At 42.9% G+C, this 136,195-nt stretch overlaps 1 protein-coding gene across 3 annotated transcripts; it reads left to right on the plus strand.

The window, feature by feature from the left end:
- The first annotated feature begins 16,485 nt into the window (after positions 1-16,485).
- NCK2 (NCK adaptor protein 2) lies at positions 16,486-100,309 on the plus strand. Of its 3 annotated transcripts, none has more exons than XM_048493893.1 (5): positions 16,486-16,981; positions 46,589-46,659; positions 69,175-69,416; positions 88,349-89,070; positions 97,506-100,309. In XM_048493893.1, exons 3-5 carry the CDS (start codon positions 69,191-69,193, stop codon positions 97,698-97,700), a joined length of 1,143 nt encoding a protein of 380 aa, XP_048349850.1. In that variant the 5' UTR covers positions 16,486-16,981; positions 46,589-46,659; positions 69,175-69,190; the 3' UTR covers positions 97,701-100,309. The 3 variants fall into 3 exon arrangements, with proteins under 3 accessions (XP_048349850.1, XP_048349851.1, XP_048349852.1); XM_048493895.1 differs by lacking the exon at positions 16,486-16,981 and adding an exon at positions 24,674-24,695; XM_048493894.1 differs by lacking the exon at positions 46,589-46,659.
- The last annotated feature ends 35,886 nt before the right edge of the window (positions 100,310-136,195 follow it).

Genomic DNA, 136,195 nt, shown 5'->3' on the forward strand with positions numbered 1-136,195 from the left:
TGGTGTGCTGCTACATTTATGCCATTACCAGGTGCCCCTTTTTAAATTTGTTTGGCTGAGATCCAGTGTGGTGTAGTAGTTAAGTGTCAGACTAGGATCTTGGAAACGCAGGTTTGAGTCCCCACTCTGCCGTAAAAACTTGGTGGGTGATCTTAGGCCAGTTGCATTGATCCTGGTGAGTATTTGGATGGGAGACCTCTAAGGAATGCTGGGGACAGGCAACAGCAAAGCAGCTCTGAACGTCTCTTGCCGTGGAAAAAAATCAGGAAAAGTAAAAATCTAGTTAGAATTAATAATGAACAAATAAAGGCTTTACGAGTGAGAAACTCTAAAAATCAATTTCGTGGCCATAAAATGTATAACCTGGTTATTTAATTGAGTTTCCCCCCATGACTGCTCCATGTAAGGTAGAATTCACTTTCGAAATACATCAGATACATCAGTTGATACCTCAGATAATTAATAATAGTTGAAAATGTTTACCCCTTGAAACAATCTTAACTTTCCTTGATTTATGTTAATAAGCTCTGTAATAAAATATTTTCATAGTTTTAGATACTAGACATCTATCTTGCGCCTCATTTCCTAAACTACGCACTCAACTGCCTTTCTCAAAAACCTTTCTTTTTGACCCAATGTTTTCCAATAATTCTCTTGTTAGTATGATGTATTCATACCTTTTCATAGATTAGATTAGCCATTTAAATTGAAATCAATGGCATTAGGGGGCAATATCAATTTTAGCCCTACACTATCATTTCTTTTAGACTATGTTTTTCAGTTAATTCCACTGCTAATTAATTACAGCAGCCATTGATTGTACAGATGAGGTGCTCAATTACAGTCACATATGTGACCAAGGTTATTCACAAAGTGTGACAGTGCAGAAAAATAGCACAAGAGAATTTGCTTTTAATTTTGTAATGATGCCTTTACGAACAGCAGTGCTTTGTTTCTCATTTTTACTTGTCAGTTTTAAATGAACACTGTATATATTTTTGGTGTTACAGTAAACAGACCTGCTAAATATCAGAAATTGGCCAAGACTTCTTGATAGTCTCAGCTTTGTTTTCTACCGTGAAAGACAATTTGCCTAGGATCACTACAAGTGTGTGTACAGAAAATGGATATATAATGTTACAGTCTAGTTTTTGCTTCTTGACCAGCAGGTCTTCTGTTGTGCTATGGGCCATTAAATTGCTTCCGACTTATAGAGACCCATGAATTAATGATCTCTAAAAATCCTTTCATTAAAAGCTAAGGTCTTGTGAACTGAAAGCAATGGCTTCCTTTATTGAGGCAATCCATCTCATGTTGGGCCTTCGTCTTTTCCTGCAGCCTTCAAGTTTTCCTAGCGTTACTGTCTTTTCCAGTGAGTATCATCTTCTCATGAAGATAAGACTCCTAGTCTTTCCTAATTACAAAATGGTTGCACTTTCAGTTCAAATTCTAGTCCTCCTATCTACCATATTGTTAATATTTATTAAATGTTTTAATTACAATATTTTTATCCTGCCTTACCCTTCTGCCTCCAATAGTCTTTTCTAGAGGACAGGATAATATAAAAATATTGTGGATTTCACTATTTCTTGGTTTCCTGGAAACTACCTGGGATCTACTATGCATGTTAACCCTTTGTTCCCATTCGTGAATTGCTACGTTGCTTTTAGAGCCACTGGAGCTCTTGCTGGGGTTTAGTATTTATATCAGCGTGCCTTGGGCTGGGGAAATGCTTTCTTTCCCTTGCACACTGATTCACTCTGCAACTTCCTGTTTTAGAGCCTATCATCATAGCCATAGTGTAGTCAACCCCGCAGGGTCGTCGCTAAGGAATAGGCGAGACGCGGAGGAGGTTTCATCTGGCGGAGAGCGTCAGCAACAGGAAGCGCGGGATTTCGTGATCCTGACAACTCTGCCCTGTGCTGGTCTCTGGCACCTTTTATTAGGGTTTCATTGTGGGCGTGTAAAGGAGGTGGGTAGGGAGATGAGCGGGAGACCGGGAGACCTGGAGATCATCATGTGATGCATGATCTCACCTGGCTACGTGCGGAGAGGAGCGTAAGCGTCTGAGCCTAATCCTCACCTGTGGGCAAGACCATTGTCCCTGCGCCCGGTGACTGAGCCAGACAGTTCATGACCCGCGGACTCATAGGGCGAGGAGTGGGGTGCGGTGCCACCAGAAGGCCGTAGGTCCGCTGGCTGCCCAACGTTTCTACCACGGCTGCTGGGTCAGCAGTGCATTACTACATCTCTTTACATTTTTTAGAAGGGGACCAAATGCTAAGGGGTGATTTAAAGGGACGCTTGTCTCCTCCGCTGCCTGGTCAAGCTGACCGAGCTGCTTGTGTAACATTAGAACTTGGTTGCGGGTAAGGGAAATTCGAGGGGCTTCTTACACACGGCAATATTGGTTAGACACACACTGAACGAAGCAAGATCCGGATAACTATTAATTAAACCAATGCAGAGCTGTACAATAGCACTAAACCATCCTCCCGGCAGCCAGCTCCCGAGGGCTGACCACCAATGGGGCAAAACATCATTTCAGATTAGATACAACTTCTTGCAGCTCACGTACTTTCCTATCACTCAATTGCGAATTATCAGCAAGATTAACCAAACACATATTATGTACATTCTCACAACCTTGGTGATGCAATAACAACAAATAATCAATGGCTGCACGATTATCTAAAGTCGCTTTGATCGAAGTTCCTGCTGCTCGGAGGCCAGGGCATCCAGAGCAATGGAGGTGGAGTTGATGGACTCTCGCGAAGGGCACAGGCCAGCCGCCAATAGTCTTGGTAAGTTACAGGAAACAAGTCCGGGACTCCCACGCGGAAGTTGCGGTGGAAACACACCGCCTGGCTAGAGCCGCCACGCCCGCAGGTCGTCGAGGGGAAGGGCTGGAGCGGTGGCTGTGCTTGGGCTTCCGGGTGAAGCCTGAGGCAGAACGATGGTGAGGCGCAGAAGCAGAGAGTTCGGCAGACACAGGCGAAGCAGCAACAACAAATGACATAACTTCTAAAATTAAGGCAAGCAATAACTTCAGCAATAGTTGGTTCACAGTAAGCAATAAAACATGGCTAAACGATACATAGGCTGGATGATGTATCGAAGGAAGGCAACCCGTGGTTGCATAATTGTCCAATGCATGGCTCTTTAAGCTGTTTGACTACCAAAGCTACAGAGTGATGGCATAGAGTCCATGGATTTCTAAGATGAGGGGAGAGCTACTGATAGTCTTTACACGGTTCAGTGATTCTCACGGTTAGCGTTGTCAGAGAAGGCGTTCCAACAATATTCAAGCCGCTGAGAACAGCCGGAGTTCCAAGGGTTAATCTATCAGGAATGCTCCTGGCTGCAATTCCAAGTTTCAGCCAGGCGCAGAGAGGGAGAGAGAATACGCATTGTAGATGAGGAGCAGCAACACGCTTCATCAACCCTCTGAGCCACAGCTGGCCCAGGGCTGCCGCCTCCAGGGGTGACGCCAGCCGGGCTGTGATCCCGTGGAAGAATGGGTGTGTTGGCTCCAGAGAGATCCCTCCCATCCTCGCCCAGGCTGGGGCAATCGGCCCCCTCGACAGGGCGGGTTGATCCTTTCCAGGGAGGCCCCGGCCCATCTCGGGATGGGCTGGCCTGGCATGTAGCTGGACTCCTGTATGGAAGAGAAAAGACAAGCAACGCTTCCAGGGGTTTTGTATGCTGGCTGAGTTAGTCCTTATAGATGATGGAAGAAAGCCCGAGCCCTGGAGGCGGGCAATTTTGATAGATAGAGAATAGAGAAGAGAAATTTGGATATGGTCTGCTGGATGAGACCTTGATTGGGCCTAGGGGAACTACTCCCCTTCTTCGCTTGTTTTGGCCAAGTTGCTAGTTATAGTTATCTTATCTCGACAATCCATCACTTCGCGCAACATTCAAGGCGCTAAGAGATACAAGGCAGGAATTGCCCGGCGTCAGGAGAAGGGAGAGGTCATATCCAGGTCGGATGTTTGTTTGTAAACAATCCCAATCACCGTATCTAAGGTGTGGGGTTTTTTGCAAAGCAACTTGAACAATTCACAATTATAGTCATATCGTAATATAGCATTCATAGGAAAGATTTAGAGAAAGATGCAAAGAGAACAGTTCCTGGGCTTGAGGTTTGATCACACGAGCAATTTGAGAGGGGTTTGCAAGAAAACCTTTGTCAGATCCCAGATCTAGAGGTGTGGGTATGCCAGCCCATGAGAGAGAAGGAGGGTGTGCAGAAAAAGAAGGCGGGGAGGGTTTGGAAGTCAGCTCTACCTTCCCTCCTGTAAGGAGACTTGGCCGTTTGAGCTCGCTTCCTACCTTCACAGCGAGGCTGTGTAAGATAGGTGGAGTTGGGAGACCCCCCGCACCGCGACTAGCCAGGGCGCCAGCAGGAAATGTGGGAGCATGAAAATAATTCCTGGCTTCTACCAATGTGGCAGTGTAGGCTCAGATGGACGGCTGGTGCTGTCTCAAGGAGAGGTTTGGAAGAAGAGTTTTGAAGGTTTAAACTAAGATGGAGGCTGCTCTTGAAGCAGGTCCCATCGGTATCCTAGGGAGCACGCACGAAGCTGTGTCCCGCTTATGGCGCGGATGCTGTAATGGGCGCAGGCCTCTCAAGGCATTGGCACACATAATCAGAAGGAGAAAAACTTTAATTGAAGCACAAGAGCATAGCTTAGAAGCTAATGGAAAATCCCTCTTATGAGGGGAAAACTTTAGGGGTCTCTTGAAAGGGGCAAGACATACAGAACATACATAGGCATACAGAGCACATATAAAGTAACGAGGGAGGATTATGACTCTGATTTGAGATCTGCCTTCTGAGGTACTTGACGATTTTGCTGCCACTGGGAGCTTTGAGAGCTTAGGGCTTTGCACAGGCTCAGAGGCTACTTGTGATCTGGTTGGAACCTTACAGCTGGAGAGGGCCAAGGGGGCTTCTTCTTCACGAAGGACTTTTGGCTTAAGGCCATTGTGCGAAAGCATCTTCCCTTCCATGCCTCATTGTCCTGTAGATTGGCTATGGGGCATTCTGAGGAGGCCTCAAAAACGTAAGTCCTCTTCGGGTCAGCATTTCTTTCTGCTGCAATTCAGTGACTGTGGACTCTGCAGAGATTTTTGAAATGCGTACATTCTGGGGCACTGGTGGGAGGTGCATGGTGACCTTTGAAGTAGAAGGGGTTAGCAGAGCAGGAAGTATAGGACGTAGGGGGGGAGCAAGCTGGCAAGACCAGCCCAATGGTCTCCGTGGGGATGGGATCACTATACTGAGCTGGGGCAGCCACATCTCATGGGGAGTCTCCGGGGAAGGGTTGGAGGTGCGGATCTGGGTTCCGGCTGGGGAGATGCCCGGCATCGGTTCTCCCAGCGGCATCGGGAGCGCCCGTCTTAGACTTTCCTGGGGCTCTGGGAGAGACCCTCCCTCCGCCAGGGTTGGGCTAGCCCCCCGGGCAGCCTACAATTCCTCGAAATGTCCTGGCTTGCCGCAATTGAGACATTCGCCTCGGGCTGTCTCATGGCAGCGGAGAGGGCGGCGCTAGAAGGCTGGCTTGATGGGCTTAAAGATCCGATATCCTGGCAAGCTTTGAGCATGTCGGCCAGCTCGGGTTCCTTCCTAGGCCTGTGATCGCTGGCGCACTCAGCGGAGGCGCTTTGGCAAGGCGCTATGAGTTCGCCTGGCCTCGTTGTCAACCTGCCTCTTGAGGGCCTCCTGGAGCCTGGGTTCACAAACTCAGCATAGGGTCCTTGAGGCTTCTGCCGGTGCTAGAAAAACTTTGGGTTGGCTGTCCCGGTATTGGGGACTTTCAAAAACGCCTTGTAGGCGCATTCAGAGGCAACCGTAAGGGTGGCTACCGGCAGGGCGACTTTGTGCATTGGGCTTAAAAGCTTCGTTTAAAGTTGCGCTGGTAGTGGTATGCCGCCAGAGGCGGCTGCCCTGCTAAAGCATTGCTGGCTGAACTCGCCTCCCAGATCACAAATTGTGCAGGCTCAGGATACGCGGAAGGTGGTCTTCCAGTCAACCGAACCATTAAGTGATTCCTCGCGATACCTTCTAGCATGCCTCTCACGTAGGGGCTAGTGATTCCTTTACGCCTCGCGACGCTATGGAGCCTTTCAGTGAGGATGTTATAGCTTAAAGGGATGGCACTCAACAACTAATGACGCACCCTCCCCTGCATCTGTGAAATGGACGGGCACAATGCAAGAATATATCGGCATCGCCTCTCCGCCAGGGTTTTCTTCTTCTGCAGATCGCGGGTCAATGCTCTGCAAGAGTTTTGAAACCCCGCGAAATTTTACGCGGGCGCTTCGACGCGGAGGTGCAGTGGCTTCTCGAAATGAAGGCGGAGCAGAAGGGCTGAGCCGCTGAGAGTTTGAAATGCATGGAGGAGCAAGGGGCAGAAGGAGGACAGGCGCCCAATTTAGTGGATAGAGAAAATTCCGGGTTGAAATTGAAGGTGAAAGATCGAAAAGGAGGGCGCTCACGCAAGGGAGCCATAGGTCTGCAGGCTGATGGCTTACATAACATTGTCTCCATCGCCAGTAGCAGTGACATCGCTGAGGCTCTGCAGCGAAGAGCTCGATGTTTTCCTGTCCTTAAGATTCAATGTCCCCCTCTGGGTACCATACATGGACATTGAGCTTCAATCTCCTCAACCAATTTGCGCAGCTCCCTTCTTTACGCCGGGACCCTGTCACATTTCGCTAACGCTTAGTTCCGCTTTCAACGCAAGCTTGTCATAAGCTCCCTGCTTTTGCAAGCTCCCATACTTCACCGTGTTCCGGCCGGACGAGAGGTCCTAGGACGCTGCAGTCTCTGGATGCGCTCGATCCAGAGGACAGGCGATACCGAAACGGCTATCCCTGGATGCTCGATCCAGCCGGACTTCGTATCAGCGCCCTTCCCCAGGCCGCACGTGAGCAGGGTGGGAGGTCTTCAGGATTCCTCGGTTTCGCACCAGCTTGTAGTCAACCCCGCAGGGTCGTCACTAAGGAATAGGCGAGACGCTGGAGGAGGTTTCATCTGGCGGAGAGCGTCAGCAACAGGAAGCGCGGGATTTCGTGATCCTGACAACTCTGCCCTGTGCTGGTCTCTAGCACTTTTTATTAGGGTTTCATTGTGGGCGTGTAAAGGAGGTGGGTAGGGAGATGAGCGGGAGACCGGGAGACCTGGAGATCATCATGTGATGCATGATCTCACCTGGCTACGTGCGGAGAGGAGCGTAAGCGTCTGAGCCTAATCCTCACCTGGGGGCAAGACCATTGTCCCTGCGCCCGGTGACTGAGCCAGACAGTTCATGACCCGTGACTCATAGGGGGATGAGGAGTGGGGGTGCGGTGCGACCAGAAGGCCGTAGGTCCGTTGGCGTCCCAACGTTCTACCACGGCGCTGCTGGGTCAGCAGTGCATTACTACACCATAGTTTCGACCTGCTATCCAGATCAGACACGAAACCACTGTCTATTCATGCTTTCCAAGGAAATCATTTGACAGTTCGGATGTCACAGCCAAACAGAGATTGCAGGAGAAAGGTATGGGACAAGGGTTTGGAAGCATGCAAACCCAAAGCAGCTCACATAAACAGTGCCACGCTTAGAAGTCTAGTAATTCAGAGAATACATTTAAATTTTTGCCATGATCATTTTACAGTGACATTCAGTGTGTATACAGCACTGAGTCAGAGCCATCATGGTTAAGAGTGATGGGCTCTGGAGAACTGGGTTTGACTTCCCACTTCTCTACCTGGAGCCTGCTGGGTGATCTTGGGGCTGTCACAGTTCACTCAGAACTCTCTCAGCCCATGTGGAGGCAGGCAATGGCAAAGCACCTCTCAATTTTTCTTGCCTTGAAAACCCTATAGGATTGCCATAAGTCAGCTGTGACTTGATGGCACACTGAACTATTAGCATTTATTTATTGAGATAGTTATAACTTCTTTACAAGGGAGACCCAACGCTGTCTACACCAACATTGTTTTTTTTCGTATTTATCATCACAGCAACAACTATGTTGGCTGAGACTGGATGACTGGCCCAAGGTCACATGGGGAGCTTCCATGGCACGCATGGGGGATTCAAACCTGGGTCTTCTAGACCCTAGCCCATCATGACAAACACAACAGCTATGAGGTTGAACTATATGCAACTACATGTGATTGTTGCAGCCCGGACACTCAAAAGAAGGGCAGTTATTATAAGTGGGATTTTTTAAATGACATTAACATTTCATTTCATTGTTTTTGGCCATCAAATGGTATGACTTTTGCTCTAGGCTTCTGCAGAGTTAACTGTTCAAAAATGTTGCTTTAGAAGATGCTTATTTAAATGAACATTGTAGGCTTTTGATGGCATATGGTAGCTAGGGGGAAACAAACTGGGAGTGACGATACATAAAGAAAACGAGAAGCTGACGAATTTGGCATCTGCTGTCAGGAAGCCTTGTAGAGGTCTACCAAGGGTCCTAATGCTGCTTCAGAACCCGCTGTCGGGCATTTGCTGCTCTCTCCATGCTCCTCTTACAGACATGCAGATAAACAGATGTTGCAAAAAGCACCATAAGGTTCCAGTGTTTCCTCCTCACAAAGACACTGAGCTTCAAAAGGCTGCCTTTGGAAGTTGCTGTTGCTTGAGAAAGCAGGGAGCCGCCAAACAGTATTCAAACTTGAAAACTTCTGCAGAAAAAGCACAGGCATCTTGAAAACCAGATTCTCTCTAATGAGTCCATAGCGGATTGTACATTGATGGTTTCTCTGTGGTACAGCACTGCCAGTTGACAGAAGGAGGGAAACCTGCCTCTCTTGACTCCACCTCTGATTTGGACTTTGATCACAGTGGCCTACTTTTGATTTTGTTTTTCTGTTCTGAAAAAAGCAAGTCAGTTTGGGCTGCTCCAACATGTGAAATTGCAGGTCCCAGGCAAATTGTAGAGAATAAGGGCCAGTCTACCTCCCCACTGTATCATGCAAGAAGTGAAGGAAATTTTTCCATGCTCCTTTCAGCTGTAGACAGGAATATGTAACATTTGTACGGAAATGTTCCCTGTAACAATAAATAGCTGTTTACCTTTGTGGTAAGGGAATTTAGAAAATCCCACACTGTGTATATTTCAAATGGTGTGTGTGTGTGAGAGAGGGGGGAAATGTGCCTGGTGGTCCTCCAGTTCAACTAAAGGGAATGTTAAAAGGTGCATAAAGGCAGTGGCGTAGCACCCACGGAGTAGGGGGGCGCGACACCCCGAGTGAAGCAGCAGTGGAGGTGTGGGCGGGCCATCAAGGGGGTGTGGTGGGGGCATTCTGGGGCAGGGACAGGTGATGCTGCGCCAGGTGATGCTGCGGCAGGCACAGTTTCCCTTCGCTCCACCTCTGCATAAAGGGATAATGTATTGGGCCTGTGTATTCGATGGCAAATACAGTTTAGATCAAAGAAAAGAAAAAAGGGAACAAACACAACCAAAATTCAACTGTAAAACTTACAAGCTTGAGACAAAGACAACAAAAATAGAAAGAGAATATTAATTCAATGGGCACTGATTAATGATGTTTTTAAAAGGCCTGAAAAATAGACTCCATTAAAATAACTGCAGATCTAAGTATTGTTGAGATAAAAAGTCATATCATACAAAGTTGATGAAACAGGAACTACACAATAAACCACAAAAGATCAGACAAGTTTTGGTTACTTGGACCTTTTTCAGTGGTCACCAGTTTACAAGCTTAAAACCCACATCCCAATCATATACATTATAAAATATTTTAAGAATCTTGACCAGGTGGTTGTTCCCGAAATCATAAATGGGAAATTATTATTGAAATGGGGAAAAAATCTTTGTATTAATGAAAACCACTATAAATTATATAAAAAAGAACAGAACTTAGATTTCTTATTGTGTGTGGTTTAATAGGGATTGTGCATTTTTTCATAAAAAGAAGACAGACAGTAAACTCCTGTATTTTGGAAGAGTGATAAAAATTGCTCTCAGCATCTGAAAGATAGATTAACTTTTAAGCGAGGCTGTGTTTCCATTATTTGTTTTTGCCTTTTGTAGCAGAGAAAGTCTATTTACATCAACTGCCATAGCCAGCTGAAAGAAAACATGCTTCAGAATTAGTCGGCAATTTTGACTGTATTTTGGATAGCTAATATTGTTGTTGCCTATGATTTGGAACGCAAGCTGTTGCTGCTTAATGCTGCGTGTTGCTCTGTGCCGTAACCAGGACCTGCCAATCTCAGTTCTTCAGTGCTTTTTAAAAATTATTCTTTCAACAGTACACAGGAAACAGTGTAAGCAACTACTTTGTGCAACTGCTCTATTGGTGGCTTGCCATGAAATTCTTATTCATTGTGGAAGAAGATTTCGCAAGGACCATATGGTCTAACAATGAACTCTACCCACGTGGATTTTTTTTAAAAAAACTTCTATATAAAAGAAGAAGCAATCTTTAACTACAGTCGCTTAGCAGATTGTTAGAGCTAACATACCAACATGATATCCTGCACTGTTATTTCAGTTATAACAACACTGTACATTTTGCATTATCTGTCTTCCAATCTGAGGACATTTAAATCCAGGGCAGATTCCGCATGGGCCAAAAACAGCAATGCGAAAATGGTGTAAAATGGTTTAAACCAGTGTAAAAGGATTTACTCCATTTTCACACCATTTTCACACCACTGTTTTTGACCCATGCGGAATCTGCCCAGAGACTGGGGCCATGAACAGACAAAACAGATCTTTCTACAAGCTGAGGAAGTACCTTTAAAACAAAGGCAAAGACGGTAGCTTTAAGAAATGGATGACAGTGTCTGTTGCTTAGCAACCATAATTGTATTGCCAAGCCTTGGTTTCTGATAATAAATGTCAGGGGGAGAGGTCAAGGCCTTTAGGGACTTTGAAGAAAAAGTTGGCCCAGCCAAGCCTGACAGCAACCACCAGGTAACTCTCTGCCTTATGGCTTCCATGACTCATCCTGGTTCAGATGCTTGCTTCTGTTCACCAGCAGCCACCCCATGAAAGTCAGTGTTGTGTAGCAGTTAGATATTCAGATGAGGATCTGAGAAATGCAGGTTCAAATCCCTCCAATTCTGTAGAAACTTACTTGGTGATTTTGGGCTAGTTGCACACTCTCAGGGCACTTTTGCACATGCAGAATAATGCAATTTCAATCCACTTTGCAGCAGGATTGTACTGTACAAAATAGCAAAATCTACTTGCAAACAATTGTTAAAGTGCATTGAAAGTGGCTTGAAATTGCATTATTCTGTATGTGAGAAAATGCCCTCTGTCTCCCCTACCTCACAGGGTTGTTGTAAGAAATAAAAAGGAAAGAGGAAAATGATCTAGGCTTCTCTGCCCACTGTGGGCAGAGATGGGCTATAAATGAAGTAAACAAATAAATAAAACATTCCCACAAAGATGTAGAGAAGGTTGGGATATTACGAACAAGCGAGAGTGCTTAGAACTACAGTCTTAGGCAGTCATGGTTAAGGTGCTTTAGTTATACAATTATATATAGAATTACTTCGTTCTATGCCCATTGATTTTAATCCACCCAGAATTACAGTGTTATATATCAATCATGTGGCAGCGGTCTCCATATAGTGAGACATTAACGTGCTCACCACATGAATTTGGCAATGTTCACCATACTAATGCAACCCCCCTTTCCCCCAGAGACACTTGATGGGGAAGGGAGAAAACTGTTTACCAACATAGAGAGCGATGACTTCCTGTAAAGAATAGTTGCCATGTCAAGCAAATGTATGTTGACCAGCTCTCAGTTGCACTCACATTTACTACTGTAGTTTCCCTGAGATAAAGACTGGATGTTATTTATAATTAAATAATCCATTGTAACAGCAATAAATAATAATTGTGTCTCTGCGGTTGAGCATTCAAAACTCCTTGTGATCACTGGCTGCATGGACAGCAAGAATGTGGAACTGTTTCCAGTTTGGAAACTTTTCCTCTCAGTGTGTTCTTAGTGAATTTCACTGACAATACACCAGTCTTGCAGTAAGTGAGAAAAGCGGCTATGTTACTGTCAGGCTGAATTAGAATCACAGAATGCTGAAGTCATTCAGCAGTAGCTAGCTGACCATTTTAGATATGTTCTACCCATTGCATTTTGTAAAGTACTTCATATTTAAACATGTGTCCAACAAATAGAATACTAAGAGCATGATCTGGGCTGTGTGGCCGTGGTCTGGTGGATCTTGTTCCTAATGTTTTGCCTGCATCTGTGGCAGGCATCTTCAGAGATGTATTACAGAAGGAAGTCTGTTACGCAGCCACAGATGCAGGCGAAATGTTAGGAACGAGATCCACCAGACCACGGCCACACAGCCCAGAAAACCCACCAGAACCAGTTGAATCCGGCCGTGAAAGCCTTCGACAATACAAAATTAAAATTGTTTTAAATCCCTGTGGATTTCAGTGGGAAGATTTACAGACCTATCCTGTGTAAAGCTAGGCATGCTTAAGCCACTAACAGCCCAATCCAGTGGGGCGGGGAGGGGAACTGTGCTGTGGAAGTGGTAGAGGTTACGCTAACGCACTTGCCTTTTTCGCTGGTGTAAGAGGCAGTCATGTTTGTGGAGTGTGCAAAACATTTGTATCCCACTGCCCTACATCTCCACAGCAGGCCACCATGGAAGTCCAGGCCACCATGGAGCTACACTGGCGTCCAAGTGATTGGGGGAGGGCATTCCCAGGGATGGAGCCAATGTTCGAGACTGGGAATGCCAGCCTCTGGCTTTGCAGATGTATGCTGTATGAAAGTATAACATAAGCCTGTTTGTCCTATGGGGTGATCCGTGCTGCCAGAGGGATTTAAATTTGCTCTCCTTTCTGCATCATCTGAAGCCCCCATGGAGTCAGCGTGGTGCTGCGTTCATGGCCCTCCCCCTGGCTGCCTCCATCCCCAACACCCACCCCTATTTCTGGATTGCAGTGTTATCTAAACCTCCTCACTGAAATTAGTGGAACTTAAAAGTTTTAATCTTTACTAGGTCAGATGCTACGCCTGCAGTCATAAGCACTCTTTGGGATGTCAACTACCCACTGTAGTAGCTAGGACAAGGACATCTTTGAGTCAACTTAAGTATGATTGGATTGCCAGTTTTGCAACAGACGTTTCTTATTTGTTTACTGAAACATTTATAATCTGCTTTTCATCATGGTTCAAGGCAGTTTACAATAACAGTTAAAACCATTCTCAGTTACACCCAACAATAAAATGGCAAACATCCAACCCCCCCCTCCCCCCGTTTTTAGAAACAGTAACAATGGTACTTTTTTGTAAATAGTATGCAGACTTTTAAATCCAGTTAATTTCAGGAGGACAGTGCATCACTCTGACTGAAACATGGTCTAAGATAGCGATTACTCTTAACATGGTACACAGGGACACCATGGCACCTGCTGATATGTGTTCTGGTGCTCCGCTTGCTCCTTCCCCAATAAACAGCGCATCCTGTCTTTCCTGTATCTCACTGGAGCTCTGACGTTGCTTTAGAAGAGGATTTGTGTCTACAGAGAGCACCCATTCAGAACCAGCTGCCTCAATTATAGAAAGATGCTCGGAGTGGAACATACTAACATTTTGTGGAACATCACAACACTCTGAGATTGAACACAGTCTCCACTGCAGCCATTTTGTGAATGGTCACACCTACCCTCTGACAGCCATTTTGTTTTATTGTCCACTGCTTACTCTCAACATTTCTAATGTGCCCATAGGTGCCACAAGGTTTTAAATGTAACATGGAAGGAAAGGTAAAAAACAGAAATATCTCACTGTTTCGCATGGAGCTTGTACTCAGATAACTGTTAGATGATATTGCCACTCCAAGTTGTAATCCTGGCATATTTACTTGAAAGTAAATTCCATTAAACTCAGGGAGATTTACTTCTAAAGAATGAATAATCGCAAGGAGGCAAGACTCTGTATTAATAAGTGGATGGGACAGTACTTCACACTACCACCTTATTACTCTGCCCCAGAAGCGGAGCTTCCACAGGGACATCTGGGGACAAATGCCCTGGGCAGCCACCATTCAGTCACATGGGGGGCAGAAAATCGCCCCCACCCCCTCCTTCCCCCCGGCAGCCTCACCTACTTCCCCCCAGCCACTTTCCACCCTCCCCCTCCCCAATCCTAATCTTTTCAACCTCCCCCACCCCTGGTCCCACCTTCCAATCCTCCCCACCCCAAACCTTACTTTCCAACACACATACCACACCACAAGCCTCACCTTACCAACCCTCCCACCCCCAGTCCTCATCTTGCCACTCTCCCCCACCCCAATTCTAACCTCCAACCCTCCAACCCAACATACTCACCTACCAACCCTCCCCTCCCCTAGCTACACTTTCCAACTCTCCCACCATCCAAAGCTTTACTTTTCAACCCTCCCACACCCTCACCTTGCCCCACCCCAACACTAACCTGCTAACCCTTCCCACCCTCATGCTCTCCTACAACCATCCTCCAACCCTAGCCACCCCTTCCACCTCAAGCCTTACCTTTCAACCCTTCCCCATGCTTGTCACCCTGCCCCACCAGAACCCTCACCTTTCTGACCTCCCCCACTTGAAGCCTCCCATTCCACCCTCTCCCCATCTGCCACCCCAAGCCTGCCCTTTCAACTCTCCAAGCCACTTTTCCATTGTCTTCCACTCCAGCCTTCCTTTTGCCACCCTCCCCGCACCCCACTCCTCTCCACCTTCCTTCCTACCTCAAGCCATACTCTTCAACCTGTCCCATCCCCGAGCCACAGATGCACAACCAGGTAAGTGTCACACTGTGAGGTGTGGGCTGCTACATTCCCACTAAAGCCCATTGCTGGGGAGATCCTTCCTTTTCTAGGGCCCATTGCATCTTCCCAGCAATGGGCTTTGGTGCTCGTAGATTGTTTGGTCGTGGTGGGGGAGGGGGTCGCCCATAAGTGGGCCCCCCAGAAAACTCAGATTTTGCCCTGGGCTCCATTTTTCCTAGCTACACCTCTGATCTGCCCTTCTTCCCTAGAATACAAGCAGAATGTTCTCTACTCCTCCTCAATATTATCACGACCTTGTGAGGTAGGTAAGGCTGAGAGAATAACTAGACCTAGATCACCCAGCTTCACAGCAGAATGGCAATTCAACCTGGGTCTCTCAGATACTAATTTGATATTCTAACAAGCCATGCCTGAAAGATATTCAATAATACATCATCATTATTTAAAAAGGTAAAGGTAATCACCAGGTCCTTATGGATTCATCACAGCACAACATTTACTAGGCAGACTTTATTTAGGGGATGGTTTGCATTGCCCACCCCAGACCTCTCCACTTTACTCCCAGCCAGCTGGGTAGGTTATGGTTTAAAGATGAATTGTCAGTTCAGAATTGAACTGAACTGACTACAAGTATGCAATATTTTAACTAAAGTGCCTATCACCTATCATTCATATGGAAACAGTCCTGTCCATATGGTAACAGTCCTTTCCTAGGGAACACTCTCAGGTAGGGAACCTTCCCTTCAACAGTGACCCCACTTTCCTGGCCAACCAACTCCTTCAGCAGCTGTGATGCTATTCCTGAAAGTTCCCTATCCATGGGTTGCACTTCTGGGAATGCGAACATGGACCGCCTCCTATTTTTAGCTGGCAAACCATGGAGGCTCACATAAAAACCTAAAAGCATCTCTTTCGCTTTTTTCCTAGACAGAAAGCACAATGATCCACGGATCCAACGAAACAGAATCTAAACACTTTCTCCTCTCTTTCTTTTCTAAATAAGTATCATGTGCTTTCAAGAGAATGAAAGGAGGGGGACTCATGCCGGAAACCCGGTATTGCCAGAGGCGCGGATCTGGATTTTTAAAAGGGTATTGTTTGTGTTGACTCCATTTTTATAGCTTCGGATGTGCTCAGTCGAAAAAGACGTGCCAGCCAGAGAAACGCTGAGGCTGAAACTGGAGCTGGCAAGGACAGCATAACCCAGATTTGCCAGCTCATTTGCAAAAACCACCCCAGGTAGTGCAGGCTTGTATTGCAGGCAGGGGAAGCACGAGCACGTGTGAACGGATACCGCGTTTAACAAAGGGGCAGAAGGGCACTCTCAACTCGACCCTGGACCAAGTTATTTCGACCAGTTCGGGCATAGCGCTTAATGCTTCCCTACATCAAGGTGATCCCAAGCGCCTGTGCCCACAGAAAAGCCCCGACCCCCGCGCCTTCTTTACTGGGAAGCAAGTTTGACGAAGTTGAGTGCGCCTTGGAGCGGCTGCAGCTTCCCGAGTCTGGAGGCGGAGAGGCGGCCTGCCAAAACTTTCCAAAAATAAAGGCGCGGTGGGAGCGTGAGAAGACCAGAATAGCGACCCGCCACAGTCGGCTGAGTCTCCCCCTCCCCATTGTTGTGCTTTCTTCCTTCCTCTCGCGGCCTTGCTTGGAGGGGGCGGCCCAGCAAGGCGGCTGCCTGCCGCAGAAGAGCCGGGGAAGGGAAGCGGGCGGAGGAAAGACTCGTCTCCCATCCCCGCCTCCCCCTTCTGCCATCCCGGCGGCAGGAAGGGAAGGGGCAGGCTGGGGAAGGAAGAGGAGGGAGGGAAGGAAGGAAGGCACGGCCTGCCTGGCTGTGTGCAGGAGGAGGGGCCCCGAGCTGCTGCTGCTGCCGCCGCCGCCGCCGGACGACTGGGGCTGTGGAGGCGCCGGGGCCTTGGGCACACCGAGCCGGGAGAGACGGACCCGCGGAGCAAACGGGGCGAGGCCGGCCCCCCCACCCCCTATTGCTGGGCGCAAAGCAGGCAGGCAGGGAAAGCCCCCAGCGGAGCAGGCGGGGAAAGGAACCGAGACAAAGAGCGCTGCCCGCCGGGAGGAGAGCGAGAGATCCCGCTTCTTTCTCTCCCTCCCTCCCGCTCCTTTCTTCTCTTCCTGCTGCCATTCTTGATCCGGGCCGGAGGATCCCCAACCGGAGCCCCCATCAGGTAGCAAAGGCGCCATAAACTTGTCGCGGGGGTCGGGCAAGGAGTTCGGAGGGGAGGCGGATTCTTGGGTTGAAGAAGGGGGGTTAATTATTGGCGGGTCCCCCGTCCCATCCCCGAGGCCGGGCCTAGGCGACGCGCCCGTGGGGAGACAAGGAGGGGAAGGGAGAGCCTGGAGGACCCTTTCCTCCCTCCGCCCTTTCTGCCCTCCGTCTTTTCTGTACGGGGGTTTTGCAACCGGGCAAACAGACAAGTGTGCAAAGAGGGGTGTGTGTGTGTGCATTTCTCCTTAATGAAGGGATCCGTCTTGTCATGGGTGGTGGGGGAGCCCTTGAAGGCTTCAATCCGAGAACACGGTCGCTTTCCCATTATTTAAAGGATATTGGGTTGTGGAGGCAGGGAAGCAAATCACGGTTTGCAAATGGAGAGCTGTGGGGAATATATTTGTCTCTTCCAAAAAGGGGCGAAGATTGAGGATCTCAGAGGAAGGGAGGTCTGGATTTGTTTTTCCGGGGCGGGGGCAGGGAAAGGAGAGAAGTGGGATGGCCCAGGCAGGGAAGGGGTGGTGGCGGGCGGGCTGTTGCAAAGCGCCCTGGGTGTTAAGAGGGAGTAGGTGGGAGATTACCTTCTTTCTGGCCCCCTCCCCCAGCTAGGAAGGTTTGTTCTCTGTGAGAAAAGAATGGCTATGGATGCTGCCTCCTTCCCTCTCTTGTGGAGTGGTGGGACTAAGAAAGGAGCAAAGGTTTTACAATAGATTGTAGGAAAGTGAGCAAGTGCAGACCAAGAAAGGGGTAAGCGGAGGTGAGAGCAGAATCCACTCCCCCATGATGCTTAATTTTAAGGGATGGGGCAGTTGTACAAATGGAGCAGCTCTGTTTCGTGCTCAGGTGTTACGTATTGTTTTTATTTTGTGATGCATGTATTGCCCTTTTGTACATTGATCTTGTATATATGTTTACTTGGGTCAAAGCTGTTTAGATCAAAGTATTGGGTGGTTTGAATGGACATTGGGTGGTTTAAATGGACATTTTTGGTGTAATGCTAACCATTCTTTCTTTGTGAAACCGTGCAAACCTTTTTAAGTGCTAAAGTCTGAATCCTTTCTTTTGCCTTTTTATAAAAGAGGGGTAGTTCTCGTATTATGCAAGAGTGAAGGCAGGTACACTCTACATTGTTTCTCTAAAAGTATGTTTGTTGTATCATGTGTCACGTATTTAGATGTATGTAAATGTCCCTCATCAGCAATCTGTCAAACATGAGAGTGGTTCAGGTAGCATTATTTAGAGCCTGGTAAGTAATGAGGGGAGGGGTGTCAAATGATGGGCACTTGACTGTGCATTCAAAGTCTAGCCTTCAGGAAGATGGTGATGTAGTTGTTGCCCACCATAAGCAAACTACTTTGCTTAAGTCCAAACACACCAAAAATGACATCAAACCCAGTCCTTAGAAAGGGTCAGCCTGGATTCCTCTTGCACATATGGTCATGTTCATGTCAACATACTTCAATTTAGGTCCATAGTGGTTTTAATACATTTGTTCCATTTTTACTGTGCAAATGACAGACAAGACTACTTTTTGACTGTTTGTTGATGGGAATTCTATCAGCATACGGATTCTTTACTGCTTTTCACCTTTCCTCTGTTCATAGAAAGATTGATTATTTCTTTTCTACAAAATGGGATAACAGGGGTATATCTTTACATTACTTCTTCCCGGAAGATGTGGAAATTAAATAGTACAGTATTAAAACAATCACAGCCCTTGATAGTCTTTATGTAAATACCTGACTGCTAATTCCATTCACATGACCACACGCTGTGACGTACTTTAGGAAACTAGAAAACAAAATGTGATAGCTGAGTGGCCCTTGATGGTTTTCGTTCCTGACTATAGAACCCCAATTTTGTAGCTTTTTCTCTTGTGTATCCACACCATGATGCTGTGCGTGTTTGTATGCGGGAGATATGCCAGCAAGAAAATCTATACTGGTAGCTGCTGATTCTTAATAAGGATCCAGAGAGAAACATGGCTCCCCACCTCACATCTGCATTGTCCAGAGTTGCTACCTGCAAGTTTCTTCAGAGTATTCTGTTTTAGAGGCAAACATTAGGACAGGGAAAAACTTTCCCTCCTTGTCCTTAACCATGAGAGGTCCAGTCACATCTGCTGGTCTTTGTTCTGGTGTAATGCTTTATCCATTATACCACCTGCCCACAAGTGAAGGTGTGAGGTGGTTTTAAATGCTGGTAGAGGGGGGAAAATGGTACTCTTCGCCTATCAAATTATAGAGTCGTTTAGCTGGTTATTTAATAGAGCTAATTATTTCTGTGAAGTGGCTTATTTGTGCTTCTTCTTTCTGGAGCTATAGTGACACTCAAGCTATATATTCAATTTGAAATTTTAAAATGTGTGCTCTGTATTGTGTTTCATCATGAATTTTTTTACATTTGGAGCAGTCATTTAGAATGGAGCATACTGATTGTATCAGCCATCCAACAGTTTATGAAGTGAATGCTGTAGGCTTATTATATCAATGTAAACACTTAGATCAAGTGGGAAGATCCTTCAGTTATGTGTTCTAGAATGACTGCATTGACTTCAGGGGCATTTGAGCTTGTTTACAGCTGTAAATAAACTAAAAATGTATCTGGAGCATACAGTGTTTTTAACACTTTGAGTTGTCTATGTGTGTGAGAATGTACAGGTTACTTAGCTGCTCAGAATCAGTTCTCTTTTCAAACATGATCCAGTTTGTTTGAATAGTTTGCAATAGTCAGCTGAAATGATACTGTTATATGTAGCCTTTAAAAAAAAAAGAACAGTTAATACACTGCAGCATTATGCAAAACAATGCTATCCTAGGCTCTTTCTCAGCATTTAGAGTAACAGTCTGGGTAAAGGTATTGTTGAAGGCTTTCACAGCCAGATTCAACTGGTTCTGGTGGGCTTTCCGGGCTGTGTGGCCGTGTCTGGTGGATTTTGTTCCTAACGTTTCGCCTGCATCTTTGGTTGGCATCTTCAGAGGTTTATCACAGAGGGAAGTCTGTTACACACTGTTACTCTAACAGACTTCTCTCTCCTTCAAGCCTCTGTGATACATCTCTGAAGATGCCTGCCACAGATGCAGGCAAAACGTCAGGAACAAGATCCACCAGACCATGGCCACACAGCCCGAAAACCCACCAGAACCAGCCTGGGTAAAGTGGAGCCATGTCTTAGGTTCTGAAGCAGAATTCCATCACTGCATTACAGTTGCAGTCTCAAGCACACCCACTAGGATGTAAATTTAATTGAAATCAATACGATTAGGGTGTCAACTGCTTTTTATAACATTGTAAATAGACTACAAGCCACTTGGGCAGTTACCGTTGGATTTCTTTATTCTGTGCGAAACTGAATGTGTTGCTGGTAACGAGTCAGTTATGTGCAGTATTTGTAATAGTGGGATTTGTGGTTTAATAGGTGTGGGACAGGAGACTGGAGGATACATTCAAGAACGGAAGATTTAAAATAGGTGTTTTTTAAAAAGTAAAAATTACTTGACCCTATCATAATATTGGCATGAAATCCAAGGGTGTAGAAAATGGTGGTATGAATATTAAAGAGTATTCAACACTTTCTGTGAATTGATAATTTCTTATGTATTAGCCTGGTAGGAAATGCAGCAGGAAATGCTTGGCCTAATGCTATTAAATTTATCTAGGACTGATTTTTTTAAATGAAGAGCTACTTCACACATGTAGTTGTCCTTACATGGATATAATCTCCGACTATAGGAAGACCATGTAAACCCTTCTGTTTTGCTGTATTTATATATTGAGAAGCTGATTCATGAATACTTACCTGGATCCACTGGAAAGTTTCTGCAGATTTTTCTGTCCTAGGAGCAGCTTTTTAGGGTTGTTATGGGATGCTAACCTGAGCACTTTCAGCAAAACCAGTGCAGTGGCTAGGCTAAACAAAAGTTTATTTTTGTGTAAGGAAAATTATGTGTGGACTATACTTATATGACTAAATCGCTGAAGGAACAGTCTGAAGGTTAGAAGCTCAAATTTCTCTGTGTGGTAAATCAACATAAACTTTAATAGATTGTTCTGGCTTAAGTAAAGCTGGAACCAATGACATTAAGTTGTGGTAAGTCATCTTGAGGTTTCTTTACGAGCTAACTTGCCAGATCTCGTTGTGACTAGTTTGCATTTTCTTTATTTTGTCCATAATACATACTTCATACTGATAAAAAAATGCTATGGCGGTACCATAATTTGTGATAAATACAGCTGGAAGGGAGGAGTTAGAAAAGAACTCTCTTCTAAACCCTTTGAGAGGACAGAAATAGCCTTTTTGACTTTTGTGAAAGTTCCTAAGTAACATGCAGCCTATTTTGGTACCACATGTAATCACATCTTAGATGCCAGCCCAAAACGCTGGGAAAAAAGTGTGCTTAGAATATTGCCTGTTTTCATTTATTGTGGAAATTAAATCTTCCCATGATTGTAATTCTGCTGTTTAACCAGGAAGTATTGAAAACTGGAATTGTTATGTTGATGGTTTCCTTTCAGCTGGAATTCCTGGTGCATTTTTTAAAAATTGGGATGATATTTTTCAAGTTTTGATTCACTGTAGTTTAAATAAAGCACTGTCATAGTATGTTGAATGCTTTTGGTCACGAGTTTTAAGTCAGTATAGCACTGTTAGAACCAGGGTTGTGTAGTGGTTAAGTTGTTGCAGAAGGACCTGGAAAACCTAAGTTCCAATCCCCACTTGCATCATGCAAGCTGGCTGGGTGACCTTGGTCCAGTCTCACTCTCTCAACTGTGACCCTGGCGAATATTTGGATAGGAGACCTCCAAGGAATATGAGGGTTGGGAGGTGGAGGCAGGCAGTGATGGCCCATTTCTACATATCTCTTGCTTTGAAAACCCTGTGTGGTTTCCATAAGTCAACTGTGACTTAATGGCAAAAAGTACTTTGTGAAGCTACATATAAAAGTAATTTATGCATTCTTGGAAACCAGGATAAGCGTGAGTAAGGTGTAAGTACTTCAGTTCTACTGCTTTTAGTGGCACGTTGCTCTGCTTTTCAGCATAGAATCTCTAGTGTAAAAAGAATACCATAAGGCTCCATAGGAGGAGGATTATCTGGATATGCTTTGTGTCATTGCATCATCTTGTGCACACCTAGCCAAAAAAAAAAGTTGGTACCTTCTAACAGAGACAAAAGTACTGCATGTTTCTATCAGATTTTCTTTTCTGCAAGTTTAGAAGTATCTCAATAGCACTTTTTGAATGTAAGTGATAATGGTGATCAAACTTTCTCTGTAAAATATAAATTAGCCTAGTGTATTTTTAAAAAAATTATTCTAATAGCATCTAAAGATAAAAATAATTGAGAATACTTTGAAATATAACAAGCATTATCACATGAGGTAGGATACATTTTGTTAGTGTCATTCTCCTTATTCAACCTTCTCTGATTTATTTAGCTTGTTACACTTAATCACCCTGTAATGCAGTGTTCTCCAGTTTTCTCTGGTATACTTACCAGAGTTTTCTTCTTCTGAAGTCTGTTAGTTATTTCGCTACTGTACGATAAATGATAAAAAATATTGATTTGTCAACTTTTCAAAAAATGCATAATTGAAGAAAATCCGTATTGTGAGTTGCCATGTGCCGAAGGAATCAGAAAGCCTGTTAAAATATATTTCCAGAACTGTAGCCCTCAAATCTGAAAACCATGCAGTGGTCTGAAATGATACAGTTTTGTTTCTTGCCAGAACGTGCAGTCTTTTCTTTATATTTCCCTGCAGAACTACCTTTCAATATACCTAATAAGAAAGGAGAATTATAAATATTTTAACAAATGATATTACTGAGAATCTTCTCTTAAATATAGTGGATGAAAATTTCTCACCTAGGCAGTTTTCAGACATTTGGGTCATTATATGCTTCAAATACAAGTTCAGTGAAGGAGCTTTTCTAAGTTATTTTTGTCCACTCTGTGTGAAATATGTGCTCTTGAATTAACGGGGTGGTTTTTTTTTAACTTGAAGGTGGTTCCCAGCCTATTGAAAGTACTGAGCCCACTGTATGTCTTGCGTCCCCTATCTCTTTGCACATCTGCTTTTGTGGCCTATGATGGGGAGAAGGATAGAGGAAGGTAATTGGTAGGAACATGGCAAAAGATTCTGTGGCTTAAGCATTATCCTTTTTGGTAACATCTCTAAAAGGGATGGAGAAACTGGTAGCTATTCATTTGGATATCAGCATTCAAATACAGCACTAAGCCAGCCTTTATTATCCGATGATACTCATATGATTTGGCCAAATACCATCAATCAAGATATTTGCATAACAAAGCAAAATAGTTATCGTGGATCAATATATATAATAGTCAACATTGCTACATATTTAAATCTGCAACCAGGACAGGAGAATATTTTAACAAACTTGGGGATCCCCTAGATTTGCAGAAAAATCTGAAACTTTTTTTTAATGGAGCATAAAACAAGCAGTCAACATAAACATACCGTGAGGGGGAAGAAGAGTCACTAGATCATCCATTACCTGCCTCTGTGGTCTCTTTGTGGGCAAGCAGGCCCGGCTGACACCACCATGGGTGAGGTGCTGCAGTCATGGGAGGAGGAGGAGGAACATGAACTGTTCCTGCCTCCCCCACCCTCAGCATTTTATACACATGTGTTCCACCTTCCTCCGAAAAGCTGAGGTGGGCCTGCAATCCCTGAACATTTCAAGTTAACTTTTGGTGGTGTTATACAGCAAGTTAACGTGAGGAATTTTCCTTTCTGGTGAGCACTGGAGAAAAGGGATTTTCTCCTTTCTGGTGAGCGCTTGAGAAAATGATCGAGAACGAGAAGCTGGAGCAGTTGGCGTTTTAGTGACAGCTGAGTGTGACAACACATTTTGTTCTCTGCCACCTACTCTCGCTACATTTGGAGAGTGGTTGAAATAAATATGTGATGCCTACTAACTAATGTTGTTCAAAATATCTGCTTCCTAAATTTACTAAGGGAATAGTTATCGCAAAATGAAAAGAGGATGGTTTTTCTTGGACTGTTAACGACAATATTAAAAAGATTGTGGGGAGAGAAGTGAATCCCACACCTGTGTCTCAATGGGTAAACTATGGTTAATGTGTCAGGAATGTTGCTTCTGCATCAGTCTCTTGTGTTGGCTTGTAAGAAGTGGGTAAATATAACTTTGAAAGGGCAATATAAGCAGTTGTTTTAGAGGAAAGAGGGATGTGGTATAGAACATTTTCCAATGCTGTATTTTTCTGCAGAAAAAATTTGTAAACAATCGTCTGTTCATAACATTAGCAGTAATGAGTGGATGCTCTTGCCAGTACAATATTAGGCAAGCTTGGCAGTTTCAGAGTTGCAATTAATGTTTTCCAGGAGATTTACCCAGGAATTGTGCAAAACACTATGTAGATGTTTTGTTTGGTAAGTAGGGGTGGAGGTGAAACTACAACTATTGATAAGATGAAGTGGATTAAAATCAAATATGGCTGGTCAGGAACAATAAAAACCAAATACAATTTTTTCTCTCCCCTGATAGGAGGTGTATTATAATCAGCAATCTGATATGGAATTTACAAGAAATGCAAAAGTCGTTACCGAAAGTTACAGTAAAACTGAGGTATTCCAGTAAGAATTACATTCTGTTGAAATAGATGAATGGTTAACTACATCCATGAGGTATTTATTGCTCAAAGTGCTTTGGGTGTGCTAAAATTAATGTATCGATAGTTTTCAGTGCCTGCAAAAACATTTTTGTTACATTTAAACAGTGTAAGGTTAGTGTATGCTATATTGTCTCTTTCTCCATCAAGGGAAGAGCTCCAATGGATCCAAGCCAGTGTTTTGTGTAGTTCAGCAAGCACAATGAATTTGTCATTTAGCAAATAAGGTAGATGCATTTTAAAAAAAATTACATCAGTTAATTTTTTCTTTTTCTACACACATGCCATCATATTTATGCTTGTACTGTTGACAAATGTATATAAGATCCATCAGTGAGGTGAGATCACAAGGGCATAAAACTGTTTCAGGAAGTACCCAAGTTTGAGGTAAATTGAAATTCTACTTTTCTGCTGCCAGAAGGTCCATGCACTCTCTTCTTTAAAGAAAGTCATTCTATTTTCAGAATGGTTTCTGTACTTTAAATAATACTTCAGTTGCATGGCAAGTCGGGTTAAAGGTGATTACTGTTGTTCAAGTTGATTTTATGATGCTTGGATACCAGTATAGATATTTCAAATATACGTTTAGTAATATCTGATATGCTCTAATTGTGTTGTGCTTTCCAATTGTGTGCTTTAGTTGTGTTGGTTTCTTTGACCACAGTCAAATTCTGAAGCTTTGTTTCAGAAATTAATTTTACAATTCAGCTGTTGACTGAGGTCCCTTTCATAAGGACACTTCAACTCACTTTCGTTTCTAAAGGGCAACAAAAAATTTTTATTGGACACTGTAGCTTAAGGATAAAATTCTGTTCTACAGTTAATGAAGCTATAATCTGGGTTTTCTGAAATCTGTTCTGATCAGGGTTTTTGTTTGTTTCTTTGCTTTGTCTTTTGGTCTTTATCCTCTAGGTGTATGAATGAAACCTTCAGTTCCCTTAAATGGTTCAGTTCCCTTAAAAAACCAAAGTGGATTAAAAGAGCCTGTATGGCAGCCGTGGCGAACCTATGGCACAGGTGCCAGAGGTGGCATTCAGAGCCCTTTCTGTGGGCACGCGTGCATAGAGTCCGTCATGTGGAGGGGCGGCAAATCAACCCCCACCCCACACACACACATATATCTAGGCTGGCCTGAGTGCGATCGTTTACCTGGGAGTAAGCTCGGTTTCTGGCAATGGGGCTTGCTTCTGAGTAAACCCTCCTAGGTTCGTAATTCACCCATTTGAAGTGTTGCATGGTTGCTTCACCAAGCTTACTCCTGAGTAACACTTTTCTAAACTGAAATCTTAGTATTCAGATTGTTGTGTTGGCACTTTGTGATAAATAAGTGGCTTTTGGGTTGCAATTTGGGCACTCGGTCTCGAAAAGGTTTGCCATCACTGCTGTATGGAAATCAAGTAGGATGGCACTACATTAAATTACAGTGCTATATTAATCATTTTCAGGTAGAAAAAATAATATACAAAATATTTAATACGTTTTTATTACACATTACTTTTATGTTTTGGTCTAAAGGGGAGGAATGCACTCACATACATTCCAAGCCTGATTATCAGGGTGGTTGCCAGCAGATATGTAGAGATAAGGCTCTAACATTAAAGCGTAGCATGCGTTTCAAGACATGAGATAGAGTATATTTATTCAGTCAGAGCTTGTGTACAAGTTTTTAGAATAGGTTGTTGTTGTTGTTGTTGTTGTTACTATTATTGTTTCAATTTATTTCCCACCCTTTACAATAATCTCAGTTAGTGATCCACTAGTTCATCTTCCTGTTAATGTAATGCCTGCTCTGTCTGCTCTCTGCCTTATGTTAAAAGATAATGACATCCTGGCAGTGTGCGTTGTGCACAGATGTTGATGTATAGGAACATCTTTCCATATTTTGCCATCTGTGGATTTTCATAAATACCTGTGTGGAAGACATTGAGATTTATGTAATAGTGCAATGGCACAACTGTATTGAACAGCTTGAAGGAAAATGAGTTGGACTCCTTGATTGGCTTATTGAGTAGCCAAGTCAGCTGTGGTTGTTAAAAACAGTAGCCGAATCGGAAATTGATTTCAGGCTATGGGTGTGCCAGGTTTTAAAGTACAACAAAATGCTTTTGTTATCACAGTCAGTAATTTGGATTTGAAAATATGAAAATAAAGTGGTGTGAAAGGCCATTTGTGGGACATAAGAATTAAGCTGGGAAGGCTGCTGATTGGTATTAATTCCAGTAAAGAAGGAAAGTACAAATTGTTTCAACGGGAAATTCAAGAATACAACGTGTTTTAAGTTGCAAAATTCACTCATCCTGCCCCTGAAAGATGCTGGGAGTCTTGATCTAGTCACCTTGGAGCAAGGCACAGTTGCGTAATCCCTGCAGTACCACAGGATGACCATCCTAAGCCTCAGGTGGCCATTCAAGGAACTTGAAGGCCATCCGAGAAGAAGCATGTGACTGGGGAAACCAGTCAGGAAAAAAATTGGAGTTCTCTACAGCCTTTCTTTGACTTAACTCCTCAATCTGAGAGCCAGCGTGGTGTAGTAGTTAAGAACAGGTAGACTATAATCTGGAGACCCGGGTTTGATTTACCCACTCTTCCACATAAGCAGCGGACTCTTATCTGGTGAACTGGATTTGTTTCCCTTCCCCACATGAAGCTTACTGGGTGACCTTGGGCTAGTCACAGATTGTTCAGAACTCTCTCGGCCCCACCTACCTCACAAGGTGTCTGTTGTGGAGAGAGGAAGAGAAAGGAGTTTCTAAGTCCCTTTGAGACTCCTTACAGGAGAGAAATGCACAATGTAAATCGAAACTCCCCTCCTCCTCCTAAAATTGATTATGAAAGGCTCTAGCTTGGCTCTGTCTGCTTTATAAATCTGCTGCATCAGACCTAGCTTGCCTGTGACTACCTTCTGCCTCTGCTCCTGTTGTATCTGATTCGACCTCATGCCTGTCTACAACTACCTTCCCCCCCCCACCCCCCTCGGCATCTCTCATATGCCATTACTGTATCATTTGGCTTCAACTAAGCTGCTCGCATCTGGTTTCATTTCGAACAAGTTAAGTTGGTGTATTTGGACTGTCTCCCAGCTGACCCTGACAAAACCACTGTTTGATTTCCCAAAGTGAACTTATTTTAGGAACTGCCTTTATTTTTATACAGGAGTGTCACCTGGACTTTCAGTTTGCAAACAAAAAAACTATTCCTGGATAAATAGATCCTCTAATACTGTGGGCAGCCTGTTTCTACCAGTGTGTTACTCTAAGGCTATCCTCTCAGGAGCAGGCTGTACAAGATCTGCAGAAAGGTTTTCTCCTGAATCTCACAGTCCTATGGTGGATGTATATTCATGCTTGGATCTAGAAGCTTTGGGCAAAAGTGGAGAAGCTTTGGGCAAAGGTGGCATATGATCCTGTCCTCTTTCGAACAGAACAAGGGAAGTGATATATAACTGCATAAAGTTGTAAAGCTCACTGGTCTTCTGTTGGGTATTTCCTTGGCTAATGGGGATTGAAGCAATAATGGCACGTGAAGTTTTTTTTAGGAGACTGAGGTATCAGATAGAAAAATGAGAAGATTGCTCGGTATGACAAAAAATTAAGAATCCCTTCATTGCTGCAGTTTGGCACCCAGTCAAGATGGAAGATGCTGATTGTGTAGGAAAGACACATATACCATCTTCTCCCAACTGGTGATATTTTTCACACACAGCCTACTCTGAAGAGGCCTAAGTCTGCATGTGAGCACATACCCTCAGATGAGCCCTAGTCCTACATCTACTTGTCATGGTGAGTCTGAATTGAGACCTCTTCCCAGTACTAGTAGGAGGTGGGTTGATAGTTCCATGGGAATGTCAACTCAATGCATGGCAGCTGTAAAAAAAGGCAAACTCTATGCTGGGGATCATTAGAAAAGGAATTGATAATAAAACTGCAAAAATTGTCATGCCCTTATATAAAGCAGTGGTGCGACCGCACTTGGAGTACTGTGTCCAGTTCTGGTCGCCGCATCTCAAAAAGGATATTGAGGAGATAGAAAAAGTGCAGAGAAGGGCAACAAGGATGATTGAGGGACTGGAGCACCTTCCCTATGAGGAGAGGCTGCAGCGTCTGGGACTCTTTAGTTTGGAGAGGAGGCGGCTGAGGGGGGATATGATTGAAGTCTACAAAATTATGCATGGGGTAGAAAATGTTGACAGAGAGAAATTTTTCTCTCTTTCTCACAATACTAGAACCAGGGGGCATCCATTGAAAATGCTAGGGGGAAGAATTAGAACTAATAAAAGGAAACACTTCTTCACGCAATGTGTGATTGGTGTTTGGAATATGCTGCCACTGGAGGTGGTGATGGCTACTAACCTGGATAGCTTTAAAAGGGGCTTGGACAGATTTATGGAGGAGAAGTCGATTTATGGCTACCAATCTTGATCCTCCTTGATCTGAGATTGCAAATGCCTTAACAGACCAGGTGATTGGGAGCAACAGCCGTAGAAGGCCATTGCGTTCACATCCTACATGTGAGCTCCCAAAGGCACCTGGTGGGCCACTGCGACTAGCAGAGAGCTGGACTAGATGGACTTTGGTCTGATCCAGCTGGCTTGTTCTTATGTTCTTATGGGTGCAGCAGCTGCAAAAATGGATGGAAAGAGGAAGCAGAAACAGGGCTCTTCCTCAGTGTCCATCTCACAAGGAAAACAGAGTTAGGCTGTAGTTCCGAACCTGGAATTATTAATGTTGACTGTGTTTCATGCCTGGCTGTGCTATGCTTTGGGGGCAGCTGCCTTCGAATGTCCGCATTATGTTAGATCAGTGTTTCCCAACCTTTTCGATGTCATGGTACCCTTGACCTCACTCTTCATATCTCACGGTACTCTTGCTTACCCCCTTCCCCTCCAGTTCCCCTGCTTGCCACCCCCACCCCACCTTCCCCTCCCAGGGTGAAGGGAAGCACGGGGCGTGGGGGTGGGTGGGAAGTGGCTGCTGACCTTGTGGCAGGCCCTGCCCCCTGGGCCAGCTCCATATCCTTGCTGGTGCCGGCAGGAGACACTGCAAAAGTGAGGGGGTGTAGCATTGCCACGGTACCCCTGGGACATGCTCACGGCACTCCAGGGTACCAAGGAACCCTGGTTGGGAATCGCTGTGTTAGATGCTATGGGGGCTTTTGTGTACTTCCTGCTTCCTGCACAGCTGTTTGCCATGCAGTGAGGTTTGCCCATAGTTATTTGTTTAAACAGGAATCATCCAGCTGCAAAGCATCCCCAAGTGAGCCCATCTTCCATTTTGTTCACTGCCACTTCCTTGGTCTTTTCATGCAACCTTCCTTTTGGGAACTTGGTTGTGGCCGGGGCGGCGGTGGGCATCTGTGGTCTAGTGTTACTTTGCTAGACTATACATTTCATGTTAATTTCAAGGGCCTATTTCTCAAGCAGTAGACCCAGGAACTGCTTTTGGATGGGTAGAGAAAGAGAGGGAGGAGTGAGAAAATTGAAACAAAGTGAAATGCATGCTGATTCCCTTTGCTTTCTCGGCAAAGTGGGAGGGGGAGGGGGAGGAGTTGCACTTTATCTGGTTTTGGAAACAGTGGAGATTCTCTATTTTGAGAACTCAGTGAGTTTTGGAAAGGGGAAAAGTGTGCATAACTGAGAATCCAATCCAAAGGGAATGTATGCTCAATGCATCCAAATGCATAAATAATCATTTTGCGGCCCAGACAAAAAGATTGTTGGTCCCTTTTGTACAAGTGGAAATTAAAAACGTGATAGATTATAAGACTGTCCCTCTTTAGTGCCATGAAATATGTATGTTTAGGTAACCAGGGCAGATCAGTCACTCTTTACATCAAGTAGTGTGGGTTTTTATGTCTTTGGTTCTCCTAGCAATCTTACTTGATCCCCAGCCATTTCATCAAGCGTCAGTAGTTGAATAAACGTGCTTATGAAAGAAGGACTTTAATATCCGTTGGTTTATCTCATTTTTATCATCCTGTTTAGACCTTCAGAACGTATTCAGTTGAGATTGATCATTGGTGTGTGAAATAACCAAATTACAACATGGCCTTTTGTGAATTAATGCATTTTCATGTGCCGCTAACAGAAATGAGCATAATGTACCAGCAGCCATATTTCTTTATGCTTCTGGTGTGGAAATGTAGTGATCTATCATTAGCTACAGTCCAAAACGCATTCAGCAGATGCCTCAGCGTAAACATCTAAAGAAAACAGCCGCCACCTTCCAGGATGATTATCATTACAGCGTACCTGGGCATTTGAATGTTTTTCTTTTGACTAAGTGGAGGATAAAACCTTACTTCCAAGAGTGTAATGGCATACCTGGGGGACTTGCAGACACACATAAGGGAAGGAAAATTCTGTCCCTCCTGTTGGCTCTCTTTCCTTTTTCTTCACTCCTGCTTTTGCTCTCATACCTAAACACCTGGTTTCCTCCACCTTCCCCAGTCTACCCATTGTTCTTTTTCTTCGGAACTGGTCCTGACCCTTTTTAATGCTTTTGTTGCTAGGCAACCCAAGGTGTTGACTGAGGGTGGGTTTGGGAGGAGATGGCATCAGCAGGATGTGTTCATGTTTGGCTGTTTTTAACCTTCAGTTTTTATTTAACTTTCAGTATTTTGTGCAAAGCTGTGGGTTGCCCCAGATTTGCTGGAAAAATATACCCTTGCTTTGGGATTGCCTCCCTCCTGTGAATCATTTGATTTGAGTGGGAGGGCTGCTCATTGCTGTTAGATATAATTGAAGAACGTTGGCTTGGATCACATGCAGCTGCAATGTGTGTACAGCAAATTTCTTACATCCTTACCTCTCAGCAGTCTTCTGTGGCCCCAGCATTGTGTCCCCGCAGGTCAGTGAACCCTCAGAAAGCATCATGGGTTCAAATTGAGGGGCTACAATAAGTGGAACTTGTAAAATCGCTTTCCTAAGAGAAAAGTGACAACCAGAAGCAGAAAACCATTATATGGTAGTATGTTGAACATTGCTTTAGAAAAGGTAAAATATATATGCTCCTTTTCTGACGTGTTCATACGTTAAAAACAACCACAGTAAAGGAACAGTGTTCACAGTCCTATGTTAGTCCTATGTGTGCACTAACTCTACTTACATTATCACAGGTAAATAGCTGTTAAGAACATCCAGTCATTCTGTAAATACAAGTAGCAAAGAGAGAATGTGTGTATTTGTAATTGTTCTTTGGTAGCAGAAGAATCAACAAAATAATATTCTTTGCCTGTAGTGGTACTCAAAGAACTAAACTTTGTTCCTTCTATCTCACTGTACTGTGCCTAATAACCCGTATCAACAACTAGATGGGAAATGTGACCTTTCTAGTCATGCTGAATTTCTTGGCCTTCTGTACTATTGGCCATAATATCCTCCTGAGCTCCCGCAGTACTGATACCAAGGGGAACCAGGTTGTGATGTCTGGGATAGCGACTTGGGACCATCTATCAGGACCATGTGACCTCAATACTATAGCAATTACACTAACTTCTTATCTACTCTTGAGCTCAAACGTGTTCGTCCTGTAAAGCCCAGTGTGGCTTGTGACCAGTATATGTGATTGACCCACGTTTTCCCATGTGTTCCTGCCCAGGAATTAAGATCTCAGGGAGAAACTCTCCTGACTGTACCATCAACCAAAGAGGTTCATCTGGGTACACCAGAAAACTCTTTGTTTGGTGGTAGCCCTCACAGTTATGGAACCTCCTTGGAAAGATTCATCTCGGCCTCTCACATTCAATCTTCAGGGGATTTTTTGAAGGCAGTTTATTTAGAACTTGGAGAAATTAGAACTTTGTCTAATTTAGTTTTTTCATTTATTGGCAGTCCTAACTGTGATTTTCAGTTATGGTCTTTTATGTATTTTTAAAAGTTGTTTTTATTTACAGCTTTATTTACAGAATCCCACAAGGCAGAAAGGCATCTAATAAATGTTTTAACTAAGTGTTACATGCTGCTGGTGTTAAAGGAAGGTTCCTGCTCTTCATCTTAGAGAGGGTGCAAATCACTTGGTCAGAAGGGACAGGTATGCTGGTGGAAACTGTAGCCTTGTTCTTCTTAGCTGTGTGTTTTTATAGGGGTTTCTTTATCAAAGCCCACATAGGCTGTGTGGGGTTTTCTTTGGCCCTTCTAATTTCAGAGAGCGAAAGGTGCCAATAGGAACACCCTATCTGTTTCTAGCAGTGTTCCCTATAGTCCCCTACCTACCGATGTTATTCCATATGTTTGGCCATGGAAGTGATGTTTGTCATAAAGATGTATTTTTGCTATGACGTGTACCCTGTCCCTTGGTTTATGTGAAATGTTCAGTTTTGAGGGTCAATTGGCCTGCATGTAGGGACTGAGAATGAAGTTAGTAATTCATGGAGCTTTTTAATAACTTCTGGCATTGTGTTCTTCATCTGCTTTGCTAATTTGAGTAGTGGTAGCGCTCAAGTGTCAAACTTGAAGAACTATATGGAAATAGACCTTTTTAGGACTCCCTATTGCCTGCAATTTAGATACTTTCAGATGTGCGTGGTTCATGATGAGTGTCCTTATTGTGGAAAGTATTTCCATTTTAAAGGCCTATCTTCTAATAGAATGGAGTATGGTTGCCACTTATTTAATTTTGTCATACAGAGAATGCTGACTTTATAAAGGATTATTTTACTTCAGCATGAACCCATGGCAGTCTTTGAAATAGAAGCATAAATTACTGTGAGGATAAAAGGGATTTCTGAGTTGGTAGGCTTGTGCTAAGACAGCTGTCTCTCAGGAGAACTGACCCCCCCCCCCCCCCCCGCACTCCTCTTGCATTTGAAATCTACAAGACAGATTAACTCTTTTAAATATACTTTTAAAAACTCTGTCTTGCTATTTACTTTGGTGGACCAAATATACTTTTTCCCCCTGAAGTGTTTCATTTAATTAAAAAACCTTTGGTTTACACCTACAGCATCTTTCTTGTGGTGGTTACATGTGTTATGTATAGATATATGCTGAAGTCAACATGCTGTTGGTTTATATTGGTTTGTTGATTTCGCGTTGTTAAAATTATGCTAGCATGATGGACGCTGTTGTTGACCTGAGCTTTGGTGGTTCATTGTTTATTTTGGGTTCCCTTCTATAGTATGTTCCCATTCTACATATACTGTGGATGGTTTATAATGATTTTAATGCTTTTCATTTATCTGGTCTGTACATCTTTATCTTTCCCTCCCTTTCTTTTCCCCCCACTCATTACACAATTAAAAAAATGATCTCTGTTAACTATAATTCATGTGTCTAGTTCACTTTTAAAAAGCCCTACATTAACTGCTTTAGTCTGTGTGGTGGTCAAAAGTTGCTTTTTGGCCTTCTTGGTGCATACCTGACATAGCTTTCCTTGGCAATAAAATGAATAATGATGGTTTTGTGCTTGCGTTGAGTTGGATCCTGTGAATCCTTTCTGTTAGTAGCAGGGCAGTTCTCTGGACTTCTGCCAGGCCTCTGCTGCTTGCAGAATGGATTAATGGGACTCAGTCCATGCATTAGTATATCTTTTGCACTAGTCAGGTACCTGTTAGTACAGCATAAACTACTTCATCCCAGGGTTTCTTTTTCCTATGTTTTTGTCATATTGCAAAGAAGAGAAAGTACAAATGTGTTTTCTTAAGGTTTAAGCCAGTACTAAGCAGCCTGTATAGTTGCTGTCAAAAGCAGCAGACCTGTATCATTGTCTCCATTCTTCTCTAATAATTTCTACTAAAACTAGTAAACCTTAGTGTACTTGAGGACTTTTATACACAATTTTATTTCGGGATGCCTTTCTCAGTAGATGTGGAAGTCAAACAGGAATTTGAATTTCAAATGCAGGAATTGTTGTAACTGCATACTAAATTTGGTTTTGATAAGCTCTGTCTAGTTAACCATCATATGTACCAAATTTTGAGGCAGGTACCTCGTTACCACACTTATTCATGCTTTCTTGTCTGCTGTCTCTCTCTCGGGTACAGGGTTCACTTTTGAAATATAGGTTTCAGGTTTGAGCCCTTCTCCTATCTGTTGAGATTATGTTCATAAATCTCAGTTCATTAAGTCAGCGTTTAAGTCTGACAAAGAAAACTGAATGGTTAAACTGAAGGCCTTGCTTTGGTTGTTGAACAAGGTATATGATGTCATTTTTTTTGCAAAGTTTGTCTTCCCCCACCCCATTAGTCACCAGCACTGAAGAAGAGTTGAAGCAGTAGACTCATGCTGATATGTTATGTTTTGTTAGAAGTTATCAAAGACAGAGGAGACACTGTGGTATTTCTGGCTTGGAAGCAGGTATGCTGTTGTGAGACTGAATAGATGCATGTTATAGTGTGTTGTTGAAAAGGAATTAGTAATACAAAGAGTTCTTGTAATCTTTGCACAAAACAGATACCTAGATCGCAAACAAAATACCACAGAATTTGTTATTGTCATCTACTACAACAAATGCAAGAAGAAGAAATCAGAAGGTATAGAGACATATAAAAAAATAAAATGCCTCGCATGTATATCATTCACAAATCATATCAGAAAATAAACCCCAACTTATTCCAGAAATGTGTATTTAAAAGATTTTTAAACGAAGCATTAAGATAGCTAATTGTCGCTGTAATCAAAGCCGTAAGATCTCACACTAAAATTCATCAAGCTTTTTCAAGCAACCTTTTTTCCTAGTATATGTTGCCTGTTTTCAAAACTGAGTTTTGTGTAGCATGATAATGAACATAACAAATTCTCATTCCTATCATTGTATGTTGGTAAAACAGAGCTTTTATAATTATATCTGTTAAGATAGTAGACAAAACTTTGTAAAGTGTTTACTCTTTCTCTGTGGCAGTTGGAGATGGTGTGATAATACAATACTCAAAAGTTGCATCCAGAATTGCACTCTTACAAGGGTTTGGCGGGGAGGGGGACGGGGTATCAGAATGCTGATTTTTGCCAATTCCATCCTTTTCTCTTGTCATATCATGCATTGTTCCAGAGGGGCAGCAGCTAAAAATTGGATTAATATATGTTCTGTTACCATTATGTCTTCCCCTCCCTTTTATCTAATGCTGAGAATTTAAGAAAAATTTTTTTTACCCCTTTGCCTGTTTCTCTTACATGATATTATTTGTAGGGTTTTTTTTATATCCTTGTTGGCTTGGTCCCAATTATATTTGTACTGACTGTCATTCTCTCACACTCTCATGTGCAGTCTTTTAAAAAGCCATCTGTTAAGGAAAGAGGCATTCTCCTGGAGACAACTGTGGGCATCTTGGATTGGTGATTTCCCAACCCTTTCTCAGGGAGGCAGGAACTAGAATCTTGCAACTTCCTGTGGAAGGCTTGGGCATCCATCGTGATCCAAAATGGTAGACAGTTTTTATGCAGCATTTACGTGGGTAATGGTGCCCCTACCATCACTGTAGTACAAAGATCTGTGTCAGACTTCTGGCTTCTTAAAACCAATGTTTAAAGATTCCGCCATCTGTACCCTGGAAGCTTCTCATCCTATAGATAAGTTTGGTTTTCCCTATGAAGTATAAAATGGTATAGCTTGTGTCAAGTTTAATGATTTTTTTCAGAGAGAGCCTTTCCAGATGGTTGTGATATGGGATTGCAAGTTTAACGTCTTAATTCTTTGAAGCAATGGTGTTCAGCCCATGTATTGGGATCCTAAGAGTGTCACAAAGCCTGGCCTGTTGGGTTGTTAGACTCCTCGATGCTGTCATAAGTTTTTAGAAGAAGAAGAGTTTGGATTTATATCCCCCCTTTCTCTCCTGCAGGGGACTCAAAGGGGTTAACAATCTCCTTGCCCTTCCCCCCTCACAACAAACACCCTGTGGGGTGGGTGGGGCTGAGAGAACTCCGAGAAGCTGTGACTAGCCCAAGGTCACCCAGCTGGCGTGTGTGGGAGTGTACAGGCTAATCTGAATTCCCCAGATAAGCCTCCACAGCTAAAGCGGCAGAGCTGGGAATCAAACATGGTTCCTCCAGATTAGATACACAAGCTCTTAACCTCCTACGCCACTGCTGCTCCTTTAGTTGTGTTTTGAACAATTTGCTGCATAGAACATGCACAGAGAGCAATGCTTTTGTATCTTCTGCTTTTCTTTGCTATGTGCTGAGGCAGAATGGAAGAACAAGGTTGATCCTTGGGTTTCTTTTGGCTTGTTTTGTTGGTCTGCTGTCTATAATCCTATCCTTGATACTGATGAGAGCATAAGTGTGGACATGCTCCTCCTGTTGCATGACTGTCCCAAGGTTTCCTTTCATGTGCTTATAACTCAGAGGGTCCTCGATATGGAAAAGTTGGGGAGCGTTGCTTTAAACAAGATACCACATGGAGTTGCTGAGCCTGGGTTCGAGTCTCTCTTCCACAAATTTAAAGCACCCTGATTATTGTCATTTCTGCTGATGTGGTTAAGTGAAATATTTTATTTTATTTTTTTATTTATTTATTGTTACAGCTTCTATACCGCCCCATCCCCGGAGGGCTCTGGGCGGTGTACAACAAAAAATATAAATAGACAAATTATAAAATCTTTAAAACAGCGATAACAATAGCAGTAAAAGTAATAATAGAGGCGTCCGACTAACCCCATTTTTAAAATTCTCCCCAAAAAAGGGGGAGGAGGGTGATGAGTCACATTTGATAATGGCCAAGATGAAAGGCCAATTGGGGGGGGGGGCACCATTTCAGCGGCTGGTCTCTCCAAAGGCCCGGCGGAACAACTCCGTTTTACAGGCCCTGCGGAACTCATTGAGGTCCTGCAGGGCCCGAACAGCCGGAGGAAGGGTGTTCCACCAGGCCGGGGCCAGAGCCGTAAAGGCCCTGGCCCGCGTGGAGGCCAGCCGCATCATAGAGGGGCCAGGGACCACTAGAAGATTAGCCTCCACCGAGCGGAGAGGCCGTGCAGGGACATATGGGGTGATGCGGTCTCGAAGATACGAGGGTCCCAGGCCGCGTAAGGCCTTAAAGGTCAACACCAGCACCTTGAAGATGATCCGGAACTCTACTGGGAGCCAGTGCAGCTGGCGCAATATAGGCTGAATGTGATCGTAGATGGCGCTGCCTGTGAGTAAGCGCGCCGCTGCATGCATGCTGGACCAGTTTTAGTCTCCGGATCAAACGCAAGGGAAGACCCGCGTAGAGCGAGTTACAATAGTCTAATCTGGAGGTGACCGTTGCATGGATCACATTGGCTAGGTCCGCTTGGGAGAGGAAAGAAGACCTAGCCGCCGGGCCCTGGAGAATTGAAAAAAGGCAGCCCGGGTTGTATGGAGCCACCTGGGTCTCCGGTGAAAGAGACAAATCCAGGTGGACCCCGAACTATAACCGCACGGAGGGGGTCGGCGTAATGTGGCCCCCCTCCCACACCGGTGGCTGGAAAATCCTGTCCCCCCCCTCGCATGACCAAGCCAGAGGATCTCCGTCTTCGATGGATTCCGTTCTAACCTTCGCTGCCGCAACCAGCCAGCAACCGCCTCCAACCAGTGCTGGAGCGCCGCAGGAGCGGCGACCGCTCCCCCCTCCATCCACAGAATGAGCTGAATGTCATCAGCGTTTTGATAGCAGGTCAGCCCAAAACTCATTACCAGTCGAGCAAAGGGTCGCATGTAGATATTAAATAGCAGCGGGGATAGTAGAGGCCCCTGGGGTACAAGTGCCATAATCAAGCCCGGGCACTTCCGGGAGGCCTGGTCCCATACCTCACTTGCTGACTTCGACCCCGAAGGAACGAGGCAATCCACTGAAGGACAGTGCCCTTGCACCCCGGAGGCTGACCAGGCAGTGGGTCAAAAGGTCGTGGTCGACCACATCAAGCGCTAGGTAAGATCTAACAATACCAGCAGCGCCTGATCCGCTTTCGGTCAAGCTGAATCACGGAGTGTATCTGTGGCGGCGGCGAGAACAGTCTCCGACCCATACTTAGCACGGAAGCCGGACTGGAAGGGGTCGAAGACCGATGCGTCATCCAGAAAACCTTGAAGCTGCTCCAACACCACTCTCTCAATTACCCCTTCCCCAGGGCGAAAGATTCGAAAGCGGAAGCGATAATTGGCCAGATCCCTTGGATCTAACGGTGAGTCTTTAAAGAGTGGAAGCGGACCACTGCCTCCTTCAACTTATCAGGAAAGACTCCTTGCTTTCGAGGGAGCCATTGATGATACTCAGCCAGATGAAGTGCGTAGCTCCACCCTGCAAGTTTTTACAAGCCAGGATAGACACCAGGATCCAGAGGACGAGTAGTTAGTCTAACAGCAGCTAAGGTCCTGTCAACAGCGGCTTCCAGAGCAAGGAAAACTGGGTCAAACAAGGGCCTGAAGGCGGCAAGGGAGCCTCCAGTTCACTGATTGTAGCCAGCGTGGGGGGAAGATCCTGGCGGAGCGACGCGACCCCTTATCCGCAAAAAAGCTCATAAAAGCCTCACAGCTAATGCTCAATTGTGAATTTGAGGACCTCTCCGATAGGGAGGTTAGAACCCGAATTATCTGAAATAATTGTGCTGGGGGGGGGGGAGCTGGCGGATGCGCGAGAGGAGGAGAAGAAAGCCCTCTTACGCCTCGCCCGTCGCCACCTCATAAACTTTCATAGCACGTCCTACTCAGGTATTCAGCGGCGCAGCCTCGTCCCGCGAGATTTCCTCTTTTCGCTCTAGGCGTCTAAGCACCCGTTTCATATTGCGCAACTCCCCAGTGTACCAGGAACCGCGCCCGAGCCGAGAGGCGTAGAGGACCCCAGGGGGCAACAACCCCGATGGCATCGGAGAGCCGGGAACTCCAGTCCTCCACCTGCTCATCGAGTGTGCCGGCCCGGGTTCAGGGTCCCGCAGAGCATTCAGGAAGCCAAGTGGATCCATAAGTCTCCGCGGGCGGGCATAAATTGGCCCGTCGCCCAGACGAAGGTGTTGTGGCGTGTCCACCCGAACCTTCAGGGGCATAATGGGCCGGACTACATGGCACTCTGTGAACAGAGGATACGACCAAGTTTACTCCCGACCCGAGGTCCAAATCCAGCGTATGCCCGGTACCTCATGAGTGGGGCCGGGTTTTATTAAGGGAAGGCCTAGTGTAGCCATGGATGATACCAGCTCCGCAGCATGGAGTGCATGAGGCGGGGTAATAGGCATGGGCGTTGAAGTCCCCCAAGACTATAAGCCTGAGGAACCGCATAGCCCAGTCTGGCACCACCTCCAGCAGCAGCGACGAAGACGCGTCTCCCGATGGCGGCTAGGCGACCCGGTACACCAGGAGGACGGCCAGCCTCTCAGCGGCCAGCCACTTCGAGGCCGATGCATTCCATGCCGGCGATCTCCGGGACGGGGACTGCCCTAAAGGGGATAGATTCACGGGTGAGCAAAGCCACCCCACCCCCCCGGCCCTGTGTTGCAGCGGTTGGTGGAGGCACGCGAAACCTGGTGGCGCGACCTCGCACTGGCGGCGGTCTCTGCCAGCGCACCCAGGTTTAGGTGACACCAGCCAGATCCCACCTGCTGGGCTCCAAGAAGAATCCTGGAGCACCTTGGTCTTGTGTGTGGGCCTGGCGTTGATCAACACCAAAGACGAAGCAGGGTATCCCTGATCCCAACCACCATCGTTCTTCGGGATAGGTCGGAGGTCAGAAGGTGAGCGAGCATAGCCATAGCCATATGAGAAAGACGCTTGACTAGATTACTGATTATTGCATAGATGACCTCTGGGGATATATGAATGCTTTCAAGTATGGTTCCCCAAATCCCAGTTAACAAAGATATCCCTTCAGAGATGTAACTACTGAGTCTAAAACTGCTAGGAGCTATATTTCACATAGATGATAAGCAGCATATCAGCTGGGGCTTCAAAGTGGAATTGTTAAAAATTGTGCCTCAGTTCAAATTAAGGAGTTAATGTTTGGTACTCAAGTTTGAGTTGCTCAAATTGGATATTAAGTGGCTTAAGGTGTTCTTTTTGATTATCAGTGAATAACCTTCTGTCATCTCTTCTTCTCCCACACACATTTTCTTTAACACTAAAATCTGCCTGAAAATGAAGCTAAATCTTTCTCTGAATGTGTTGTCATTTAATGGAAGCGAAGTATGTCCCTGTATTTCAGTGCTCTTTTCAAAACTCAGAGAATGAAAATTGTCAAGAAATAGAATAGGGAATAAAAATCAGCTTCCTGTAGAATCTATAAATGTTGGTTTTAACCATAACTAGCTTGAATTCAGTCTGTATATCATATGCCTGCGGAAAATTTCCTCATGAGATATATTGATTAAGGTGTTTATTTTTATTTTTATTTATTTTTTAGTTAGGGCAGTTGGCAGTGCAGCATCTAGGCCAATAGGAAGGTAATTTTGTTATTCCAAATCAGTAAGATTAAAGTACACAAATTTCAGATTTAAAAGCCCAGCATTTAAATAACGCACGGTTAGTTAAATGCAAGATATCAGAACAAGCACAGTCAAAACTGCTGAGATAGTTTACCTTCCTCAAAATGCTCCCTGGAATAAGACTGCCTCACATGCCTTCCTAAACTTAATGAGTAAAGATAGCCCTCCTTATCCACTCTATTCCATTCTGGAGGACTGGGCCCACTAAAGAAAAGTGGCTTGCAATGTTCCCTGCATCTTATATTCATAAATAATATACTCAAACAAGTCTCTGGAGAGGCCACATATATGTTTTCTAAATACTAAATAGATAACAGTTTAACATCTTCTGTTGCAGTGGTGGCGAACTTATGGCACGGGTGCCAGAGGTGGCACTCAGAGCCCTCTCTGTGGGCATGCGCAAACAGAGTAGTCGTCCCTGCCCACATATCTAGGCTGGCCTGGGCCACTGGGCTCGATTATTAGCATTAAACCTAAGACATAGTTTTGGGGAGGCAGTGTAGGTAACCCTGTTAAGTGCTGCTAAACCCCACTGATTTTCATGCGAAGAACTAAAGCACAATCCTTTACCTGGGAGTAAGCTCAGTTGCTGGCAATGGGGCTTGCTTCTGAGTAAACCCTCCTAGGGTTGTGATTCACTTGTTGGAAGAGTTGCACGGTTGCTTCAAAGCAAAGCCACCGACTACTACCAAGCTTACTCCCGAGTAACGCACGCCTCGGAGTCAACTGTTTTTCTAAACTAAAACCTCAGTATTCAGGTTAAATTGCCGTGTTGGCACTTTGCGATAAATAAGTGGGTTTTGGGTCGCAATTTGGGCACTCGGTCTCGAAAAGGTTCGCCATCACGGTTCTATTGCTACTTTACAATCCCCGACTAACTTGGCCTAATGCACATGAACAGGGAGGTCATATGCGATGGGACCAGTTAAATATTTGTTGGAGGTGTCAAAATAATTTTTATATGTGGTGAAACTGATGACATATAAGTTTCCTTACAATCCTATCAATAGTCCGCTTAGTTTATTGGACAAATATCAGTCAAAAATGTTACAATTTGGTATGTCGTCTTCCATCCCGTGTTCAGGATCAAGGTGACAGGAAATTTGTGAATTCATCTGCCATTTCCTGGACCATCGTTGTTCTAGAATGCTCCCCTTGGATCCTGCTGCCTACGTAGTGCTGTCTCCTAGGCACTAGGACCCAAGTGGAACATTCCAGAACAAAGATGGTCCAGGCAATGGGGGATGAACTCACAAATCTGCTGTCACCTTTATCCTGGACAGGGTATAATAGTAGCAAAATATATTGTTGTTAACAAATAGTCTGTTGTATGGCACTCTTACTTGTGTATTTCTTTTTTATGTACAAATTCATTAGTTTCCAAAATGCATTCTGTTCCTTTCTTATTGACGTGAGACTGGGAAGTTTCTCACTATTTGTGTTCTGTTGTCGGAATTGAAACTGATCATAAAATGATGTAATGTTTAATATGATTTCCGCATTTAATCCTGCAGGACTCTGTTTTAAAACAGAAATGACATGATTGGGTTGAGCTCAAATATTGTATTCTGGGAGCTTTAAAGATGCCATTAGTTTGAAAGCAAGACAGATGTCATTGCAAATCTAAAACAGAATATTGTTCAGTGATTTGTAATGTTTTGTCATCAGTCTGTGTCACAAATTTAGTAAATGGAGAACACAGCATATAATACAGTCTTGCTTTAAAAAGGAGAAGATTCGGCAGAAGATTCGGCGTATAATATAGTTTTGCTTTTAAAAAGGAGATCAGTTGTAAACTTGCATTAGTCCATATTGCTTTTTGAATCTTGATTTTTTAACTTTTAGTTGGTTAAGGTACAGTGCGTAGTAGATTGTGTCATCTGTGTAAGCATAGTGGACCAGTACAATTAAACTTGCTTAACTATTCTCTTGATGAGCCCCTATTATCAGTTGTTTTTACGCTTGCTGCACTAATGCACATTCAAGCTGCATCTTTGGGTGGTCATGATTAATCTCTGCTTCAAACCAACCATCTATGATTAAAAAGTGGGGAAAGGACTTTATAGTCCTCCTTATAGGTAAGCGACATCTCAGATGTCCTGTGCAGTGCTTGATGTCCAAGGAGTTTACATTGAGTAACATAGATGACACTGAATAACATTCAACATCTGAACAATTTTTGGTAGTCAAGGTGATGGGGAACAATCATGAAGTATGCTGCTTTGAAAATTGCTGAGTCTTGAGAATACACTTTCTCTTTTTCTTTTGTTTGAGATTGTCCTGGTTTGAGTAGGTTCCCCCCACCTTCAAACATATAGTGTTTGTTACTTCACAATTGCTAAAATGCTTTGTTGAGAAAGGAACATGTAGCTTTAAGTTTCATAACAGTGTTTACTGTTCATCAGCAAAGCATGAGGCTGCTGGGCAGAAGGTGTCAATATGTCCCTTCATCTAGGACATATTGATTGACTTTTCACTTGTTTGTGTTTAATGTGTTACTGTAGCTGACAGTATCCCATGTTTCAGAATGTATTCAGATATTTTGGGAGGGTAATGGTAGTGGAGGTTAACAGGAGAAGAACATAAGCAAAAGGATTCTGTCTGTTTGGTGATCAGGGGTAAATGGTTAAGTCAAAAGATTCAAATACAAAAATAACGTGGCTTATCTTTATGAATTTATTTACTGACCGGATTCTTTTATGTGGCAGAGAACCAAGGTGGGTTTACTTGTTATTATTCCATTTCACAGTAGTGTGAGAATCACAGTATTTCTGATCAAGCTGTCCTTGACAGACCCAGGTGCCATGTTGCAATGGTGACTTCAGATATGTGGGTTTACTTGTTATTATTCCATTTCACAGTAGTGTGAGAATCACAGTATTTCTGATCAAGCTGTCCTTGACAGACCCAGGTGCCATGTTGCAATGGTGACTTCAATGTCCTGGCAACTGGAGCTTCAGGGCTGGAGTCCCCTGCTGCTGTCAGAGGCATAGAGAGGGTCACAGCCAGAGAAGCAGGAGCAGGCAAAAGGAAAGCATGTCATAGCCCAAGCCCTGCTAAGCAAGCAAAGCCCCTCCACTACTGCCTTGGTACAACCTGACTCCACCTCTCAGCTGGAGAAACTTCTCCAGATGCTTCCAAGTGTTGCAGCAAAACCTCTAGGTCCGTGGTGGCGAACCTTTGGCACTCCAGATGTTATGGACTACAATTCCCATCAGCCCCTGCCAGAATGGCCAATTGGCCATGCTGGCAGGGGCTGGTGGGAATTGTAGTCCATAACATCTGGAGTGCCAAAGGTTCGCCACCACTGCTCTAGGTCATCTCCAACCAGCATCCCTCCATCTCTTGTACTTATGTCTTGTTCTCCACCTCTTTCCCAGGCTGCTCTGGTTTTGGTGGGAGGCTACAAGGTTGCCTGGTAACTGCCAGGGATCCAAGTCTTCCGTTACAACCATCTCCTGTTTCTGCCCATCGTGAAGCAGAGATACAGACTCTGAGGTGGGAGGGAGCCTCAACATCCCACAATGCAAGCAGTCAAACTAATATACATATCAATCACCCATCCTTCAGCTCGGGCTGGTTTAGAGGGCTTTCTGCATCCCCATTGTGTCCTTGCAGTAACCTTATGAGAATTAGTAAGGCTGAGACTGATCCAAGGGCAACCACAAACTATGTCTATGATACATGCCCAAGTTTCTTCAGTTCAACTTGTCTGTTCTGTTTGTGGTGCCATCCTGGCAGAAATGTTAGGAAGATATGAGGAATAATAATGAATATTTCTGAGTATTTTCTATGCAGTCCAAAATCCCCAAGGTAAATGAGAGGTATTGAGCTTGTTATACAGGATAAGTCTATATTACATTTTTTCCAGTAAATGTACATGACCTCTTTTTAGAGAGCTGCCTGCGGTGTTTCACATGATGGATTACAATATTTTATTTGTTGCCCTGTTAAGTCTGGCTCCTGAATGTTTGCACTGGCTTCTAGATCCAAAGAAAAATAATCAAGTCCTATGATGTAGTTACCTGTATGTCTGCAGCCAGATTTGAGTCTTTTGGATTACCTCATTCTACTACTGAACAGCAGAATATAAAACCCAGTGTTTTCATAAAAATTTTCCCAAAAATAAGCACTGGTAGTAAAATACCCTCAATTATCAGACACTGAAAAACTATGTTTCTAGTTCGAATGAGTCTTGTATTGGATGGCCCAGGCTGTCCTGATCTCTGAAGTTAAGCAGGGTCGACCTTGGCAAATATTTGGAAGAGAGACCTCCAAGGAACACCAGGGTCATGACAGGCAATGGCACACCATCTCTGAACAACTGTTGCTTTGAAAACCCAACAGGGTTGCCATAAGTCAGATCTTTGAATGAAATAAACGTCTCATTCCCAAAAGAAACTTGGGTATCTTTTTCTCATATTTTGGTTTCCTGTGGTTGGATCTTTTATTATGTTTTACATTTATATTCAACCACTTATCCACGGAAACAGTATGTGTAGGACTTCCATCGGTGTACTGATCCCATATCTATTTGACTTCAGCAAGGTTTCAGTATTGCTTGTGTTCCACAATACCCTGGGAATCAAGGCATTTAGGAAGCACAGAACTGCTTATCAGTAGTTAATGGATTTTAACAGTGTGAATGGTTAGGCATCTTGTGGAGATAGGGAAGGAGAACAAGCATTTCATGCTTTCTTCTCCTGCAGTTCATCAGATGTGGGAGGGAAGGGGAAATGAGCATTGTGTCGCAACATCAAAAGGTTGTATTGCTCTAATTTTAGATGAGACTTGAAAGAAACATCTAAAGCAAGTGCGGCTCGTGATTAGCAATAGCCCTGCTTGATGCTGTTTTTAATTTTAAGAGGGTAGGTGTGGTGTGGTGCTTAGACTCGGACTTGGGAGAACCCAGTTAAAATTCCTGTTTAGCCATGAAGTCAATGTTACCTTAGGCTGAGGTAGAGTGACTGGCAAAATTATCTCACAGGCTTGGTGTGCAAGGGAGAATGCAGTATGCAGCCCTGAGATCCTTGGTGAAAGAATAAGATTAATTGCTTCTAAAAACCTCTATCTAATTCATGAAATGCTCTGACCTAGATCGGCCAAGCTAGCCTGATCTAGTCAGATCTTAGGAACTAAGCAGGATGGGAGACCTCCAAGGAATACCCAGGTTGTAATGTGGAGGACAGCAAAGGCAAACTGCCTCTGAACAGCTCTTGCCTTGAAAACCCCACCAGAGGGTTTTCATAAGTCAGATGTGACTTGATGACCAAAAAAGTGCATGAATTGCTTGACGTTAAAAATTCCAGTACATTTTACAGAACCTACTGACATCAACAATAAAAATAACAAACCATTTTTTGTTTTTGTTTTAAGGGGTAAAATTCTGTTTACTTTTAGCAATTTGTCCACGTAATAATGTTCACTGGTGACAATTGTTAAGTAGACCAAAAATCTCTGCCCACAAATGCAATTCAACTAGCTTAATTTTAAAAAGCAAGCCTGTCAGATTTTAAATGTTAATTGAAATGTCTTTGTGTTTTGTTTCAGGGTCTTTTGCAAGTATAACTTATTGAAAAGTCCTTGCTTTCAGTGTCTGGATCCTGAATTGTGTGCCAAAGGTAAAACACTCAGATCCTTTTAGTTGGGGATTATTATTGTTCGCTAATGATTCCTAGGAGTTAGTTTCAGGTAGCTGGATCAGGGTTGATTCAGCCTTCCATCCTTTTGAGGTTGGTAAAATGAGTTTGCTGGGGTTAAAGGATAGACGATTGGAGAAGGCAGTGGCAGACCACCCAGTGGTGGGATTAAAATAATTTAACAACCAGTTCCAGTGGTGGGATTCAAATAATTTAACAATTGGTTGTTTACAAGCACCATGTTAACAACCAGTTCTTCTGAAGTGGTGCAAACCTGCTGAATCCCACCACTGAGGCCACCCTATAAACATAGTCCACCTTGTAAATGTTGTGACTTCAGCTCGTGGGTCAGTAATGACCAGTACTTGCACAGGGGCTACCTTGACCTTTTAATGATTCTTATTGGTATAATTGCAATTTGCCTCTAGTTATGTCTCTCCTGTAACTTTTTGTATACTTGTAAGAGCTAAAATTGCAGCATGAATGTTAATAACATTAACGATCGCAGCACGCAATAAACTCAGAATAGATGTTTCTGTTGCTTTGTATATCTTTAAAACGCACATATAAATGATAAATGTTACCGTAGCTTGTTACCTTGCTCTTAGGTTTCTCAGTCAGTTTCTTTTTTCAGTATACCTTATTGACAACGCCCCAGTGTGTTGTCTATTTTAGGAAGGACGTTTCTTCTCATGCAAGAAGTGGCAGAGAATTGGATTATTTCTGCTGATGTCTCCTGTCTGTGCTACATTTCATTCTGTTTCCAGTAGTCTCCAACTTTCTCAATACTTGTTTGGAACTTCAGGAGGCAGTAGTAATAAGAGAAATGAGAGAAACGCATTGCTTAAGCAGAGTTCTATTCCTCCATTTACCCCTGGGTAAATGGCATAGGAGTGACAATATCTTATGTACTATTTTCTAACTTTCAAAGCAGGATTATTACATAGTTTATCTACCAAAGTGCTCTTTAACCCCTTTAATTACAGTGTTTGGAAGAGTCCTCTATTTGCATACTTCAGCTGGCTATTATGATATACAAGGCAGCAGTTTATTAATGAGGAATGCTGCAATCTCCCCCTCTCCCCCCCCCCCCAATCTTTGGCTTTCTCTTCTCTCCACTGGCTACCTCTCTCCAGGAGAGGTTTGCTCAAGTTTTAAAGGTCTCATGGTGATGTAAGAAATACAAAACAGTAGTTTGTTTGAAGTTCTGTTGCTGTGAGAAGTGTGATTACTGCTGTAGGAGCTGCTTTAGGTATACAGTTTTACAGATTTCCCTGAAGAAGCTGATATGAAAGCCATAGGGGTAACTGGATGAAATTCCTAACACCAGTGATGTTTATTCCCAGGGTCCTGGGACCCTGCCAGTCAGGGGGCTGCAGTAGGGAGAGGGAAGAGTTAAAATAATCCTTCCTACTTGAAGAAGGGAATTATATTTTTCCCTTCTCCAGTAAGGAGGAATACAGGAAGCAGCCAGAATCCATGTGTTTGTGGATCACTGGAGATGTGGAACATATATTAAAATTTAAATTAATTAATGACATCTTTTGTTTTTCCATTTTAATTGTACTTACTTGAACCTGAGGACTGGTGTCCTATAATATATGTAAAATTACTGAGCTCATCATGTTGTTGACTTCTCATCTAGCAGTATTTGGTTTCATGTCCATTGATTTTGGGCTCTGCTAATGAGAATAGCAGTAAGTGTCTCTTGTAGGCTAGTCATTTATCTTCATTATGCCACATAATTCCAGTCAATGGAATAATATGTTGATTTATTACACTGCCATTATTAAAAGGAATAAAGCAATTACTCTAATGTAATTTTAAGTAATCCAGTTTTCTTTGCATTGTAAATATTTTTAGAAAATAATTATATGTGTACCTGCAGTGAAGCTTCCTTTAGTTAGACTTGATTTTTTAAAAAACAAATAATAGTGTTGTTCATTTCCCTGCCACTGTTGCAACTAACAAAAGGAGAACAGCACATAAGTATTTCAGCAGTTAATGTTAATTATGCTGTCCTCAAAGGGTTGATGCTTGAGACAGTCTGTTATTATATTTATTACATTTTTAGCCTGTCCTTCCTCTGTTGAGCTCAGAACAGTGTACATGGTTTTCTCTGCTCTTCCACTGTATCCTCACAGCAGCCCTGCAAGGAAACTAGGCAAGGCTAGACTGAGCAGCTGGCCCAGGGTCATGGCCAGTGGAGATTTCAGCCTAGGTTTCCTAGATCCTTGACTAATGCTGAAAGTACTGTGATGCTCTGGCTTCTCCGTGGTACTGGCTGTAAAACATTTGGGACCATATAAATGCTACTACCGTCCAATTACGAAATAGTTATCAGGATCAGAACTTACAAGATTAGAGATGATCATGGCCTCCAGGAAAACCTCCGCAAGGTACCACATGGAAGTACAACATGGAAAGCCTTCCTGAGATGGTTCCGGTACCAAGTGTTCAGTCCCCTTAACCCAAGCTTAGGCCATCTGTTGGCCTTTCTTCACGAGCATATTTATCGAAAGCTAAAAGTGTCTACCCTTGGTTACCAGGTAGCACCTGTTACCGTGATCTTACCATTTGGAGCTGGCATCCCTTTACCCAGACTTGCCTATATTGTCCACTTCCTCAGTGGGGTCATGCAGATCAACCCTCCCCTGGTTTAGAGATTCACCTCATGGAGACTGCATACAGAGCCCAGAACCCAGTATAGCCAAGCTGCCTTCTGATGATGACTTTCAAAGTGGTCCCATTGCCAATTTGGTATAGTGGTTAAGAGCAGTGGAAAACCAGGTTTCATTTCCCACTACTCCGCATAAGTAACGGACTCTTATCTGGTAGACTAGATTTTATATCCCCACTCCTACATTACTGCCGGGTGGCATTGGGTTAGTCACAGTTTGTTCAGAAGTCTCTCAGTCCCACCTACATCACAAGGTGTCTGTTGTGGGGAGAGGAAGGGAAAGGCGTTTGTAAGCCACCTTGAATCTTCTTACAGAGAGAAAGGCAGATATAAATCTAAACTCTTCTTTCTCTCCCTCCTATTTCTCTTCCTCTTCTTCCTCCTCCTCTGCCTTTCAGTAAACCTATTGAACCCATAAGGAAGGTTTCCTGTAAGTAGCTGTGCATGAAAATCCTGGTACTTACAGCAGTGACTTCTGCTGGAAAAGTGTTGGAACTGGGAGCATTGTGTTTGAGGGCCTTCAAAATCTACCTTTCACATAGAGACCATCAGAAATATAGACTCTCCTTTCCTCCCTTGCCGAGACTGCCCTGAATAAAGGGAAGATATCTGGTCTAAGTGACATCATTCAAAAGTACATATGCTAAGCCTATAAGGTATATATGACAACATTCCAGTGCCAGCAGGGATCATGACCCACTCTGTGAGAGGCACAGCCGCTACCACAGCCTTTGATCATCAAGCCTCAGTGGAGGAAATATGCAAGGAGGCCTTCATTAGACACTTCAGACTTAACTCCTTCTCCTTGACCGATGCCACCTTCAGTCATAGAGTGCTGCAACATGTGGAAAACAGTTAATTCCCACCCATCATTTAGCACAATGCTGTTAGAAATGCCAAGCTGCCCTCCTCAGCATGAGAATGGAATCTTGGATACTTGCTGTGAGGGTTCCTTCTGATCTGAGGTTAGAAGTGCATCTTGTCCCACCTCCAAAAAGAGAAGGAAGAAAGAGAGAGAGAGAAAGAGTATTTGCAGAAAGCAACTCTTGAGTTTGATCAAACCTACATGATTAAGTTGCAGGGGAAAGACACTTGCTGCAACTCTTCCTTAACTCTGCTCATATTTCTCTTCTGGTTAGCAATTATTTTGCCTCTAAAAGTGACTTACCTGTTCCAGTGGTTGTTTAATGTATTTTGTTCTTTCTTGTCCTTGGATTCATTAGCTAGTGAAATAGCCAAACTGAGCCAAACTGAGCCAGGGTGGCTCCCACTCAGGAGACAGGAAGTTGTAGAAATTGATCCTGCCTCCCTGAACTATTGGTAGGAATCATCATTCCAAGATGCCCTCTTAACCTCAGAGCAGAAGGAACCCTCACAATAAGTATCCAAGGTTTTATTTTCTCCTCTCTGGGTACCAAAGATTTCCCAAAAATAGAGAAGTGGGAAGAATTTGATGGGGGCTGTTTCTGTGCATTTCTCCTTGGAATGAGATGTGCAAGTTGCTTGTAAAAGGGAATCAGCAGGAATTTTCTTGCAGAAGGGATGCAGAATGTTCTGAGCTCTGGTCCAGTGCCAATGTTGGTCTATAGCTACCAGCTATGAATGAAGCACAGATGGTTTAGACAGCTTTCTGTTTATTTAAAGGAAGTTCATTTTGATAAAATGGTGATTCTACTGTGGTCACCACTTGATGAAACACATGGTTTCTCAGAAAGCATCTGAAAAAAAGAGAGGAAAAATTATGTCTGTTCATATCTCTTGAATTCTTGCTGGTAATAACATTACTTTTAGGAAGTGTGATATTTTTAATTTGGCATACAGTGATAATTAGTAGTGCAGATACTTGTCATCCATCACTGCCGTCACTGATTTTTAGCAGTTCAGAATATATGACAAGCATCTTATTCCTTGGATAGTTCTATCTCCCAAACTATATTTTTTGTGTCTTAACATACAATTTATCTGAGTTTGTCACACAATTTGTAAGCTGAAGTGACACCAGGGCTTAAAATGTGCTAGAGTTAATGTTTGCTGTAAATATCATGCCTTGGTATATTCCACATAAAATAGATAATATCTAGGTTACTGAAGTATGTGAGATCTTTTTTAAATACTGCATTAAGGGAGTTACATGCATAGAAAGTATAATGTACTGTCAGCTGACAAAGTAGAATTTCCACACTGGTTACTGAGGTGATATTTATTTAAGATAATTCATATGGTCAGAATTTAGTGGATTTTAAAGATACAGCTTTAAATGGTTTGGAGGCAAAAACAGCCCTATGTTCTCTTAAGCTCTGATAGTGATTTTTCATTTAATCTTTGTTGGATAATAGAGATTTACTGTGATTTAAAAAAAACTTTTCTGCAGCATGTGTATGATGATGTTGGCTGCTGGAAATAAGTATCCCAATCATGAAAAGAGAGTCTGACTGGAAGCTGAGATTTTCATAAACTGCATATGACTGGTATGGCCAACACATGCCAGTTTTTCTTTTTGAGAAGGAAATGCATTATAAGTATCTGTATGCTAAGGGTATAAATATCTGGGCTAAGATGGGGGAACTAGAGTGCCTGGTCCTCAATGACAATTCAAATCTCAGACAACAGGCTCTGGCAAAAGAAATATAAGTAAATAATTAGGCATGAAAAAAGAAGAGTTTGCATTTATAGCCCACCTTTCTCTCCTGTAATGAGTCTCAAAGCGGCTTACAAACTGCTTCCCTTTCTCTTTCCACAACAGACACCCTATGAGGTAGGGAAGGCTGAGAGAGTTCAGAGAGAACTGTGTCTAGCCTAAGGTCAGCCAGCAGGTTTCATGTGCAGGAGGAAGGAAACAAATCTAGTTCACCAGATGAAAGTCCACCACTCATGTGGAAGTGTGAGGAATCAAACCCAACTCTGCACATTGCAACAACAAAAAATCCCAATTTCTAGAACAGGCTAATGGAGTCTGAGCTGGCTGAGACAGAGAGGGAAAAAACAACAACAACCTTTGGGTCATGTGGGTCGTTATAGATAAGTTAGTGAAAGTATCAACCCAGCGTGCTGCAGCTGTGAAAAAGGCAAACCCTGTTAGGGAGTATAAGGCAAGGAACTGAAAATAAAAGCCAATATTATAATGCCTCTTTGTAGATCTATGGTGAGGCCTCATTTGGAATACTGAGTATTGTTCTGGTTACCATATCTCAAAAAGGCCATACTAAAGCTAGGAAAAGTACAGAAGGGGGCAGTCAAAATGGTTGGAAGGTTGGAACATGTTCCCCATGAGGAAAGACCTGAAAAGTCTGGGAGGAGATGATGAAAGGGGAGATAATGGTTTATAAAATTGTGCATGGGGTGCAGGGAGTTGACAAGAGAACTTTTTCTCCCTCTCCCAAAATACTAGAGCTCAAGGGCACCCAGTGAAGCTGATTCAGTAGATTCAGGACAGACAGAAGGAAATAATAGAATTCACTGCTGAGGATTCAGTGATGTCTGCAGGCACAGATAATTTTAAAATGGGATTAGTCAGATTCATGGAGGGCAAGTCTTATCAATGGCTACCAGCCATGGGGGCTGAAGGAAACCTCCAAAGGCAGTCAACCAGAGCAAGGAGGCAACATTAGAGGAAGGCCTCTGCCTCTGTGTCTTGTTGTTGGGCCTCCAGAGGAACTGGTTGGTCTCTGTGTGAGACAGGATGAAGGACTAGAAATGGACCAGCAGGGCTCATCTTATGTCCTTAATTGTTTATAACTCATTTAGAAGCATGTGTAAACACATGTCCTTTATGCTACATTTTACACACTTATATATTCATGCTTATATATCTGTTATTGATACAATTGGAAATAATGGTGTTCCAATTTGTTAGAATTGTGGTGTATCTAGAAATCAGTTCATGAGAGAAGTTCAATGTAAATTCCTATTTTTATTCAGTTAAAATATCTGTATCTTAGGACTCAAGTTTGATGAACTTCTGTACATTCTGAACTTGGGAAGATAGACCAGATGTGGTTGTTTTTACTGAGTATTCTCAGCTAGTGCTAGAAAAAAATGGCAGGGTAAAAGAACTTGTGGTGTGTAACGTTTCATGCACATACTTCTAATGATTTGAGTTGTCACAGTCAGACCTCTCCCTTTGTGTAGTGAGGAAAAATTCAGAACAGAAAGAAGAAATAATGAGTCATATGAGGTGATTCCAGGAAATTTTCGGATCCCAGATGTTTGGAAATGTGTGCAAATGAAGGCAGTAGTCCTTCAAGATTGTTCTGCTTTCTTATATTCTTTGCATGCCCACAGAGGAACGAGTAACTATAGCGAAGTGAGAGAGACATCAACAGAACAGACTGCGTCACATCACTCTCTCAGAAGTTTGATACTGGTAGTGACTTAGACAATATAAATGAATTATGTGAGGAGGACCAGTGTGGGGTAGTGATTGGAGTGTTGGACGAGGAACTGGGTTGATATCCCCACTCTACTGTGGAAGCTGACCAGGTTATCTGGGCCAGACACCCACTCTCAGCCCAACTTACTACATAGAGTGGTGAGAATTAAATGGAGATGAGGAGAATGCTATAAGCTACCTTGGGTCCCTATTAGACAGAAAGGCAGGATAGAAATGAACTAACAGAACAAAGAACAGCTCTACATACAGGTAACTGGGTGTCATGGAATTTCTTTCTTCCCACTCACCGTAGGAGAGAATTTGTTGCTGCCTTTGTCGTCCTCCTTGCCTGATACGGAGAATTCTTGATTGCAGCACGTTTTGTTTTAACAGATGTTTGGATGTGTTGTTGAAGGCTTTCATGGCCAGAATCAACTGACTGTTGTGGGTTTTCCAGGCTGAATGGCTGTGGTCTAAAACCACCAGACAATGGTCATACAGCCCAGAAAACCCACAAACAGACACATGTTTAGATGTTACAGATAATGGTTGAGCTTGACTCTTTCTTTCACAGTTTAGGGAGATTCCTGTTGTCTTTGGTTAGGGTGGATTTTGATTTTTAAAAATACTGTCTCCATTCTAAAATTGCTTCATATTGGGATGCAGACAGTAAGAGGGAAAAGGGTTCAACACTAGGGGAAAAGTAACCTGCTAAATCCCAACCTTGTCGAGTCTGTGGTTTGCTTAGTTCCATTCTAGTCTGTTTTCAACGTGGTTATAGGACTGAAATGGCCTTGGAGGATAATATGTGCTGGGAAATGGACCCAGAGAGTGTGACCCTGTTAATTCTCCCGGGCATCAACAGCATTGATGCCATCAGTCATAGTATCCGTCTGGATCCTATTTGCAATCAGGATTTAGAGACACTGCCGGTAGTGATTCTAATCCTACCTTAAGGGTGGGTTTCAGAGTGTGACACTGGGGGATCTGTGCTCTGCCCCTTTGACTTTGGTCTGTGGGTTTCTCCAACTTTTCATCTTGCCCCCCATGGTTTTCAACATCTGCTGGGGGAACCACTGGGGAAGGTCATCCAGAAATTTGGCCTGAGTTGCCACCAATATGCAGATGACACTCAGCTCTATCTCACACTACAAGCAGATTCCAGGCACACTGTGGAAACTGAACAAGTGCCTGGATTTAGTTTTGGAATTTATGAGGGCTAAAGCTGAAACTTAATCCTGACAAAGTGGATTGGCTACTGGTGGGAGGAAGGTCTAACCCACAAAATGGGACATCCCTTTTTCTGGATGCAGTTGCACTCCTTCTAAAGGAACAGGTGGGTAGTATGGGTGTGCTCCTGAAACTGGGCCTCCCATTGGCTAAAAAAGTGGCCGCAGTGGCCGGGGATGTCTTTCACCAGCTTCGGATGGAGACCCATTCATGGCCCTTCTTAGGCAGTGAAGATCTTGCCACTGTAGTGCATGCTCTGGTAACAGTGTGCTTTCCGGAAGCTACAGTTCATACAGATGCTGTGACCAGAGGGTTGACTGAAGTTGGTTGTAGGGACCATATCACTCCTATTGGTCCATCTGTAGTGGCTTTCAGTTTGCTTCCAGGCTTAAGTCAAGGTGCTGGTATTGACCTTTGAAGACCTGGGACCAAAGGCAACCCAAGAAAGGGTTCTAAGCTATGGCACCAAAACTTCGGGATTCCCTCCATAGGAAGATTAATCTATATCAGTGATTTTAACCTGTGATTTTAATCTTTAATAAAGATTTTGTTTGTTTGTTTTATCTGGCATACCCCCAGTAGCAGTTACTGGCTCTTCTTCCATGGTTATGTATTTTTAATTGAATCATTTAGTAATTTTAACTCCTTAATTTTTTTAAAGTTTTATTATATGTTGAAATTCTTAAGTTCCAAATGCATGAACAGTTGCTGGGAACTTTTTGGAGGATAGAGCTTTGAAAAAGGACCATTGCTGATGCAGCAGTGTTACTCCTGGATTATTCCTCCCCCCGACCCCCAGTTCTAGGAATTTCCCTAATTTCTATGGAGGAGGTCCTAGAACAGGGGTCGGCAACCTTTACCACCCAAAGAGCCATTTGGACCCTGTCCTAGAATATTGCGTACATGGTGATTGGGACTGACGTTGCTGCATCTGTGCCTTCTCCTCTTCCAGTTTTTTCCCACTGCAAGAGCAGATGAGAGTTGGTGTAGGCAGAAAGTTGCCCCCACCAGCCTATGTTAACTGTAGGTAATGATGCTGCGCAAATGCAGAAGTAGTCGTAGTATGTCTTGAAGGCTCATCATATAAAGTAAGTTGGTGTGGATTGTGACATTCGGGTTTGTGGAGACAAAGTCAGAAAAATGTTAATAGATTCTCCCTCCCAGTAATCAGTTGTCTTCTTTCTATAGTCTAATACTGGGCCAAGGAGTGTTCCAGCTCCTGCCTGCTATACAGATGCTTTAATCCAACGTTCCTTTAGCTGAGGCTAGCCTTGAGATGTCAGGATGGATGAATAAACACATCCCTAAGCCTTTCTGAGACTGAACTCTGCATCCACCCTCCGCATAAAAGAGTGGAAGGCAAACATCTTCATATGATTTAGTAGTTGGTATCTTCAGACTGCTCTTGACCAGCCACCTGCAGGACCACGGTTTTGTTTTTGTAACCTAGCCGGAGGTGATAGATGGGCTAGGTGTGACTGGAAGCAAGCAGCCTTGAGTTCGAAAAATTATTTATCTCTTGGTTCTGCTGTGCTGCTTTGCTGAGCCTGCAGTTTGTGAATATTGGAGACAGATAGGGTTCTTAGATGATCCACGTTTGACCAGTTTAATTTCCAGCAACAGCGAAATGTCACCCTTTGAATACTGGCATTGATTCTGTAGCTGACTATATTGCAAATACATTTTCAAACGATTAGTTATTTTCTGAAGTCACAGGTGTTCATTACTGTTCTTCAAACTACATTTCCATCTTTTTTTCCTATGTTCATGCCTCCTTTATAGTCCATTGGGGGGCTGTGTGAAACCATCCTCTGCTAATACGAGGCTTTCTAGGCCTACTGAGTGTGCTGCCATCCCCTTTCAACAGCAGTTGTCATCCTTAGCCTTTTCTACTCTTAAAGGTCAGAGCAGGTTGGGATATTTTTACACAGAAACAGTGTCTGAGTTCTGCTGCCTCTGAGAGATTTGCTTGCGGCAAGAGATTTTTCCTATTGTTCATCTTTTCTTTAAATTTCAGTTCATTTTTTTGGACAAAGGTATTTCGAACATTTAGGTGTATGTTTTATACCCAAGATGAGCTGATTCTTTTGTTACTGAAAGTAACTTGGTTATAAATTTTTTGTTGTTGTGCTTCTTAGCATTTCTAGTAGGATGAAACCAAAAATGTTTAAAAGTAGGGAGAGTATAGTTCTGAAAAATAACATTGGTGGGAATCTTGTGGGTGGTTTTCAGTACATGGATCAGGGGTCCCCAGTGTGGTGTCCGTGAATGCCTTGTTGGATGCTGGTATCCTTTCTAGTGCCTTCCAAGTGCTTTTGAGAAGTGGGTGAGGCCAGGTAGGACTTTTGCCCAGCAAGGCTTCTTATTGACTCTTGGAGATTTTATTGGCTGTGCAGATTTTTAAAAATGTTGCTTTGGCAGCATCTGACACCACAGAGCATGGACTTATACTGCATTAGTGAAGTTAAGCCATGGCAATCATTTTGTGGTTGGCTCTGGCTCCTCTGGCAGCCATTTTGTGGCAGTGATTTTGTTCCTATTCTGTGTTTGAAATCCAAATGTGCATGCAGGCTCAAAAATTTCGAGGACCCCAATGTAGTGTGATAAACCAGGCATATAATTGGGCAAGTGGGTGTAATTTTTTTTGTAGGAAAGCAGATGTGGAGAGTTAGTGTGTTATAGGGGTTAGATTGTTTCAGTAGAATTGGAGAAAACTTCATTCAAGTTCTGTTCTTCCATTCTTCTGTTCAGTGTGTATTGCAACATTCTGTTATTTTTTTTAATAACACTGCCGTAATTGATAACAAAAAGTATTAGAATGTTACTTCATTCAGACAGATCACAGGCCCAGTCACATTCTTTCAACATTCTTTCAAGTTCAAGATTTTGATGCTAACCTTTGAAGCCCTAAATGGTCAGGGACCATCATACCTGAGGGACCATATCTCCCACTATAATTCCAGAGGGCACTGTGCTCTGCTGGAAGTCATCTGCTAATAGTCCCTGGCCTTAGGGGTATCCTGCTGTCCTGAACCAGTCAGTCAGAGGTGTTTTTTTGCTTCAGCTCCAGCTTGGTGAAACTCTGTCAATTGATACTCAGGCCATATGGGACTTAATTCAATTCCACAGGATTTGTAAGATGGAGATGTTCTACCAGCTCTAGGTTTGAAGTAGCGATGGTTACATTATTGCTGGTCTTCCTACTTTTTACCTTTTCACTTTCCCCGCCTTTTTCAATTTTTTTCCTACCAGCTTTGCTTTGGTCAGATCTCTCCTTTTTGGCTGTTTCTACCGAGATAGTTATTATATGTTAATTACAATGGCACCATAGGGTCATTTTAAATTAACTGGATTTTATTGATATAAACAGATGCAATATATGCATTTTATATTGTAAGCCTTTGCTGAGGATGCAGTTTGTGAATATTGTTTGCCCTGAACTTGTTTTTTAACAGGAAAGGATAGGGTATAAACCTAATATATAAACAAACACACTTGACTTTCCTAACAGTTCTTCAAGTACATCAAAAGCAGGAAGCCAGCAAGGGAAGCGGTAGGCCCGTTAGATGACAAAGGAACAAAGGGTGTGCTAAAAGATGGCAGGGAGATTGCAGAGAAGCTGAATGAATTCTTTGCATCTGTCTTCACCCAAGAGGAGGTGAGGAACATTCCTGCACCTGAACCAAGCTTCTTAGGAGGCGAATCCGAGGAACTAGCGAAGATAGTGGTAGACAAGGAAGAAGTTCTGGCAGCCATTGATAAACTAAATGTTACCAAATCCCCTGGCCCAGATTGCATTCACCCAAGAGTTCTTTAAAGAGTCTCCAAGCATGAAATTGCTGATCTTCTTCACTTTAATATGCAACTTATCCCTGAAATCAGGTTCCATCCCTGAAGCAAGACTGGAAGATGGCCAATCAGGTCACTCCAATCTTTTAAGAAAGGATTCAGGGGGGACCCGGAAATTACAGGCCAGTCAGTTTGACATCTGTTCCTGGTAAATTCAGTAGAATCTATCATTAAAAGATAAAAAAGTATAAAAACATGTAGAAAAGCAAGACTCCGCTGCTAAGAAAGAGTCAGCATGGCTTTTGCAGAGGCAAATCCTGGGTCTTTACAAACCTACTAGAGTTCTTTTGAGGTGCAGTAAACAGGCATGTGGACAGGGCAGAACCGGGTGCATATTGTCTACTGGGATTTCCAAAAGGCTTTTTGACTGTGTTCCCTCACCAGAGACTGTTGAGAAAAACTCAGCAAATGAAGGAATAAGAGGGGAAGTCCTCCTATGGATTGCCAAAAAAACTGGTTGAGAAACAGGAAACAAAGAGTGGGTGTAAATGGGAAGTTCTCACAATGGAGAGATAGGGAGTGGTGTCCCCCCAAGGATCCGTGAGATTAAATTCTGAAGTGCTCTTTAACCCAGGGTGGGCAATTATTTTTTTCCATAAATGATACAAGAAACACAGAAAATATTGTGGGAGGTCATTAAAACGCTAGGGCGAGGTGATGAAAGCCCGCCAGGAAGCCGGGCAGCCAAGGCAACCCGCTTCTGCGCGGGCTTAAAGATTAACCTCGCCTGCTTCCAGCAGTGCGAAGCGCTTTTGAAAGTCCTGCTGCAGAAGCCGCAGCCAAGGCAAACCGCTTCGCGTGGGCGCTTTCGCGGAGCTCTCGCCTCCCCAGCAAGCCATTGTGGGCGAGGTTTGAAAGCTCCGCAGAAGCCGGCAGCCAAGGTAACCGCTTCGCGGTTAAAGGCTCACTCCCCAGCAAGCCAGGGCTAGGTAAGCAGAAAGCCCCGCAGAGAAGCCGCAGCGTTGCTGGCAACCAGTTTCTGCTGGGCTTTCAAAGGCTCTCGCCTCCCCCTGCTAGCCAGGGCGAGGTGGTTTTGAAGCCCTGCAGCCGCAGCCAAGGCAACCGGCTTCTGCGGGCTTTCAGCGTCACCCTGCAGCAGAGTGCGTATCTATGCAAACCGGTCTCCGGACAAAACCTGAATTTTACGCTCTCCTCCCGTATGGGCGGGGCCACCCTTCCCTACCATGACCAAACAATGATTTTTTTTTGCACTGACTGCACAAAACACCCCCCACCTCCAGCAAAACATACATGGCTCTCTCTCCTCACCTCAACTCTCTTTCCTAATTTTGTCCTTACACTTACCCTGCGGGAGGTAGGTTAGCCTGAGAAAACAGCTGAGGTAGGCCTGAGAAACAGCCCAAGCTAGTGCAAGGGGGAAATTAACTTTAAGCCATGTAAATATCTCAGAAATCACCCCCATCAGAAGATTTCACAAACAAATGTAAGCGATATCTCTCACAGATCACCCCCCACCCCCAGCAAAAAACACATTACGCTATGGCTCTCTCCCCACCAACTCTCTTCCTACTCTTTGTCCTTACACCAACCCTGGGAGGTAGGCTGGCCTGAGAAACAGCTCCAAGCCAGTGCAAGGGGAAATTCTTTAAGCATATAAATCTCTACAAATCAACTCCCCATCTGAAGCTTCATTAAACAAAATGCCAGCATCATCATCAGTCTCTGTTGCTAAGCTGGGATCCAGCCCAGCTTCCCCTCCTGTGCTCTATTGGAGCCAGTCTTCTGCTCGGTGCTGCTTGTGAGTAAGGGAGAATAAGCACACTGGGTGCAGAGGGAGGGGAGGTGGAGCGCTCCAGTCCTGCTCCTGGGAGCACAGTGGGATTTCTCCCCGTCCCCGTGGACACTCCAGGCCACCGTACAGAGTGGGCGGGGCTACAACAGGCACTCCGGCAACAGTCTCGCCTCGCCCGGTGCTGGGCTTGCTAAGGCCTAACTGAATCAGCTTGTCAGTACGGACGTTTTGGCGCCTCCCCATCGCGAGCCCTAAAATGATGCTCGGGACAAGTAAGAGGTACTCGTCCCTAGGCAAAACGCCTGTGCTCCTAAGCAGCAAGGCAGGAGGGCTGGGTCAGGGTCATCTGCTGGCGCGGAAAGTCGATTACGCCCTCGGCTGGGTTTATAGCAATGCCCAGGTCTGCTACTTTAACCTATTCAAGTAAATGACTCCGGAAGTAGGGGTGGGTAGCGTGGTGGCCAAGTTTGCAGATGATACCAAATTATGTAGGGTGGTGAGAACCACAAAGGATTGCGAAGAGCTCCAAGCGGACCTTGATAAATTAGGTGAGTGGGCTCAGAAATGGCAAATGCAGTTCAATGTAGCAAAATGTAAAGTGATGCACATAGGGGCAAAAAATCCAAACTTCACATACACACTACAGGGGTCAGTGCTATCAGTCACAGACCAGGAAAGGGATTTCGGCGTCTTAGTTGATAGATCCTGTCCTCTTTCGAACAGAACAAGGGAAGTGATATATAACTGCATAAAGTTGTAAAGCTCACTGGTCTTCTGTTGGGTATTTCCTTGGCTAATGGGGATTGAAGCAATAATGGCACGTGAAGTTTTTTTTAGGAGACTGAGGTATCAGATAGAAAAATGAGAAGATTGCTCGGTATGACAAAAAATTAAGAATCCCTCTACATTAAGCTGCGAGCGTTTGGCACTCCAGTCAAGATGGAAGATGCTGATTTGGTGTAGGAAAAGACACATATACCATCTTCCTCTCCAACTGGTGATATATTTTTTTCACACACAGCCTACTCTGAAGAGAGGCTCTTAAGTCTGCATGTGAGCACATACCCTCAGATGAGCCCTAGTCCTACATCTACTTGTCATGGTGAGTCTGAATTGAGACCTCTTCCCAGTACTAGTAGGAGGTGGGTTGATAGTTCCATGGGAATGTCAACTCAATGCATGGCAGCTGTAAAAAAAGGCAAACTCTATGCTGGGGATCATTAGAAAAGGAATTGATAATAAAACTGCAAAAATTGTCATGCCCTTATATAAAGCAGTGGTGCGACCGCACTTGGAGTACTGTGTCCAGTTCTGGTCGCCGCATCTCAAAAAAAAAGGATATTGAGGAGATAGAGAAAAGTGCAGAGGAAGGGCAACAAGGATGATTGAGGGACTGGAGCACCTTCCCTATGAGGAGAGGCTGCAGCGTCTGGGACTCTTTAGTTTGGAGAGGAGACGGCTGAGGGGGGATATGATTGAAGTCTACAAAATTATGCATGGGGTAGAAAATGTTGACAGAGAGAAATTTTTCTCTCTTTCTCACAATACTAGAACCAGGGGGCATCCATTGAAAATGCTGGGGGGAAGAATTAGAACTAATAAAAGGAAACACTTCTTCACGCAACGTGTGATTGGTGTTTGGAATATGCTGCCACAGAAGGTGGTGATGGCCACTAACCTGGATAGCTTTAAAAGGGGCTTGGACAGATATATGGAGGAGAAGTCGATTTATGGCTACCAATCTTGAGAGATTGCAAATGCCTCAACAGACCAGGTGATTGGGAGCAACAGCCGTAGAAGGCCATTGCGTTCACATCCTACATGTGAGCTCCCCAAGGCACCTGGTGGGCCACTGCGAGTAGCAGAGAGCTGGACTAGATGGACTTTGGTCTGATCCAGCTGGCTTGTTCTTATGTTCTTATGAGGTTGCTCTGAGAATGCAATGGAATTGCTTACCCCACATTTATGCTTTTCTGGGTTTTTGGGAGAAGAATGGGATACACATTAATAAATTAAAAATGTGTGTCTTTTTTCTTTCTTTGTGAGATTCTAGAATATTTAGGGCCTTTAGAATAAAGGGTTGTGTTTTCTTGCAGCTGTTATACCTTTTTTGTCCAGTTGTTCTCTTCAGGAACAGTATCTTCAAGGTGATAGCAAGTCATCAGCTTCCCAGTTTGTATATCTGTGGAAAAATTAATTATTTTCATGAATAAAACACACAAAAGGAGCATACACTTTTCTGGAATTGTGCGGAAGAAAAAAAGGCAATTGACTGGTTATCTTGAGGTCAACAAAGTATAGAATTCCTTTTCTTTGGAACATTTTCACATTTCCTGAATCCTAGAGGAGCAAGGTTTCATAATAGTTGGCTATGTTTTAAGCCTGCCCTGTTTTGCTTTTACTTAACAGTTTCATAATAATTTTTATCTGGAGTATTTAAAAACCTCCCCTGAATGCAGAGGTAAGTAGGATATAAAAGGTGTCCTTATTTATCTTTCCTTCTCCCTTTTGAGATGCTTTGTTGTGTGACAGCAGTGCAACACTGAATAAGAAACTGTAATTTCCAAAGTAAGAAAAAAAATCTAAAGAGTTTTTGAATCCCATCCTTCAAAATGAACAAGCCGAGGAAGTTGGAAGATCACTTATTTAGATAATTTTTTGTTAGGAGTATCGTGCTGAGAAACCGTAGCTTATCTGACACATCCTTGATAGGAAAAGACTGTCTTGCCTTTACTTCCTTTAAGCACAAATTAAAACTGTACATAGTCCAGGAGAATACAATACAGTGCTATAATGGAAAACAGCTACTTTATTAAAATGGTTGCAACACAGTGTGTTCCTGTTGAGGCAGAATCAGCGTCTCAGTGGTGCAGTGGCTTAGAGTGTTGCATGTACGTATTGGAAAATTAGGTTCAGAACTTGTTTTTTATCATCCAGTGGCCTCAGTAAGTTCCTCTCTTCCTATTTCATGGTGATTACTAGGATGAAATCTGAGTATTCTGTGTTATGCCAGCCTCAGAAGCTGAAGGAAGGTGAAATTATACAAATATAACGGATAATTCAGAACTCTGTTAGCAGCTTGGAGGACTCTAGAATATAGCTTCATTGCACAGATATATTTTCAATGATTTAACAACCTGAATTAAGGGATGCTTAATTTAAAGAATTTTCCTTTGTGTTTTTAGTTTTAGCGCTTTAAACTTCCAGTTTGACTGGAATGCTACTACCAGAGGGATTAGTGTACTTATGTGTATTCATATTTTAACCTCACAGACCAGATAGTGCTCAACATAATAATGAAGACTAGAAACCAGCATTTCCCCCCACTTCTACCTGTAGATTTTATAACATTTCATTGTTTCTGTAGAAGATAAAAAACTATATTGAGAACATGAAGGGGATATAAAGAGCCTGAACAGTGTTGAAGGGGTTAATGTTGTTGTTTTTGACTGATATTTCTGAGTGTACTTTTTCAGCTATGGTGACTTGACAGGTCTAATGTGGTCAGTCATAAGTTCCTCTTCCTTAATAGCCTTGTAGTTTAGTACTTAGCTTGACCCCTATGACTGGTAAGTGTTATATACTCATGGCGCCATTGCTGCCCTGAGGAATCCCTGTTCTGCAGCAGCACATAGAGCTGTATTTTAATACAGAAAAAAAAAAACCCACCTTAAGACAGAGGAAGATTAGGTAAGCTGTACTATTTGACTTCACAGCTAGAAAAAATACAGTTTCTCAGTGCTGGAAGGGATAAAATGAGAGCTGCAGGGATAGCTGCCTTAGGATTTCCCTGTTAAATCAAACATTATCCTTTTTAACAAAAATAAAACAAAAATGTGCTGTGTTCAGATTTTACAGAAATTCTACTGCTAAATGGTGATAACGATAGAAGAGAAGATACTGACAGAAGAGAAGATACTGGTTGAAGTTGGCATCAATAAACTTATTTCAAAGTTGACATCAATAATAGTGCATTGCAGACAATGTATATTTGACACAAATAACAAAGAAGTCCTTTTAGATTTTCCTTTCATTATGGTCACTTTTCTGACAGGGTACAAGTAATCACAGTTCACATGCTTAATGGCAGGCTCAAGGCTCAGTTGCACTTGTGAATGCATTTTCAGTGAAGCTTTTGGCACTATGTGCAGAGATAGCATCCATGCTATAGGAGCATATGCGCCAGACTGCTTTTGTGCTGCAAGGAAACTACATACGTATTCTATTGCCTCAAAAAGCAAACGAAGTTGTGGTTTCCTGTAAGCAGTTCAGATAGCGCAGAGGATGTATACATTTTTTGTAGTTGCTGTATTTTGTATCTTTTTATCAGATGAATTGCACATTAGATAGAAGAACAGGTGTGGGTTATATCAGAAACCTTTAAAAAATCGGCACCTGTATTTCAGAGAGAATGTAAATAAGGTATGATATTTGCTATGATTTATCTGACTATGCCATATTGCAAAATTTGGATGATAGTTTTAATTTTGCAGTGGTGTCATACCGAAATAAATTATGGAATAAGAGAAGTCATAATCTTGTAACTTCAATTTTTAACTGTGATAGAATAAAAAATCTTCCTTCTGAATTTCCTTTTATCAATCAAGCTAATAAAATGTCCACATTGCAATCTAACATATTACACATATAACTTTTGTATATCTATAACGGAGTTAGGTATTTGTTTCTGCCCCACTGGATGTGTGAGACTCTTTCAAAACTGCTGAAGTCATTGTTTTTAAACCCTTAGTTATAATTCGGAATGTTACGTTGCCGCTAAATTATTAAGGCTTCTTTCCCATTTAAGTGAGAAAGGAGAAAGGAAAGTGTTGCGTTCTTGCCTCTGGTTGCCCTGACTAGTAATAATCGGACAAAACTTTATGCTGATACAGTAGTTGTTAATATTGGCTGTCTGTGCTCAAAATAATTTAAATGTGCATTAACAGTATAAGGACATCCAGATCAGACATAACTGTAGTCTCCCTGTGGCTAAACATGTTATTGACCTGCAGTTGTCTATTTTGTGATTACAGTGTGTTATTTTTATTTAGAAACTGTGCTTTGCCCGTATGCAACACTCATGGGGAAGCATTTTAAAACTATAATAAATGGAGTACAGCTGTTTATCCCTGTTCCACAATACAGTCCTTTTCTGTGCAGACGCTTTTGTTGGTTGTGTATTTTTGTTTAACTAAACAAATACGGATAAAACTATACAATCTCCAAAAAAACAAAAAATCAGGCTAGAAATTATACCTATTATGCCACCAAACCTTAATCTCCAATTTCACTTTTTAAAGGATTACTTCACTTTTTCCCCCTTTGCTCTGCCTCTTGCAATGAATCCGTGTATTTCAGCTCAGGCTCAAAGCAGGTTCAAATAGCCTTTTGCTGCCTTTATTTTTAAAGGAAAAGCAGCCATGGTTATTTTTATCCTGGATCCTTGGGTGCAGCCTGAGATCTTTTTACGGCAAGGGTGAATTAACCAAAGTAAACTTGCCAAAGTCTTCTTTCATGTCATCTTAAACTATTGTGCATTACAGATGTAGGCTTTGCATCTTGGCCAGAAACATATCTTTCCCCCACATGATGATGATGATGATGATGATGATGATGATGATATTGTACATCCATCCCACCTAAGAATTTCTTCACTACTTTTGAGTTCGTTGCACCAAGTAAAAAAAGATACTCTACTGATGCTTTGAAATTGTTTTCTGTTGGATCAGTGTCTGCCTATGATAGCACATGCAGGATTGTATATATTTTTGATCTGCCACTTTTATAGTCCAGTGACTAGCTGCTTTGCACTAATCCTGAAATTATTTTATTAATCTGCCATTTTATTTGCCAATTATTTCCCGTTTTTACTGTTTCGGCGCTTTGTTATTGAAGAGTACTTTCTTCTTCAGGTTGTGTTGGCAGTAGAGGTCTAAAACTTAGAGAAATCTTGAGTTCAGTGGGGAGAATTCTGGGTGAGTGAAGGGAAATTTGGGTAAAAAACTGAAGTACATGCAATAATTTCTTCTCAAATCTAAACTGATCATACTGCTTAAATAGCATAAATGCATAATCTATGTTAGCATATAAAATAGTAATATTTGGTATATTTATGGAGTTTAGAAGCATGAATGCCTCAGTTTTCAACACGCAAAACTGTGAATACTCCCAGTACTCCCAATACCACACCGCTGCACCCTATGCGGTCTTAGCACATGCATCTTTTTTTCCCTGAGAGGTGAAGAAAACATTTAAAATAGAAAACAACTTTGTTAATCAGTCTAATCCAGTCATAATATGTAGAAAGCATATTTAGATTGTGAGTTAAACTTTGCAACATTGAAAATGCTTAATGTAATGAATGTAATAATGTAATTATTAATAAAATAACAAATATTATTTATGGTTTTTCCACCCTGGAGCCTCCCCCCCATGGGAACTTTTTTTTCGTTGGCCTTCACTTCTCTTATTAAAAGTCGTTTCCTTCACCTCTTGCTTCTTAAGCAGCACCAATAAATTAGAGTCCATAAAGTCATTTGTGGTAACATCATGTGTTCCGGTTTTATATGTTTGCATTGTATTTCAGTGTAACATCTTATTTTATAATTGTATTATTTTCCCCCTTTCCCTTCAAAAAGGAGAGGCATGCCAAACAGCATGTACTTGTTCCCTGAACTTAGATGAATTTTGCTAGTAAAAAAATTACAGAAGATTGCATAACCTCGTTCTTCAACTCTTAAACATTCCATTGCAATTTTTACCATTACAGTTGCAATTATATTTGTTGTAAATTGAATTATGTGATAGATTTTTATAAGCGTACACGCTATGAGATGTAAACCGGATGTGTAGAGATAGTCAAGAGAGTCTGCATGCATGATTTTAGAGTTCTCATGAGATAAGAATCCTTGCATGTTGATTAGTGTTGCCTGTTATGTTTCCTGCATACTAAAGAAAATAAGTGTTCCATGACCTTTTGGGTCGATTGTTGCCTTTTAATTCTGTGTGTTGTATTGTTAACCTGAACTATATGGTCGAAACTAGCCCAGTTTCATCAGACCTCAGAAGCGAAGCAGGGTTAGACCTGTTAGAACTTGCATGGGAGAACTCAAAAAATACCATATCACTTTAGGGGGCAGGTAATGGCAAACCACCTCTGAACATCTCTTGACTTGAAAACGCTATGGAGTTGTCGTAAGTCAGCTTGACTTGATACCTTCCACCACCATTATGAAGGAGGAAGAGGAGGATGAATTTATACCCTATCTTTCTCTTCTGTAGGGAGACTCAAGGCAGCTTACAAGCTCCTTTCCCTTCCTCTCCCCACAACAGGCACCTTGTGAGGTAGGTGGGCTGGGAGAGTTCCCAGAGAACTGGGGCTAGCCCAAGATCACCCAGTAGGAGTGCAGAAACACATCTGGTTCACCAGATAAGCCTCTGCCACTCAGGTGGAAGAGTGGGAATCAAACCCGGTTCTCCAGATTAGAATCCATCTGCTCTTAACCACTACACCACCCTGGCTTTAAGAGAAAAATAAACAGCATATTATGACAGAATTTACTGAAGCATGACAGAGAAGGTTAAGTGAAGGTGGTGATAAAAGTGAACAGGAAAGGTGAGATGTAGAACTCTGGCAAATATTAAGGAATGGTTTATGGTTGTTGTATATGCTGATGTTGTTACTGTTGTTTTCATAGTTGTTTTTAATCTTGTATGCTGCCCTGAGACCTTTGCATAAGGCAGAGTATAAATCCCATAAATAAATAAATATTTTATCTTCAAGTGTAAGTGCAGAGAAAACACCTACGCCATTTTACATGCTAGTTTTAATGTTGATCTTCTAGTTGTCAGGCATTGTCTTGGTTCCAGTCACAGCTTGTTTCCTCTCTGTGTCTGTCACTCATAAAAAATGGAACCCTTTTATTCTAAAATTATATTACCATTGCTCCTCTGTACCCTAATATTATAGGGGCAATGATAGACCCCGTGGCAGTAGTCTAGAATAATTAAGCACCAAAGTCCCACAAATATAAACTGACTCACTCAATAAGCTAAAATGCATGCAGCTGGAAAGTAGCGTACAAAATAAGATATGCTGTCTGTGATATGCTAGTCTTTACATGCGAACTGAGTAGTAAAAAAGAAAAAGAAACATTCCCAAATGAAGTGCCTGGAAATGTTGACAATGCAAGACTTTTTTCTGTGCAAGATTTGTGCCTCTTTAATCGAAACAATCTTTTTCATGAAGAATTCTTCAAAGGTGACAGAATATTAAATGTGTAGGTGGTGCCATAATCCCACACAACATATAAATGATATGCTGCCATTTAAAAAAAAAACAAAACCTAATCTAGATATCTTTAGAAAGCAGTTTGGTTTAACTGAAATGGGTATGCTTGTGAATACGCATCAATTTATTTACTGTATTTCTGTCCTGCTTTTCCTCACTAGTCAAAATTTATTTCAACAAAACAAATGAAATTAAAGCTGAGCAGAAATATAACATACTGGAACACATTAACACAGTCAAACACCACCGTTTTAAGAGGTTTTATGTTAGAACCGTTGCGGAGGAGCATGCACAGTGTTTTAACCAACGTATTTGTTTTATGACAGAGAGACTCCATGAAAGATGACAGAAGAAGTTATTGTTATAGCAAAGTGGGATTACACTGCACAACAGGACCAAGAACTCGACATAAAGAAGAATGAACGCCTGTGGCTGCTAGATGATTCCAAAACATGGTGGAGGGTAAGAAACGCAGCCAACAAAACAGGATACGTGCCATCAAATTATGTTGAACGAAAGAACAGCTTGAAGAAGGGCTCTTTGGTTAAAAATCTGAAAGACACATTGGGTAAGTCATTCTTGGAAACTCGAGGTTGTTTTCTGAAAAACACCTTTTTGAAAATATTTATGGGACGTGCATTTTGTGGGGTTTCAAAAAAGTGAATGACCATTAATTCAGTAAAGTCCTTTTTTTTCAGTAGATGAGTTCATGAGGAGTGTTTTTCCTTAAAGTTTTCAATGGCAAGTATAAGAACTTGAGAAAAGTGTCCTCTACTTTTCCTTTTTAAATAATTGCTTATGGAGGTTTTAGTGGGGAGGGAGGTTTAAGTCCTTGCAAGTGGAAAAAGTATAAACTGTGAAAAAATGAGAATTTGTCCATTGTTGTATAGGTCAGTAATCATGACTGTGCTCTGAAGAGCCATTCCTGTGGTTAATTTTGTACTGGGGCATGAGTTGTATTTTCTAAATACTCTGTGTTCTGGTTTTTTCCTGTTTTGTTTAATTTGCAGTGAGACCACCCCAGGAAGGTGGTTTCCCTCAAGGTCATATTGCTAGTGGTCCTGGGTTTCCCTTTCCTTCCTTGGTTAATTTGCTAGTATCATCTGAAACTTCATGCCTATGACTTCCTTATTGTGGTGAAACTTGCTGGCTTCTGTTTCTAGTTTATGGCATCTGCGATTTCCCAGTCCTGTGGCATAATTATTACAACACTTTTGAAGTTTTTCATTTATTGCCCCCCCCCAAAAGCCCCCTGCAGAATGAGGAACCGTTCCTTGTGAAACACTTAGTATGCTGTGGGTTTGGTTTGTAAATGGAATCAACTCAGCTAATGGGGATGATCAAGAAATACAGAAGTTTACACAGTTCAGAAAAGTTTCTCTTTGGTTATTTTTTCCCCACTCTGGCAGTAGAAAATAGTTATATTTCAACTATACCTCAATATTATAACTGGGGTTTTGTGCTCCTTCTTTCATGTTTGTTTTTCTATGTTTGCTCCTTCTTAAGTTCATGCACTTACTAATGAAGGATGCCTTTATTTGTCCACATGACCAAGTGAATATGCATCTCTGTGAGATGGGTATATTCATATAATCACTTGAGTATATATAATCACATTCTTATGTGAGAATTGTTCACCTACTCCGTAATTATGTAAACTTGTCAGCATGGTCCCTGTTTTTAGAATATGGACTCTATTATGCTTTTTAAAAAGTCTAGTTTGATCTTGCTTCATCTCTAAAGCTAAGCAGGGTCTGCCATGGTTTGGACTTGCATGGGAGACCTCCAAGCAAGTTCAGGGTTTCTACACGGAGGCAGGCAATGGCTAACCACCTCTGCTTCTTGCCTTGACAACCCCATCAGGTAGCCTTAAGTTTTCTGTAACTTGTTGGCACTTTTCACCAACAACAAAACACAAAGGGAGTGAGAGCCAGTGGTTAAGAGCAGGTGCACTCTAATCTGGAGAACCAGGTTTGATTCCCCGCTCTACCACTTGAGCTGTGGAGGCTTATCTGGTAAACTAGATTAGCTTGTACACTCCAACACATGCCAGCTGGGTGACCTTGGGCTAGTCACAGTTCTTTGGAACTCTCAGCCCCACCTACCTCACAGGGTGTTTTTTTGAGGGGGGAGGAAAAGGAGTTTTTAAGTCCCTTTGTGTCTCCTTACAGGAGAGAGGGGGGGATATAAATCTGACTCTTCTTCTAAAGTACTTTAGTAGACGTCTTGAGTTTTTGGAAGTTGAAACTCCCCTCCCGTTGTTTCGATGAAGCCAGCTGATTTTGCTGATTAACGGCGAGATTTAATAACCATGTTGTGTGCCTTTTCCAACTCAGGGATGTTTTGTTTTAACTTTTATGCTCCATGCTGGTCTCCCTTACCAACTGAATACCTGAAGAATGGATATTGTTGTCAGAATGTGTATTCAGCCAGTTAGTTGGATAGGCTTCCCAATAAAGATGCACATTCGAATGTCTGCATGGGCCAAAAACAGCGTTGTGAAAACTGTGTGAACCCTTTTACACTGTTTTCACACCACTTTTTTTGGCCCATGCGGAATCTACCTTTGTCTGTCAAAGTGGGCCAGTCTCTCGTGCAGTCTTGTCTGCTTCTGTGGACCAGTCTCTCGTGCAGGATCAGAGCAATCGTGTGATGCCAAACTGTGTAGGTCCTGACTTGATCTTGAACGTTAATAAGGCTGTCTATTTCTGAGGGCATTAACAAAATGATGCGGATGGCCACACTAATAAGTATAATTGATATAATGGAATATGATTCAAGCAAAGCATATTTAAATGATATACAGTTAATTCTCATTTGTAGGATGGCCAGGGGCCATTTACAGCACTGTTAGGCCTGTATTGCCCCATGCCCAATCAGTTGATAAACCTGTATTGGAGACTCAAGCAAATGCCATACCAGTTTTTTTTATGTTCTAATAGTGTGGATTCAGCATAAAAAGATCAGTCGTTTGCATGGAAGCCTACGCTGTTAAGTGTGCTAAAGCATGATGTTATAATGGTCAGGCAGAGAAACTGGATGGGTCATTTTTTTTTACTTTGCCTGTTATCAGCAGTTGTGTTTAGGAGTTCTTTTGGGTTCCCCCACCGCCTTTTTAAAAACATGTGAACAGGGTAGCCAAAAGCGATCCAAGCTTCTGTAATTTCAAGGCTTGAATGAGTACCATTTAGTAAAATATTTTGTGTTGGTCTGCCCTGGGAAACTTAGAAAGTGCAACTCGAGCAGAATGACAGGAACCTGGCAGCTGTTACATGTAAGAGCCTTATTATGCCAATACTTATACAGGGGTCCCCAACCTTTTTGAGCCTGCAGATACATTAGGAATTCTGACACAGCACAATAGGTGCAGCAACAAAATGGCTGCTGCAGGAGGCGGAGTCAGCCACAATGTGATGGCCACAGCTTAACTTCAGTAACACAAAGTAGATCCTTGTACTGTGGTGGCAGTGCTGCCAAAACAACATTTTTAAAAATCTGCACAGCCAATCAGAAGCTTTGCTGGGCAAAAGCCATACCTGGCCCCACCTATTTGCAGGAAACACTTGGCAGGCACCAGAAAAAGTGTCAGTGGGTACCATGACATACCTTTGCATTAAGTTCCCATTTTCTTCTAGGTGTGCGATGCTCACTTCTCTTATTTCTTTACAAATAAATATATGTAGGTGCAAAGTAATGTTTATTTATTTCTCTCCTTCTCTATCTATATTTCGCTGATGCCTGGAATTTAATTTCAAACCCCTTCATCAATTCTCCTGAAGTAGTGTGTCTAAGCTTTAAAGCAGTTTCTAAGGGCTACGTAGACCTGAGGAAAATTACTAGTGCGGAATTCCAGGTTACATTCAACAAATTAAAATTTAATTATGTATGTTGTTTAGCTTAAATGTTTCAGGAAATCATCCACTCACTCACTCCTTTACATCTGAGACCCTATTAGGATTTTACTCTAATTCTAGTCTCTCAATGTTTCTATATACTCTGACTCAGTTTAGCTCAAACTGACTCCCTGTCAGTCTCCAACACAGACTGCTGTCTCTCCCCCAAGTTTTACATACACTGTAATTCTCTCTCAGTTCAGCAGACTACTGTCTCTCTCTCTCTCAGGTTAGCACACTCTCCTCAGTCACTCTCCAGCATCAACCAATCACCTCGCTCTCTCATCCCCCTTTCATCCTCCTTCCTTCTACAACTTACTTCATTTTATTTTTATTTTTTAATTATTTTTTAAAATTATTTTTTGAGTTACACCAATGTATATAGCCAGGTATGAAGAAATATTGTAGTATAATAGTTGAGTAGAACAAAGAAGATATATAATAGATACGATACATACTATATGAAAAGATGCTTTTCAGGTTTTACAATATTGATAATATATGTGAGTATCATCATGATATTAGTATCACCTGATGTGTGATAGAAACAAAAATACAGAGAAAATAAAAAAAACAAGAAAAACATATCTATATACTGTTAAGTAAATTTTACATTTCTATTATTATTATTATTCTGTTTTCAGGGTCATTACTATATAGGTATCTCAGTATGAGGTCCCAAACGTTGAAATAGGAGTCAAGACATTTTTTTGTTGATGAGAGTCAACTAACTTCATTTTAAAGAAACACACAGAACGTTCCATTTAAATGTATCAGTCATAACTTTCAAGCCCTTTATGATTTGTGATAGTGACACTTAAGGATTGTTACTATCTGAGTTCCATTCCGCTGATCGTTCCCTGCTCTCTGTCCTTTTATACAACAGGCAGAGGCAGCAGTGTGCCATGCCTTCTCTTTATAGCAATCCACATTATGTGGAATATCTTCCCAAGGATGGAAGAGCTTCTCTCTCCTTGTTTAAGGAAGTGTTACAAGGTTGGTGCTTTGGACCTGTAGTCAGGTAGCGAAGGCATAACAAGCTGAAGTTGAATCCACCCTTAACCCAGATAATGCTGATTAGAAAGATGGATGTTCCAGAGGGATTGGATTCATGTCTTGGAGCAGGTTAAGAGCTGGGACCCAGCCTTGCTGGTTGAAAAGCAGGTTAGTGTAGTTGCTAAGAATGCCTTCTGTCATCTGTCACTCGTTTGCCAACTCTCCTTTCTCAGTTGATCTGGCAGTGTTGATCTCATGCTACTATAACCTTGTGATTGGAGTACCGGAACATGAGCTATGTTGGGCTGCCTTGAAGATAACCTGGAAACTGCAGCTGGTCAAAATGCAGTAGTCCAATTGTTGAGGCTATCTGATGGAAACACATCTTGCCATTTTGAGCAGCTCGGCTGGCTGCCAGTTTGTTTCCCAGTTCTACTCAAGGGGCTGGTTAAATCTCTTCATAGCCTGGGGCTCACATATCTTGAAATAATATCTCTGCCCTTCCATATTGTGTGCCAACTGCAGTCTTCAGGCTGCCACCGTCTGGCTATTCCTTTAAAACTTAGAGTGGCCTCCCTGCCATTGACCAGAGCCCAGGACAATCCATCATGATTCTCACTCTATAACTCAGGCCTCCTGAAGAAGTCTCCTCACTGGAGATCATCAGAAGGTGCCTCAAGGCATATTCGTTTGCCAGGGCTGTAATGGGGTATGAACATCAAGCGTCTTTGGAGGTGAGTAGTTGTGGATTTATCTGGGTTTAATATGCAGCACTTTAATTATTACCAGTAAGCCCCCTTGAAGAGAGAAGCAGGGTACAAACAATAAAAATAAACCCTGAGTTCTGTCCAAGGACATTTGGGTCTGTTTACTTTGTGCACACTATTTTAATTGGCCAGCAGTATCCTTTACTTTATATCCCACTTTTCTACCCAGTCAGGAATGCCAAGGCTGTTGCTATCTATATATATAAAAATGGACCCATGCGTTTGTTGCTTCGAGAATAACCCCACACCTGCTGGCCCAAACGCTCTGAAAATTTCACAGACACTTACTCATGCCCCCAACTGTGTTCTTATGAACCTCCTGCTGTCAGACAACACACCTGAGCCAGGTAAAACATCTTTTTCCTGGTGCACCAGGCCATGAAGCTGCCTGTGTGTAACTGTCACCCTTAGAATGTTCGTGCCCTTAGAATGTTCGCTCAGATGGCCAGATATGAGCAGTGAAAAAGTACATAGGCAATAACTCCAATGGAAGTGAAACACATACACACGTTGCCATGTGAGACGTCAGGTGGGGTTCCCCCCCTCACACACAGGTACCTTTCACTCTCTGTGCCTCACCCACTGCTACCACACAACACACCTACTCTCATACACATTCAGTGGAGGGAGAGGGAAGGGATGGAGGGGGAGGCATGCAAGGGAAGAGAAGTGAGGGAGGGAACAGAGAGTGAGGGGTGGCATGCAAGGGAGGGGAGGGAGCAGGCCCAGCATTTGGATATGACCCACCCACCCTAGCAGAGGGAGGCGGAAGGGAGGGAGGGGGAGGGGTGGCATGCAAGGGAAGAGAGGGTGGGAGATGGAAGGGACAGAGGGGGAGGCATGCAAGGGAACAGAAGTTAGGGAGGGGAGAGAGTGAGGGGTGGCATGCAAGGGAGGGGAGGGAGGGGCACAGCATCTGGATATGACCCACCCACTCTAGCAAAGGGAAAGGGGAGGGAAGTAGGGGGAGGGGTACCATGCAAGGGAAGAGAAGTGAGGGAGGATGCGGTCACACACATCAATGACATTGCACAGTATCAGCCTGTGCGTTTCCATGAGCACGTACTGCTGGCCTCTGCAATTGATTTGCTGCTACTGTTCCTTTCCCATTTCACCACAAAAAGCCACAGCAACGTGTGGCCGGGACCCGCTGGTTTATTCTATTTTTTTGGTTACCTTTCTTAAATCCATATGTTGGAAGAAATAATTTTAATTAATAAATGGAATTTCATTAATGTCTTTTGCCAGAGCCACAGTTAACTTTGATTCTGTCCTGATATTTTGAACGTTTATTGTAAATGTAAACATGAGGGGATAGCAGGCAGACAGAGAAGGGGACATAGCAGTGACCCTTTCAATTGACCTGCCTTTTCATCCACTCTAGTCACTGAAACAAATCTGTCACTTCCTTCACGTTGAGGATATGATTTTTAGCTTCTGGGGATGAAGGATACTTTACCATTAAGGTGCCTGGAAGACTGTCCCTGTACACTGTATAGGTCAAATGCAGCATCATGAATTGTGTCTGCAAGGACAGAAGGAGCTAGCATACACCTGGACTAGTTATATAATGTATCGTCTGTGACATCTAGTATTTATTTACTACCTTCTGCATTCAAGCTGTTAGTTTCAGCCCTACTCAGGGTGTGTAGCTGTACTTTAGCCTTGAGGTCATGAAGAGTGGGATGACAATCTTATGGCGTGAATTAGAAAGAAAAGGCCACATGGTGAAAGTCTTCCTGACTCCTTCAGCAAGCCCAAATCACTCTACTGATATTTTTACTTCCTAATGAGGCAGTAAAATAGACAAGACTTTACAATATCTGGAATGCTCAACACAATTATTTCTTAGTTAAGTTCTGATTTTTTGCTTCATTGCTGCCAAACTATCTGCTTTTCCCCTTCCCCTGTGACTTTGCACATCTGTGCTCTGATTGAGCAGTAATTATTTCAAATCCAAATAGTTGCTGAAATTAGTAGTGCAGTTGCTTATGGTCGTCCTTACACAGTTTTCCATTTATTTGAGGTTAAATATGCTGTGTGCTTTTGTAGTGCTGCTTGCTTTTTTTCCTTTTTCATTTGACTTCCTGTTTATTATAACTGTCAGCTATTTCCTTTCTTGAAGCAACCCAGCCTGTTAGTTGTCAGCTCATTTCAGATGCTTCACCTCCCCATTTTACCCCCTCCCCCCAAAAGGAAATTAAATGTTTGGTTACACTTTGGCTTTATTGTCTGAGATGCTGATTCTCTGAAGCTCATGATGACTGGTATGGCGCAAAGGGGGTTTCCGATTGTTTCCCCTTTTCTGTTTTTTAAAATATATATTATTATTATTATTATTTTGCTTCAGACTAGGTTTGAACATTTTGACTGACTGGAGTTGTTCACAGGACTGTAGCGCTGTAAAGGTGTCCTGTTGGGGGTAGTTGTCAAGAGCGCTTGGAACTGCAGCTTCAAGTGTTGAACGGGCTCTACAAAAAATATTTTTAGTCCAAGAAGCTAATTTGTGGTTGAGAACCACAGTTTGCATTTTTGGTTCAATTTTATTTTTGTTGTGGCGTCACCTTCAAAAAGAGTGCCTTGGAAAACCGTTCCTAGCCTGTGTCAGGAGTAGAAATCATGCAGAATTCTTGTCATCCACTGCAACTTGTTCATAAGTGCAAGTCACATTAATGGATGTATTAAACTTTTGTCACTGCAACATTCAGCAATGATTTTCAGGTGTGAAATGATGATCAAAGATGGTACACAACAGGTGGCTCAGGATGAAACTACTCTTTCTGATCAGAACTGTGAGCATTATCAGTCCATTCGGATCTCTGCATTGTTCACAAGGACAGGGAAGTGCTTAGGCCCGACTTGACATTTAAACCCAAGGCAAATTCCAATTTCCACCAGGAAATCATTGTTCCGAACTTTTGCCCTAACCCTACGCACCCCAGAGAAAAGCTCTGGCACAACTCAGACACGCGTAGAGCACTCAAGGCTTTCATCATTCAATCGGAACCAATTCGTTGGTCCGAGAGCCTTGTCGTCAGTGTCACTCCCCCAAACGTGGGGCTCCAAATGTCCACAGTGGCAATCAGCTCAGCCTTGAAAATATGCAATGTAGAGGCACACAAAGCAGCTAATGTTCCTGTCCCTACTGGTATTACAGCACACTCAACCAGAAGCACCGCCACCAACGCAGCACCTGGTAGGGAAGGAGGACATCTTGTCCCTCCTTTGATCACCATCAGTCCTCAGTTTTATTTATTATTTTATTTATCATCAAACTTATATACTGCTCCTTCCTCTGTTTGTATCAGGCTACAGATCTTTACCTGGAGTTTTCTGAAAATTGAAACTGCTCATATCTGCATAGTTGTGTAATGTACGTAGACCTGAGGAACCCAATGTACCATACAAACATAGCTGGTTTAAAAGCTTGTTTCTACTGGAGGAGGCGGACATCTTTTCTGGGTGTTTCCTAACCGGAACTCAGGGAGGCAGGACTAATTAAATATGTCACTTCCTGTGGTCCGAGTGGGTGTCACCCTTATTCCTCAGTATTATTCCTGCCTCAGCAGGGAGAGCAGCACTCTGTTCGAGCTCTTCTCCAGAGTTCCTTCTTCTCCTCATTGCCTCTACCTTTTGTCAGTGAGCCTTCAGTGTTCGTCTTGTGAGTCTTCCTCCTTGTTTGTGTACTTGTGGGGCTGTCTTGGGGGTTTTCTGCAGTGTCATCCCTACCCCCTCCTTTCTTCCCCCCACCTTGCCGCCTAGTTCAGATGCTGGAAATGGCGTCTGATCGCTTCTCCCCTGAGAGGGAGATTTTCTCCCGGTCCTCCGCTGAGAGGACCAGAGCAGCCAACAAGGCTCGACTCCCGTCCCAGGGAGCGAGCGAACCGCTACCGCCGTGAAAAACAGCGGGAAAAGCCCAGGAGCCGTCATCTAAGAAGGCTTGCCAAGAGGAAACCACAGGCCGCGGGACTGCAAAAAAGGCGCACAAGAAGTTGGCAGGCGCCAGCAGCCCCTGCTGGCCAGAGGAGGCCACAACACAGCTGCAAGCCTCAGAAAACCCGGAAGAAGCTTCTCCCGGCTCCATATTACCGCGCAGGACTGAGGGGAGACCTCAGAGTCCTGCGACGGCTGCAAGCAACGCCAGCACCTCAGAAAGGGACGCAGAGGACATCGTGATGGATGGCAATGCGACTCCTGCTTCTGAATCAACCTTCTCAGTCAGGCAATATTGCGCGGGGGGGGGGGGCATCAGAATGGAATCTCTACGATCCATCGTCGAAAATCTGAAACCAGGGGATTATTTAACCTCTTTAGACTTGACAGAGGCGTATCTACACATCCCCATAAAACCCTCTCGCTGTCAATTCCTGTGGTTTGTGGTAGGAGATCATTAATTCCAATTCAGAGCACTTCCATTCGGACTTTCCACGGCCCCCAGGGTTTTCTCAAAAGTTCGGCTGGCCCCAATCATCCACCTGTGCCAACAAGCCATACACGTCCACCCTTACCTAGACGATATCTTGATAAGGTCCAACTCTCCATCCCAAACGAGCAAGGACGTCGACATAACTCAAACGGTACTCTACCAACACGGGTTTCTGATCAATCTTTCCAAGAGCAACACGAACCCGTCCCAAAGGATGGAACACCTCGGTGCGATCATCGACACTACCCAAAATGCTCTTTTCATTCCAGCAAGCAAGATTACCAAGATCAAGACCTCAATAAACCTCATCAATATTGCCAAAAAGTCTTCCCTATTACATCTGGCCAGCATCCTGGGGATCATGGTATCAGTATTCGACATGCTTCAGTGGGGCAGACTGCACGCCCAACCCCTTCAAACGTTCCTCCGCCCATTTCAGCACCAAATAATGAGGAAGGAGGACCGCTACCTGGCCCTTCCAGCTCACCTCAAATCCAGTCTCAGATGGTGGACCATCCAACGCAACCTGTCCAGATGGAAGGTCTACCTCCATCTAAATCGTATAGAGGTCTTCACAGATGCCAGTCTCAGCGGATGGGGAGCCACAGCGAAAGACCAATTCATTCAGGGCCAATGGTCCAAGGAGGAGTCCAAACTCCCCATCAATGTCTCGGAAATCAAGGCCATCTTCCTGGCTCTACAGCACTTCCTACCACTGATCAAGAAATCCCACGTCCTGCCTTCCTGAGTTCTGGTTAGGAAACACCCAGAAAAAATGTCCACCTCTCCCTCCAGTAGAAGGACCATGGTGAGTCACCAATGGACCATTCTTCTACCCATTGAAATCGAGAGGCTTAATTTTGGCTAAACTCTACCATTACGTTAAAAGCCTCCTTGCTTAATTATGGCTGTATAGATAATGAAAACAGTCAAAACCTCCTTTTCTTGCTAAATGATTTATCTGTGAAAGATTGAATGGATTTAAAAAATGATTTCTAAGGATAAGCATCATCAGTACAACACACAAGACCACGTGTTGCATCTGTGTTTGTTTAAATATTTAGACTCTTGACTGTTGATTTGATGAAACTACCCAGACACCGCCAACCCTTTTGAGCACTTAATCTCAAGTAAATGATCTTGCTCAGTACTGAATGTGTGTAGTATGGAGAAATCCAAACAGCATTCTTTAATTTAATAGCTGAGGTATGTATTTTGTTATACCAACAAATTAGTATGTGCCTTATCAGTAAACGTGTGAATTATAATTTTGGAAATTTGACTTTAACGAATTTCCCTCCTATTTAAACATAGGACAAAAATAGTTAGACGTGTCTGAGAATTGGAGGACTGATATGAAGCTACAGTACTGGCAAAATGTTTATAAACTTCACATTGAGCCCTTGGATTACCAGTGACGGAAAAAGAAAAAAAAATACATGTGTGTGGTTTTGAATTCTGGAAAATCTGTAGTTCTTAAAATATCTGGTGAACTCTTAAAAATAAGAATGTGTCTGCTTATTATATAGTTATGTTTTTAAAAAGTGTGTAAAAATATGGTAACCAATCAATGAAAGACGCCATTTCTCTTGTCTTTTGAAAATCAATATTGAACATATATAGCAAGTAAAGTAAAATAGAGTGTGCAGGATAGTTACCAAATTTAGCATTGGTTCTTTTACCGGGAGAACAGGAGAAGTTTAAAGTGCTATCATGAGAACTCATCAGTAAAACCTATGAATATGCAAAAAACAAGTAAAGGCTTGGTAAGTTTGAGCTTCCTGTGTATAAACTTGCTTTCTCTGCAAACTGAGTATTGAAAACTGTAATTAGGAAATGGTACATTAGTCTACAGAAACAGGCTTTTAAAAGAAAATATGCTGTCATAGTGCATGGAATGGGCATTTTTTTCCCCCACCCCCTCTTTCCCCAGTGCTCTGCAGGGATTAGATTCATGTTGCTGTGAAGCAGTGGTGCTCTGGAAACAGTAAAGCCAGATACCTTTTGCTCTGCTGCCTCCTGGAGCTCAGGGATCACATTTTCTCTGAATTTTCTTGAATTTGGCACTGTCACCTGGCTCTTCTGTTAGCCCCAAACTAACCTGCACAAGGAGAAGGAAAGGAACTCCGATCCTTGACTGGCAGCTAGTACAGCAAAAGCTTTAATTGTTGATCTTGTTGTATGTTTTCTCTATACACCACTGTTGAAGTCAATAACTGAAAGGCAAGGTGTGGCTGTTCAACATAATTAGTAAATAAAGTTTGCCGACCTGTCAAACCTGTTCCCTGCCAGGCTTTTCTCTTGGAGGCGAAAGGCATCTTGCTGGGTGCTTTCCACCCCGTCTCAGGGAGGCAGAAGAAGAATTTCGTCACTTCCTGTCGAGGCTTGGAGGCCATTTTTAGCCAGTATTCTTTCTGCCTCGTCAGGGAGTGCACGAGATCCTGGTTCCTCTGCACCAGAATTCCTTTTACCTACTATTATTAAGCAAAATGGACTCCCAACGTTTTTCTCCCCCTAGGGGATACCACCGCTCCGCTGCAGAAGCCACTAGGGCTTCTAGGAAAAGAACGTCCACCCCAGCCCCTGAGGCACAAGCCGGGGCTTCCAACCGGCCGGCCGACTCGCGGCCCCGCCAAACCATCGGAGGGCATAGCAAAGAGCCGCCCTCCAAGCGTCCCCCCCCGGCCGCCCCCACCGCGCCGAAGCCAAAAACGAAAGCGCAGCCGCGCTCCAAGCAGGCGACGAGCGTTCCTCCCGCTCCTTCTTCTTCGCGCGCCGATCCGCGCGCCTCCGCCCCCACTCCAACCGCTTCCTTAGGCAGACGGCCAGACGAGGCCGCTGTTCCCGCCCACCCAGAGCGGACCAACAGCGGCAGCCCTCCCCAAGACAACAGGGAGAGAGAGAGAGCCGACGATGACGCTGCGAGCCGTCCTACTCCCGAGGAGACCAGACAGGAGGACGCTCCAGAGGCAGGGGAGGAAGGTGCCATGGAAGAGGGGGAAGAGATGGTGGATGCCGAGACCCCCTTCAACTGGCAGTCTCTCACCCCCACTGATTTTGCCAGCTTCCTCAACAAGGCCATTGATGACAAGCTGCACCAATTCCAAAAAGCATCGCAACCCAGCTCCTCTGCCACGGCGTCTTCTGGGGCAATCCAAGCATATAGGCGTGGGTCTAGGGGTTACCCTAGCTCCCCACCGCCGGGCCCAGCAGGCTCTTCACAGGGACGCTCTAGGGGTTACCCTAGGTCCCCCCGGCTGGACCCCCCATCCAATTATGGGCACGCTAGGGGTTACCCTAGATCCCCATCTCCAGATCCACGACTGCCTAGGACACGTTCCAGACAGACCACCCCAGAACCTCTTCACTTCCCTGGTGATGAGGAACATAGCGCAGAGGAGGATGATCAGTCCAGACCTGAACAGTTTTCAGATTCTGAGGAACTTCCTTCCATTCCTGACACGTCTCATAAATGTTTCAAGGATGAGGAACTTGCCTTCCTCATAGCCAAAACCACCTCTGCATTGGACCTGCAGGACACCGAGGACGCCCAGATCCCAGGGGCAACTGCTTCCTTGCCTCCCATCAAAGGCTGCCCCAAGGGAAGCCAACGCTTTTTTCCCCAGGATGAAGACCCCCAACTGGTCTTCCCCATTCCAGAGTTTTTCATTAAGAAAATCAAGAAGGAGTGGGAGGCTCCTGCGGCCAATAAACACACTCTCTCCTCAGTCAAGAAGCGTTATATGGTACCTGAGTACGTAAATTCCATCCTTCAGGTCCCCCCAGTGGACGCCCCTGTGGTGGCCACCCAGTCGGCTGGCCTTCTGACCAAGGACGGAGAGGGAAGCATTAGGGATTCCCTGGATAAACGATCCGATTCCATGCTTAAAAGGTCCCACGAATCTCTGACCAACTCCATCAAGGCACTGGCTCCAGCTTCCACCGTAGCTAGAGCGCTCCTGGTGTGGGCCAACAGAGCCCTAGAGCTTCTTCCACCCGAACAAGCCGCAGTGAGAGAGGGTTTGGATCGCATTAGGACAGGCGCCGCTTTCATCGCCGACGCCACACTGGACGCAGTGATCTTATCGGCACGTGCCATGGCCTCCTCCTTGGTGGCCAGACGAAATGCCTGGATCAGGGCTTGGCAAGTAGACGCCCACTCCAAGACCCTCCTCTCCAGTTACCCTTTTCATGGCAAGACCCTCTTCGGTGAGGACTTACAACACATCCTGGTCGACTCCAAGGATAAGAAGAAAATCCTCCCAAAATTTCTTCGTTCGGACGGGAACAAATCCTGGCCTAGGACACCTTTTCGGTCCCAAAGAGTTCTCGCAAGAGCCCCCAGGGATGGCAGGGCATCCAATTGGTCCACCAGAGACTCCAGGAACAACGCCTGGACCAATAGAGGGTCTGGTTCCTTTCGTAGACGAGGAAATTTCAGATCAAGATTTGACAAGAACAACCGAAACGAGGGAAATGCCAAGTCCTGACTCCCCCCCGGTGGGAGGTCGCCTCCTTCTTTTTCAACAGGCATGGAACCACAGCCATTCAGACGCCTGGACGAAAGAGACGGTCTCTCAGGGCTACGCAATAGAATTCCTCTCCTTTCCTCCAAACACCTTTTTGCCATCTCCCCTCAGCCGGCAAACAGAAAAAGCATCGAGAACACTGCAAGCAGTCAACCATCTAATATCGATCCGAGCAATAGAAGCGGTTCCCACGGAAGAGACCTTCTCCGGACATTACTCACACTTCTTCACCGTCCCCAAAAAGAGCGGGGACTGGCGAGCGATCCTCAACCTCAGGAACGTGAACAAGTTCCTCAAGCTTCGCAGTTTCAAAATGGAGTCCCTCCGAACCATCTCAGAGGCCCTCAGACCAGGAGATTACATGACTTCCCTGGACCTAGCCGAAGCCTATCTCCACGTTCCCATCAGACACTCTCACAGACAATTCTTGAGGTTCGCAATCCAAGACCATCACTACCAGTTCCGGGCTCTTCCCTTCGGACTCGCTTCTGCTCCCCGTGTGTTCTCCAAGATCCTCCTAGCACCGATCACGATGCTCCGCCAGCAGGGGATACATATACACCCGTACCTGGACGACCTCCTCGTTCGCTCCAGAACAAAGGAAAAGGCCACCCAGGACCTGAAGCTTGTCATTCAGACCCTAGAACATCACGGGTTCCTGATCAACAGGGAAAAGAGTATTCTCATCCCAACGCAGCGGATCCTGCACCTGGGAGCGATCCTGGACTCCAACAAGAACGCCCTTTTCCTACCAGACGAAAAGATCCAAAAGATCCAAAAGTTCGTCAGGTCGATCATGCAACCCAGGTCAACAGCACTACTCCTTCTGGTCAAGCTCCTAGGGATGTTGATTGCAGCCATGGACCTGGTTCAATGGGGACGGTTCCACGCCCGCCCCCTACAACGTCTACTCCGACCCTTCCAGCAGGATATCATCCGCAAGAGGGACAGACCCATCCTAGTTCCCGCAACCACCAAGAAACAACTTCAGTGGTGGCTCTGCCGACGGAACTTGATCCAGGGCAAACAATACTTGCATCGCGACCAACTGCAAATCTTCACGGACGCCAGTCTCCAGGGATGGGGAGCCAGCCTCGATCACCATTATGCTCAAGGCAAGTGGGAGCCACTACTCTCCAAGCTTCCGATCAACGTCCTGGAGGTAAAGGCTATTCTCCTGGCGCTGCAAGCCTTCCAACACCTCATACAAGGCCAGCATGTCCTCATTCGGACGGACAACATCGCGGCCAAGTCATATATCAACAATCAGGGAGGGTCCCGGTCCTCACGACTATCCAAGGAGGCATCCCTCATACTGACTTGGGCCGAACTCAATGTTCAGAGCATCAAAGCGGAACACATCAAAGGATCGCTGAACCTGAACGCGGATTGGCTGAGTCGCCAGACCATCTCTCATGCGGAATGGTCCCTGAACAGGAAGATATTCCTATCAATCACTCGACGCTTCGGCTATCCGACGGTCGATTTATTCGCCACAGCGCAGAACGCTCAGGTCCCTCAGTTCATGTCAAGGTTTTACCATCACCGAGCCTTAGCAGTGGATGCCCTGTCCAGCCCTTGGCCTCCAACCCTTCTTTATGCCTTCCCACCCATCCCAGTCATCCCGAAATTACTCCGGAAGATCCTGGCGGAGAAGGCCCGAGTAATCCTGGTGGCACCCTCTTGGCCACGGAGACCGTGGTTTTCCACGATACAGGAACTGGCCATGGATCAACCACTCCAGCTCCCAACATTCCCAGAACTGCTCCATCAGGGACCCCTTCTACATCCCAATCCGGACTGGCTCAAGCTGACCGTCTGGCTGTTGAGTGGAGAAAACTGACTGCAAGGGGGTACTCCAGGAAGGTGACCAGTCCCCTGCTGTCCTCCAGACGTCCATCCACTCTCAGAATTTACAACTACACTTGGAAGAGGTTTGTCAGATGGGCCAGGGCCAGGGACATCGATCCTGAATCTCCTACACTGCCTTCGGTTCTAGAGTTTCTCCAAGAGGGGTTCGAACTCGGCCTCAGGAGTAACACTCTGAGGAGACAAGTTGCTGCCCTCTCTACAGTTTGGCATCACTTTCAGGGATTCCCAGCCAACCAGCATCCGGACGTCCTCAGATTCATAAAAGGGGTTCAACAATCCCAACCTCCTGTCGCCCACCGCTTTCCTTCCTGGAAACTGCACACGGTCCTCTCGGCCCTCACCAAGTCACCCTTTGAGCCTATCCAGACTATTCATCTCCGCTGGCTCAGGATGAAAGCCCTGTTCCTGACAGCCATCACGTCAGCTAGAAGGGTCTCGGAGCTCAGCGCCCTGTCTATTAATCCCAACTTGTGTGTGTTCCATGACGACAGGGTGGTCCTTCGTATGGACCCCACCTTCAGGCCCAAGGCCGCATCCTCCTTCCATCTGCAACAGGACATTGTGCTACCTTCATTCTGTCCACGCCCTTCTCACCCGAAGGAACGTTCCTGGCATACCTTAGATGTTAGGAGGGCACTCAAGGCGTTTATCGTTCGGACGGAGTCCATCAGAAACACGCAAACCCTCTTCATCAACATCTCTAATCCCAAACTTGGCCATGCCATGTCCAAGGCCTCAATTAGTGCCAACCTCAGGTCCTGTATTGTAGAAGCTTATAGAGCTCTAAATCTCCCAGTACCCGAAGGTATCACTGCCCATTCCACCAGGTCAGCTGCTACCAACGCTGCCTTCAGGCATAATGCCTCTGTGGAACAGATCTGTAGGGCAGCTATCTGGTCTACCCCCTCTACGTTCGTTAAACATTACAAATTACAAGCGTGGGGGGCTTCCGACACAGTCTTTGGGCAGAGAGTATTGGAGCACATCATAGAAGCCTAACGACCACCCACCCTAAGGAGGGACACTGCTTTGGGAGGTCCCAGCAAGATGCCTTTCGCCTCCAAGAGAACGGCCAATTGGTTCACTTACCGTGAAGAGGCCTTCTCTTGAGAGGCAGAAAGGCATCTTGGCCCTCCCTGTACGTCGTTAGCTGTGATATGTGCCTCTCATAAACGAATGCTCCTGCCGACTCTTGTCAGAGAGTTATAGTTATGGGCTAGCTGTTAGGCCCCTATGTTTGGGTTGTTGTAGCAGAATTTTTCCTTTCTAACTGTTACTAACGTTCATGAGTTTGTCCTCTTTCTGTGGAACTCTCGTTATCTATGGCTTTGACTCTAATGACTCGGTCAGTCGAATACTGGCTAAAAATGGCCTCCAAGCCTCGACAGGAAGTGACGAAATTCTTCTTCTGCCTCCCTGAGACGGGGTGGAAAGCACCCAGCAAGATGCCTTTCTGCCTCTCAAGAGAAGGCCTCTTCACGGTAAGTGAACCAATTGGCCGTTTTGTTTGTTTTTTTCTCAGTTTTAAAAACTGCAGACAAACTGTTGTTCAGTGTCATCTATCCAGTTTATTGAGTTGTGGCTAGCAAAGTTTTTACTGTACCATAACTTGCCATTGCTTTGGTGAGGTGCATGTTCACAGGCTAGGAGGAATGCCTAGTTGGATCTCTTGGGTGAGGTGGAAGAGGCATATCACCTTAAGATCATCTCACAATGATCTCAGAAGAATCCTTAATTTTTTTTCTCCTCAGAAATAATGGGATTTGGCATAGCTTCAGCAAGCATGCTTCTTTTGTTGTGGTGCTTGCTGCTTCAACTTCCTTTTTTCGTGCAAATCCTTTTTTTATCCTGTTGAGATACTTTGCCGCAATGCAGCCAGTTGCTTCCTAAGATCAACATTTTAAGTTTTAGCGGTTCAGTGTGTAATTAAACATTGATGTAGTCAGACTTCCTTGGTATCTGTAATCATGCAGGTTTGTGTGTGTATATAAATAAAATTGCTATTTAGGATTAACTTAAAGTGATGGAGTTTCTTTCTGGTCTGTGTTTCTATAGCCATTATTTCCTTTATATTAGACAAAACACTTTACAGGCTCCGGTATCACTGAAAATTGTTGAATTTTTCCTCATCTCTGATGTCTGCCATTATACTTAGTGAATTTTGAATGGTGTTCAGGTTTTTTGATGTGAGGTGAATGTTTGGCACATGCTAAGAATCAAAAATAGGTTTGAAATTCTTTTTCACTGTAAAATTTCTAGGAATATGTAAAAGCATAACTGTGTATATGTTAAGGAAATTCTACTTCTGCTTTTTGAAAGGGCTGAACTTTTGCATTCTGACTTCAATTCAATTTTGTATAATAAGAAAATATCCCCAAGTGGCAGGAAGTGGTATGAGAGGAACAGGAGAAAATAGGGGTGGGATTTCAACCAATTTCTGTTGCATCTCTTCCATGCCGTGCAGTGTTTTGTTCTGGAGGGTCCCTTGACCCATGATAGTGTCTTCACAGGGGTGAGGAGTTAAGCAGGAGGCTGTTGGAAGATGGGAAAGATCTGCTTCTAATAACTGTTTTTATGTAACTTCAGTCCAATTCATATTGAGTAGTGGGAGTGATTTGCTTCTTATTCTGTGAAACTGATGTGGAATCAGAATTAAAGAACAACACATATTTTAAGAGATAGTATTCCTAGAACTTGTCCTAATGTGTAATGAATTTTAAAAACAGGATTTCCTTTGCCACACTGCCTCTATTTATATGTCCGTGTCTATTGTGATCATGGAGATAAATACATTGTAAGGACACATCAAACTAATAGTTACCCTTCTGAAATGAAGAAGTTGTTTAAAAGATTAAGATGTTCAATTTTCTTGAATACTCTTCTGGCATTTTAGCTCCTTTCTTCGTCTTAATTGTTTTGTTGACAGAAGCAGGAATTAGCTGGAGGATTTTCTAGCTCTATACTTGATCAGATATATTCACTGAACATTCATTAGATTTTTATTTTATTTTTAACAGGTTTGGGTAAAACAAAAAGGAAGACAAGTGCTCGAGATGCTTCTCCGACTCCCAGCACTGATGCAGAATACCCATCCAATGGCAGCAGTGCCGATCGGATTTATGACCTGAACATCCCAGCCTATGTTAAATTTGCCTACATGGCGGAGAGGGAGGATGAATTGTCCCTTGTGAAAGGATCTCGAGTCATTGTTATGGAAAAATGCAGTGACGGCTGGTGGAGAGGGAGCTACAATGGGCAGATTGGCTGGTTTCCCTCAAACTATGTAGTCGAAGAAGTTGAAGAAGCAACGGCTGATTCCCCGAGTTTTCTAAGTTTAAGGAAAGGAGCATCCATGAGTAACGGCCAGGCCATGAAAGTTCTTCATGTTGTCCAGACACTGTATCCATTCAGTTCCGTCACAGAAGAAGAGCTCAACTTTGAAAAAGGGGAGACCATGGAAGTCATAGAGAAACCTGAAAATGACCCAGAATGGTGGAAATGTAAAAATTCCCGAGGGCAAATTGGTCTTGTTCCCAAAAACTATGTAGTAATTGTAAGCGATGGTCCTACCATTAATGCTTCCCATCCACCTCAGATAAGTTACACGGGGCCCTCTTCTACAGGACGGTTTGCTGGAAGAGAATGGTATTATGGGAGTGTTACTCGGCATCAGGCTGAATGTGCTCTGAATGAAAGGGGAGCAGAAGGAGACTTCCTTGTCAGAGACAGTGAATCTTCGGTAAGTAGCGCCCACTGTCAAATTTGAAATGTTGTAGAGTTCTTGATTTTTCATTTTGCAGTGCATCCTATGAGGTAAATTGCAAGTGCTCCCAGAGCAACTGTCGTACCAAAAGATGTTACTGGATTAAAGCTACATGTAATGTGAACACACATCAGCCTCATTCATCACTTGATAATGTAGATTTTTTTAGAGATGGACAGCAAATATTACTTAGATTTAACTCACATGCAATACAAAATTGTAATGTTTGGTGTATAATCCTTTGGCTCTGCTTTGCTGCAGTGCCCTCTCTCCCTTCCTTCCTAAAGTAGTATATCCAAATCCACCATAATTTACCAGTTTGAGTTTAAAGCAAAGTAGTGTTTTAGTAAGAGGGAGGACTGCAGCACCGGAGGAGTGTATGTACTGGCAACTTCTTTGTGTATCATCAAATCATTGTTTGATTTGCATCTTAATGGGGGTCAATGATGGAAGTTCACATCAATTCCATTTTATGTCTCTAGCAGAACATTATTGGTGGGGATGGATGTCTAATTTGAAAAGAGGATTTCCTGTGAATATGGATGCAGTATTTATTATTCATGATAATAGTAAATATTTCACAATTGGTTCTGTTTGTGTTGATGCATCTGTGCTAATAATGAAGTATTACTTTAAAATGTTTAATTTAGTTTGATCATAAATGAATAGAACATGCTTAGCTTGTTTCTATGCTTTCTTTTTTCTATTTTTTTTAAAAAAACACAGCACTGGATACATGACATTGCAGTATACATCCTAAATTTGAGCAGGTTGTGCCTGAAAAATTGCTTCCTGTGCTTCTGGCTCTTTTGTATTTGAATAGCTTCAAAGAAACAGTGAAGTGAGTCAGGTGTTGTGGAAACGACTAAGGCTGCAGTCCTTTGCACACCTGCTTGGCCTGGATTTTACTGAAGTTCTAACTGTGCGTCGGATTGCAGCTGGATACTCCTGAGTCACCTTAAAGCCTGGCCAATTATTGCAGAAACATTGTATGCAGTTGACTAACTACTACCTACCTGTTTGGTGGGCTTGCTCTTCTGCTGCTTCCTGGGGGTTCTACACTAGGGCCTCCATTTGTTAATCTTACTCACTTAAACACTCTACCATTGTCTGAATCCTTTGTCATACAGGTTCAGAGATATAGGTAGGTCAGTCAGTCACAGTTTGCCACCCATCTTGCCTCATTCAAGATACAGAAAGTGTTGATCTGTTCATGCACCGGGTCTGCCCTCTCACTCAGACACTCCACCAGACAGAGTAGTTCAGTCCCTTTTAACAATCTTCCTGAATCCGACAGTGCACAGAACTGTTGGGGTTGGGACGTCAGTGCTTCTTAATTTGCTGTCATCATTTATTCATACTCTAACATTTATTTATATGCAGCCCAAGATCTTAGTTTGTATGTGTGCGCTTCTTTCCCTGAGACTGTGCAAATTTACCCCACAGGCTTGAACAAAAGAGTTAACTTGTTATTTATGGTTTATGCATACCGTAACACTGGAGTGAATCAGGTAAAGGATTACAGTTTTTTGAACCATAACTCTGTTCAGGAATTTGGGATTGTTCATTGCAAGTTGACCTTTTTCCAGTCCATGTCAAGCTGCTGTTCTGCTCCATGCTGACTCAAGCTTACTATTTCTTCCCTCAACCAGTTCTAACTCCAACTGAACTAACGGCTGCTTAACTGTCAACCTCTCACCAATATTCTGTCAGCTCCCATTGGTTATCCTTAGGGAGAGGCGGAACCTGATCTGTCCATCATGATCCATCAGGTATAGAACGTCAGTAGTAGGATTTAGCGGTCTGAAACTTATGAGCCTAGGTCATATCTTTCTCTTAAGGAAGTCATGGTGGGACTATAAACATTGGAGTTACCAGTGATTCCCATTAAATGAGCCAGTTTATTTGTGTCTGCCTTATTGTTGCTAGCTGCTTGTCTAGAGTGAACCACAATTGAATCCAAGCAACTAGCTCTGTTGCCTTGTCAGACTGACCTGCAAACTATAAAGAGGTGTGGAGCTACTGATGTTTAAAAAGTAGGTAACCGATAAGTTTTTCTTTGTGAAACAACTTGGTTTGATCGTTGATCTTTCTGTTTTGTATGTGTGCTGTTCTTATGCAGTTACTGGAAGAGAATGGTTGGGTGTTCTGTTTTTAAATCATCTTATGGCAGGATAGCTGTATGCCTTCCAGCATTTATTCATGGGAATTAGAGTATGCCCAGCTGCACTCCCTTCCCAGGCTTTCTCTGTGATTCACAGAGCAGGTGTACAAACAAGAGGTCTGGTCTTTTCCCATCAGCCTTCAGGAGAATGGATGGGTGTTTCAACAGCCCTTGGGTGTCTCCTTGGGAGAATGTTATGACAATTTATAGGCTGTCCTAATTCTGCCTGCCCCTTCCAATTTGTGCTGCTATTCTCGGTCCCAGTAGACATAAATAATTATATCTAATATTTACAATACAATGTATTGTCGAAGGCTTTCACGGCCGGAATCATTTGGGTGCTGTGTGGTTTCCGGGCTGTATGGCCGTGTTCTAGCAGCATTCTCTCCTGACGTTTCGCCTGCATCTGTGGCTGGCATCTTCAGAGGATCTGTGGCTGGATCTTCAGAGGATTCAGGAGAGAATGCTGCTAGAACACGGCCATACAGCCCGGAAACCACACAGCACCCAAAATTTACAATACACTTTACATGTGTTACAAACATGAGAAGCAAATGTGAGTTGTTATCCCCAATAATGGGTGAGACTTTTGATGTAAAGCAGTCCTGGTAAGGTGATGGCTGAGGTGAGATTTGAATCATTGTTTCCAACTCATGCCTCATGCATGGTACTCGCTCTGAGTAAAAACTTAATAAAAGTTTTGTTCTTAGGAAGCTGGAAGAGTGTAGGTGTGGCGGTGCCTCTTCCCTGCTTTTCCTCCCAGCATCTCGAACTAGCTGAGCTAGGTGGGCGAGTGATCTTCAGAGGAAAAGGCTAGCAGGAAGCCTGCAGTGGTTCCAAACTTGCTTTTTAGGCATCTTGTGGGTTCTAGAAACTGCTTACAAAGTGTTGCTAACCATGAATTCTTCATAACCTCAACTGACTGGTTATATTGTACCCAGTTAGACCTGATAAACAGCTCATTTTGTAGAACATCTTGCTTATGTGTTGGGTGAAAGTTTCATGAATGTTGACCCTCAATATATAGTTATCCCTTCTACATTGCAGGGGTTAGGGGTACAGCACCCCCTGCAATTTGGAAATGCATGAAAAAAAAATTTGCCCTCCTTTGTGCCAGAGAAGTCTGACAAAGAAAATCATATTCCTCAGGAATGTAGTTGGAAACTAAAACCCAGAATCCACATAGGGAGTTATGAAGGGCTGTGCCGATGCGGTTGCCCCCTTCTGCCACATAAGGGAGCCCTGTTGGCATAGGGAGCACCTCCAAACTCCATGATGCTGAAACCTGGAAGTCCGGGGCACTGCAGAGCTGCACTGGCATCCTAAGCAGATGCCGGGGGCAGGCCAGGGCCTTCCCAGGGGTGGAGCCAACATTAGTCAGCTTCTACCGGCATTCCAGCCTGGGAACATAGGCCCACAGACTTTTTGGTATAAGCCATTGTAGGCAATGGGCCAAATTGGGCAGTGGGAGGGTTTTCTTGTTCTCTATCCCTTCTGCGTTGCCCAGAGACCTTTTGGACGTGGCACATTGCTGCCTATGCCACATTTTCTCCAGCCACCATGGTAAACTGGGGCACGCTGTATTTCTTGTAATCAATTTTATTGACAGCAGTATATCACCAACTTCGTACAAAAGTTCATGTGATTGTCGTAGGCAGGAGTTCAGTTTTTATAAATGAGCCTTATAACTAAAAATTCAGTGTCTTGGGTATTTTATTATAGCGCTGACCAGAAAATGAGCCCACCTATTTTGAATAGTGTTAATCTTCTCCAGAGGGTGTGTATTTAGTTTAGGATGCTGATGAACATTCATTGGTCAGCTGTGGCATACATTTCCTTTAACCAACATCCACAGGTCCCCCAGTTTTGTTCCTTTGTAAAAAGGAATCTGTCCGTGGTCTGATTATATCCACGCCTAATTATTGCCAGGGATTCCATGTGAGGTTGTCATTAAAGGCTTTTTAGAAACTATTTAGTGCAAACTGGATCAAAGAGGCTACTGACTGAAAACCACAAAATACATCTCATCTGAAAGAAATTGACTGGTTGCCAACTGTTTCAAGCCCGATTCAAAATGCTGTGATACCCCTTTAAATGGAACTGGATTGTATTAAAGTGGTGTCCTTCTTCCACGTCAACCCTCCTGAAAATTATGATCAGCGTGTAAGGTCTGGTTGACCATGCTGCAGATAGCCATGAGGCAAAAGGCCTTAACCTGTGGAATGCTTTCCCTATTCCTGTGCGCCTGTCATCTTCTTGCCAGGTTAAAACATTTTCCTTCTCTTGAGCTTCTTTCTGGTTGTACATGCAAGTGGTTCCTTTCCTGATTGTGACTATTTCTAGTTCTGTCTGTCTTAATAAATTATTTCATCATTTTATTTCCTTGAAAACTCATTTCATTACTTGTTTCTGCTGACTTTTGTTTCATAAAGTATTTTAGTTGTTGCTCTTCATTTTAATATTTTGCTGCTCAATTTGTTTTTAATTGATTGGAAGTGTATCACTACTTGCTGTTTTTTTTATTGCCTTCAGAACCCTATGGTTAGAATACCTTGTCTGTTGGGTTATCATTATGGTGACTGCAGGGCACTGACCCCCAACAACAACAACAATAACAACAACAAAAACTCTAGCATAGACATGTCCTTAAAATGCCTGTGATCACTGTGTGAAACTCCAGGGGCTGAAGCCTGGGAAAGATTGCATGCAGCGCCATCCAACTCAGCAGCTATGTCCAGTGGGAAAAGAGGCAGAAATGTCTGCCAAGATCTGAAACAAAAAGTGGGGGAGCTAGAAACAAAATATAATAATAAACATACTTGGAACAAATTCAAGGAGGACAGCAAGAAACCGTTTCAGACTGCCTTTTTATTTTCCTTGCAGTGTATAGGATGACTGTTTCGAAAGACGAGATTTTATGCTTTAATTTAAACAAATACATGCCTTGGGAAAGAAGAAGAAGAGATAATGCCTGTAAAGTTTACTTTTTCTAACACTTAATTCCGGTGTCACGTAAAAAACAAACTCATGGATGGGCAGAGAGCAGTGGATGGCTTTTTTCTTTTTTGCAACAGCCATCTTTTAAATCCTTGTATTTAATTATGCTTCTTTCAAAGGATCAGAATTGGCCTTCCCTTGAGTGCACGTTTTGTTGTGTGATAGAGGAAGTACCTTTAATTTTATAGCATTCTTAGTAGGGAAGGCAAATATTAGAACTGCAAAGCCATTTATGTCAGCCGAAAGAGTAGAAATTGTCTTTAAGTACATCGATTTATAGAAGATGATTGTCGCCTTGCTAAATAAGTAGTTGCACGTCTCCCACCCACGCCCATCTCCTCTGTGAGCTGTCCGTTGCCCTCATAATATGGCACATTGCTTGTGTGTCTGCTGGTGTTCAGCTAATGAAACTTTGGTGTGATTCCTCTTGCATATCTCTTTCCGTATACTAGCCTTTCCTGGCTGTATTGAGCAGCTATTACTTTTATACCTGAAATCACTTTTCTAAAGGTTTGGCAATAAGATAGCATTAGGGAAATCATGATTGCAATCAGTACCTTATCAGCTTCAAAAGGATTAGCTTATCTGCTCCTTGCCCATATTTTGCCCACACAAGTAACACACACAGTTCTATTTCTGTTGATCACCTACTTTTTTTGGCACTGGTTAAAAGTTTAAAAGTTGAATTATGTTTTGTGGCAAATAATTTTCATCGTCTGTAAGCAGTTTTATTTCTATTCCTGTTATAAGAATGTATTGCCCAAAAGATTTAAATTTAATTCCTTTTTCTTTAAATGAAAAAAATTTAAAAAATTTCCAGTGATTTGTCAGTTGCAGTCCTAGTTATTCCAGTAGCAGTTATTTCATGTTTAGAAAACCAGTTTTTTTAAAATACCAAAGGATCTCCTGGGGCTGCAGACTTCCTGCTGTAGCCAAATCTCTCCTCATTGTCAGGTCAGCCCTCTAGTTCATTCTTCGATTATGTGGCTCAGATTATACCAATAGAGAACAATTAATTTCTGTTATAGTTCATGTTCTCTGTGGTATTTCTAGGGACTGTAGTCTAGTTGTCCTTATTTCTAGCAGATTTGGGGAAAGATCCAGACATAAGTAGGCTGAATGGAAGCTAAGGAATATAGGTGGGACATAGAAGACTTTAAGTGTTTAGGAGTGGCAGCCATGGCTGGAGGATCTAAAACACTGGAATTACCAGATTGTCTATATAGCCTGATGGAAAACCCCACCCATGGGATGAGTTACCGAAAATATTTGCTTGTAAACATTGCAAGCACCTTTTAACTCAGAGTTCTGTGTATTGTTATGAAAAGAAGATCTCATGTCTTCGTTTGTACCACAGTAGGTCTCTGTCACCACAGAAATTTGCAGTGAGAAAAGTGTTATTTAGTCCTCTATTATTTTAGACTATTTCTGTGCTGCCTTTCAGAGTCCTGCTCGAGGTGACTTGAAAGACCCCATTAAAATACCAGTTACAGTGGAACCTCAGTTTTCATCGATAGTCCGTCTGGGAAACCTCGGCAAAATCCAAAACCGACAAAACCCGAGGCAAACACTGGAAAGCGATGGAAATGCATGGGTCACCGGTTTTTGTTGCAAAATTAGTGTGCGCACGCTGACGAAAACCAAAGCAAATGATGAACACTGAGACAAAATTTTCAGGGAAAGGATTGACAAAGAAAACCGACAACAACAAAAACCAAGAGTCCACTGTATTAGACATAAGTGGAGTTAAAGCTGTCCCTAAAACAGAAGCAGGTCATTAAAAAGCTGATAAGATAAAACCCATAGTTAAAAGCCTGGGTGACAAGGCATGTTTTAATCTGGTGCTTGAAAGAAAGCAAAGTAGGCAACATGCTACTTTCAAGGGGGCTGGGCATTCCAGAGGAAAGGTTCCACACAGAAAATACCCTGTCTCTAGTGGGGCACCATAGGAGAGGGCTCAACATGCAGATCTTAACTGATGGGCTCCATAGTAGGGGAGGAAACAGTCCTTCTGGTAATTCTGGCCCCACCCAGGCTGTGTAGAAATATTTAAAATTGTACCCAGTAACAGATGGGTATCAAGTATAGATCTTTTAGTAGTGCAGATCCCCAAGTAGGTAATCTATCCAATCTCTCCATGTTGGTTACTCAGTTCTTTGGCAACAGTGAACTCTTGGCAGTCTGTGTCCAGCTTAACAAACTGCAAGAGAAAAGAGATCTGACTGAAACAGATGATGCCTGTTCTGTTCATTTGTGTATCTCAAGCTGCTGAACTGGCCATGAATATATAGCCAGTTTTCAGAGGAAAAACTGATAATGGAAAACCAAAACCCAAAAAGGGTGTTGGTGTTGGGGAGACAAAAGAAATGCACATATGAAACACATTTTTAAAGGGGGGAGGTGGGCATGATTCAATCCTAGCAACTGAAGTATGGCGCTACAAGAGTTCTGTCTACAAAGCACTTTCCACTGAGTACTTTTTCCCCACTTTACAAAATGTATTGTAATTTTTTGCTTCGTTTTGTGACAGCCTTCTCCCCAGCGGGCTCTACAGTGGCTTACATAATTTTCTCCTCCATTTTCTTCTTACAACAACCCTGGGAGGTAGGTTAGGATGAGGGAGTGGGGCTGGCCCAAGTGAGCTTCCTTAGCAGAGTGGGGGTTTGAACCTTGTTCTCCCAGACCTTAGTCCAGTGCTCTAACCAGCTTACCACACTGTCCCTCAAGTGCTAAAATGACAAAAATAAATTAGGCAACTGATCCCTTAAGAGGTTTGTCTCATAGTAAAGGACAAGCATTCTTTAAATGCCCCGATAGGCAAGTCATTTGATTCTGCAGATGTGTGTCCTGTTGCATGTTCTTAAAAGTTAAACGGGATCCACTCTTAAACGTTGGCTTGCACTTGAAAAGGTGGCTATTTGACAGGACAAAGCCAGAATGGCCCTCTTGTGGCCACGGCTTAAAACAACATTGCCAACATAATTCTTCCATTGCTTCTGTGGGAAATCAGAAGCAGTGCACATCTTCGTACAATTTCAGTATTCCGGTTTCTATTCTTAGTCTGTGCATATAGTGCTGACAATAAGCTTTTGCTTAACTGTACATACACATTACGGTGTTAGTAACCTTGTTTTGAAGTACCTATGAAGCAGTGAAGGGAGCCAGAAGCATAGCTACATTAACTCGTAGCAGACTTAAAATTGTATCTTTGTATATTGTCGTTTAATGTCTCCTTTCCTTTCTTTCGCAGCCCAGTGACTTTTCAGTATCTCTAAAGGCATCAGGGAAGAACAAACATTTCAAAGTGCAGTTGGTGGACAGTGTCTATTGCATTGGGCAGCGGCGGTTTAATACTATGGATGAGTTGGTGGAACACTACAAAAAAGCTCCCATCTTCACCAGTGAACATGGGGAAAAGTTATATCTTGTCAAAGCACTTCAGTGACGTCGAAGATGGACTAGGCCAGACAGGCCTCTTCTAACTTACAAGCCTTAGGTCCTACATTCACTTTTATAAAGCAAAGCAATCTACAGCAATCTGAAACAGTCTTCAAAGAATGACCTCTTTCTAAAGTATTTGCTTGGTTGGTTATATTCTCTATTCTATTTCCCCGCTCTCCTTTTTTTCCTCTTTGTTTTTTTTTTAAACTTCAGTTGTTTCACGTTCCCTCAGGTTGAAAATTTCACTTAAATGGATGTTGCAAGCCCTCGTTTTCCTCCCCGGGCTGTAAGCTCCCCTCCTCCATGTACGTTTACATAGTTAGCTCACATAACGAGGGGGTGTTCTCAATTCAAAGCAGTGTTAAATTGTTCGGATAGGCTCACGCTGGCAGAATGCTAGCAGAACTCCTCATTAAGAGACTTTGGGCACAGTTTGAATGCACTGAACCTGCAGCTAATTAAGTGAAATATAGTAGACATTAACAGTTGTGGCTGTGAGTTCTGTAGCTATTTTGCTTACCAAGTAGTATATTCCAGAAATTCCTAGAAGCACTCTTTACACCCTTTTCTCAACTATTACATTGCCTCCTTGGCTCTTTGTGAAGAGTACACTAATTAAAGCATTTTGTAATAGTACTTCTTAAACTACTACGGTAAGATTGTAGTAAAAGAAAACTATCTAGCGTATTTTGACATGTAAATGCAACAGATGTTTCATTGAAAGTTGATTACTTAGAGAATCATTGAATTGTAATGGTTGAATGTTTTGGTAATCTCCAACCAAATGTGCCATCTACATAATGCTTTTCTCTTCTTACCCTTCTGCTTGTTTGAATTAAACCATTATGTATTTAATTCTTAAAGTAATATGTATCTGTAGCTGATTGACACTAATAAACATAACTAATTATAGGTGGGTGGGGCTTCCAACACATACATGCATTTGTATAATATATATAATATATATATATATATTTGCATTTCCAAGAAAAAAATCAGAGTACAAAAAGTGGAGTGATTGGTAGTAAGACACACAGAATGTTATATGACGAAAATGCATTTTCTGTTTCTTTACTTTTAACCTTCTTTATGGTTTTTAATATAGTCTTGATGGCACATTCCTGAAAATCAAGAAAAGGACCTTGATGATCCCAGAATCTTGCATACCCAGTTTTTTGGATATTGTAATAAAAAAAAGGAATCATGTGAAGATGGAGTATTGAATTTATCCTTGGGTGATGACTGTGAGTTGGTATAGCATGATGAAATATGATAAATTCCCCCATGTGTGGAGGTTAGAACTTGAGTGATCAATCTGTTGGAAAGAAAAGCTTGATGTATGTTCCGTGGTATTCTTAATTTTGTTTATTTTATTTGCAGTTCATAAGTTATTTGTAGAATCTACAACATCCCCTGTGGCTAGATGCTTTGTTTTATTTTTTGTTAAAATACGCCTCACTGAAATCTAATGCTATATTAACTTTGTGGTTTCGGCAGCCTTCCCAGTTGTGTTGGTATCTACTCTAAAGAGCTTATCACTGGCAGTTCTTTAACTCATCTCAGCAAATGCCACCGGCAGCAGTCTATATTATGCAAGCAATATTGTGGGAGCAAGATACTACCGTGGTTCCTATCGTTGGAGCAGCAGTCATTTGCCGTCTGGTCCAGAGTACCTTATTTAAATCCATTTAGATGACATTTGTTTGTTTTGGAGCACACGCCTTGTCCTAGAATTACTCTTTAGCAGAAGACTTGTGGCTTACAGCCTCATTTTTGTGGTGCTTACTACGTGGACACTAGTTCATGTGCCATAACTGTAAATGTGTCCAGCCACCAACTGTCAAGATTTTTTTGAAGCCAAATCAGGAAGTTCTTTCTTGCTGGTATCCTGCCTGTAAGAAGCTGGCAGCAGACATTTTTTTGTGTCCACATTTCTTTGCAACTCCTACCACTTAGCTGGTGGTTAAAAACCCATATGCATAAACGCTTTAATTAAAATGAGTTTGGCCATACGATTGTGGATGATTTCATCTATGAATGTCTAGTATATTTGCAATCATGTTAGGGTCATGGCCTTAGTATGGTAACCGATACTCAGGAGTAATCATTCATTTTTTAATCTCTGAATTTTAAATTGTGTTGCTTTTAAAGTTTGTTGTGACTTTTATTGTATATTTTCTGTGGTATAAAGTTTTGATGCTTTTTGGGGGGCTGCTGTTTTTCTTATGTTGTTTCTCCCAAGCTAAACAGTTTCCTTAACATTTTCCATATTTCAGAACTGGGGTGTAATCTACCAAAACAAAACATTTTCCCGCACTAGCGCTACCGAAATGCATTTCAACAGTTGTTATGCATTAAATGTTCTCAAAACTTTATCCAGCATTTTTAGGATTCTTTTACAAGCTGAGAAATTCAATTTGATGAAGTTGAAAAGGTTGCAATAAGTTCTTTTTTATATATAATAGACCTCATATTCTCTATTGCTTGTCATCTAGATACAATATAAAGTTGATTGCTTTTATTGTTAAAATGTGTTGATCAAGCTCTTCATGTAGAGCAATTAGTAGCTTAATTTATCACACCTCAAAGACAAATAAAAATAGCTCAAATGATTCTTTTCGGTGGGTACCATATTGCATTTGTGAATCACATATTCAACATACTAGCTTAAATTCGCCTCCAGTTCCTGGTTTGGATTTTGTACTTCTGCTAGCACAGTGCTGTTCTCGGTTGCAGATCATAATACTCTGGTGCTAGCCATTTGCCGCTGGTAACATAATTCTGCTCTGTTTCCACACTGAGATTGGCAGAAGCGCTCTCTTTGGGTTCCGCATAATTCAGGGAAGAGGCAGCTCTTGGTCATCAGTATTCAGAGGAGTGAAATGGGATAGACTTCAGAGGCTGGCTTTTTGGAAAGAAGGACAGTATGACAGGGACTATTATGGTTGCATCTTCAGCAGCTGCCTCTTTCTTAATGCAGCAGTTGCTCTTTTGTTTTTGGGAACTGGAAGATTGTCCCTTCCTTAAGAGATGATGGAACAAACAAGAAATGCTTCACCACTCACCCTCCCTTGCATGCCACCCCTTACTCCCTCCCCTTTCTTTGCATGCCCCCCCTCCCTCTCCCTCTGCTAGGGTGGGTGGGCCATGTCCAGATGCTGGGCCCCCTCCCTCGCCTCCCTTGCATGCCACCCCTCACTCCCTCTCCTCCCTGATGTAGGAGTGTAGGAGAAAACACTTCCTTTACCCCACCTGGTGGTACCTATGCATGGCCACAGTGTTTGCAAAGTACCTTCTAATTCATTCAGAGTGTTGGCTTGATTGGTATTTGGATGAGAGCACTCCCAGGAAAGTCCAAGGTCACTTCCCAGAGGCACAGGCCATGGCAAAGCAGCTCTGCCCCATCTCCTGCCTTGAGAACCTTTTGGGATTGTCCTACGTCAGCTGTGACTTGAATTACTCATTTATTTTTAAAAGAGTTATCCCCTTGCCCATTAATGTCCAATCAAGCTGCCTTACAATTACCAAGAGTCTACCACACTTGCAGATTAAAACCATGCAATAAACATGGCTTCCCTTGGAGAGTGGCTCCTGGGTCATCTTATAGTGCTGTAGAGAGAGTCATGTGGGATCGTGTCATTTCAAAGCCATAATGGAGCCAATAGAAACAGTTTACTCAGGTAAGTATTTTCTAAGCTGCACCATCAGCCAAAACTGATTTTAAAGGTAGTGTTTGTGTGTAGCGGCCCTAATAGCTTAGAGTTAAACTGGATCAGTACTTGAATGGGCGACTACCAAAGAAGACTGACGCTACTGTGTAGAGCAGTGGTTCTCAATCTGTGTGTTGGGACCCCTTTGGGGGTCGAATGACCCTTTCACAGGGGTTGCCTAAGACTCTCTGCATCAGTGTTCTCCATCTGAAAAATGAATAAATGTTAGGATTGGGGGTCACCACAACATGAGGAACTATATTAAAGGGTCGCGGCATTAGGAAGGTTGAGAACCACTGGTGTAGAGGGCCATGGCCAACTGTCTGTGTTCATCTCGTGCTTTGAAAATTCATGAGGCAGAACTTCATGGGGTCACTATAGATTGGTTGCAACTCAGTGGCCCACTTTACCTTTTTGTTTTTATATAATTAGCAAATATGTTTATGCATAATTAAACCCATTCCAAAGTTTCACGTCACAATTTGGGGACCTTCTCTCGGGTTCAGTGTTCAGAGCTTAATTGTCAGTAACAAAGGAATTCATGAGTGCATACGTATCTGTATAATTATTTGTCTCACGAACCCAAAAGGAAAGGGGCCATCTAGAAATTTAATTAATAGTAATAACTATTGGCCAATATTTGTGATTATTCAAATTGTTAATGAAGATTTTCCTTGTTTAACTAGAAAGCTTGAGAGCATTTGAATAACTTGTTCAGTATTATTGCTGAAAATATCAAAGGTGACCCTAGGCTAAAAATACTGTTGATTTGCAGATATATATTGGGAATGATGTGAAAAAGAACTCACACTTCAGTACAACGTCTAGATACCCTACATATGGTACTGTGCTACACACAAGGCTAAATGCATAATGGAATATCATACACAGGTTCTTTCTCTCTTTTCAATAAATTTCATTCAGAAACATAACAGGCAGAAAGAATTAGTAAACAGAAACTTCGGTGATACATATTCTTGTGATGTACTTAACTACTAAAAATATGGGGTCCGATAATTACCAAAGGAGTGAAATCAGTGTTAAAGGCGTGGCTGATAACTACTGGGAAAGATATATTGTATAGACACACTGCCTTGTTTCTTTTCACAAGAAGGTTTATCTTCATTACTTATGCCCTTTCAACTGTTATGAAAATGACCCACCAACCAAGGTCTAGGCAGATAAGTTCCAATTAGTAAAATTCAGTCCTGGCCACCTTACACATAAAATATTTTCCTTGGGCATCTATTCCATGAACACCAGTAACAGAACTGTCTGCAGTCCCAAGGTAGGGCAAAATATTTTTCTTCTATCCACCTTTTTGCTGACAATCAGTTTATGTTTGTTTTTCTTTCCTCCAAACATAGTTAGCTTTCTTGCTTCTCAGAAAACAATTGGTTTGCTTGCGTATATAACTTGTACAATCCACCACAAACCACAGAAAGAAGGACCCTTCCCCAGAGATCCTTTGCCTCTCTATGGATAAGCCTTAAAATGGTTTTTCAGTGCTGAGAAAGTGATTGAGCAAGTATAGGATGCCATTCTCCTTCGCAGGTACAGCTTATCTACTATGTTCCAAATGTAAAATGAATGATAAAAACTTTAACAGGCATGTAGCATTACTTTAACAGGCATGAGCCCTAAATAAAAAACACTGCCACCAGCTCTATCAATGCACAGGGAATTCTGTTGTTTCCTACAATAATCCAATCCTAGCTTTTCCTTGGCAATTCAGTTTTTTTCCAAATTTGCATCTTTAACCACTTACATTAATTAGTTGGAATCATGAATTCGGGTAAAGTGAATTTGAAACGGTGTCCAACCAATTTCCAGGAAGTGGTCCCTGTTTGTTTTTAATGGATGAAAAGTGAACTTGTCCAAGAAAGCAGGCATTGTACTGCTTTAAAAAAAAGGTGAAAAGCATCACTGTAAAATGGCATATGTATAATTTATAGGGATTATTGTAATTATAGTATGAATGTAGCCAAAAACACCTCAGTAATTGTTGTACTTAAAATGGTTAGCTAAATTTTAAGAAAAACCCAAAGGGATGAGAGTAACTGAAAGCATCACAACAATTACTGCTTACCCCCCAGGAAGTGACAGACACAGTGGAGGATCCAACTGGAGTATTTGAAAGGTACTGACTCAGCTGATTAATACTTCTGTAATCTAAAACATTTATTGGGTGTGGACACTCACATAGCATTTATTTGGCATAATGAAAGGTAAATATTTCTCCATTGTTGTAAATGTGTGTAAAGACACCATAGAAATGCATGTAAAGATGCTATATAAAGCATAGAGTTGGAAGGGGCCACAAAGACCATTCAGTCCCCTTGCCATGCAGGAACCAACAATAAAAGCACTCTCAATAGCTGACGATCTAGCCTCAGTTTTAAAATCTCCGAAGAAGGAGACTCTTTTATCATTAGAATCTATTACTCTGTGTTCTAGTCTCTGGAGCAGCAGAAAACAAACTTCCTTCATCTTCAATGTGACATCCTTTCAAAGGCCCTTTCCGCATGGGCGGATTATGGCGCCCTGGGGACGGCAAAAACGCCGTCCCTAGGGAGCCATTCGCACAGGGGGTGCAGGTGCTTCGCAGCCATGCCGCCCTCGCCCTGCCCGAGCGGCGCGAAGCTGCCGTTTCCCAACCTCACTTGGGAAGCAAGGTTTATGGGAAACTGCGGCTTGGAGCCGCTGCCGTGAGAACGGCAGCAGCCCCAAGGCGCCCTCCCCCCCTTCCGCCCTCTACCTACCGTGGCCGTCCGGCGCGTCGCCGAGGCCTGGGGACGCACCCCCTGTTCTGCGACACCAGAGCACTCGCGCAGGGCAAGGGGGGCGTGTCCCCAGGCCTTGGCGATGCGCCAGACGGCCACGGACACGGTAGGTTGGCCGGGCGACTACGCTCCGCGGCACCGTTGGAATACGCCGACCCAACCCCCATCGTCGCCGTGCAGAAATGGCCAAATATTTAAATGCTAGCACTATTGTATACAACAGCTCTAGAAAACTGTTGGTGGGTTAACAGCGCCCACCAAGGGGGCCAACCCCTCCTGTATGTCCTCCCCACTTGACCCCACAATTCACCACAGATAACAAAAACCTAGTCTAATTATTCAACAAAAAGAAAAAGTTCACTTATAGATTCTCGCTCTCTCACACACAGACAGGCTTCCCTATCTTTGCAAATGGGCTTTCTGACTGAGCTGCAGCTTGGCAGAGTCTGTTCCAGGCAGGATGTTCTTCAGAGCTCAGCACAGGGAGCTAGTCCTGGTAGGGAGAAACACACCATGTGAGGGGGAATATGGCTTTCTCCTGCACTTTCCCTTTTTAAGGCTCACTGCCACAAGGGTGATCCTTCCCCCTTTGGAAGGAGCTGGAAGCTGACCCCTCCTGGATGGCTAAGGACTACACTTTCCAGAAGCCCATTTTTTCTGCTTCTTTGTCAGGAAACACAGTGCTCAATTATGTAGTAAGATGGCTATCCTATCATCTCTGAACCTTCTCTTCTCCAGACTAAATATATTGATCTCCCTAAGTCTTTCCTCATAAGGTTTGGATTCCAAACCTTTTACCATTTTGGCCACCCTGCTTTGTAGCTTGTCAGTATCCTCCTTGAATTGTATCCTAGAACTGCTTTCAGTGCTTCATGAGCGCTCTGGCATGCTTGAAACAAATAGTAAGATCATGTGTAATTAGCAGTGCTTATGAAACATGATACATGTTTTTCAAATCTAAAAACTTGCAGTGCTATTTTATAGTTGTAAGTTCTGCTTATTTTGGAGGCAAGACTGAATTGTGAACTTGCTGAAATAAATGACTCAATATTATCTGAATGTGTGAGCATCCCTCTGCCAGTCACTCCTTCAAGGTAGGCCAGCTAGTCCCTGTGAAACTCATAGCATTCTTCTGGACCAAACAAGACGTGACTCTGGCTTCTGTTCATAAGTGCTTTACTTCTGTCAGGCAATTAACAGCATTCCTGCAAACTTGAGCCCATGTACACCACCAACCTCCTCTCTCTCTGCCTCCCTTTTATCCCTCTTAGGATGTTCCCTCCCTCCTGGGAGCTCCCTGCTCTAGCCTGCCTGTGGCTGGCAAGCTGTCTGTTGAGACCTGCCAGCCTGGGACTGGCTCTTCAGCCTTCCTGGCCCTCCTCCTTGATTGCAGCCTGTCTGGGGCTGTGCCGGCCTTGCCCCACTTTCTAAGGCTGCTCAGGACTGCTGATTGCAGGTTGGCTAGGGCTGTGTTGCCTCCAACCTTTTCCATGAATTGTTGAGTCTTGCTGTTGCTGCTCAGTCCCTCCAGCCATTTCTCTGCAGTATTGGAGGGGAGCTAAAACGTGAAATGGGAGATTCCAAAGTTTAACAAGCTTATGAGGGCTGTAAAAAGTGTTCTAGTGATTGAATTTGTTCTCTTCTTCCAATCATAGACCTTTCCAAGCACAGGAAAGTAGTAGCAGTTAAGTAGTAGGAGGAGAAGAGCGCCCTCTTTTTAGAATATTTCAGTGAATTTTATATAAGGCAGGAGTGGCAGTGTTCTCCCCCACCCATCTGATGACATTGTTAGCCATTTTGGGTCAATGCTGGGGAGAAATGGGGAGTATAAATTGACATAAATATGACACAAATAAAAATTGACATAAATATGATCTTGCTATCTCTGATACAATTTATTTGCTACCTTCCACTCCAGCAATCTTGATGAGATCCCTTTTAACCATGTATCTCCCAACTCTGCCCACTGACTGCAGATACTTGAATCTGCAGTTTGGGAACAGACTGAACCCCTAGAGGTTTTTCTGCACACTTGGGGATCCTCGATTAATATTGTCAGGCCAAGTTATGTATCTAAAAACTGTCCAAGAACATAATTAGGTAAAACAGTGTATGAAAATAGTCTGATACATCACATAACATCAGAATGGGCCATTAGCATTGTGCTGAGTTCTGTGCTTTCTTCACATGAAGAGCTGTTATCCTCCTTGAAGAAATACAGACTTGGAATGTTCCTGTTTTGTGAATTTGAGTTTGTTTCTGTCATAGTGTATGTGGAATTTCTGATTTTGCAACTGTATATGAACTCAGTAGAACTTGAATATTACACGTTTGCATGCATAAATGGTTATATTGACCTTGAAACAAACCTGAGGGTGGCAAGTTGTAAGGTCTGAAGTGGTCCAGCCAACGATAATTCTAATACTGCTCAAGAATTTTAATTGATGCCAAGATAGAGTTTTCCATTGACAAAGAAGCCAATGCTTTGTCCCTGCCATCTCTCAAAAATATAAGAGCTCTTTGCGTTTGATGGAAGCTTGTAAAAAAGTTGTGCCATTCCTACCGCAGATCTTACCTGGAATTCAGTATTCAAAGTTACTTCCATACAAGTACCTGTTTATTACTCATGCTGGTCAAACAGGTCTGTGGTAATGAAAAAAACAATGTTCCATTTGAGGAAACAGTCCTGATGTTGGTTAAAGTCATACACGTTATGCTTGTTTACAGAAATGCCATCAGTACTGAAGTTGCTGGTTCAAATAAGTTCTTACTTGTGGAGATGACTGATTCAATTAATGATTAGTTATTTCAGAAACAAAAACATTGCTCTGTTTTAAGAGATGAGATGAATCCAAAGTGGATCAACCATCATTATTAGTTAAGGGTGCAAATTCAACACTTAAAAACAAACCACAAAAAACATTGTTATCCATGTTTCCTCCATGATGTAATGGATAGACTGAGACTTTGCATCTACAGATAATCCATACACTATGTGTCACTGCATTGGATTGTGTGCATTCTGTGTTTTAAAAACATTGTGCTAAGGGAAAAGGAAAGTTGAAGCTTGTGCCTGTAATGCTTTCTCATAAGGAGGATGGGCATTTCAATGGTTTCATTTGCTTGGGATGGGGAAAGATGATGATTCTAAAATTCTTGTGGTCTAGTCAAGATAGATGTTTTGAGAGACGAGGGAATGGCTCTGACTTTGAAGACCCAGTGGAGGAGCCAAAGGCTTATTGCAGTGTACTGAACAATGACAACAAATATATCAATTGCCGGGTCCAAACTGAGCTAATTAATTGCTCTCCAGGTAAAGTTGACCATGGGTGGTGAACAGATTACCAGTGATTTGGCAAAAAGAGAATCTACCTGGCAAGGTTCTCCAGGTAGATATGCTATTGAAACGATATGAACTGTCAGGTAGACCTCTACAAAATCTGCTTGGAGGAAATGTGTCATTAATGATGCATTTCACCAATGAAGGAAATTGTTTAATTAAAACAATGTCCATTACATTAAACATTTATTTTAACTCTAAAGCTTGTAAAACATGAAGTAACCAAGTCATGTAGGAGGAGATTAATGATGTTCTGTTGAACTAGTGTTTTTTCATTTGAATACATTACTCAGTATTCTCAAGATGACAAAAACAGTGGGCTGCCTCTATGGGCTGCCTTTCTGTGACTTGGAATGGCATATTTGGATTTAAAATAAATAAATGTATGATGACATTTTAGCCCTTCATCAACTGGCAGAATCTCAAATGATAGTTCATTGGTGGGTACAATCTAGCAGGGTCCTATTTAGGATAATAAAGCAATAAACAGTTTTTCAAATGGTTAACTAGCATTCAGTGACAATTAAATTGATGAAAATAATTCCAAGGTGTTTAGAAATAAAACCAACTCCATTAACATAAGCCAAATGGCAGAGATTGAAATGAAATGGGTTAAGGCCAGATGGTGTTGGTGGTACTGAGTAATGATGATGGTATTAAATTGAACTACACTCTTCAACAAAAAAAACCTCCTACAAATTGTAACTATTCGCCATGTACTGGGCTATGTTTTAGAATGCTCTGCTTGGGTCCTTGTGCCTATTTACTTTTGTTATGTAGGTGCTAGGACCCAAGTGGAGCATTCTAGAACGAAGAGGTCCAGCATGTGGTGGATGAAGTTTCAATTCTATGTAGTTATTTGTGCTAGGGGGCAGCCCACTGTTTTGTTGAAAGGGGTATAGTATCCAGTAAATTTAACCAGGAAGGACATTTGAACCAAGCCAGTGATCAATCTTGAGGAGTAAAGTTAAATGTCAGCTGTAAAGGAGACTGAGTTGACAGGAAAGAATGATCTGACTGCAAAAAGAGGAAACTAAACTATCTAAAAGTGGAAATATGTTAAATCCTGAGGGTTGGGCATAAACAATGCAACAGGGCTTGGGAGCAAGGGTAACCAGAGATGAAGAGTTGATGGATCACAGCCTTACCAACAAAGCAAGAGGGGAAAAGGTAAGAATCCAGGAAATCCTAAACACAGTTACACATTCTATGCCCAGTGTCTTCAAGAAGAAAATAAGTGCTACCTATCTATTATTTAAAATTAATCCAATGAAATAACCTATTATTAAGCGCTGGAGTACTTCAGAAGCAATTATGTGCAGAAGCTCCATTTCAGCTATGTTGTACTAGTTAGGTACTTAGGTACAAGCCTAATTAAAGCTAAACTTGAAAGAGGGTAATGTCTTTATCAGCTGTGGAATATCTGGCTAGAAAGCTAGCCACACGTGCACTCTTTAAACTTGGACACTCACATGGTTATGTAGCAGGGCACTGTGTATAGGTATGTATTTGCAAGAATAAGAGCAGAGGTGGGGCGAGGGAAAACTCTGCCCAGGACATGTGCCCTGAGCCCCTGACGCGGCGCCCCTACAGCCTGGTCACGCCTCCACCACTGCTCCGGCTGGGGCATCACACCTCACACCATTGGTGCTACACCTTTGAACAAGAGAATCTTCAATCACAGTGACACATCCTTCCACCATGTTAACAAAATGATGCTGAAATAGCACAGGGGAATAGTGGCTATCATGGATGTTGGTACATTCCAGGAAAGTAGTTCTGAGGGAACACTCGGATATATAAAAATGACAGCTATTCAAAAAGATGAGGAAGTTGTAGGATACGTTGTAGTGATAAGGATGTATGGAAAGATGTGTAGGTGGGTTTGTATATAAAACCTAGTTGAAATGAAGAAATTGGAGGAATATCTGGGCATGTAATTTATCAAAAGGATGGTGTGAAGCTAATTAGAAATGACACCTTTTGTCAACAATATGTCAACATTCCTAGTCCAATAAGCTAGACAAAAGGAATAAACTGGAAACACTAGATATAAGTGCCGAGGAGTGGAAATGGAATTGAAAACCCCATCCTAAGACCTATGTAGAAATAGTAGGTTCCCTATGCTTGTTATATGTGCAGGAAAGACCACTCCAAGGTGCTAAGAACATCGCAATTGTATTGACGTCCATGGCAACCCTGCCACAACCAACCAATGGATGATCTTGTCACAGGCAGCTGAAAACAACAAAACTCAATGGCTACTGATCTCCTGACATCTGCAGAAAACCACAATTGAAAAAGCAAAAGGAACGCACCACCCTCCACAGGATGGAAGACTGTTTTGCAACTGGCAGGAGCCCAGGAGTGAACACATGGCAGGATGCTGAATGGAGCTGGGTTCTCTTTTGCATTGCCACTTAAGTCACAGCACTGTCACAGTCCTACAGAGGCCACCGCAGGATGTTTCCTGGACATGTGGGGGGGGGGGGTGGATTTTAGAAATACGATTCTTTTGCCAGGGAAGGACTATGGAGAGAGTGGAAGACCAACAATGGAACACAAATCCATACAGGGCGAAAAGCATCCATGTATTGATCGAGGGGCAATGGGTTCAAATCCCACTAAGGCATATGGCAACCATTTTGACCAGCAACAAGCAGAACACCAGTAGAACAGAAAGGGGTGACTGAACAACTCTCATATTCAACAAAAATCTTCCAACCTCATAGCTAAGTAGGTAAACAGAATATAGCATGGGGCAGAATCCCACCGCTGTCCTTGTGCTGACACTAGTCATGCCTATTGTTTAACTATTTCCTAAAAGATGTGGTAACTACTGGTTTAGATTACCTTGCAAAGAATTAAACAAATTCACTGAAGGCAAGGCCACCAGTGGCTATTAGTTTCATGATCCCCAATGAAATAGCCAACCTCTGAATACAAATTGCTAGGAGATGGAGTGGGCTCCAGGTCTGATGCAGTAGGTCAATTCCTAGGTCATCTAAAGGGCAGAGTTTGCGGGCAGAATGGTCTGGATGAATCTAGAATGCATTTATTCATACAAGGGAATGCATTTATTCATACAAGAATGCATTTATTCATACAATGATTGTACATGAGCAGACAGTGCAGAATGAAATATTATCTCAGCCTGTGGAACTAGCTAAATAGCTGGCAAAATAGAGGATGTTTGTATGATAAAGTGTGAAATAACCCCCCTTCAGTAGGTACAAACGGTCAAGTTTTTAGTCTTAAGATAATTAAAGATGTGCTCCTGAGTAATTAGAATGTTCTTTACACATCTGTCCTATCATCTCTGAATGAGAAACAGTGTAAATCAATTACTATAATCTTACCTATGCAGAAGCTGACAACTATAATTCAATGCAAAGAAAGCTATATAGGTCAAATTATCTGTCTGTGTTTCTGCAAATATCTTCCAATTTGTATAAATACCTCAGTAGAATTCCATTTGTCCCCTGCTTTCTAATTACAGGTGTGAATCTCCTCCCAAACACATAAACACCAATTAATTGGTTATCAACCTGTGGCCATTTAAAGTGAGCCTACATTTCCTTTGGGGCAGATTTTCGGTTGCCCACACATTCCCTCCTTCCTCAAACCCATTGCGCAGCAGATTAGAGAAGCCAGTTGGTTTCTAAAAGTGAATAAAGCATGACTTTTCCCCTGCCTGCGCTGGCCCAGCAGAGAGGACCAGTGTATAAAGGAAATGTTAATTTTCCAGTCATCTTTATCAGCATAGTTTGTAACATTTCTGCATAACTACATATAAAACCTTACAGCTGCTGTTTATTCAGTGAGGTGCTCTGTCAGACCCCTTGAGTTGATAAACTCTGTTCTTGTGTAGTAGTACACAGTAGATGATTCAAAGACAGTCTCTGTCTTTGTGTCCCCCAGTGAGCCCCATCTCCTCCTGGACTGGACCCCGACAATAAGATAATGCACATACATGAAAAAATTAGGTGGAAATGTGTAATTTTTTTAAAGTACTTAAAAAGAAATGAAATAAGTTCTCATCATCTTAAGGCAATGAACACAATGTCCTTCCTATGCATCATAGTCCTAGTGTTGGATCAGAACCAGAGCTGGCAAAACACTAAAAAAAATTATTTTTATTAATTTATTACATCTATAAATGATCTCTGACTCCTTGAATTTACACTGCATACTCTTATTTTCCCTTAACCTATTGTTGCTGATCATAGAGGATGATTTTTTTGGGGGAGCATCATGTAAATATTTTGTTGATGGTAATTTTATGTATCAAGTTGACGGGAAATCGTATAATTTTATTAGACTGCTGAATCTCTATTTCCCCTTTCTCCTCCCCCCCTTTTTCATGCAGTATCTGGAATGCATCACTTCATCTGTTTTATTAATTTGGACTTTGGGAATGCTGGCTTTCTATCAGAACCTAGGAGAATGTGCTGAGCAAACATCAACAGAAGGGGCTATATTGGAGCTTAGATTTAAAGCTCCCTTACATGCAAGTAAGCTTCCCAAAAGCTTTGTTTTTATGAGATCATCTTTAATGATACAGTTTTGTCTTCTTTGGCTAATTGGATTAGACGCGTCGGGCATCACCAAGGCACAAATAAATACTTTTACACACCATACCTTTTTAGTAACCTTCCAGGGACAAAAGCTGCTGAAACTCATTTTTAAATTGCAGATTCATTTTAAATTGCAGATTCACAGCCATTAACTCTGACAGTGATCAGTTCTGTCCTTGGATGTCATTCAACTCAGCTCCCCCAGAGATTTAGTTCCAGCAAAGGGAAAAATTGATTCTACTTTCATACAGTTGCATCACAAACATGACTTCTGGATACTGGCTGTGTGCACGCACACATACTTACTATAAGTCATTGTTATTGTATATGTTGTTCTGTTGTCGAAAAGATATGCTTCTTACAATTGTAGTGCAAACATTCAAGTATCTCAAGGTTGCCCTTTTCACATCACCTCCTACTGGTCCTTCTAACTTAAGATGCCAGGGATTGAACTTTCAACCTTCTGCATGCCACACGGAGGTCTTTCCACTGAGACACAGCTATTTTGTGCAGATCGAAGTTTGAGTCAAGTAGCAAGTTTGAGTCAAAGTCCAACAAATTTTTTCCAGGGTATAACCTTTTGTAAATCAAAGCTCACTTTGTCAAATAACATTTATCTGACAGCAAGCTTTGGTTCAAGAATGTTTATACCATGGAAGATCTTGTTGGTCTCTGAGAGGCTACTGGACTTGAATTTTGTCTTCTGCTATTAATCTCTTCCTGAGATACTGCCCTAGTTTATGTACTTTCAAGCACAGAAACATCAAAGGTCCCTTTACCTGACTATGAAGGTTCTCTTGTGATGGAATGTCACTGGGTGAAGAGGTGGGTTAGAAATCATGTGCTTTTTAGTGTACATGATGCCTCCAAAATATAATAATAAAGGAACTATGTATTGCTGGAGTTTACCCTGCATCAAGTATGTCCTACCAAATTCTCTGTCGAAATCTGAATTTTTTTTTTTACAATGGAAACATTGACATAATACACTTCCTTGGTGATTCTGCTTAAAAGGAAGCTTTTTCCAATGCTGGAGAAACTCTAGAAAATAGTTCTTCATCATCTTTGTGAAAGGGTAAACAAACTTTAAAAAAGGCTTGTGAACACTTATTTCCACAGCAAGGGAAGCTGTCAGAAATGCAAAAACAAAACAAAAGAACCCCTTGGAAATTACTGTATAAAGGGAGACTTTAGGATCCTTATTTAGCAGCACTGAAGAGCTTGCCAATAAGAAGGGAGGGAAGAAGAATAGAAGCTCAGATGTGTTTACAAAGGTCAAAATAAATTTTCCTGAAATAAAGCCAATTCTTAATGTGAACAGCTCATACCAATTTGATTATGCAAGGGGGGGAGCAGAGTCCTGGGGGCGGGAGGAATGAACAATTTGAAAATCCAGCTAGACCCCTAACCATATGCTCTAGTTTCAGGACCCTAAGCAACCAACCCCCATTTTTTCTTTTACTAAATTACAGCTATTCTCAGCATTCAGTGCTCTTTGAGCTTTTTCTATCATACTCCCCCATTCTTTCACTTTATTTACAGTATCATATTTACCTGTGTGCCCAGGATATCATCAGAATATGTACAGGTCTCAGCCTCCTTTGTGGGTGGATCTATTTTTAAAAAAAGAACCAGCTAATTTCCTATTAGATATAGTGTTAGAGCTAATCTTACTATATCAACGAGCAGTGTGTTTCAGAGGATAAACCAGAAAAAAAACAAGGGCTGCTGGGAAATGTAGTCCTCCGTCATCCAACAGGGCCCAGATTTCAGCTTCTCCCGGAAGGGCAAAGACTTCACTTCCTAGGAGCCCTTGCTATAGGAAGCCATATTTCCCCTCCCCCATGGTGTGCTTCTTCCTGGCAGCAGCAAGCCCTGAAAAGGAGGAAAAGTACAGGAAGAAGCCATACTCCCCTCTGCTCCCCACAGTGTGCTTTCCCCTACCAGGACTAGGTCCCTGTGATAAACTTTGAAGAATTTCCTGACTGGGAACATGGGACAAATTATGTCAAGCTGCAGCTAAGCCGGAAAGGTCCATTTTAGGGAAGTCTGTCTCTCTGTGTGTGGTGATAGGACAGGCTGACCAGCCGTCCCGCTTTTGGTGGGACAGTCCCACCTTTGCACAATTTGTCCCGTGGGTTCCTTCCATTGTCCCGATTTTTGGGAGGCTGCCGCACTGCCTTCTGGGGCGCAAGGCAGTGCGGCAGCCTCCCCCGCACGCAGCAGCAGGAGCATGGCCTTCTGGGGGCGCTGCCGTTTCCTGCCCTGTCACAGGGTGGGAAACATCAGCGCCCCAGAAGGCAGTGCCCTCCTGCGGCCACGCACTCATGCGCACGCAGCGGCAGGAGCACGGCCTTCTGGGGCGCTGCCGTTTCGGCGGGAAACGGCAGCGCCGCAGAAGGTAGTGTGCTCCTGCCCCTGTCCCGGGTTCACAAGGTGACCATTTGGTCACCTTATGATAGGAGGGTGGGGGGAATCTCTGAGAAAAGAGAGCCTACCTATGTGTGAGTGGGAATCTTAAAAAGGAGAGCCCGTTTGCAGTTAGGGCAGCCTGTCTATATGTGTGTGGGGGGGGGAGGTGAAATGGAATCTGAGAAAGGAGAACCTGTTTGCAAAGTTTGAACAGGGACAAGCAGGGAGGAAAGGCAGGAGGGGTTGGATGGGTTGGCCCCTTTGGCAGGTGCTGTTAACCCACCAAGTTCTCTGGAGCCTATTGTATTTGTTTGTACAATGGGCTTTACTGCTAGTTCTGAATCAGCTTTTACTGAGACATTGTGTGAAAATAAAGACAAACTGAATTTAAGAGTTGAATATCTTGTGTGTTCAAAGTTGCATTTTAGTATTCACTTTAGCCAAGCCAAACCACTTTAGCCAATTCACTTTCTGGACTCAGCATCATCAATATATCTAATTCTTAACATGACCCTATTGGTTGATATTTAAATCTAGAGACTGAGGCCAAGAGCAGAAAAGGCTGCGCTTTCTACAAATCTGAAATAATGCCTTAGGTTTGCAGAACAATCTGAAATCTAAAGAATAAAGAGTAAATTTTGGAGTTAACCCCCCCCCCCCCAATTTATAGAAGCAGCACCTGTAGCTTAAGAAATGAATGCCCTGCCATTGCTAGGCAACCACAACACTACCACCTTCCTTTAAATTTTGGTTTCTTTCAGAAAAATTGGAGGCAGGGCCCATTTTGGTCCTTGAGAGAGGGGATCTAATAGGGCCAAGCCTGGTGGCCACGACTGGACAACTTCATACCACCTAACTTGTATGACTTTCCCAAAATGCAAGGGGAAGCAGGGCAGAATGATACTGTAAGCTACTTTAAGAAGAAACACAGGCTATAAATATCTAAATACATTTTTAAAAATCAGATAAGAACATAAGGGCTCTGCTGGATCAGACCAGTGGGCTATCTAATTCAGTGTCCTGTCTCACAATGGTCAACCAGTTCATCTGGAGGTCCATCAACAAGGAATAGCGACTGAGGCCTTCCCCTGATCTTATCTGCTGGCACTGGTAATCATAGGTTTACTGCCTTTGAACATGGGAGTTTTCCTTTAGTCACCAAAGCAAGTAGCCACTGATAGACCCATGCTCTGTAATATTATCCTCCAGACATTATTCGCTCATATGTATCAATGAAGACAAAATCTGCCACTATTTAAGTGGCAGATTACTTATTTTAAAAATTCTTAATGTTTTCATTTGTTAGGCAGGGCAGGCTGCTTGCTCCCTAGCCCTAAATAAGTCAGGCAAACTTAGCAGCACTACAGTGCTTTCCCTCAAATCTATCTCCTATAACTTCAGGCATCTCCAAGAGAAAAGATGGGCTGAGGGAAGGTGATTGTGTGTGTCTGTTTTATTGAAAAATTCCTACATTTTATAACTACATTTAAATAAAATTAAATAACTGACCTTACAAAATATTACAATATGAACTTTTCAAAACTTAATACTATGGCTTGGTGTTTTGGAATATGGGCCAAATATTATTTTAATGAAATTACTGGGAAACTATGAATGACTAATTTAATGCGGCAGCTAGCATGAATTCTGGCTTACTAATGCTGATTAAAGTATGTTTTCTAATAAAGTTAGTGCTTTAAAAATACTTAATAGCTATTTGTGTAGCATGGCTATACAATTAACTAATTAAATGTCAAATGTCTTATCCTAAGCTATAATGAATAACAGTTTTGTTGTATAGTCTAAGGGTCAAATTAAACATTTTGTAATGAGTCAGGTCTGGTTAACTGCATATACAGCTTTAAACTGGGACAAATAACTCTCCCTAGCATTTTTAACTTGGGGGAAATAATGCAGGGGGGGCAGGAACTCCACACTGATTTCATGCTGAATTGTACCCCTATAAATGTTTAAAATGCTGTTCCCTGCAGCTGCTGTATGGTTGCAGAGAAAGTAACACCCAACTCATTGCCACATGTCACATGTAGTTGGCCCTAACTTTTGACCTGGATCACCAAGATAATTCAAGTTAATAAACAGCTTCTAGCTAAGTACAAAGATGTCTGATGTTCCCACAACACAATACTTCCTAGTACTCAGATACTTCCCAAAGGGGTTTGAGATAGGGCAAAGGCATGGAGGAATGGGCAAGCTGTGGTGGAGGCCTGGTTAGCAAACCCATTCCCAAAGTGGGGTCTAGGTCAGTCCATTCAGAATAAAATAGAAAATTGTATTTCATGATTCATTAAGTGGACTTAGATCAAAATTCTCTGAACTTTGCCTGATAATCTTTACCATCTGTAGTCCCACAGAATTTCTGCAGTTTCTGAGAACAGAGAACAAAGAAAGAATAAAAGTTCAACACAGTTTTTGCGACTTCCAGTCTAGTCATGGCATAAGATGCTTGGTCTTGAGCTTTGGTCCAGGATCCAAAGCCCCAGTAAGCAGTTCAAGGGAGCCGCACACATTCCCAGATCAAGAGGACAACCAGAGTATGCCACATACTCTCAAGACTGTTCCCCCTGGCTGGGATCACATGGAAAGAAAAGCTTAGGAGTCAAGTCAGTGGTAGTTGTCACATTCCTTGCCAGAGACTTCATCTTCTCTATGAAGCTACATCTGAGTTATGCACCTCTTAGGAAGAAACAAAGATGAAAGGACAGTAATAAGAAACATCCAAAACCCACTGCCAGAAAACCAAAAAGATCTCTCTGAAAGATATGGATTTATAGTTTTAAAAAACTCCACTAGAAAAACAAAACAAAATGAATCTGTTTTAAAAGAGAAGCTTGGAAATAAAGGTGCTAGAAACCAAGAGCTGTTTTATGGCTTTAAAAATAAGACTGAACTGACTTTTCTTTGTTCCCAGGAGGTGGCTGAATGCCAGACCAAGACTGGTTGAAACTGGAAAAGAAATCCTAAAGGAAGGAAGTTTTACTGAAATATGGGCTGTTTCCGCATGCCCAAAAAGCAGCACCCTAGGGATGGAAAAAACACCGCCCCTGGGGTGCTGTTCGCACAGGAGGCGCTGCTGCATCGCAGCAGTGCCGTCCTCGCCCCCCCCCCCAAGCGGCGTGAAGATGCCACAAATTTTTGGAATACACCGGCTTCCACCCATTGCCAAGTGAACGGCAGCGGGTGGAAGCCAGTGTATTCCCTGCGCTGCTCCCAAATAGCTTCTTACCTTCTCCTGACTTCCATCGCTCTGAGGAGGCCAGGGGAAATGTCTCCTGGCCTCCGTCGCTGCAGCCGTCGCTCTGGTCATGGGGGCGTGTCCCCTGGCCTCCTCAGAGCAATGGAAGCTAGGAGAAGGTAAGAAGCTGTTTGGGGGGCTACGCGGCTGTGCGGAGCCTGCTCCACCAGCTGTGCAGCCCGTGGGGTCGTTTGTGCGAACGGCCCAGGGCTTGCATCAGCATGAATCATGCCGATGGAGTCCCGCAAATCTGGCTATACTAGCTTTACTCCATTGTTAACATGGATGTATAATGCATAGTGACATCTAGTGGTCTGAAGTCATAGATAGCAACTAGAAGAAAAGGATCTATATTGGATTTCAGGAGCTTTCAGCCAACATCAGAACTATGGCTACAAACCTGCACAGTCTACAAGTGGAAGTGGACCCTATAAAAAATACGGTGGAAAATATACCTGCAACAATGGTTGAGCTACTGAAGGACATTAAAAAAAATAAAGAATGGCATTAAGAGAACTGGGCAGTTGGAGGTTATAAAGATTTACCATCAGCAAGAAATTAACTCAGTTCAAATGGAATCTAAAGAACATGAACAAGCTGTACTCCGATTGGAATATCACACTAAAGAAAACGCCTTGGGACTGAGCACAGTTACAGAGGAACCAGACTTGTCAAAAAAAAATAGTAAAGAAGCCACATTGACCAAATTTATGATTTTGCAAGAGGGGATAGCTGCAAAGATAAAGTATACAGAGTAATCTCCAAAAAATAAACAGAATCACAGGGATTGTAAAGAGACATTGTTCAAGATAGATGACAAAGACATCATCATAAATGAAATTCCTTTGAGGGTTCTGCAGAAAAGACTATACTTTTTTGGTGGATGTTTTAAGGAAGATACAAATACTATTCACCTGGCTGAAATGGGAAGCGGTTCTTTTTTCATACAAGGGACAGCCACAGAGAATCACTTCTGCAGCAAGCATCAAATACTTCTTTAAGAAAAACATTAAAGAATGTATTTAAAAACATCTAGCAAAACAGTCTAACTGTACATAAAAATCAGTAAAACAGAGCATAATATTAGATATTATTTTTATTAAAAAGGAAATTGCCAGATAACAGTCTTAAGTTTTAACTAACAGGTCAGAAGGACAAGGAAGGATGAAAGAATTTATATGTAATTTGCTTTTAAATCCTTCCCCGCTCACTACAAACACCCTGTGAGGTAGGTGGGGCTGAGAGAGCTCCGAAAAGCTGTGACTAGCTCAAGGTCACCCAGCTGGCATGTGTGGGAGTGCACAGGCTAATCTGAATTCCCCAGATAAGCCTCCACAGCTCAAGCGACAGAGCAGGGAATCAAACCCGGTTTCTCCAGGTTAGAATGCACCTGCTCTTAACCACTACGCCACATTGAAAGTGATGCTGTTTCACAGTGGGTGATAATCCACCCCAAAACAGCATCACTTTCAATGTTGTTTAACTGGGGACCCCAGATTCTCCCTTTAAGGTGAATTTAAAAGGAGAATTTGGGCTCTCTAGTTTAAACACCATTGAAAGTGATGCTGTTTGGGGGTGGATTCCAGCATCACAGCGGCTGCCTGGGAGGAGTGGGGGACACACAAAACTGAGATTTTGCATCGGGCTCCATTTTCCCTCTATGCCTCTGCCCAGAGGGGAGGAAAGAAGGAACTGCCAGCTGCCGGCTGGGAGCCCAGCTGGTAGGGGGCAGGGGAGGGAAGAGCGGGGGAGTCTGCCGTCCTCAGCTTTGGAGAGCTGCTTTTATAAGCGCTAGGGCGGGGCAGGGCTTGGGGAGGCATGGCCATGTCCTGGGGCGGGTGGGGGTGTACACCCCGACCCACCCCAAAAAACTACGTTCCTGAACTGAAGTGAGATTTGCATCAGAAACTGTACAGCTCACTGTCCTAGAACTATACGGGTTTTCAGGCTTTTAGTATATTTTCATAGTGCTTTATCAGTTGTAACTTTAGGATAAATGTCTCTTAAACTATAGTTTGCCGGTTCTAAGCACCAGTGAAAAGGTTTTTGTACAGCAACCAAGTACTTGCTGACAAAAACACTGGGCCCAGTAAAAGGGAAGGAACAGCAAAAGCAGCAGTAAATATTTTCGCTGACATTGAAGCGCCAGGAAATGGAAAGAGGCACCTGGGGGAAGATTCTGACTAGCTGCTTCAGGCAGTGGCACCGTTGGAAGGGTTCAGGCTATAGACTCCTCTTTTATGTACTGCACCAAGTGAGAGAGACAGGCACAAGACCAGAAGGCACTGGATAAAAGGAAATATTACACACACATATGGCTCTCTAGCCAGTGAGGGCTTTGTTCAGCAGGCCGCCAAGGGACTGCACATTTGCTTGGCAGCCATGCTGAAAATAAAGAGCGCACATTGATGAGCAGGGAAAAAGACCAAATGCCAGATTTTCTGAAAAGAAATCTATTATACAAGGACTTTGGCCTGAGCAATTGTGAAAACGGAAAGAAGGCAAGAGGAAATTATGGGCTCACATTTTGTAGTTTTGCCTGTCTTGAAGTTAAGCTGAAAAAAAGGCATATGTATTTTTAAAAATAGTGCTACTCTTGTAAGACAACAAAGAGCTGGAAACACAAGCGACTTCCTGTGTTATTTCCTTTACATCATTGTCACAGGGGGTAAATCAGCCTTTTGTGTATATCTTGAGTTGCAGTTAGCTGTCCAAGCCCTTATTTATAGGCCGCTCTGCAAAAAGTGACTTTAGGCATGCTCAAGGACAATGCAAGTTTCCTCTTCTGAAGTCAGTTGTGCGTGTGTTGGGCTCTTTGGGTATCCTTCCATTCACATAAATGTTGAATTTAATAGCACTGTTCCCTATCAGTGTAACAGCATGAATCATACTACCGGTAGGTCCTTAACACTGCTCTTCAACTCCTCTATAGTATCTAGAATTTGTGTCCCACCCACCCCATGATCTGAACATACATTAATCCAATCAACCTTCTCTTCAAGTTTCAGTTTTTTCCTGTGCTCTGCCATTGGTTTAGCTTAAAGTATATTAATATAAAATCAACTATAAAGTAACACTTATCTCCTTGCTAAACACACTTACCTTGTATTATTAGTGCAGGTGCTTTGATGCCATAGTGATTCATTGCTGGGGCATCCTTTCTAAAGTAAACTACTACTATGTCCAAAACTATCTGAGGTGTTGTGTAATTATCTGAATGCATATCCATAATTTTGAGAGAAAGCAGCATAATATATAGCCCAAACTCAGAAGTGAAGCAGGATTGGTATTTGACAGGGAGATCACCAAGGAATATTCTGCAGAGGAAGGCAATGGCAAACTACCTCTGCTTCTCACTTGCCATGAAAGCCAGTTGTTGGCTTAAGTAGGCTGCAACTTGATGGCACTTTACACACACGTTTATAATTTCACACAATTTAACTAAATTGCACCACAAAATTGACCCGATTTACACTGTTTAAACATCTTCCCCTCCAAAACTCAATTTGTATGGGATAGGTAAGCCTCTTTTTCCTTTATATACATTAATATCAAGTGGAGTTCAATCAACATCCTTCGGCTGTACTTGATTTGTCATTTACATGGTGCACAAAGGATACTGTTCTAATTCCGAAGAATTTAGTTTGAAAATTAGTTTAGAGGAAAAGATGACAAAGGAGAGGAAAGAAGAAAGGATTACACCCTGCAGGTTAGCTGTCCTTCTGATGGAGAAGTAGTAGAATTCAGTAGTAGTAAAACTTCTTGCGGAAAGCAGCTGATTTCAAGAAAAGATTTGTAAAGACTGTTGGAAGTGGAAGACGTTACGATGTCTCCTGCCTTCATGGTCGAATCTCCACTACCGTCTTAGCCAGGTTTCAGAACACAAACTAACCAGGTTTGAGGGACGACCTCCCCATTGCTTGCGTGGCAGATTCTGTTTCTGGTGCTCGTTCTCCCCGTTAATCTGCGTTCCGGCAGGACCTGGTTGCAAGTGGCATAGACCCCATTAACACAGTTCAGAGCTGATCCGAGGGGAGGGATGAGGGTTGAAACCCTGTCTCATTTCCTGCCCTGGAGTGTGACATGGAATTTGGGCAACCAATCAGCGCTGCAATGTGCATACAGCCTTTCCTTGGTTTCGCTTCCGCTTTTGAGATTGGCCAGCAGAAGGGGACACAAATGTTAAACAGTCAAATATGTAACATTGAATCGTTAATGGTTTACACCAGTAACGATTAACTGTTTGCACAGTTAAACGTTAAACTTTTACACGTTGGGGGTTTTTTATCATACCCCTACAATGTACGTTTCCGCAGTGGGAAAAGGTCCCGCCCCATCAAGGCATGCCAGCCAATCAGGGGAGACCGGCGAAGCGAGCTCGCCTGGTAGTGGGGATTGCTAAGAGTTCTGCAACCAGGTGTGTCTGCTGTGTGCTGGCTGCTGTGGGGAGGGAGAAACTCCGATGAAGAGGACACGGTTTCACAACGAACAGGTTTGGATCTGTGTGCAAATTTCACGTGGAGATTCAACCAATGACAAAGGGGGTCTGATCAGTGAGTCAGATAGCTAGAGGGGGTCAAGACACTGTGCACTTTTTCTCTACTGCTCTGACACTATCCCTTTGATGTGTAGATTGCTACTCTCAGGGAACTTCTTTCCTTCCTACTTCCCCCTCTCTTCTCCACCATCTTTGCACACACACACACACACACACACCATCTTGCACCATGTGTGCAGAGAGGTGCAGACAGAATCTCTCACCACCCAGCTAGAGAATAGAATAGGCCCTTTCCACACATGCAGAATAATGCACTTTCGATTCATTTTCACAATTGTTTGCATGTGAATTTTGCTATTTCGCACAGTAAAATCCAGCTGCAAAGTGAATTGAAAGTGGATTGAAAGAGCATTATTCTGCATGTGCGGAAGGGACCATAGCGACCCTGTCTCTCCACTTTTCTATCCAGGATGAAGTTCACTCATACAGACTCCACTTATTAGTTAGAAAGTATGAATTGGCTCCGAGATTTTTTTGTTGCCAGCACACAAATTCATGGGTAAGCTTCACTGTGTTTTCCCTCAGTGCACTCTGCTTGTAAAGCAAAGGTACCTCTTACCGAAAGAATTACCAACAAAGATATCACAGGTAATAAATGGCATCTGCTGCCAAATGTAACTGCAGATTTAAAGGGAAATCCAGTGCAAATTATGAAAGGGATCCAGAAGTTCATCTTCAAGTGGGACTTGTGGAATACAGACTGAGAAAAACAGCTACAGGCAGAAGTGGAACTAAGATTCTGATTACAGGAGCTGTGTTTTTGACCACACCAAAAGATAATCTTTATGCCTTTGGACAAAAGATAGCTACTATGATGTTCAGAAAGAAAGCTCCATGCGTCAAGGGTGTGATCTTCAGGACAAAGGTTTTAGTAGCACATTATTGGAAAATATCAATTTTTCAACTATTTGGTTTGTTGTTGCAGAAAGGAATGGTAATACGGGTAATAAAGTACTCCCCGCACTAGAAAAGTTAGTGTCTTGTTTAGAGATTAGCTTTAAATATTTCTGATCTAAAGGACCTTTACCTCCCTCCCACCATCATCCAAACTTGTAACCTTGAACTCACTTTATCATGCATATTTGCTTCTTTTCTTTAAATCTTAGTGGTGGTGTCAAAGCGGTAGACCAGCAATTCCAAACCAGGGTTCTGTGGTACCCTGGGGTGCCATGAGCATGTCCCAGTTATACCGTGGCAACGCTACCACCCCCCTCACTTTTGCGGTGTCTCCCACTGGCACCAGCAAGGACGTGGAGCTGGCCCAGGGGGCAGGGCCTGCCACAAGGTCAGCAGACACTTCCCACCCACCCCCACCCCCCGTGCTTCCCTTCACCCTGGGAGGGGAAGGTGAGGGGATGGCAAGCAGGGGAACTGGGAGGGGAAGATGGGGGGAGGATGGCAGGGGTACCGTGAGATATGAAGAGTGAGGTCAAGGGTACCATGATGTCGAAAAGGTTGGAAAACACTATCTTCTTTGAGCAAATGATCCTGAAGTGGGATCCAATGCTGAAGTCAAAAACCAGTAATTTAGGAGACCCTTAAGAATATATAAAAGCTAGCTCAAGTTTTGTAACACTATAAAGACCAATCCATTTTTATTCTAGCATAAAGGACTATAAAATGCATTTGGAGCATGAAAATTTGTACTGGAGTACCTTTAAAGGTGCCATAAACCTCCAGTTCCTGCTTTGTCACAATATCCTTCTACTTTTCTTGAATTCTTCACCGTATTTTATTTCGTCCCTAGGACACGCTTTATATTAAATAAGTAGAATACACATTGGTGTTGGAAAAAGCATGGAAGCATCATCAAGTAATGACCATTCACAGCTGTGTGTTGTTCATGAGCTGAAGTGCTGTGTTTGACTATGGCTACCCTGGGTATGCTGAGGTGCATGATGCAAGGTTATATAAGGTCTGATTTGTCAGGTCTGATGGTATATTTGTATCTTCCAGATGGCTTTTTGCCTTGGAAACTTACAATTTTGGAAACGGTTGTGAATTTCCCAAGGAAAGTCCATCTTCTCATCACCTTGGAATGTTCTGCACAGCTGCAGGCAAACATCTTTGTGGTGCAGAGGGTCATGGGAAGAGTGCTGAAGCAGATGCATGCTTTCAGATAGCTGTACTTGAGCAGTCCTTTCTTTTCTGATCTTTTCCTTTGCACAAAAAATAAGCGGTTTAGGCAGATATTCTGTACTGTGTTTTGCCATTAAAATTTAATGAGCTTGAATTGCTCTGGTTCTCCTCCCGCTCTTTCTTTGGAGGTTTCTAGCCAGCAGCTGTTCCAATGGCTTTTTGAGACAGTGTGAAATTTTCTTAAGGGCAAGAAAAATAATAGGTTGTTATAGATATGGAGAAATCTGATTTTTAAAAATTTCTTATTTTTTAATCTGATTTTTTAAAATGCTTGACATGCTTATTCATAGCACAAGATAGTTTATATTCCCCATAACCCTATGTCAGAAGATAGCAGCTTTAATGATTCACCCACCCACTCACTAGGCTTCTTTCAGGGAAATTTATATCGAGTTTCTTGGAAGAATGTTCCCAAGGAAGGAGGAAATGATACATGTGGCCCAGTTTGGATCTGTGTTATGGATACTGACTCTTTGTCGGCAAATGCCTGAAGATTTGGGATCTGGTGTTTGGGTAGAGTGAGGTTTCAGGGGAATGTGGTGTCACTTTTAGGTGATGTGGGAGAAATTTCCCCAGCTCTATGGTTGTTCTGCAAAACTCCACCCACCGCAGGCAATCTCCAGACTTTTGCTGGAGTCAAGGGTTGATGAAGGGTCAATGGAGATGACGCTCTAAGAAATCCCCAATCACTATGGATTTACCACAGCTTTGGAAATGGTTGGTTTGAATTTTTCAAGGAAGCCCATCTCTTCATTACCTTGACATGAGTTTATAGAGTGGTGACACTCTACAAATTATCCCCGTTCTCTATGGTCTTCCCCACAGAGACTGGGGGAAATTCCTACAGTATCAGCACATATACCATTCCACACCTCCCCATTTTTTCTCCTGCTCCTCAAATATCATGGGTGGGGGATTGAAAGTAAGGGTTTGAGCTTGTCCATTGCCACCAGGCAAATGGTAACCCTAATCTGAGTTGAAATCCATTAGATTCAGTTTGTAACCGCCAACAGAGCACTACAGCTCACCCTTTAACGTTCTGTAGGCATAAAATATCATTGGTCTTATTACTAATCAGTAAGGTCAAGATTGTAATAATCTTTGGAATACCTGCAATTTTAAGTGGCTGGTATGTAGTGGTTGTTTCCAATGGTGTGGTCCCTACTTTTCATAATTAATCAGGTATATCTTGGACCTTAGAGCTCTGTGATTTGGGGAACATCTTATTTCTAGCAGGCTGACCTCTGCATGTCCAGCAGTTCCAGCCACCTCTTGCCTGCCACCTTCATTTTTCTCCCTCCAGAGGAAGGCAGCTGTCAACATATTCCTTAGACATTCTTATGATTGTGAATCTGGGCAGGCAAGCCTCTCCCTCAAAGACTAATATCCACAAGATGTCAGAGGCTGGAAGGAAGAAATGGTGATGCTGCAAGGGGAAAAGCCATAAGGAAATACAAACAAGCCTGATTAATGAGTTCTTCTGGGTCTGATCTGTTCTAGGCTGATTGGTTTACTGTTGTTTTTGTTTCTTGCACAAGGAGCAGGTCACTTCTACTTGAGCAACAGCCTCTCTTCTGTTGCAGAAGTGGAGAAGGAGGATGCCAGCTTTGTGTTGATTGCAGAATTGCATGCTTTTTCTTGTTGCTGCTGTTTTATTCCCTTGATTAAGCCCCTTAATTCAATTTACTACTGTTTTAAGATTAAATCACTCAGTGCATTAACTGTATATTTGCAAAGGAAGAACTCAGTGGGTCAAAGCACAATCTGAAACAATATGTAGTTTGTTTTCATTTTGCATTTACTTTGCAAATTAGTAGTGTAGGATTTCCTTCACTGCCAGCCTGAATGGCAACCAACTGCCAACTGCCTACTGAACGACAACCGACTGCCTACTCCTATTATAGCCATCAGAGACCCATGCAGTTCTGGCCTTATCAAGACCTTTATTACAATGCAAATACTATTCACATTCTTAATGTCTGACAAAGACCTTGCAGGGGTCATATTTCACTTTCTTTTCTTGCACTTGCAAATGTTGCAACAGATAGAATTTGGCATCATTTCCAAAAGTAAGTTTATATGGAGGAGTACTAAGTGTCTCTGGAAGTGAAGAAAATCGCTTTTCTTAGCAAGGCTGCTTTGAGTTTTTGAATTCTGTGTTCTATGTAAGCCACTTCATGAATATCTCGTCAGTGGCTGTTAATGAATTTCTCTCTTTTTGTTTTGAGCCTTGTTGAAATGTATTTTTGAGAGCTATTGGCCAGGAGATAGTTCAGTTGCATCTGAGATGCAGTCTTGCACTGATGGAGATAAGCAGATACATGCTGCCCCCTACACGTTGCAATGGGACAGTTTCTTTATATATCTTTCCCCAAGTGTGTTGCTGCACTACTTTTCTGCATATGGCCTAGATTGACATAGCTGGCTTATTTTGTTGTCATGGTGTGAAGCGGAAACTGGTTACTCACATTCATGGAAGTATTACAGTGGTGTTGGATGGCTATATATCAAAGTCTTTTTGGGGGTGGGTGGGGGGTTGCTACTTTTAAAGTGCTGCACCTGAAAACATATGTTCCTATTTCCAGGGTGCTTCCTTGGCTATGAAACCAGTCTGAGTTGCCACAGAGAGAACCAAAAAGAATCTAAGGATTCCATATAGAAACTGATTTGCCCCTTAAGTTTAAGTTCTTCATTCCTTACACACTTGTGAAATTAGTCTGCTAATTTTCATAAAGCCTGAGGACCAGGAAATGCTGGCATGGAAAATAACGTATTTTTCTCTTCACATTTAATATCCCCAGTTGTAACATTTTTGAAGTGACTTCTAAGGATTCCTCTGCTACAAATATATTGTAAAAATAGGCCTTTATAGGGTGGAGGGAGCTGGAATCTTTTGACTCCCATTCAAGTTGGGGGGGGGCAGAATTCTGAGAGTTTAATGAGGTAATTGAATTAATGGGATTTGCTAATGTATTTATTTTGATAATTTTTAATCCACTTTTCTCCCATCAGGGATTCAAAGTGGATATAGAAAGGCCGACCATGGGAACGAGGTCATCCCAGTAGCACAGTCAGCCTGATCAGAAGCCAGCGCGGCCAGGGTGCTGACATGGTGCTGACAAACCTTTTAGAGCTCTTGTTATCTTTTGGAGGAAGAAAATCTCTTTGTTCTAAGTGAAATTAGCATTCCACAAACCCACTCAGCAAGTAGCTGGTGGCAGATATGTCTTGTCAGACACCCTGGTGACATGGAAGCAAGGAGCAAGCAGTGGGGCCACATACTTTTACAGATGATAGCAGCAAAAGCAATCAAGACTGTGGGTTGGTTGCCAAGCAACAGAGTGCAGCAGGACAAGGCCTTGGCTGCCTGGTTGTCCTGAAACCTATCAGGTGAACTGCTGTGATTTTCTGCTCAGAAAGCCTGGCCATCATTGCTTGAGGAAGAGGATGTTGGGGCTTCCCTCATCTCTTTCCCTTAAGGAAGGGTGTGTGTGTGTGTGTGTGTGTGTGTGTGTGTGTGTGTGTGTGTATGTAATATACTATAAGCAACTCACAGAAATCTCTCCCCATTTCTTATGCAATATATGGGTGGCAACAATTAATCTTCCCCCACACCCATAATCCTTGTTTTTCTGTCATTTTGTGAATACAGGAAGGAGAATAATGTCTTAGGACTTTATGTAGTCATTTGCAACCCGCTTCTAGTAAACTGGCCTGTTACTTTCCTATTTCTTGTTTTAGTTTACTTTTGTGTTTTCATTCCCAAATACACATTCATCTGAAAGGCACTACTGACTTTCATTTTGAGTCTTTCTTGGCTGCCTCTACATTTACAACTTCCGCTGGAGATATTTTGGATGTGCCTTTCCAGTAGAATGAACCACCCTCCTGCAGTTTTGGAGAACTCATATGTATTCCATTCTAAATAAGCACAGCAGGCAAGCTGGTTTGTACAGGAAAATCCACCAAAATAAATATCTCTTCCTTTTGTGACGATTCAATGCACAGATAGTATTGTGAATTGTCGTGATTCTGTGTATTCAGCTGGTGGCAGAAGAGAGAGAAGCTCTGTTTGTAATTACCAAATTTAAAACCACCATTCTTCAAACATCCCATCACATTCTTTGACCTATCCATAAAACAGGTTTTGAGTGTAGATACGCAGGAAGGAGCAGATGAAATTTAATTCTCAATAGTTTGGGCTACTGGAATTCTTAGGAGTCTGAAAAGAAAAATAGTCCCAAAAACCAACAATGTCTTTTAATTGCATTTTTTTTAACTTTCTCCCATCTTAACTTAAAAGATAGCCAATCACTCCTATAGGGAAAAGAAAAGCATCAAACTGGGAACACAGTGAAAGTATCCATGCTTTCTGTACTACTGAGAGCCCAAATATATGTTGCATGTGGTAGGTGTCAGATCCCAGATACAGGGTTCAACTCTGTCACATGTTCACAGTCAGGATTTCCATCAAGGGTTTCTGGGTTACCTCTGTGTACAGAATAGAGGATATATACAGACCTTCCATTTGCACATACTCCCACTGGAGAGATTCTTTTCTACCACAGATATAATCAATTCATTTTGTTATCTGATAAGGTATCAAAGTCCGCGTACCACACTGTCCCTACACAAAAACACAACTAATGTCAGTGTGGAATCAAGCATAAAACCTACCTGTATGTGCTCACATCTGCTATCTCACAAGCAACTTTTTTCACTTTCACGAACAATAAGAGGTGTCATTATGTAAATTGGCCCAAAACGTACCACTTATTTTTTAAAAAATCTAAGCTGCTTTCCCACAGGTCAATGCGGAGTAGAAAACAATATACACAATAAATTGGGAAAAAACCCCCAGAAAAATCCTATATCCCAAGTTCAGCAGAAGTTAATTAGGAATTAATAGCTAAGCAGTAGTAGAAAAGATTATCCACCCAATGCAATAAAAATGTTTTTCCTCCCACTGAAAATGCAGAAAAGATGTTACAAAGTGAGCTTTCTTCAACAGAGAATTCCAGAAATGCTGTCATAATAACAGAGCAAGAACTGCTGCCCCATCCCACTAATCTAACCGCCCAGGAGGAAGGATAATTAACTTTGCGAAGAAATAGCAGGAGAGCTGGTTAAACTGAACCAGTGCTCCACGCCTCCTTGATGAACTATATTTTTATAGTAAAACTGAAGGGTGGGTGAGCCAAAGGGCAGGCTGGGAGGCTGGGTTGACCTGAAAAGAAGAAGGCATCAAAGTTTACACTGTATACTGATCTATCTGCATCTGACAAAATACAAGTTTTGTTGCCTCATAGCCATTGTTATTCCTGTATTTTATTTTTATTATTTATGTTATTTATAGTCTGCCTTGCTCACTTGTACTCTGTGTGGATTATACAGATTTTTTAAAAATACTGAAATACTAAATATGAAAATACTAAAATATTTATTTACTGCTTTTCTCCCCAAAGGGAACCCAATGCAACTTCAAACAATTATCTCCTGGACTTAAGTACTGTTCTCCCCGCCTTCCCCTCAAGTTTCAGGCAAGCTTTTCATTTTAAACAATAATTTCAGGGATATTTATCTGTAGAAATGTTTACTTGACACTTTTTAAAAACCCCAAGAAATGCATTACAGCCCCACCCAATGGGCTGGGCGCCCAGCTGCAGCACCACGGCCACACCAGCCTGTTACCCCCAAGGAGGCTCCCCAGTGTTGTGAAAAGGCTTAACATGCACAAAAGCTTCCCTACCACCAGGAAGCTCCCATGGGGCTTGACAGACTTATACCACCTTTTTGTTGGCATTAATCTGAAGCCCTGGCTGCTGGTGCAACAGGGCCAATTGCCGGGAGGGCTACAGCAGTCATCTGCTAGTGGATTTGACCCTTCACCAGACAAGTGCCCCAGGGAAGGCAAATCTGCCAGCACAGCCCCATGCCACTACCACTGGCAGATTTGCTCCCCCTCCCCCCCCCCGGGAGGGGCTGTTGGTGTTCTTTAGTGTTCTTTAAATACTTTTTTTTTATTTGGAAGAAGACTTTGTAATTGGCTGGCTCTTGGACCAGTCGTGATGCTGACGGTTCAGTGGACTGATTGCCACTGAAAAAAGACAGTCAACCAGAACACTGAAAAGCCAGATAGCAAAGTGGCTTCATGATTGCTGCAAGAGCCAACCAGTCAGCACCACAGAGAATGTTTTTAAATACAGTAGTTCCATAACAGGCTAATTACTTTCAGATACTTGTGTACTCAGCCTTGCTGTAGGTAAATATACAGTCTTCCTAACAAATCTTTGTAAATCTGTTGTGTTATATAAAAGATACCGTGTGGGAAGCCATTAAGGACTTTATAAGTAACAACCAGCACCTTAAACAGGTCCCATAGGCTAACTAGAAATCAATGTAAAGTAGCCAGAAATGATATTTACATGTTGTTTCAGTTTACAAGTTCAGTTTACAACAATTTCACCAGATATAGCTATTGAGCCATCCTCAAAGGATAGAACAAAACACAGAACAAAATTGTTTATCCTGAAAACACAGAACACAGAACAATTGTTTATCCTGAAAACACAGAACACAGAACAAAATTGTTTATCCTGAAAACCTGTGTATACCTACCTGGGAGTATAGCTCTTTGTACACTGGAAATTATGGTGAAGTTAAACACGCATGACATTATGCTACCAAGCTGTTTTCATAGAAACAAACTGAAATCTGAGTGAAATATGGAGAAAGATGGGAGCTCAAACATCTCTTTGAATTTTCATTTGTAGTATTCACTGAAGAAATGCAACTTTTGTACCACTAGATATGACTTAGGCACCTTCCGCACATGCAGAATAATACACTTCTAATCCACTTTCGCAATTGTTTGCAAGTGGATTTTGCTATTCCGCACAGTAAAATCCAGCTGCAGAGTGCATTAAAAGTAGATTGAAAGTGCATTATTCTGCATGTGTGAAATGGGCCTTAGACACTACATAGCAGTAATAAAAAAAACTACAACCTTTGCCTGAAACAATTGAAACAACTGGTTCTGATCTAGTGGATGGAGAAGTGGCAAGACTACAAGATGTTTAACAAATGTTCACAGTGTTTGAAAGTGGCTGCTGGCATAACGACAAGCACAGCAAAACAGGCAAAGATAAATGTGAGAGCCAAGCAGTAACACAGACTCTAGCAGATGTGTGCAGAAATTAATGGTATGGCTGCCATAACAGATTCAGATGTGTCACAGTGAATTTATCTTAAAACTAGACTGTAGTGGCAGCAAATGTTTGAGGAGGGTAAAAGCTACACAAGTAACAGTCAAACTCAAGAAGATGCTAGAAGATGATTAAATTTCACAGCGTTTTGAAAAATGAAAATAGCTGACACAAAATCCTAGATTTCAATCGAGGTCATGGGGGGGGGGGGGTTTAACCCTTTCTTCCCATCTACTAACCCCCATACTCTTCATAGACCAAGATGATCTGTGCAATACAGTAGGCTCGACTATTTGATATGATAGCTATAGCTTTCAAACTACCAATGTTATTGTTAATTATGTCTACCCCCTTTTATATTGTGTAAAGTTTTTATTTGCCTTTAGTATTTATGCATTTGTTTTGTTTCTTTTAGATTGTCATACCTTTTGTGCCCCCAATTTCCCTTTATCAGTAGGTTTTGCTTTTTTATTTCCTTTTAGATACATATCTGTTTTAATATGTTTTATCCTTTAATGTGTTTTACACTTTATTTTATTTACCTTATGCTGGTCTGTGGCCATAATAAAGACTGACTTGACTTACCAGGCCCAAACCTGCTTAACTTCTAAGATCTGATGAGATTGGACTGACTTGGAATACTCAGGTCAGGGCTTACTATACTGTATTGAATAGGCCTCTGCTCCTAGTAAGACAATCCATTTCCATTATTATATCTCCACTCAGAGAGTTCATTGCCAACATATCACTATAGCTCAATACTGGTAATTAACATACTTATGGAGCAGTATATCAATTACTGATTTTCACTGAATTTCACTGAATTTCACAAGCCTCAAAAAGCCCTCTGGTGACATTGGGAGATGGGGGCGGGGAAGCTGCTCCTTGGGGAAAGAAAGTGTGGGGGAAACTACATGTGGACACTCCACTGTAATGGAGTGTAATGAAAGGAACATGGAAAGCCATGCATGCATGAGTACATGCAACCTAAGATTAAATTCTACAAACTAAGACATTAGTCTGTTTTTACAGTACAAGCACTGAGAGAGGTTTGGGTTAAACCAATATGCTGTTCCATTCATTTTAAAACTTCTTTAAGTGGCAAAGATAAACAGCCCCATCCAATGGGCCAGGCACTTGGCCACTGCACCGGCCCACTGCTCCCATGGAGGCTTCCCAGCAGCATTGGAAGACGTGAAAGGCACAAACCGCCCATACTACACCGTGATGGTGAGGAGAGTGCATGGTTGCTGGTGCCACATCCCACTGCACACTGGCAGATTCACCCCCCCCCCTTTGAATGAGGCTAAAAGTCATCTATTGTTGAAGCAGTAAAAGGAGGGATGGGAGTCTGCACAATTTTCTCTAAAATGCTTTGCCCTGTTCTCAAGCAGAAGGGGAAAAGAGAGAAGACTTGCATAAGAACATAAGATCAGAGCGGTGGTCCATCTAGTCTAGCATCAGTTTCACACAAGATCCAACAACAGGGCAAAGAGGCCAAGGCCTTCACCTGATGTTGCTGCTTAGTGGAAATTCACTGCTGTCTTTGGATCTGGTGACTCTTTTTGGTCATTGTGGCTAGTAAACATTCACTCATCTGTCTAACCCCCCTTCAAAATGCTCTGTACTAGGGATATATGTGACAAGAAGATCCAGGTAAGAATATTATTTTAATGATTCTTTCCCCCTTTTGTGGTACTTGTGAGCAGACAAAAAAAAAGCTGGTAGAAATGACCAATGAATGGATTTGATTAGAATAATTAGCATATTATTTGCATAATAAACATAAGAACATAAGAACATAAGAACAAGCCAGCTGGATCAGACCAAAGTCCATCTAGTCCAGCTCTCTGCTACTCGCAGTGGCCCACCAGGTGCCTTTGGGAGCTCACATGTAGGATGTGAACGCAATGGACTTCTGCGGCTGTTGCTCCCGATCACCTGGTCTGTTAAGGCATTTGCAATCTCAGATCAAGGAGGATCAAGATTGGTAGCCATAAATCGACTTCTCCATAAATCTGTCCAAGCCCCTTTTAAAGCTATCCAGGTTAGTAGCCATCACCACCTCCAGTGGCAGCATATTCCAAACACCAATCACACGTTGCGTGAAGAAGTGTTTCCTTTTATTAGTTCTAATTCTTCCCCCCAGCATTTTCAATGGATGCCCCCCTGGTTCTAGTATTGTGAGAAAGAGAGAAAAAAATTTCTCTGTCAACATTTTCTACCCCATGCATAATTTTGCAGACTTAAATCATATCCCCCCTTTGCCGCTTCCTCTCCAAACTAAAGAGTCCCAAACGCTGCAGCCTCTCCTCATAAGGAAGGTGCTCCAGTCCCTCAATCATCCTTGTTGCCCTTCTCTGCACTTCTTTTTCTATCTCCTCAATATCCTTTTTGGAGATGCGGCGACCAGAACTGGACACAGTACTCCGCGCGGTCAGCACTCACTGCTTTTATATAAGGGCATGACAATCTTTGCAGTTTTATTATCAATTCCTTTTCTAATGATCCCCAGCATAGAGTTTGCCTTTTTTACAGCTGCCATGCATTGAGTTGACATTCCCATGGAACTATCAACTAAGACGCCGAAATCCCTTTCCTGGTCTGTGACTGATAGCACTGACCCCTGTAGCGTGTATGTGAAGTTTGGATTTTTTGCCCCTATGTGCATCACTTTACATTTTGCTACATTGAACTGCATTAAAAACATTATAAGATTAAAAACAAATTGGGCTGTCTGCATTTGTAGCTGTGCCAGCCTTGTTATAGGCTACTTCCCATATGGCATTAACAACGCTGAAGGGATCTCACAGAAAGAATTATTTGATAGAAGTGAGGGGAAATTAATATCTATAGCACAAGCAAAATTATTTTATTCTATCAGTATCATCTTTCCAAAATAAGTACAACCTGACAAAGGGAAGTTTGACTTTTGAAAGCTCACATCCCAAAATCTTATTGGCTTCGAAGGTGCTACTGGACTGGAATCTAGTTTTTCCACTGCAGACCAACCCTCCATAACTATAATCTGGTTCCTGCCTGACCCCTGACTAAGTTGTCCTCTCCTGTGTATCACACAAAGGGGGCATTCATCATCTATGTGCTTGTATAAGTTTAGGAGCTGGACACATGTCTCCTGTTTTTAAATTATTCGTTCAGAAGCTGTGAAGTTGTCTTGTGTAAACAGGAATGCAAAGAGGCAAAGAGAGCAGCCAACAGAGATGGAGAAGCCAAGAAAACAGGAAGAATATTTTCCCCTTCTCCCTCGCATTAACTAGCTCAGTCACTTGCAGAGTTGGGCTTATTTGTGGACAAAATAGCCAGTAACAAAAATGAAAAGCTAAAACATTGGGCAAATGGGTACATTAATATCCCACCAAATATCACAATGCATGGGATTTTATGCTAATCACAAATATCTCTTGCTGACATTCTCCTTTATTTGATGAAGTTCTCTCTCTCTTTGTAAAAGGGAAAAAACACAAAATCGAAAGAAGAAACGTAAGGATAGATACATGGCATTTCTATTTTAAGGTAGCTTCAAAATAATTATCTTCTCCTTTGCCTTCCCCCAAACAACAAAGATTAAAAATTATAAACGCATTGCAAGTCAAAGTCCCAATACATTTATCCAGTGCTGCAAGAGTTTTTCCCATAATGGTATGAGGGAAGAATGTATACAGCCCAATCCAGGGCTTGTTTAGGAACCTGGGGGTGGTAGTGGTGGTGAACTATGAAAATAGAAGATCTTCCTACACTGGAACAGGATTCTCCTATTTTACACCCCCTCATATTCCTCATGTTCCAAATGGAGGATAACTTTTTTAAAATACTTCATAATGGGTCCAACTGGCTCTCAATCAAATCAGACTAGATTTATATCTGATGGTCTATCATCAACTGATAATCTGGTGCTGCTAGGTTGAAAAGGTGATTCTGTTAGTACAGTAATACACCCATTGGCCCTTCCAATAGATTACATTTAATATTTGTTGACTAAAAAGAGGCTGGATGGCCCACTGTTGGGAGTGGTTTAACTGTGATTTCCTATATGGCAGGGGATTGAACTGGATGGCCCTTGTGGTCTCTTCCAGCTCTATGATTCTCTGATTCTATAACAATCTTCAAAAAAAATGTGGGTTTTTTAAGATTTGAAGGGAAAAAATTAAACACCCCTGTCTAGGACCCAACAGACAGAAGCCATGTGGCTTTCAGTTTGTAACAACTGGTGTGATAACTAGACTTTTTTGTGTGTGTGATCTAAGCAGTAAACTCACATTTTGACAGGTAAGCAACAAGGGTCAGTTCTGAAATGCTACAGTGTCACAACTGGTCTGAGTTTTTTTATTTTATTTTGACATCCTCATCTCTGAACCTACCAGCAGGATTCACTCTACACGGCCTATCAAATTATACACTGACTCTTCCACAACTTGTCAGACTTTGCCAAGATTAGTTTCAGATTAGATTTTTCCCCCGAATGAAAAATTGGCAAGCCTATTTTTGCCTAGGCTGCTAAAAA

Source organism: Sphaerodactylus townsendi, linkage group LG04, assembly GCF_021028975.2.
Source record: "Sphaerodactylus townsendi isolate TG3544 linkage group LG04, MPM_Stown_v2.3, whole genome shotgun sequence".
NCBI classification, from domain to species: domain Eukaryota; kingdom Metazoa; phylum Chordata; class Lepidosauria; order Squamata; family Sphaerodactylidae; genus Sphaerodactylus; species Sphaerodactylus townsendi.

Excerpts from the sequence above, each read along its gene's own strand:
- NCK2 (XM_048493893.1), top strand. The coding sequence starts at position 69,191 with ATGACAGAAGAAGTTATTGTTATAGCAAAGTGGGATTACACTGCACAA. Across the intron at positions 69,417-88,348 it reads AAATCTGAAAGACACATTGG|GTTTGGGTAAAACAAAAAGG; the intron begins GTAAGTCATTCT and ends TATTTTTAACAG. Across the intron at positions 89,071-97,505 it reads TCAGAGACAGTGAATCTTCG|CCCAGTGACTTTTCAGTATC; the intron begins GTAAGTAGCGCC and ends TTTCTTTCGCAG.